Genomic DNA, 144,179 nt, shown 5'->3' with positions numbered 1-144,179 from the left:
TAGTTCTTTCTGCCCAGCCGCCCGGGTACTGTGCCGCCGTAATGTGTCTGAGGGCAGGCGGGCCGAAGAACGAGTAAGAGGCAGCACTACTGCGCATGAACAGGAGGCGTTGAGGCGATAGTAACGGCGTAATCCGCCAATGCAGCACGCAGGAATCGGTCTAGCTCTGTCCAGCAATCGTGCTCGGAAGTACTTAGGGTTACAGTGGACAACGACCAACAACGTCTGCCACTACAATGGTAATACTCTCTCACGTCCGAATGTTAAGATTTATTCGAAATCGACGAAATAACGTGAGATACGGAAATAACATAAGCGCTGAAAGGTGTACTGGCAACACGGACATGAGACGCAGTGAGATATAAATAACGCGGAAAAATGGCCGTGAACAGCGGGTAGCACTTAGTATGGGAGGTACGTCTACGCCAATGGTAAGCAGAACGTCAACATGGGATGTGATGTTTTCGCATGGCAGTAGAGGTAGAGGCACCTAAGATACGTCATCCAAAATACAGGCTGTTTCAAAATGAGTATACGGGTTTTAAGGCTTTGTAGCATTTACTGCATTCAACTTACAATTATAAATAATACACTAAATGAAACAGTATCTCAAACAGTTTTATTTGTATACCTGTGCGCCAAACCTTAGCTTCCTCCAACTGAGGAAAGAGCCATAGTCCTAGCGCATTAAGATGAACACCAGTTACAGTTGCTTCAGCGAAAAAGAAAGGCCCACAAACTTCCCACCAGGATATGTCTCGGGAAAAAATCCATTTAAGGGAGTCTCGTTGCAGCTGTACCATCTCGTGAGGATTTGCTGATCCGCCAAATGATCACATTATGTGTATTCACATTTGTACTTAGGTAAAGAAAATGTAAATGCCGTCTGGCTAGGGCCTCCCGTAGGGTAGACCGGTCGCCTGGTGCAAGTCTCGAAGTTGACGCCGCTTTGACGACTTGCTTGTCGATGGGGATGAAATGATGATTATAAGGACAACACAACACCCAGTCCCTGAGCGGAGAAAATCTCGGTCCCAGCCGGGAATTAAACCCGGGTCGTTAAGTACGGCATTCCATCGCACTGACCACTCAGCTACCAGGGGCGGACTTCACTTAGGTGAAAAGTGGACTCGTCATTGATGACGATACAATCCAGAAAATTTTCATCGCTATGCAGCAACATTTCGCTTGCAACTATGGCCCGTAAACCGTAGTCTGCAGGCTTGTAACAACTGCAAACGATAAGCACCTAGCTGTAAGCGTCTCCTTAAAAGTATGCACCCAGAGGTCACTGGTACTTCTAATTCACCACTAAACTTCGGAGCTGATCTCTTGAGTGCTACGCATAAAAGACTGTCCCTCGTGTAATACGTCCTTCAGTCATTTTTTGTGGTTACATGCTCTTCCCTTGAAGCACAGTTATACAAACAAATCTGTTTGAGGTGCTCTGTCATTTGTTGTATTGTTTATAACTGTAAGTTCTATGTAATAAATGCTAAAACGCTTTAACACCGATATATTCATTTTGAAACACTCTGTATTTCAATTTGTAGATGCTGAACTATGACACCGATTTTTTAATGGACCTATATAATTTTTCCTGTGGCTGTGGAAAGGGATTTCAAAGAGTGTTCAGCAACATAAAATGCTTAGAACTCGAATACAAAGAATTGCGCTGCTAATAACTGTCCTGCTATCAAGAGAAGAGTTCCAGAAAATGTTCACCCTTCCTACTGTACCAAATGTAAACAAATATGTAGTTTCATCTGGACTTACTGGAGCACAATCCCGTCTTTCAGGGTAATTCACGTCTTCGGGAGGCAACCCTGTTTCCTTGTAAACCGCTTGTGTAAAATTTTCGCGCAGTTAGAAGTTCAGATGTGATATTTGGGATGGAAAAAATATGGAAACACCACGAGTAATGCACGCATGGACATAAATGGATGTGCTAGCCAACCCTGCAACTTGCACTGTTTTATTTGACCACGAACGACCACTGTGCAAATTTCTCAATATGTTGCACGTGTTACTCTTGATCAGAGCAGAGTTCTGTGTACTTGCCAGTAATCTGTGTCGGAGCTAAATGAACTGGAACTTGGGCAAATTGTTGATGCTCATATGGTGGTTGCCATCGCAGCCGATGTGTTTGGTTTTTCAAGAGGCATCGTATCGAAGATGTATACCACATACAGGGACAGCGGAGAAACATCATCCGCTAAGATACAACGCGGACGTGACGGACGGTAATTGAAGAGAACTGTGACAAAAAGTAAGAGGACGGCAGCTGCAAATATCACTACAGAACTGAATGTTGCAGTCGCGAACATTGTCAGGACCAAAATAACACGAAGGGAGCTCGATGAGCAAGAAACTACTGCTCGAGCTGGAACTCTGAAACCACTCATCGGTACTGTAATTGTCCGCAACACCAGAACGTGGTGCCGTGGTCTCTGCAGAAGAATGTAATGTGATCGGACGTCTCTTATTACACACTGTTTCTAACTTCTGGCCGGGTTTACTTCCCAAAAGCGAAACATGGCGGATGTCCGGTGATGGTTTGGGCAGCTATATCATGCCATTCCCAGGTCCAATGACTACTCTGCAAGGTCACGTTACTATCAAAGATCATGTGACCATTTTGACTGATCAGGTTCGTTCCCCATTGGCGACGCTTTGTACCACGACGACAGAGCCCCTGTTTACCCAGGTTGCGTCGGCCAGGATTGGATTGTGAGCACAAGATAGTATTGTCGCATCTCTGACTACTACAGTCTCCAGATCTCAATATTACTGAGCTATTGTGGTGTACTCTGAAGTGAAGGGTAAGTGATGGTTATCCACCTCTATCACAGTTACCGGAACTTGCCACTGTTTTGTAGGAAGAATGGTTCAGTATAAGACGCCCTTGAATACCATACAGAATCTCTATCTATCCATTTAGAGGCGACTGGAGGCTGTATAGAATGCCGACGTGTATCCTACACCATATTAGACATGTTAGTGTGTTGTGTTTGTCGTGTTTCCATATTTTTGTTCATCCCCTGTACGTTTGTCGAGCGTGCTGGCCGCTCTGTTTTCCTGACTGGTCGGTCGGTCGATCTCCAAATATTCTGTAAGAAGGTCTGTAGGTATCTGTACGGAGTGGGCGGAACATTCGCCGTTTTGGTACCACGTGGATTTCCTTACGCGCAGTGAGGTCTCTTGCAATAAATACGGCAGCACATCCATTAGGAACTGTACATACATGTGGCCATTTTGAGTCACGTCAATGAAATAGGGAGCAAAGACACGATACCTGTAAAACCCGCATCATGCTTTGAGTGACTAAGATCGTTGTTGCTGCACTTTTCTAAGCCAGCAATGACTTTCAACTGACCAGTAGTCCATATTACCAAGATCTATGGCTTGTGAATGATACTTCATACGTAAACAGAACATCTCATGGAATCGTCTCTGTGGTTGATGTTGTTGCAGACACACTTGGAGAACTGTACCTGACTTTTAAAATCATTTCCACGAAATTTTCGATGCAGCGAAATGTGTATTGGGTGAAATGAGTTGTAGCGCAGAAGACTGCGTGATCCACTCAGCGTTAGACTGCGTCGTAGCGACGTGTCGGTTGTTTGTTATCGCTGCTGAAATGTTAGCTGTATTTTTCTCATCAGCTCCTATTCGCTTTTGTTAGGGTATTTAATAGATCGAAATTTAAGTTTCTTGACTTTTTTTATAATGTTTGCAGACACAAATTGTGGTTGCGTGGCAAGGTCCAAATACGTTTAAACATACGTCCTAACAACTTTGCGACATCCGTCATAAACGAAAACCATATCCACGCGTTCGACTGTTGCATATACTGTGAAAGGCGAGCCGATTGTCTGATCTCAACAACAGCAGACCACAAACTGGTCAACTTCAAGTGCATAAGTAAATTCACGTATCGAATCTGAGTTATGTATTTCCTTACACTTGATATGTTAGGCAGACGTTTGTAGGACCCATTCTGCTGAGGGTGGAACAGTGGTTTGCGTCTCTGTTACCTTGTTACTATTTGAATACATTCCACACATTGAAAGTTGTCTATGTAAAGTTTATAGTTTATTTTTGGTGCTCAAGGAATGTGATGTTGAGCTCCTTACTTCCATTCCAGGCGTCGTACTTCACATTTATACTCTGGACATTTTTCAGACAGTCGTTTTCAAAAGTCGATACGTTACGGCACAGAACTTCTGAGTGCAAGCGATGTGATCTTTGGCTACCAGTAGCATTGTCGTTGCAGTGGAATTCTATGAGACGTAGGCGAGCGAGTCGGGTGTTGGTCACAGTACCGAGTGATCCGGAAATAGTTTGCAGAGCACAAAGCTCGAGATACAGAGGAAGCTGAATTTTGGAAATAAGATCTGGTAAAGATTAACGTTAGAAGCGTGATGATTTACAGGCAACACTGTTGCTGTATTGCTTGCCTGTGCATAATATGTGTTTGTAAAACGGAAAGTTGTAGTGGGATTTAGCTTCATTAATTCGAGTTAGTTTGTTCTATTCCTCAGACTTGATAAGTAAAGTTACCTATTGAGAAGTTATAGATTTATCATTCCTTTACCACTCCAATAATTAATTTCAGGGTAGAGTGATATTTTCAGTCAGAAGTTCTTTTTGTAAAGATGATTGTAATAGTCGGAGAATGATTTTCAGTATACATTTTCAATATTAGTCTCTTTTACATCATTCAGTAAACGCAGGCTCGTCCACTGCTTCTTCACGAAAATCTGAGTTTTTATTGTCTGTCGCCACATTGCAATGAGTGGAACACAGTTGCACAAAAGTAAAGATGCAGCTTAATGCGCTTAGCTAGGTTGCATTGCGCAAGGAATTTCTTTTATTTAGCTGTTATTCTACTGCGCTGTATTTTTTATGTTAATCACTATCGAGCAGTACCAAGTTCCCATTGCTAAAGAAAGACACAAATTTGTTAGGGGCAGTTTAAAATTACTGACAGGACACAGTTATATCATTCACAATAAAGCGTAGCATTTCAGAATTGTCGGATTCAATTTACGTAAAGATCAGTTTAGATTCCATTTCTTATGCAGACAAACTTATTCTTGGAGTGCACTGTTACATTTGCGTGTGTGTTATCTAGCGTTTGGCATTTTATTTAGTCAGTTCCTTACGTAAATGACAGGGCAGATTTTGGGAAACATTTTTGATTATTTATTCTTTCAAAATTCGTTTTTAATTTCATGAAGCATTTTTATGCTGTTAGTTTTGTGGTTTGGAACTTAAAGCCATGTGATGTGTCCACACCACTGCACAATACAGACTTTCACCGGGCAGCTTATTTATTATACAGTTTTACGTTTTCTAATTAATTTTGTAAATGTTAATTCAAATACAATTGTACAGTTTGAGATAATTTTGGCGACTTAGTCTTATTAGCTAGTGTTTCCGCAATTACACCACTTGTGTTGTGCAGGATTACAATACAGACACACAAACTAATTCAAAGATAGGAAACCAGATCAGTCTAGTTCGGTTTTTTAATCAGTTCACAACATTCACTATATTCAAAGTTAAATATGTTGTATTTGGATACGTGCTAATAGATTCAGTTTGTTTAATGTTGACCATATAAGACTGACCTTTGCTCTTTTCTTGAACTCACTGATCGACTGTCGTTACGGCGTCTTCAGGTTCTTTGGCACGTGAGCAGTTGGCCAATGAGGCCCTTAGCTCACCATCCCTTGGCCATGCTTTTGAAAATTTCGAAGGATAATAAAGGTGGCTTTTTCCTATTCGGGTTCGTGACTGTGCTAGAGACAACACGTTCTTTCTCACGGTGCAAAATAGCCTGACTTGTGGCGACTCTGGACAAAATGTAACAGTTCAGTATTACTAAATGCGGGCGAACCGTATTGGCGCATCGAAATCTACACGGTCCAAATACTGAATGTTGTGGCAGAGTGGCTCTTGCGAATACGATTCAGGGGAGTAGTTTCCGTTCGGTTTATTAATTTAATTTATCTCATCATCGGGTTTAGCAAGTTGGCATTTCATTTATGAAATAGGCTGTCTTTCACACGACTTTCCAAATTACATTGAAGGACTGATCTTTGTGTGGGTGTGCTAAGGACAGGACATGTTTCATGTCAATTTAATCGATGTGGGCTACGCAGATTTTCAATCCATGAGGCTTGGACTATAAGGGGGCTTAGATTATCATCCAAGTTAACATAAATCTTATGCCTGTTATTTTGAATCCATGGCATTCGTAAATTCAGTTAAATGGAGTACTATTCTTGTGAGATGATATATTGGAGAAACTATAAGGCTTTGGACGGAATCTTTGTGTGAGAGTAACGAACTACATATTTCCATGGCCAATTCAATTTATACTTCATTCAGCACCACTTTTCCTCTTAACGAATATCCAGAAATAAGCCACTCTTTGCAGTATTCACCTACTTCCAGATCACCCAAGGTAACTCACATCACGAACTTCGAGAGGGCAGCTGCACCACATTCTGATTACATGCTTCGTGGTTCGATGATATTACAGTATCGCCAACGCGCTACATATGAATGTACAAACTTAGACCAATGTCTCATAAATTAGAAGAAAGCTAAATGTTACGAAGATTCAATCTGGTTTCAGTAGCAGGAAAGTTAACTAGTGGCCAATATTATATAACTTCTGGTATCAAATATAGCTTCCGTTGCGCTCTTTAAGTATCGGTGTCTGAGGGCCATGACTGAGAGTAGCCATATTACACTATATTAATTGTGGCTTCTTCATTTTTGCAGGATTGGCAGCTATTATGTGGCACTTAATCAGCCGCAAGTGTTGCACCTTAAAATACATGCAAAACTTGTCACTATACAAACACCATACTTGTTATGTAGTTGTTATATTTCGGCAATTATAGAAGTTAAAAATATATATTTGATGATGAATTACAGTTTCAGTTTAGTGAAATTAGCTTTAGTATAATGCGTGTGTATGTATTGCCTGAAGCGACATATGAAAATTTGTGCCGAACCAGAAATCAAACCCGTATTTCGCGCTTATCGCGGGCGGCCGCCTTTCCACGTAGGATATCTGACCACGCTCACCGTACCGACCCAAACTTCCATACGTCACACACCTATCTATTTCTCCTCATAGATTATTGATTCATTTACCTACATTCGTGATTTTAGAACCACGACAACGACAGGTGATAGACTTTCGTTATCATTTTCGTCACTGGCCCATCTTCGCCTTATGTATATTTTTACTTGATGATGAACCACTGTTCCAAATGCTGAAATTTATTCCTGAAGCTATACTTAACTGTAATAGGTATAGAAGGTCTACCAAAAGGAATAAATAGGCCAAGACGGGCCTATGACAAAACTGACGAGGACAGTGTATGACTTTTCGTTGTCTTGATTCTAAAACCTGCACAGGAATCACGAGATGTACGAGTATGGGTAAATGAATTAATAATCTACGAGAAGAAATAGCTGGTGCGGTGCATATGGAAGTTTAGACCGTACACTGATAGCCTGAGAGGTAAGGAGACCGCTCATGATAATCGGGAAAGCCGGGTTCGAGTACTGGTCCGGCATAAATTTTCGTATGTCGCTTTAGGTAGTAAATCTCAAGCTATTAAAAATTACTTTCGTGCTGTAGCGAAAAGCGAACCGCGAATTACTTACTCGTCCTTAATATGTTCTAGATGGCCAGTCTTAACTGCCTCACCCTACAGACCGTACACAACGGTTCCCCATTAGAATATCAAACTGTTCAGCTTTGGAAATCAGCAGGCAACCGTGGTGGCATTGTTAGTGCTGCAGTTATTCTGCCTGCGGCGGCAAAAGTGATCAATCAATTTTTGCCCAGTTACTGGACTGGCTACTGGCTATTATAGACGCGTGATGTCCTCATGCAGCAGATACTTGTCTACCAGACCATGCCATTATTGTGGGGTACTATCATCCATTAGACGATACCCTGATCAATATAGACTGCAGGAAAAAAATCGCAACACCGAAATATAGTGTTTATGGAGACACTAAATTCTTAGAGTCACACTGCAAGAGAAATGTAACTCTGTGCAGCCGAGAGTACAAAGCAGTCTTTAGAAGGTGACGAGACAGTGCCTGAGCAGTGACGTGTGACCCAGAGAATGCCGCGGTGTCTCCGACTAGAGCAAGTGTCTTCCGGTAAAATTACGAACTTGTCGTGCCTACCACCGAATTTGCTCACTTCTGCAGTCTATTCCACAGCAGTGAGATGACGCTGTAGATGCCACTTTTCCCGGCCTACCTTACTCTGACTGTTGGCTTCTAATTTATCGATACCAAGTGCATTTCTTATGTTATTCAAATGCGTCTGAAGCACCATCCTTCTTCTCCGCTATTTGAATAATATGTACCAAATGCACGCAACGTGCAGCCAGAACCGAATCACATAGACTACACCCACGCTATTTGTTATAGGCGCATGAAGCAGCCTCGTACTGCCGTGGCATGTTTGTCACGTTTTCGCATTATCTTGTCACAATTTAGTCCACGCAGTGGCATGGATCTCGAAGACCATTTTAACTTATGGACATTATTTTTCAAATGCGTCTTTGAATAATTGTGTCTCCACAATATCGCATGCAGCACACACCTTCCCGACCAGGTAAACATACCAGAATAACAAACATTTGGTAAACCACGTTTTTCCGGCGTTGTACTAGTTTTTTTCGCAGGTGGATGATGTTACTGCAATGAATAATATTTCTCCAGATAAACGTTGCTAGTTCTTTCAGAAGCTGCGGGAAGATGTCGAAGTCCAACTGGTTTGGGACGAGCCTGGAGTGCTTCCACTGAAATATAGTACCCGGCGGGTTGCCTACAAAACAGGCACTGCAGCCTGCTGCGGCACTCCGCGCAGCTTTGGAGCCGTTGAAATTAGCAAATTCCACGCATTGCTTAGTTCGAGAAACGGTGTCAGGATTGAGCATGGTTTATGCCAACCGGGCTTAAATCATTTCTTTTCTAATCGTGTTCCATAACCTTCACGTCAGGAATATTGCTTGGTGTAAGTAATGCATGAGCACTTTATATCTCCGTTAACTGCTCGGCAACTGTAAGCTCGCATAGCTGCCAATGGCTTATTTCCACAGCGCCAAACGATGCTGTAACGATCGTCTAGCTAAACGTGATATAATTTTGCAACATTATTCAACTGCATATGAGAAAATAGTATAACAAATTCAATTCGAAGGAAGACGACTTTTCTGCTGAGGTGGCATTTGTGAAATCTTTATTTACGATGATCGGTTTCGGTAAACAGAGTTACCACCACCTGCTCTGTGAATAGTATACGTAAAGTGTAAAGCGTATTAGATAGTGAAAAATAGCGTAAATGTCATGAATAAAATACATATTCAGTTATTATTACACGTATCTCGATAAGGGTTATTGCAAGTGCCCAATTAGAGCTATAAATGTACTCCGTGTCTTAATTAGCTGGATAGTTGACATAAGAGACACTGGCATGCCAAAATAAAGACTAGTAATTACAATATCTTTCTTCAAGTTCATCCGTACCACATTACAGGGTGACAATTATTGAACTATATGAAAAAAACGTAAATTAGTTACAAACTACGGCGTACACACACTTTATTAAACGTGTAAATGTCACTACAGATATTCGGATTAGATTATGATATGTTCGATATGCCTGCCATCATTGGTGATGATGTGGCGCAGACGAATAGTGAAATTCTGCATAACCCGCTGAAGTGTCAGAAAATCGGTGCAGTTGATCATCTTCTGAATGGCTGTTTTCAGCTCAGCTATGGTTTTGAGGTTATTTCTGTACATCTTACCTTAAATATAGCCCCACAAAAAGGAGTCGTATGTCTTCAGATCCGGAGAATATTGCGGCCAATCGAGGCCTATGCCAGTGGCCGCTGGGTACCCCAGAGCTAGAATGCGGTCTCCAAAGCGCTCTCCTGCTTCAATGGGGTCGAGCTCCGTCTTGCATGAACCACATCTTGTCGAAATCAGGGTCACTTTGGATAATGGGGATGAAATCATCTTCCAAAATCTTCACGTACCATTCGGTAGTCACCGTGCCATCAAGGAATATCGCACCGATTATACTGTGACTGGACATTGCACACCACGCAGTCATCCGTTGAGAGTGAAGAGACTTGCCGATCGAGAACTGCGGATTCTCAGTTCCCCAAATGCGCCAATTTTGCTTATTGACGAACCCATCCAAATTAATGTGGACTTCGTGGCTAAACCAAACCATGCATGCTCATGCTAATTTCCATTATGCCCCGCGGCCAACCGTTCAGTTTGAACGCCCTAACGCAAACCGTTCGGAAGTTATGACCATTTTATCTCATATAGGTCAGTAATAGTCACCCTGTACAAGTCACAGAGTAGACACTCATACAAGATCGTCAGTGAACTGACGCGCGGTGACAGTTACCAGAGAAAATGATAACATTTAGTGCCACTAGAGGTTGCTTGTATAATCATGTCGTGGTCAACCGCAAATATACATACATAATTTTGATAAAAATGTGGTATTTGGTATACAACTAACAATTTTTTAGTAGGTAGAAACTAAAATATTTTCTAAAATATTTAAGCATACGGTAGCAAAACAATAACCCGAAAAAGGCAGCATGTCTTTAATGCTGCAATCCAAGTCAGTTGCAAATATAAATACGTAATTTCACTAAAATTGTGGTAACTTGGACATAATTGCAATTTTTTGTTGTAGGTAAAAATGTTCTAGAAAATATTTTAGCTTCTACCTGCTATAGTATTAATGTGTTAGGAAGTTTCATATGAGCTCACACTCTGCTGCAGAGTGAAAATGTCATTATAAAAACTTCTCCCTTAATACTTTAAAACATTCCGTTGGCGATTTTTTAAATTTCACATGCAGTTTGAGGATAATGTTCTGCTTTACTTTTATACAACAATGTCCTCTGCGACCAATGCCCAAAAGCAAACGACGTAAGGGGAGTTGATAGTTCCGAAAGTATCAGGGCCATCTACACTATCCTCGTCCGTTGTGGCTGTGATGTAGGATACGCGAAGTCTCGTTGTTTATTTGCCGCTCCTGTTACTTTGTTGGACACTGATTGAGACTATGTTTTACAAGTATCAAAAATTGCGCAGATATCATTCAAAATTAATGTTTGATCGTCAGAGGCAGTGCTTACTGGATTTTGCGATAATATAGGATGTAACAACGTAATGCACGTTCTTTAGAAAAGCATAACAGTGCAAACTGATTCCAAAAACACGGACTTTCTCGGTATGATGGGCCTTATCAGATTAATACATTCCCTGAATCATGAAACCACTTTCCATTGCGAGAGCAACCTTGATTATCGTCTGCAATTGAAACCGAGAGGCGAACAATTATGTTCCATAGACTAAAACATCCCAAAAACACCGACAACAGCGCCTGCCAATAATTGGCCCGTCTTCAGAAGGATAAAGAAGCTAAAGTGGTAAAGCAGCTTTACACCTACATTGGTGTACACTCACTCTGGTTTATGCTGAATGTCTTGTGATTAAACTTCACGTTGTTCTATGACCTTTCCTAGTATTATCAGCTATATAAGTGCAACGTTCAAACAATGTACTCATATTAGAGAAAGCCTGTCTGGCAATCCAAATTTGTTTCCCTAAATCGCTTAACGTAAATGTCGAGAAGGTGGCCTTGGAAAATAATACGTCCGATTTCCTTCCTCATTCTCTCCCAATCCAATCTTGTGGTCGACCTCTGACGACCTCAACATCGTTCTATCACTTGTGGTGTAGAGATGTATGGCTGATCATAACAAAATAAGCACAATTCTTGGCTACTCGACCTCTCTGACGTAGCAGTAGAATCTGAAATAGAACATTTACTACTGAACGTGTTAGTGGTTAGTTGGGTAGTGTTAGCTCAACTCTGGAATCTCCTTTTCCACTACAACATTTGACAACAATAAACAGAAAGGAAAACACTCTCCTATAAAGTGGACGAAACATTTTCATATAGGTTTGGTCAAAAGGACATACGCAACTGAGCTTCATGGGAGAATCGGATAATTAACAGCTTCAGCTGTAAATAGTTTTTTTTATTGGTTCAACCATGATCGGGTTCGGGCGATTATAAGTCCATCTTCAGGAATAAGAGGAATCGTTAGGCGCGTGGTCGCCCGCACTGACCACGTGTCTCACAGATCGCAGTGCACGTGCATGGTTCGAAGAGCATCAGGACGGGTTTATTGTTCTCCTCTGGCCGCAAAACTTCCCGGATGTAAACCCAAGTGAGGATCTGTGGGGCAGCCACCAGCCTGCAGTCCCGTGTCCAGTGTGCGGGCCGCGCGATGTGGCCGCGCGGTTTGGGGCGCCTTGTCACGGCCCACGCGGCTCCCCCCGTCGGAGGTTCGAGGTCTCCCTCGGGCATCGATGTGTGTGTTGTCCTTAGTGTAATTTAGCTTAAGTTAGATTAAGTAGTATGTAAGCCTAGGGACCGATGACCTCAGCAGTTTGGTCCCATAGTCCTTACCACAAATTTCCAAATTTTTCCAATGTGCGGGGACTACATGCCTCACGGTTCCTGCACATCTGAGTATGGGCTTATAATCGCCCGAAAACGGTCGTGATTGAGCGAATAAAACTATTAAGCTATCTCTAACTCAAGCGGCTATTGATATGGTTTTATAAAGAGTTACAAATTGCGTCTTCACAAAATTGCACCACTTATAATACGGATAAAGAGGGAAATTATTTTGTCGTAAATATCAGGTCTGGTCCCCCTCCGACATAAAGTTTTATTCTGCCAGAAAATTTCAAATCAGAACTCTGATAGATAGAATACTGATCGAACATGTGCGAGAGAAAACTGCCAACCATTTATACAGCAAAGAAAGGTCTATTCGGTGGCATCTGAACCCCTGTATAACAATTCAAGTGAAATTACTGAATTAATATTTAAGAGCCTGCTGCATTTTAAACCGGGCTAGGAGCACTTATGTTTTATAGTAACATAAAAATGAGATGATGACCCAATCGTCTCAGAAGTGCCGCAATTAGCTGAGCATAAATACTGAAGCTGTCCGCACTCGAGACGTAATAGTTGATGTGGATGTGGAGCTGTACGAGTTTTGTGACTTCAGTTCCCGTTATTTCGTGATGAGAAAGCATTGCGGGGACATGAAACACGAAATAAGTTCTCTGACATTTCGGCAGCGTCCAACGAAACTTTTAACTAATAGGACGGAAGGACGCTCTCTACGTCACGAGCAGAACTTGGGAGACGCCACTTCAAGCCCATTTTATTTCACAAATTACGTCCTATAAATTTATGTGCAGTTTCAAAGCATTCGTACACTTAGGGTCTCTCTAAAAACCGTCGTTATTAATGTGATTTGTAATAAAATGCTGGGTAACTTCATTTAGTAGATTAAAGAATTTTCGTAGATGGTTGTTTTCGTATTATAACTGGCGTGTTGTGAAAGTATGCAGTTTCAAGGGAATGACATACTAAATATCCGCCACAAACGCTTTGTCGTTGGTTTGTTGTTGTGATCTTCAGTCCTGAGACTGGTTTGATGCAGCTCTCCATGCTATCCTACCCTGTGCAAGTTTCTTCATCTCCCAGTACCTACTGCAACCTACATCCTTCTGAATCTGCATAGTGTATTCATCTCTTGGTCTCCCTCTACGATTTTACCCTCCACGCTGCCCTCCAATGCTAAATTTGTGATCCCTTGATGCCTCAGAACATGTCCTACCAACCGGTCCCTTCTTCTCGTCAAGTTGTGCCACAAACTCCTCTTCTCTCCAATTCTATTCAATACCTCCTCATTAGTTATGTGATCTGCCCATCTAATCTTCAGCATTCTTCTGAAGCTTCTATTCTCTTCCTGTCCAAACTATTGATCGTCCATGTTACAGTTTGTTATAACTACACTTCCAGCCACATTAATGCGACCATCTCTCAGAAGCCTCAGAAACCACATTTTGCAGCGCGTACAGCTGCGAGTCGTGCAGAAAGAGAGTCAGTGAGGATCTGGAAGGTACCGACAGGTTCTGCAGAGCCACGCCGACTCCAGTGTCGTGTCAGCTGCGCTTGGTTTCTCGGTAGAGGCCGCATGTCGCGAACTGCCTGATCGAGGTGGTCCTACAGATTTTCTATCGGGTTTACATCCGGTGAGTTTGGTGACCATGGGAGTACATAAAACTCATCCTGGTGGTCTTCGAAACCACGCATATACACTGTGAGTTGTGTGACACGTTTCTTTGTCCTGCTGGTAGATGTCATTGTGCCGAGGAGAAAGAAACTGCATGTAGGAGTGTACATGGCCCCCAAGAATAGAGGGTACTTGTTTGCTTTAATTTTCGTCTATGGTCACAATCTTTTTTGTTTAACAGATTACCGGTTTCCGTCTTTAATGACGATTATCAGATCTGCAGCAAAAATGGGAAAAACATAAATACAGTCGCAAACTGTATACAGCTTAAGAACAATACATAGAGCATATTCGAAAGTAGTACTGACAAAATTTAAATTTGTGCGCTTTAAATATGAAGAGGCATACCTGTTTCATAAAAACAAAGTCCTAATGTACTGCAGCCATAGTGGCATCGTCAAATGTTAAATGCGGAATCAGCACCAGCATCGTCAAATACATATAAATAACATCACATGCACGAGTCATATTGTCAGTAAAACTACTGTTTAAAACAAGCTGCCGTACAGCAGCCACAAGATGTTTGTGTTGACCAGATGTCGCTAATGTCGGCATACACTAGTTTTTAAGAATTAACTGAAACGGTGAAAATAAAAGGGGGATACAATAGTTAAAGTCTGTAATAAGCTTATAAAGTATAAAAGGTGTTACAGTAACAAAAAGCAATAAAAAGAAGAACACGACAAAAGTAATATTGTTAAAAAGATGAAGAGTTAGAAAACAGTGGTTGACATATGCTCTACTGCCAATATTCTAGGCAATGATATAAATATTAAACACCGTTGATATTGCACCGGGTAATATTAAACAACATAAAATAAATCGCTAAAGGAGCCACAAATGGAAGAAAATATAGTTCTGCACACAATCAGCGCCCTCTGTTAGCGCTAACGTGAGAATTCCGCACAGGCGGGAAGTGGGTGGAGGAACGTGACCGGCAGAGGGCCCCTCGCACCCTGCGGCACTCCGTTGCAAGATAAGAATGATAAAATTCCGTAACAGTGGATGATCTACATTATCTGATTAATGCAGTCTATGAGACTTGTGTTGATCCATTTGTCTCCCAGAATGACGAGATCATCCAGAGAATGCCAGGAGAACATTTCCCAGACCATAACGCTCCCTGCTTCGTCGTGGTTGTTTTAGGGTGTCTACTTTCAGAGGTTTCACACCGTAGACGACAACGGCTATCTGCCCGATGGAGCGCGAAACGTTATTCATCTGGAAAGGCCATCTGTCCAGTTGCGGTATTGGAGTACAAATTCCAGTCTTTGTTGTTGATGAACAGCAGTGAGCGTGGGTGCATGAACAAGACGTCTGCTGTGGAGGCCCATACGTAGCAACATTCGCCGAACAGTCGTGGGAGACGCGGTTGGTAGGCCCTTGATTCATTCGGGTGGAGAGTTTCCCAACGGCTACACGTCTGTTTCGCCGTACACACCTCTGCAGCCGTCATGGTTATTAGTGCACCAAAGTGCAACCGGTTTTCGATAGCGGCGTTTTGCCATGACCAGTATACTTTAATAACTGAGGCAAATAACTTAGCTCTTCCGGAAACGTTTGCACCCTTGGCCCGAAAGCACATAATCATACCGTTTGTTACCTCGGTGAATCGCTCCATTTCCGCATTACAACAACGACTGCACTGTTCTCAACTATCCTCTCCCTCCCCCCCCCCCCCCCCGCAACACACACATCTGCCAAGCTTTACGTAGCCTCCACTGTTAGTGCTGTCACAAGGAAGCATGATTGGGTTTAGCGTGCCGTCGACATCGGGGTCATTAGAGATGGTGGTGCTGTCGCCTCCGTCTACGAGTTTTATTCATCACTGACGTCGAACATAGGCGGTGTGACTGGACCGTTTAGATTCAGTTTACAATATATCGAGGATTAAAGCCTTCAGGAGACCGCAACATAAAAGTACATCACAGACGTTCTACGTAGTGCACTGGACAAAGTACTGTGCAAGTCTCTTGTTATAACAGAAAAATTGAAAAAATTCACTTCCGCGTTTCCTAAAAGATTCTGGGACTTCATTATTTATTTGGTATAAGTATGTTCTGTAGTATTCGATGCTAAGTAAATATGAGTGAACTCTTTTTCAGGAGTGAGTTAGTTTGATTCTGTGAACATGTCAAGAAACATGGACCTTCGAATTGCAAGACTGCTATCTACATTACCGCCTGATTCGCAACAATTCGGTTTTTATTTATTTGTTCATAAAAAAAATTCAAGAATTTGGAATACATGATTCCTTGATGAATATTGTTTATAATTGTGCACACACACACACACGTAAATAGTAACAGTAATACTGAAGTAAATAAATGACTTTCTGGAATTTTTATCTTTCTTTACAAAAGAGCTTGCACTAATCAAATTGCAGTAGGATGTTTGGCTCTTTCTTATTTCGTGTCTTATATTTCAAATGTTCCAAATATACTGCTACTGAACAGAAACAGTGATTATCAATGACCTTACGGTTTTGCTGAATAGTGAGATTGACGAAGTACACTGACGGAAAATAAATCACAGCACTCTCGTGGTTATCGCACACACCCTGCCCGAATATTTGTACGTCAGTCTGGTGATTACACCTACTGTGGTGCCATTCATGAACACCATTACCGGGGCTGTTTTCCAACAGGATAACCATCGCCCACATACTGCTGTTGTAATACAAATGCTCTACAGAGTGTCGACATGTTGCCTTAGCCTACTCAATCACCATATCTGTCTCCAATCGAAAACATGTGGGGCATGATTGGGCGACATCTCTAGTGTCATCCACAAACAGCATTAGCCGACGCTGTATTGAGAGACCAGATGAAACAATCTGGAACGCCATCCCACAAAGTGACATCCCGCACCTCTACAACACAAATCATGCACTTTGCATGATTGCATTCAACATTCTGGCAGTTACACCGGTTATAAATCTACCAGCATTTCACATTTCCAATGGTCTATCTCGCTCTTACATTAACATGTGATCTTAATTACGAGTATGTTACGTAGACAAATGTGTTCTCGAAACTTCAGTACTCTAAATTAATTATTTTTTGATGTTGCGGTGTTTTCCGTCAGTGTAGTTTTTACCTTATGTGGACGATTACTGTAAATTTGTGCCGCATTACTGGCAACTTTTCTTTTATAAGCTGATGTCCTTAATGCCTGGAAGCGGAACTTCCCATTGTTGCCTTATCACATGTTTATGGTACTGAAACAATATTACTACAAGGGTCACTCCAAAAGGGATGCACACTATTTTTTTAAATCCATCTTTTATTCTACAATGTTTGAAAGTTTTACAATGTCTAGATACATCCTTTAGGAACAATATTTTAATTTCTCCACATAATTTCCATCCTTCTCAACTGCCTTACGCCATCTTGGAACCAGAGCCTGTATACCCGCACAATAAAATTCTGGACCAACCTGTTGGAGCCACTGTTTGGCAGCGTGCACAAAGAAGTCATCATCTTCAAACCTTGTTCCACGAGAGAGTCTTTCAGTTTCCCAAAGAGATGATAATCACATGGAGCCATATCAGGACTGTAAGGCGGGTGTTTCAGTGTTGTCCATCCGAGTTTTTTTAATCGCTTTCAAAGTTTTTCGACTGACATATTGCCGTGCATTGTCGTGCAACAGCAAAACATCCTGCTTTTGAGGATGTGGTCGAACACGACTCAGTCGAGCTTGAAGTTTCTTCAATGTCATCACATATGCATCAGAATTTATGGTGGTTCCACCTGGCTTGATGTCCACAAGCAAGAGCCCTTCGGAATCGAAAAACACCGTTGCCATAACTTTTCCATCAGGAGGTGTGGTTTTGAATTTTTTTCTCGGGTGAATTTGCATGATGCCACTCCACTGATTGCCTCTTCGTCTGTGGTAAAAAATGGAGCCATGTTTCATCACCTGTCACAATTCTTCCAAGAAATTCTTCTCCACCATTCTGGTACTGTTCCAAAAGTTCGCTGCATACCGTATTTATTGTTTCTTTGTGAGCCACTGTCAACATCCTGGGAACCCACCTGGAGCAAACCTTTTTTAACACCAACACTTTCAGTATACTGCAAACACTTCCTTCACCTATCCCAGCGTAGCGTGACAATTCGTTCACTGTGATGCGTCTGTCAGCAGTCACCAATTCGTCAACTCTCTGCACACTGTCTGGAGTGTGTGCAGTACGAGGCCTGCCGCTGCGAGGACAATCCTCAATACTGCCGTGCCCGCTTTCATCACGTAACTTGCTTGCCCACCGATTAACTGTACTGCGATCGACAGCAGCATCTCCATACACCTTCTCAACCTCTTGTGGATGTTTCCCACTGTCTCGTTTTCACAGCACAGGAATTCTATGACAGCATGTTGCTTCTGACGAACGTCAAGTGAAGCAGCCATATTGAAGACATGCTGTGACGGCGCCACTCACGGGAACAGGTTGAACTAAGTTTGAAAACAAGCGGGAAGGATGTATCTACACACTAAGACTTTCACACATGCAGAATGAAAACTATTTTTACAAAAATAGTGTGCATTTCTTTTGGAGTGACCCTCGTAGCATGCAGGCAAGAGAGGAAATGTGCGTTTTAATAGATCTAAGGTAAAAATTTTACGTTTGTCAAATTTTGTAAAGAAGACACAGCCGAGAACTGAGGCTGGAGAGCGCTGTTGATGCAGATCATGATAAGCAGCACGTTCCGTGTGATGCACCAGATCGTTTCTAAGGGTGCACCAAACACAACGGCTAGCGCGCTCAACGGTGAGAAACAAGTCCCGTGTGAGTACGGCTTAAGCGAACTCTGGTTGCGAAGACAGTTTTCAGCCGCTGGGGTCTGAACCAGCTACCTCGGCGTCCCAGGGCCAAGACATCAGAGTGATTTAACGGGGCCGTCCACACAGGCGTGTCGCGATCGTATCTAATAACACAGGATGCACGGACAGGGTTTTCCAGGCCGCTACGGAGCGCCGGCTTGCGAGGTACAACTGGCGCCTTATCAGCGACCACTCTTTGCTCCGCTCGCGCTATCCGGGACGAGGTCGCCGCACGTCGCGGCGCTTGATTTAGGCGTTTTCACTCGGGCCGTTGTCCTCGCAGGCCCGCCGCCTCGGAGGAGTAATTAAGAACTCGCCGCTCCCCAGAAAGAACTGTTAATGGCGCCAATTAGCCGGCAGCGATCCGCGCTCCGTTTTATTTCGGGGACGTTCTGTTATTTTCTTAAGAGGAGGAAAATAAAGGAGCTGGGTAGGGGGGGGGGGGGGGGCGATGCGAGATGGCCGGCGCTCCCGGCGGCGACAAGTGTTTAGTGGTCTCCCGGGTAGCCCGGCCCGCGGGAAATATTACCCCCCTAATTGGCTTCGTTAAACAGAATCGCTTTTAGTGCCTCTTCACAGCCGCGGAAATGAAAACTTCGGTCCTTCTACATTATGCCGGGAAAATCTTTGTCCTGTAAGCATTTAAGGGGCGGGTCGTTCGTATCTTTATTGTTCCTTTCTTGTAATCCATTATTTAAAAAGATGGTTGTTGATCAACATCGAAAGTGGCAAGTTCCAATCTCGGAACATCTATCTTCCGATAGATCATACGACGACAGCCGATACTACACAAGGTATTTCAGCTGCCCCTACCTGTGGGATTTATGCAACGCACAACGCCTTCAAAAGCCTCATGAGAGATTTTCACATTCTCTCGCCCAGTACATGCTAATTATTAGTCCCACAAAAAATGAACAGGGTCATTTTGTAGGATATTTATTGTAGTTAAATTTTATACTGGGATACGTTTTCACTGGAGGTCATGGTTTTAGATTTATTAAAAAAAACAGCATTTGATGGTCATTTTTGCACATTTTTCTAGAATAGTTCGAAAACTATGGCCTCTAGCAAAAACATATTTCAGAACAAAATTTAACTACATTAAATTTCCTACGAAAAAGTCCTGTTCATTTTTTCTGTTGGAGTGATAGTTTACAAGTACCGAAGGAGAGAATTTAAAAATCTTGCACATGAAATTTGCAGGCGTTGCGGGTTGCGTAAAGCCAATCGGTAGGGGCAGCTGAATCACCCTCTATATTTATGCAGTACTTTATTTGCAATCGATTTCGGTGTTAAATTACATTATCTTCATGTCCCTCTAAGATACCACATGATCATGTAAAAGCAAAGGTCCCCAAAGTGACCCTGACTGACTATTCAGTACCCAATGGTCGCCGTGTTGTTCTTTGCCAATGCCGTAATTCAGATGTGTGTGGAGAAGTATGGGGCAAGCACACTGCTGTGTGACCATTACAAATTTCCCAAACCATCGAGCCGCTACTTCTTAATCAAGTAGCTCCTCAGTTGGTACTAGGTTCCAGTCCTCCCACCAAGGACAATCCCTGGCAGTATCGGATACCAAACCCAGTGGTTCAAACGTGCGTGCAGCTGTTCCGATTCAGGTTTTTCGTGATTTCGCTAAATTGCTTCAGGCAAATGCCGGGATGGTACCTTCGAAAGAGCACGGCCGATATCCTCTTTCATCTTTCCCTAATCCTAGCTAGTGCTGCGTCTCTAACGACCTCGCTGTCGACGGTTTGTTAGACACTATTATCCTCTTCCTCCCGACCCGTGTGCTCGACGTAGCAGTAGGCACGCTAGCGCTGACAGTTTTACGAAAGTCCTTCATCAAAGAAGACGAAGTAAATATTCCAGATTTAAAATCAAGAGCATTTTTGAATATGAGTAACTCAGAAGTAGATGTCCTCGTTGTAGCAAAGCATCTTAAATCATTTAACAGAGGTAAGTCTTTCAGTTCATAATATATACAAATACGTTTCCTTTCTTAGTATGCTTATATAATGTCTCCATACATAGTAATTATGTACAAGCACTCGCTCAATCATAGATGTGTACAGCCGGCCGCTGTGGCCGAGCTGTTCTAGGCGCTTCAGTCTGGAACCGCGCGAACGCTACGGTCGCAGGTTCGAGTCCTACCTCGGGCATGGATGTGTTTGATGTCCTTACGTTAGTTAGGCTTAAATAGTTCTAAGTTCTAGGGGACTGATGACCACAGCTGTTAAGTCCCATAGTGCTCGGACCCATTTTAATTATTTTTGAACAGATGTGTACATGAAGACTCGAAAGTTGTATAGGTCACATAAATACTCAAGAAGGAAATAGAAATAACCCGCAGAATTACAGATCCACAGCACTGGCGTCGATTTGCAGTAGGTTTCTGAAACATACACGGTGTTCTAACTTTATGAATTACCTCGAAGAAAACCATTTATTGCATTTATTGACACACAGGCAGCAGGGATTCAGGAAATATTATTTTTGTGAAACACAACTAGCTCTTTACCCACATGAAATAATGCTATCGACAGGGCTCTCAAGTTGATTCCATATTTCTACATTTTCAGAAGGCTTTTGACAGCGTTCCTCACAGGCACCTTCTAATCAAATTACGTGCCTATGGAATATTGTCTCATTATGTGACTGTTGTTGTTGTTGTTGTTGTGGTCTTCAGTCCTGAGACTGGTTTGATGCAGCTCTCCATGCTACTCTATCCTGTGCAAGCTTTTTCATCTCCCAGTACCTACTGCAACCTACATCCTTCTGAATCTGCTTAGTGTATTCATCTCTTGGTCTCCCTCTACGATTTTTACCCTCCACGCTGCCCTCCAATACTAAATTGGTGATCCCTTGATGCCTCAGAACATGTCCTACCAACCGATCCCTTCTTCTGGTCAAGTTGTGCCACAAACTTCTCTTCTCCCCAATCCTATTCAATACTTCCTCATTAGTTATGTGATCTACCCATCTAATCTTCAGCATTCTTCTGTAGCACCACATTTCGAAAGCTTCTATTCTCTTCTTGTCCAAACTATTTATCGTCCATGTTTCACTTCCATACATGGCTACACTCCATACGAATACTTTCAGAAATGGCTTCCTGACACTTAAATCTATACTCGATGTTAACAAATTTCTCTTCTTCAGAAACGCTTTCCTTGCCATTGCCAGCCTACATTTTATATCCTCTCTACTTCGACCATCATCAGTTATTTTGCTCCCCAAATAGCAAAACTCCTTTACTACTTTAAGTGCCTCATTTCCTAATCTAATTCCCTCAGCATCACCCGACTTAATTCGACTACATTCCATTATCCTTGTTTTGCTTTTGTTGATGTTCATCTTATATCCTCCTTTCAAGACACTGTCCATTCCATTCAACTGCTCTTCCAAGTCCTTTGCTGTCTCCGACAGAATTACAATGTCATCGGCGAACCTCAAAGTTTTTATTTCTTCTCCATGAATTTTAATACCTACTCCGAATTTTTCTTTTGTTTCCTTTATTGCTTGCTCAATATACAGATTGAACAACATCGGGGAGAGGCTACAACCCTGTCTTACTCCCTTCCCAACCACTGCTTCCCTTTCATGTCCCTCGACTCTTATAACTGCCATCTGGTTTCTGTACAAATTGTAAATAGCCTTTCGCTCCCTGTATTTTACCCCTGCCACCTTTAGAATTTGAAAGAGAGTATTCCAGTCAACATTGTCAAAAGCTTTCTCTAAGTCTACAAATGCTAGAAACGTAGGTTTGCCTTTCCTTAATCTTTCTTCTAAGATAAGTCGTAAGGTCAGTATTGCCTCACGTGTTCCAGTGTTTCTACGGAATCCAAACTGATCTTCCCCGAGGTTGGCTTCTACTAGTTTTTCCATTCGTCTGTAAAGAATTCGTGTTAGTATTTTGCAGCTGTGACTTATTAAGCTGATAGTTCGGTAATTTTCACATCTGTCAACACCTGCTTTCTTTGGGATTGGAATTATTATATTCTTCTTGAAATCTGAGGGTATTTCGCCTGTTTCATACATCTTGCTCACCAGATGATAGAGTTTTGTCAGGACTGGCTCTCCCACGGCCGTCAGTAGTTCCAATGGAATATTGTCTACTCCGGGGGCCTTGTTTCGACTCAGGTCTTTCAGTGCTCTGTCAAACTCTTCACGCAGTATCATATCTCCCATTTCATCTTCATCTACATCCTCTTCCATTTCCATAATATTGTCCTCAAGTACATCGCCCTTGTATAGACCCTCTAGATACTCCTTCCACCTTTCTGCTTTCCCTTCTTTGCTTACAACTGGGTTTCCATCTGAGCTCTTGATATTCATACAAGTCGTTCTCTTATCTCCAAAGGTCTCTTTAATTTTCCTGTAGGCGGTATCTATCTTACCCCTAGTGAGATAGGCCTCTACATCCTTACATTTGTCCTCTAGCCATCCCTGCTTAGCCATTTTGCACTTCCTGTCGATCTCATTTTTGAGACGTTTGTATTCCTTTTTGCCTGTTTCACTTACTGCATTTTTATATTTTCTCCTTTCATCAATTAAATTCAATATTTCTTCTGTTACCCAAGGATTTCTACTAGCCCTCGTCTTTTTACCTACTTGATCCTCTGCTGCCTTCACTACTTCATCCCTCAAAGCTACCCATTCTTCTTCTACTGTATTTATTTCCCCCATTCCTGTCAATTGCTCCCTTATGCTCTCCCTGAATCTCTGTACAACCTCTGGTTCTTTTAGTTTATCCAGGTCCCATCTCCTTAAATTCCCACCTTTTTGCAGTTTCTTCAGTTTTAATCTACAGGTCATAACCAATAGATTGTGGTCAGAGTCCACATCTGCCCCTGGAAATGTCTTACAATTTAAAACCTGGTTCCTAAATCTCTGTCTTACCATTATATAATCTATCTGATACCTTTTAGTATCTCCAGGGTTCTTCCATGTATACAACCTTCTTTCATGATTCTTAAACCAAGTGTTAGTTATGATTATGTTGTGCTCTGTGCAAAATTCGACCAGGCGGCTTCCTCTTTCATTTCTGTCCCCCAATCCATATTCACCTACTATGTTTCCTTCTCTCCCTTTTCCTACACTCGAATTCCAGTCACCCATGACTATTAAATTTTCGTCTCCCTTCACAATCTGAATAATTTCTTTTATTTCATCATACATTTCTTCAATTTCTTCGTCATCTGCAGAGCTAGTTGGCATATAAACTTGTACTACTGTAGTAGGCGTGGGCTTCGTATCTATCTTGGCCACAATAATGCGTTCACTATGCTGTTTGTAGTAGCTTACCCGCATTCCTATTTCCCTATTCATTATTAAACCTACTCCTGCATTACCCCTATTTGATTTTGTGTTTATAACCCTGTAGTTACCTGACCAGAAGTCTTGTTCCTCCTGCCACCGAACTTCACTAATTCCCACTATATCTAACTTCAACCTATCCATTTCCCTTTTTAAATTTTCTAACCTACCTGCCCGATTAAGGGATCTGACATTCCACGCTCCGATCCGTAGAACGCCAGTTTTCTTTCTCCTGATAACGACATCCTCTTGAGTAGTCCCCGCCCGGAGATCCGAATGGGGGACTATTTTACCTCCGGAATATTTTACCCAAGAGGACGCCATCATCATGTAATCATACAGTAAAGCTGCATGCCCTCGGGAAAAATTACGGCTGTAGTTTCCCCTTGCTTTCAGCCGTTCGCAGTACCAGCACAGCAAGGCCGTTTTGGTTATTGTTACAAGGCCAGATCAGTCAATCATCCAGACTGTTGCCCTTGCAACTACTGAAAAGGCTGCTGCCCCTCTTCAGGAACCACACGTTTGTCTGGCCTCTCAACAGATACCCCTCCGTTGTGGTTGCACCTACGGTACGGCTATCTGTATCGCTGAGGCACGCAAGCCTCCCCACCAACGGCAAGGTCCATGGTTCATGGGGGGGGATTATGTGACTAGATCCGTGATTTCCTGTCAGAAAGCTCACAGTTAGTAGTAAATGAGGGAAAGTCACGGAGCGAAACAGAAATGATATCTGGTGTTCCTCCAAGGAATTGTTATAGGTCCTCTGCTGTACCTAATTTGTATAAGTGATTTAGGACACAATCTTAGCAGCCCTCTTAAATTCTTTTCAGATGATCCTGTCATTTACGTCTTGAAAAATCAGCAGATGAAATCCAATCGTGAAATGATTTAGACAAGATTCATGCGTATCGTGAAAAGTCGCAGTTTCCTCTAAATAACGAAAAATGCGACGTCATCCACATATTAGAAGAAATCCGTTAAATTTCGATTACACACAAACTAAAGGCTTTCAGTTCAATTAAATAACTAGGAATTACAGTTACGAATAACTTAAACTGGAACGATCGTTTGGATAATGTTGTGAGGAAGACAAACCGAAGAGTCCTTGTTATTTGCGGAACACTTAGAATATGCAACAGATACACTAAAGAGATTGCCTGCACTACGCTTGTCCACCCTGTAACCTCCTCACGGTAAAATAATATAAATAATATTCTTATTTAGTGTAACCTCCCAAGAAAAAAAAAAAAAAAAATCCGAAAGCTCCCAACAGTAAAATTTCGTAACCTACCAATAATACAATGTAACTAACTTCTCAATAAAATTGTCGCTCACTTATAACCTTTCAATAATGACTGTGAATTTAAACTGGTGAATTTTGGACGTCAGCAGCGCTGCGTCATGGCCCTGAAAGATCATTCTGAATAAAAAATGAAAATTCTTACCTCAGTTAAGGTCGCCGGATAACGCGTATATATGTGCTCCTATATGAAATTTTTCTGGCACAGCCCTGTGCAATGCTGGCCGATAGATTTGTCATGTATAAAAAGAAACAACTGATTTTTGTTTACAATAATCGGGATGACCAAGGATTGGAGAAATTAGTAAATTCCTTAAATTGAAATGAATGATTGTCAACAGTTACTCTTTATGAGAAAGGTTATTATTAAGATATTTTTTAAAAACATTTACATGGGGCTTGATATAACAATACTACATATGCGCGAGGCTGCTTTTACCTTCGCTCAGGCTCCGCCATCGCTCCACCACGACCGGCCCAGCCAACACGATACACCAGACTGCTCGCTAGCAACAACTACTACAACTGCTACACAGTTTCTACTGCAGTCAACACTGCTCTTTGGTCTCAGATTATCTTATAGCTTACATATCGCAGGCAGCGCGTGAGCAATCCATCGAAATTACATCTGCTCGAGTGCGCTAGCAACAAATTCCTTAATCATGGACCTCTTACAACTCTCATCTGGAGTATTGCTGCTCAGTATAGAATTCGTACCAGAGAGGATTGACAGAGGACGCCGAAAAAGTGTAAAGGGCATGTCGCTTTGTATTATTGCGATATAGGGGGAGGATGTCACGGATATAATGCGTGAGTTGGAGTGAAAATCACAAAAAAAGAGAGATTTCTTGTTGCCTCGAGATGTTCTGATGATATTTTAATCTGCAAGCTTCTCCTTCGAATGCGAATCTATTTTGTAGGCGCCAACCTCCATACAGAAAAATGATCGTCGTAATAAAATAAGAGCTCGCACAGGAAGACTGAAGTGTTTGCTTTTCCGGAGGGGTGTGGTGGGTGGGGGGGAGGGGGGGGGGGAGTTATAGAAATAGTCTAAAAGTGGTTCGATAAACTCTCTGCCAGACACATAAGAGTTTTTAATAGCTGAGCAGTCTTGTGGATGCTGATTTAGAGGAACACTTAGCTAGGGAGAATGCCCAGGCGATAAAAAAATCGATTTCCGCCATCCAGGACTTTCTTCCATACTTCTGGTGTGAATGGCGGCAAGACATCAACTAGACTGAGGTTAGACATCAACCGAAGATGGTGTCATGTAAAACCAAAATCAATGTCAAATTAAATAAGGCCTGTAAATAAAGCTGCATGTGCCAACCCTACTACATAAGGGCAAGTTAAATTGCCTTCGTCATGCTACTAACACGACGTCTTGCAAACAATGGATGCAAGTAAACAGGTAGATTCCATCTCCCTAGATGGACACTGACTTACTTCGTCGAGTACTAACGAAGGTACGATCTTACGTAGTATCTTCGAAAAAATGTGATAGGTTCGATGGACATCTAACTAACGGTGTCCAACACGTTGTAGCGGGCGGCAAATATTTTACAGAAACCAAAGTACCAACGGGTGCGCCCCGAGCAGGAGTAACAGGACCTCCAATTTCCACAAAATACGTAAACCACTCATCAGATAGGATCACAAGCTCAGTAAAATAGTTCGCTGGCGATGTCGTCTACAGGAAAGCCTCGCCGTTAGATCATTTTAAGACAACGCAAAAAGACATGGGAAATTTTTCATTTGATGTAATGAAAAGCAGCTCTACTTAAATGTGACGAAGCCAACCCGAATGCGAACGTCTTAAACTGACTGTGGTAACGGACCGAGCTTAAGGTAGTCCGAGTGGTAGTTCAGGAAGGAATGTGATAAACTGTTGTGGGTTCAAAAATGGCTCTGAGCACTATTTGACTTAACATCTGTGGTCATCAGTCCCCTAGAACTTAGAACTACTTAAACCTAACTAACCTAAGGACATCACACACATCCATGCCCGAGGCAGGATTCGAACCTGCGACCGTAGCAGTCGCGCGGTTCCGGACTGAGCGCCTAGAACCGCTAGACCACCGTGGCCGGCACTGTTGTGGGGTGGCGAAGCAAACGAATGAGAACAACAAATAATTGTGGTAACGGAGTGACGTGTAGCGTATGCTGGAGTCTATGTTAGTCGCTATAATCACATCTTGTGCGCCTTAGTTCTGAATCTGCCGAGGACATGCACTAAATACGAGCTAACGTCAGTTATGAACCATGGGAAATTACGATTGGGTAATGTGATTGTCTACCTACAACCGACTCATGATTTCTAGGGCTTCACTTCTCGTCATTCATCACGCGAATCGTTACAAAATCCCATTTCACACGTAACAATAAGCTTAAGTTTTGCAAATGATCTGCAAGAAGTAACACAGTCAGACAAGCTATAGAGATAATACGGATTTTAAGCTACGAAACGTTTAATTATATTAACTGATATATAATATAAAATATTTTTGTGCCTAGCTATCCGTCTATCCAGCTGTGAATGGTAGTGTAGTAGGCCTATAATATTTTTCGTTCTGTTACACAGCTACGTTGAATAAAGACTTTACGTAAGAATTTGTAGCGATATTCGAGAGGCACAAACCATTCAGGTTAAGTGAACTCAAAACAGGAGTTATTGTCATTATAAGTACAAAAATACTCATGTCATCATATTTTGGTGATCAATATTCTGAAGCATGTTTCGTAGTAAAGTGTTTGATGTCATTCCATCAAGCACCAACGGAAAATTCAGTTCATTTTCTATGTTATACATAACTCCACTTTCAATTATTGCACTTGAACGGCCCTGTCCCATCAATTGTTTGGAAGATAGAACAGATCACGGTCCTTACAATAACGGGCAAAAACGCAACGTGGAATGAAGCAAATATTAATTCATTACCTTTCAGGCGAGGCTGCAAGCTGTCGATGTAAGGATGTCTGGTTCAACTCACTGTAAATTATTACCGTTGCTCTGCAAGACGACAATGCGTGAACTCTCTCAACAGCGTTGAAAGGTACACTCGACTGCGAAAGAGTTCACGTGGTCGCCAGCATTGCCACGCCACACAGACACACAACGCAAACTATGCTTAGCTGTTTGCAAGTGAGGCCAAGTAGAGAATCGCTGATACTGAAAGACACTGAATAAAATGTTGTCATGGACGCTTGGGTGATTTTAATCATATTCAGCGGGTTCCAAAGATAGGGATACATAGACATTTCCCAAGATTTTTTGAAGTCATCAGGGCATCAGTCTTTCACTTGGTTTGGTGCTATCCTCCAGCTTTTCTTGTTTTAATGTGAAAAATGTGCGTGGATATAGCATAAAGGAACTGAAACTGAGAGGCAGTAAAAGATGAAGCACTCGAGTTAGCTACGTAATCTGGGTCAATCTGTTATTGTTGGGTAGTAATTAGTGACCCGACATAGCTCTGTGTTCTTTTTAAATCAAAGGAACAAAGCAAATTTCCAGAATGAGATTTTCACTCTGCAGCGGAGTGTGCGCTGATATGAAACTTCCTGGCAGATTAAAACTGTGTGCCCGACCGAGACTCGAACTCGGGACCTTTGCCTTTCGCGGGCAGGTAGGAGACGAGGTACTGGCAGAAGTAAAGCTGTGAGTACCGGGCGTGAGTCGTGCTTCGGTAGCTCAGATGGTATAGCACTTGCCCGCGAAAGGCAAAGGTCCCGAGTTCGAGTCTCGGTCGGGCACACAGTTTGAATCTGCCAGGAAGTTTGAAAGCAAATTTGTTCTGGACAAATCCCGGTAACATAACAGCTAAGGTTTTGAAGTAAAAAATAAATTTTTATTTAAAATGTCTTAAGCCTTTCAGAGCTGACTGCACCTCAACGATTATGAACTGGTACGAATCAATTAATCTACTGTTTTAGTCTATATTAGGCTTCAGTTACGATCTATCTATCCTTACAAAATATTTGATTCTGAATGCAATTGAGTGCGAGAAACAGAGCTCGCATCCTGCGATAATACCTAACAAATTTTGACCTGTATCTAATACTCGCAAAAAAAATATTTCAGATACTGTAGCGATTAAAAAAAAGACATAGCACATCTATAATAAAATCAGCCAGTATTTTGTTGTAATTTAGGTACAGTGGAAACTCGATGAAAATGATATAAGCGGTGTGGCGAATAGAAGAGAGATAACAGGTTAAAGTATTTCTACATTAAAAAATAATGCTTTTTACTCTTCTGTCCCGCGCATGTACTCTTCAGTATACCAACTCAAATAGAATATGCTTCTTATTTCTCTTGTTCTGTTGGTACACGCCCAGTTAGAATTGAGTCAGAAGCTTTCTTCAGATCTACAAATACCAGACAAAGTCCACGTCCTGAAAATAGCCCGTTGCTGTGTCCCTACATCTACAGATAGATAGCTTTAATTATATTTAATGTTATGTACGTACATTAACAAAAGAGGAACCTTTTTTGTTTTGCGTCTCTGTTCTCTTGTGAAGTAAAATGTTGTGACAGGAAGCATTCTGTGAACACTCCCGCAAGTTGCTATTGTTCGAGGACCGAGATAATTCGACAGGAGCACACCATGCCATTTTGAAGGCAAAATTGCCATGAAAATGGTAGGGTGTGGGCCTGTCGAAATATGGACGACATCACCCGTCTGCATTCCCGTAAGTTATTTGAACATTGTGTACGCCGGGAGAAACTAAGCTCTCACATTTTCATCTTTGGTCGACCTTCCTTTCTACTTTCTCGCGAATGGCTTCTTACACGTCACATGGCATTAATTATGAAGTGTAGATGTACAAATATAATAGTCTAGTTGTAGAAAAGTACGTAGATTACATGTTTATCATCTTATGAAACGTGGCTATCCAGAAATATAATCTCCCTTTTATGCCGGTAAAGCATAGCGTTTCCACGGGACCTGATAGCAGTATGATGTACGAGACAGCTGTACTCTTCACAAATCTGGCTTAACGTGCGGCGCACGGTTACGTGGGTGTAGCACCCGACGTCTGTCGTGTTGTTGCAGATTTACGACTGCTCCGATATTTTCTTCATGCTAAGCAGTACAGTTGAAACACTGGGGATGCCAGAATTGTCAGTTTCGATGAGAAATGCAGTAATACTACTGTGCGAGGGACTATGACGGGCCGGCCGAAGTGGCCGTGCGGTTAAAGGCGCTGTAGTCTGGAACCGCAAGACCGCTACGGTCGCAGGTTCGAATCCTGCCTCGGGCATGGATGTTTGTGATGTCCTTAGGTTAGTTAGGTTTAACTAGTTCTAAGTTCTAGGGGACTAATGACCTCAGCAGTTGAGTCCCATAGTGCTCAGAGCCATTTGAACCATTTGAACTATGACGGGCAAATGGAGAAAACTGATTTCTCGACAGAACTATACAACCTTCGGATTCAAGGTACTTTCATCGCAACCAAACAATTATCTCCCCGTTGCGTGTAATTTCTGTCTCTCATGCTCTCGCAGCTAAACTTCCGTAAAATTTTTACAACTATTCATCGAAGAGACGGTATATGCTGAGTCAGTCCTAACAATAATTCCCTTTTCCATTTTTTTCGTATTTTTCCCGCGGTTGTTTTTCCTTGGCTATATTTCCAATTCGTTTCATTCATAAGTGACTTATATTGCTGTATTCCTGGTTTTTCCTGGACATTTTTGTACGTCCTTCCTTTGTCGATCAATTGAAGTATTTCTTGTGTCACCAAAGGTTTATTCGCAGTTACATTTATTGTACTTATACTTGTCTGTCCATCTACCGTTATTGCCCGTTTTAGATTTATCCATTTCTCTTCAATTTAACTGCCCATTTTGTTATTTAATATTGCAGTATCTATGGCCTAAGAGAACTTCAAACGCACCACATGGTTTGTCAGTAATTCAGTATACCACTTCATTCCACAGTTATTCTTCAGGACTATTCTCTTAAACTTCGATCTTCATCATTACTAAATAGTGATTTGAGTCTATATGTGCTCCTGGGTACGCTCTGCGATCGAATATCTGGTTTTGATATATCTGTGTAACCATGATGTAGTCCAAGTGTAAATGTGCCATTTTAATTCTCTATGAATATTTATGAGTTCCAAAAGTTAAATATTTTTTTCTCGTAATTGTTCTTTCCTCGATGAAATAAAACTGTTCAGTTTACTAAACTTCAATTCAAAGAATCGCACTGAGTTATAAATTATAGAGTGTAGCAATCAGTCATCCTTTGTTAGATTTTACTACGCAAATCCAGATTTCGGCTAATAGCTAGCCATTCTCAATGCTAAAAATATAAGAAGTACATAGTCAGATGATATAATAAAAAGTTACAACTAATGGCATAACTGGAGCTAAGTCATGTCTCCGCAATATCCTTTCTTTCAGGAGTGCTAGTTCTGCAAGGTTCGCAGGATAGCTTCTGTAAAGTTTGGAAGGTAGGAGGCGAGGTACTGGCAGAAGTAAAGCTGTGAGGACGGGGAGTGAGTCGTTCTTGGGTAGCTCAGTTGGTAGGCCACTTGCCCGCGAAAGGCAAAGGTCCCGAGGTCGAGTCTCGGTCCGGCACACAGTTTTAATCTGCCAGAAAGTTTCAACTCAACTAGTGTCTGAAGCAGTGCTGGAGGGAACTGACACCACGAGTCCTGCAGGGCTGTCCATAAATCCGTAAGAGTACGAGGGGGTAGCTATCTCTTCTGAACAGCACGTTGCAAGGCATCCCGTATATGCTCAATAATGTTCATGTCTGGGAAATTTGGTGGCCAGCGGAAGCGTTGAAGCTCAGAAGAGTGTTCGTGGAACCACTTTGTAGCAATTCTGAATGTGTGGGGTGTCGCATTGTCGTGATGGAATTGCCAAAATTTGTCGGAATGCACAATGGACATGAATGGAAGCAGGTAAACAGACAGGATGCTTACGTACGTGTATCTAGACGTATCAGAGCCCCATATCACACCAACTGCACACGCCCCACACCATTACAGAGCCTCCACCAGCTTGAACAGCCCCCTGCTGACATGCAGGGTACATGGATTCATGAGGTTGTCTCCATACCCGTGCTCGTCCATCCTCTCGATACAATTTGAACCGACCAGTCGACATGTTTCCAGTCATCAACAGTCCAATGTAGGTGTTAACGGGCACAGGCGAGGCGTAAAGCTTTGTGCCGTGCAGTCATTAAGGGTACGCGAACGGGCCTTCGGCTCCAAAAGCCCATATCGATGATGTTCCGTTGAATGGTTCGCACCCTGGCATTTGCTGATGGCCCAGCACTGAAATCTGCAGCAATTTGCAGAGGGGTTACACTCCTGTCACGATGAACGATTCTCTTCAGACGTCGTTGGTTCAGTTCTTGCAGGATCTTTTTTCTGCCGCAGAGGTGTGGTAGATTTGATGTTTTACCGGATTCCTGATATTCACGGTACTCTCGTGATGTGGTCGTAGGGGAAAATCACCACGTCATCAATACCTCGGAGATGCTGTGTACCATTGCTCGTGCAACGACTATAGCACCACTTTCACACTCACTCATATCTTGATAACCTGCCATTGTAGCAGCAGTAACTGATCTAACAACTGCGCCAGTCACTTGTCTTACATAGGCGTTGCCGACCGCAGCGCCGAATTCTGCCTGTTTACTTATCTCTGTATCTGAATACGCGTGCCTATACCAGTTTCTTTGGCGCTTCAGTGTATTACCGGTAGAGTTGATAGGAAAAGAAACAAAAATGAATGTGTGAGAGAGGAAATATTTTTTGTTTGTTTTGTACATAATTAGTACCGCATATTGTTCACTGTTAGTCTAATGTATATCTTATATCCTTACAAAATATACATTACATTTTACAAATAAATTAACTTCTCGCTTATATTCTAGGCTTTTGTGCAACCAGAACGGTTTCTTCTGATGCAAGAAGAGTTTACTTGCACAACAAAAAATCTATATAATTATTGCTGTCATTTTGTGTTAAGTACAACGTTATTCATCATGTTGAAAGGCAAGAGTTTCATGTTAGAACCGATCAATGTTCAAGTTGTTTAATAACAACACAAACGTGATTTTTATAAGCCGAAGAGAAGTTTGAATGTTTTTGTTTTGAATTTTTGAATGTTAACTCTTTTGTGGAATTTGCGTTTCCTAGCGCTGTAAGATAAATCTGTTCTGTTTTCAAGATTATTTTTACTACAACATCCGTCTGTTCCGAGTTACAAGTCAACAGTATTCGAATAAAACCTGAACTCAAAAACAACAATTTAAATTTTGCTATTAATGCTGTTTATTTTTAACTAACAGGCAGGAAGAGAACTATGATAACAAGAATGTGCTGTAGATTATTCAGCACTTTATATACTCATACTAAGTTTCCAGACAGTTCGCCGCTTCCGGTTTTTAGAGGAATCTAGCAAAACAATAATAGCATAGGCAAACAAAAAGATCGGAATGAGGCAACGCCCGATAAGTATGTCACACACCTAATATACAGGTTATTCGGCTACGACCTTAACCGACCAAAGCTACTAGGAAAACTACCGTAGCCTGCACTTATTTACGATAATCTACGGCAGTTTTACAGCTCTAGCGAGGTGTGAATTTACGTAATAATGGTCTTCATAGGCGAACCGTTATACATGTTCAATATCTTGTTTATCACTTCATCTTGTGCTTACGACATCGGCAGGTGCGCATGAACTATTGCTGATGGCGTTGGTTTGCTGTCGATTATGATGAGAATCATCCTATTAGTGAACTCTTAATTGCAGAAAAGATTAATTACTCAATTTTATTTTTTCAGAGTGATGATAATAACTGTCTGACCACCCGTCGCGAATACGTACCCAGAGCTACCTGCACATACAAGCAGAGAATATGCATCTTATTTGCGGAGTGCGGAGTCCTGCAATCCTACCGACCATACGTGTAAGCTAGGTCGGCACAATTTTAAACGACTTCGTGCGAACCAAGTTTTTGACTACGATGCCGATCCCGCACCGGAATAACGTATCGGTGCCCAGCGGCACTTACCGCCAGGAATATCAGATGGACATTCTGGCGGTCGCCAGCGCACGGCTGGACACACCACACACCCACACCGGGCCCTGCGCACTGCAGTTTTTATCCCAGCTAAAAACGCCGCACCGGACTCTCCGCGCAGTACGTCGCGTGGCGCAGTTTGTCATTATTAATGGTTCATTTTTTTCGCGTTTTAATTTGGTTAGTCTGCAATCAGAACGCGAGCGCACGCGGGCGTGGCACACCACTTCCCACTCCCCCCCCCCTCTAAAAACCAACGTTTACCCCTCTATCTCTCTCGTCCCCCTCGTTGTTCTATCTCGGCCTATCTCTCTCTCTCTCTCTCTCTCTCTCTCTCTCTCTCTCTCTCTCTCTCTCTTTATCTCCCTCCCTCTCTCACTGCCACCACGCGGGCTACAAGCTGAAGCCATAACTCGCAGCTTTTATTGGCCAGACGGCAGCAAAACTCCCTGGCCCCACCTGAATTTGATTATATCAAAATAAACTTTGCTGTCCGAAGCGGGCAATAATATAAACTTGCGTTACGGCCTTCATCGGGAGTTAAGATATAAGCAATTTACGATTTCATTACCTGCACTCGGATGTTCACCGCTTTTTTTTTTCTAACCCCTTTTTTCGCGCTTTTCGCCTCGCATTACCAGTCCTGGACTCTCTCTCCCTCTCTGTCTCTTTCTCTCCCCCGTGGGGCCTCGGCAGCCCACCGTTTCCTTAGCCCGGCTGGCCCGTCTGCCGTTAAATTAATTACCCGACTTAACATAATACTTGGGCCCGCGACCGCACGGCTGCCCCCGTAAAGACGCCGCCCTTATTACTTAGCCCGACTTGCCGCGGGCGCTTAATCCTGATTTACGTCCCTCCAAACTCGATTAGCGAAATAAATGATTACTAGACTTTAATTAACGTTGATTATGCAATAGTTAGCCTCGGGGAAACAAATGACCGGCCTGACCACCGTGGTTGGACCTGCGAGAGAACTGCTTGAGCCCGTGTCCGAAGTCACACGCGGCAACCAAACAGGCGAGTTAATGAAGCAAGGGGGGAGGGGAGACCAGGCTTAATTTAGCGACGATATGCAGACTACTAGAGCAGGGATCGTGAAAATGCGGCCTGCCGACCACATTCGTCCAGAATCAAGCATTCTCGCGGCCCGCAGGTCTCAGCCCTACTTTATACTAATACTAACTGCAGTTCCCGGCGTTGCCCTGTATGTACAATGTCTGTTATTCAAAGTGACTGACCCTGTGACTTCTTGATACACATAACGAATGCAAACTGCATTGGAAACTGCAATCGCTTTAAATCGAAGGCTACACTTGAAACACTGGGTGTCAACGGAATGCGACGAACGAATACGTCTTCACCAACGACATTCATACAAATCAAGTACCAGGCTTCCGACTCTAGCTTTTACGAATTATACACCAATTCGATAAACAGAACTTCAATATTTCTGTTAAACACCGATAGGAACTAAATGATTAACTGTTAGTATTTTTAATTGATTTCTTCAAATAAATTATCGCAAACTATATATTTTCCATGTACGAAAAGGCCATTATGTGCACCATCTGTTAGATTTTGAGATAAGTATCTTGTTGTGTTTTTAGAGAATTCGTCTTCTATTATTCCAGCTCAGTTCTCGCTGTTTAAAGTGGGGTTGTGCTTGAACTGGACTCGAAATGTGCCAACAGTTTGCGTTACAGTTCGGGAAATCTCGGTTTCTGATCGATCTTTTGATCGGCCAGTGATCTAGTGACTTTTGTTGCTACTATATCCACGACCTGCCTCAGTGTTTGTATGGCGTTGTTGATTTTAATAATAAAAATAACTGTGAAACACAGACTAAAATAACTTCAGGGTACATGTCGTTTGTAACAACGGTAACTAATCAATAAATAAGAGTTTGCAATCATATTCCTGTCAAATTCGTGAGCTTTCGCTCGTATCGCGATCTACTCACAAGCATCTTCTAACCAAACTGCGTGCCTACGGAGTATCGCCTCAGTTGTGCGACTGGATTGGCGATTTCCTTCAGAAAGGTCACAGTTCGTAGTAATAGACGGAAAGTCATCGAGTAAAACGGAAGTAATATCCGGAGATCCCCAAGAAAGTGTTATAGGGTCTCTATTGTTCCTGATCTATGTTAACGACATAGGAGACAATCTCAGTATCCGTCTTACATTGTTTGGAGATGATCCTGTCATTTACCGTCTTGTAAAGTCATCAGATTATCAAAACAATTTGCAAAATAATTTAGATAAGATATCTTTATGGTGCGAAAAGTGGCAATTGACCCTGAATAAGGAAAAGTGTGAAGTTATTCACATGAGTACTAAAAGAAATCAGGTAAATTTCGATTACGCGATAAGTCACACAAATCTGAGGGCTGTAAATTCAACTAAATACTTAGGGATTACAATTACAAATAACCTAAATTGGAACGATCACATAGATAATATTGTGGGTAGAGCAAACCAAAGACTGCAATTCATTGGCAGAACTCTTAGAAGGTGCAACAGGTCAACTAAAGAGACTGCTTACACCACGCTTGTCCGCCCTATTCTGGAGTATTGCTGTGCGGTGTGGGGTCCGCATCAGGTGGGACTGACGGATGACATCGAAAAAGTACAAAGAAGGGCAGCTCGTTTTGTATAGGGGAGATAGTGTGAGAGACATGATACGTGAATTGGAGTGGCAATCATTAAAACAAAGGCGTTTTTAGTTGCGACGGGATATTCTCAAGAAATTTCAATCGCCAGTTTTCTCCTCCGATTGCGAAAACATTCTGTTGGCACCCACCTACATAGGGAGAGATGATCATCACGATAAAATAAGAGAAATCAGGGCTCGCACAGAAAAATTTAAGTGCTCGTTTTTCCCGCGTGCCGTTCGCGAGTGGAACGGTAGAGAGACAGCTTGAAGGTGTAACTCTTTAGGCTTTCCCGGCGATCTAATGACATCTTGGGTTGTCGGGTGTTCTGCTGGATATCAGCGTCGTACTTGCACGATATTTCGGTCACGTAGCTCGTAACCTTCATCAGGTGCGACCTGAGACTGCTCCTCGAGTGGACCTGGTCCAGTATTTATGCCTATGGCCTTTCCCCTCCACCAACGGCTGCAGGCGCTTCCTCTGTGGTCCGCGCCCATTCCCTGCGACCTGCTGGAGCGTTGCTGCTCCGTTTTCCGTCCGCTGCGGTTCTAGGTGTCCCCTCTACGGTCCGCGCCTACCAAACCCGCTCCTGGGGGTTTCATCTACGGTCTGGGGTACCAAGCGTTCCCCCTGCGGTCCGCGCCCGCTCACCACAGCCTGTTGGAGCGTTGCCGCTCCGTTTTTCGTCTGCTGCGGCTCTGGATGTTCCCTCTGCGGTCCGCGCCCACCAGTCCGCTTCTGGGTGTTCCATCTTCGGTCTGGTGCGCCTGGCAGTCCATCAGGGGCTCGTTTTCCATCTCCATGTCTCTGGTTCTTCTGTTTGTGCAGTGTTGCAGCTGGCCCCGTTGCTCCTTTAACAATTCCAGAGCCGGATCCCAGGCTCTGCTTAGGAGCAACGGGGCCAGCTGCAACACTACACAAACAGAAGAACCAGAGACATGGAGATGGAAAACGAGCCCCTGACGGACTGCCAGGCGCACCAGACCGAAGATGGAACACCCAGAAGTGGGACTGGTAGGCGCGGACCGCAGAGGGAACACCTAGAACCGCAGCGGACGGAAAACGGAGCAGCAACGCTCCAGCAGGTCGCAGGGAATGGGCGCGGACCACAGAGGAAGCGCCTGCAGCCGTTGGTGGAGGGGAAAGGCCATAGGCATAAATACTGGACCAGGTCCACTCGAGGAGCAGTCTCAGGTCGCACCTGATGAAGGTTACGAGCTACGTGACCGAAATATCGTGCAAGTACGACGCTGATATCCGGCAGAACACCCGACAACCCAAGATGTCAGCTTGAAGGTGGTTCATTGAACCGTCTGCCAGGCACTTTATTGTGAATAGCAGAGTAATCACGTAGGTGTAGATGTACTGACGTCTGATGGTAGTACTTCGGAGACTGGTACTGCTGTTGCAATTTATCTTGCGATTGGAATTGCTGACAGTTTACCACGATATATTTACTTTGTATTAGGCACTTAATTTTTCATTAATTTTCTTCATCGTTTCATCTGAATGCAGTAACTTGAAATAAATCAGCCAAGAACTTTGAAGTAAAACGGTCAAGCACTTTTCGAGATGTTCGGTATCGTTTCTCCTTACGCCAAAATGTTGATTAGGAGATCGTATGGAAATCTGAAATAAATGGGCGCCAAGAGCTTTTAGAAATTTTTTGTAACAGCCTTTCCCTTTTATATATACGTATTACATGCAGATATGTTTAAATTCAGATTGCGAAATCTTCTCTAGACAGTGAAGATCCTTTTGTCTTGAAGGTAGAGTGTGCAAAATTTAATCAAAATCGGAATAAAACTAGATTTGCGTCAATTACAAGCAAATAAGCAAACAAACGGACACTCTTCTTTATATGGATAGATAGATGATTCTAGTAACGAACAGCCGAACGCAGAAAAGTCAGTTGACGTTAAGAGCTTCCTAACGGTTCAGTTTTCCTGCTCAGGAACAAATATGCTTGCAGAGACACTAATATTTTAAGACGTACTTAATTTTAATTGACGTTTATCAATTCAGCCGTGAACTAAGTAACGTAGGACGCCTACCACAGGTGCAGAGTTTTTAATACCACGGCTACCGCGGCGTTAGAGTATGTGCGAAGTGGAATGTTTTATTCTTTGTCTTCCAGTCCCTGCAACTCATGGGCGTGCACGATTCGTTACCTGTGATGGTATAAATTTCGAACGGAACTAACATGGATTCGTGAATGCGCATTATAGAGACGGTCATCTCCAAATGCGCTACTTACTTGTACCGAGGAACATTAAATTAGATAATGCTGTTGTAATACAATGCAGTGAGTAGAAGACAAATGAGCTTCACGACATTTACTAATCATTTCAGATAGTGTCTCATATTGTATAATACATTTAAACGTAAGTACAATTAGTGTTATTAATCAGTTAATCATCCGCTTCCAAAGACAGCATGACAATATTTCTCCAGACAGTTGCACTGCCACGACTTAGGTATCGCTGCAGGTGGCAGCAAGCTGTAGCAGACGACACTCGACACGGAGTGCTCCGAATGGTGCCGACTGTTAACGATCAGTAATTGCGGACCGGCGGCCAATTTATCACGCCCTTATTATAGCTAGTCTATTGAGGGTTCATAACACACTAATTTATGTAGGTTACCAATTAATAATAAGATCGGTACATATGCAACCACACAGTGACAGTATCGGCCCCGAGCAAAAACGTTTGACGGCCACTGCACTAGACACTGATTACAAACTGAAATGGACAAGGAAGAGTACCGAGTAACTAGAAAAAAAGAACAGTTCATTCTCATCTTAAGACGGGTACTCGGACAGAAGCACAAAATCATTGGTCTCTACGGTAAGAGGATAGAAACCACCTTCAGTCGCTCAGTGACCATATTGGTGCCTAAGCTGAACATGACAGACAGAAGGACGAAATACTGAATTTCGTCTCCTGAAAGTTTTTCAACATCCAAGATCATAAAACAGTTATTCCTCTCAATCATCGCACAAAGAGCTCAACAGTGGAAAGACATTTAGACAGGATAGGATACCTGTGAGATTCGACAGAGATTACAAGAAATCACTTGTTTCCCTTAATGCGTCAGCTTACCTCAGTAAGTACCACAAGGAAGCTTCATAGACAACTCTGTTTACAACATATATAAATAATCTAGCGAATAACATCGGAAGCTCCATGAGGATATTCGAAGACGATGCACTATGGGAAGATATCGACGCAAGAAGACTGTAGCGATTTCTACGAGGACTATTCCTTGAGGTACGATCGGTCGCGCAGTGGAAACAACAGCGTAAAGCAAAACCGATTTAGAGCAGTTGCTTTTCTACACAGTCGCCACTCTGCCTAAGGCATTTATCGTAGCGCTGGACCAACATTCTAATGCCTTCGTCATAGCTTTCTATCAATTCGCTATGCTGGACTGCAGCTTGTTGTCTGTACCAAAATGCTGTCTTCATAGCCAGCGTTTCATGTGAGCAGAGATGAAAACACAAGTCCGCTCTGTATGGTGGGTAATCAAACACTTCCTACCGAAAACGCTGCAGGAACGTCCTTAGTGGTTCTTCAGTGTGCGGCCAAGAATTGTCGCGAAGAAGGAAAGTCCTGACAGTTACGTTATGAGAGCTGCATTAAAATTTGGCGAAATATCTGTCATGCACTCGTAGTTGATGGTAGACAATATTTTCTAGGCATCTTTACGCGCTCACTGTGCGCTCACATCTATGAAAAGCTTACTACTTCGCGATCGATCGGACCTTACTTTCCCAATAGCCCTGGTACATCTACATCTGCATAGCAGGAGGAGACTGGTTTTTAACGTCCCGTCGACAACGACGTCATTAGAGAAGGAGCAGAAGCTCGGATTAGGGAAGGATGGGGATGGAAATCGACCATGCCCTTTCAAAGGAACCATCTCGGCATTCGCCTGAGGCGATTTAGGGAAATCACGGTACATCTGCCTACGAGCTCCGCAAGGAACCGTATAGTGTATGGTGAACATTGTGCCACTACTAGTCATTCCATTTCCTGTTCCTCTCTGAAATGTAGGGAGGAGAAAACGCCTTTCTATATGCCTCCGCACGAGATCTAATTACGATTATCTAGTCTTCGCGGTCCTTAAGCGAAATACACGTTGGCGGCAGAAGAACCGTTTTGCAATCAACCGCAATTGCCGATTTGCTATAGGCCTATTTTCTAAGTTGTGTTTCTCGAAAAGAACGTCGTCTTACGTCCAGAGATTTCTATTTGAGCTCTCGAAGTGTCTTCGTAATATTCGCATGCTAGTCGAACCTACGGCTCCGTATTGCTCCGATGTCTTCCTTCAATCTGACTTGGTTGCGATTCAAAACACTTACGCTGGAAAATGCACCGCACTAACTTTCTATACACCGTCTCCTTTGTGGGTGAGCTACACGTATCTTGTATTCTCCCAAGTCGACCATTCGCTGTTCCTGCTGTCGTTCTTACGTGATCGTTCTATCTCATATAGCTTTGCAGCGTTACGCCTAGGTATTTCAAATTTAGACGCAAAATCCCCAAGATTGGCGATCTTTTACAGAAGCTCGAAATTTAGTGCGGACTTCAATGCTAGATGCTTATAACAGTTTCCACAACGAGGCTTTGTCTCGAAACCTGGCAGAAAATCAAAAGAGATTTTGGTTGTATGTGAAGTATGTTAGCGGCAAGAAACAATCAGTGCCTTCTCTACGCGACAGCGATAGAGACACTATCGAAGACAGTGCTGCCAAAGCAGAGTTACTAAACGTAGCCTCCGAAATGCCTTCACAAAAGAAGACGAAGTAAATAATTCAGAATTAAAGTCAAGAACAACTGCCAACATGAGTAACGTAGAAGTAAATATCCTAGGAGTAGTGAAGCGACTTAAATCACTTAATAAAAGAAAGTCTTCTGGTCCAGAGTGTATACCAATTAGGTTCATTTCGAAGAATGCTGATGCATTAGCTCCATACTTAACAATCATATACAACCCTTCTCTCGACGAAAGATCCACACCCAAAGACTGGAAAGTTGCACAGGTCACACCAATATTCAAGAAAGGTAGCAGGAGTAATCCACTAAATTACAGGATCAAATCGTTAACGTCCATATGCAGCAGGATTTTGGAACATATATTGTGTTCAAACATTATGAATTACCTCGAAGAAAACTATCTATTGGCACACAGTCAACATGGGTTTAGAAAACATCGCTCCTGTGAAACACAACAAGCTCTTTATTCACATGAAGTGTCGAGTGTTATTGACAAGGGATTTCAGATCGATTCCGTATTTGTGGATTTCCGGAAGGCTTTTGACACCGTACCACACAAGTGGTGCTTATGGAATATCGTCCCAGTTATGTGACTGGATCTGTGATTTCCTGTCAGAGAGGTCACAGTTCGTAGTAATTGACGGAAAGTCATCGAGTAAAACAGAAGTGATTTTTGGCGTTCCCCAAGGTAGTTTTATAGACCCTTTGCTGTTCCTTCTCTATACAAACGATTTGGGAGACAGTCTGAGCAACCGTCTTAGGTTGTTTGCAGATGACGCTGTCGTTTATCGACTAATAAAGGCATCAGAAGATCAAAACAAATTACAAAACGATTTAGAAAAGATATATGAATGGTGCGAAAATTAGCAGTTGAACCTAAATAACGAGAAGTGTGAGGTCATCGACATGACTGCTAAAAGGAATTCGTTAAACTTCGGTTACACGATAAATCAGTCTAATCTAAGAGCCGTAAATTCAACTAAATACCTAGGTATCACAATTACGAACAACTTAAATTTGAAGGAACGTATAGAAAATGTTGTTGGGAAGGCTAACCAAAGACTGCATTTTATTGGGAGGACAGTTAGAAAACGTAACAGACCTACTAAGGAGACTTCCTACACTACGCTTGTCCGTCCTCTTTTAGAATACTGCTGCACGATGTGGGATCCGTACCATATAGGACTGACGGAGTACATCGAAATAGTTCAAAGATTGGCAGCACGTTTTGTATTATCGCGAAATATGGGAGAGAGTGTCACAGAAATGATACAGGATTTATGCTGGAAATCATTAAAAGAAAGGCGTTTTTCGTTGCGACGGTATCTTCTCACGAAATTCCAATCACCAACTTTCTCCTCCGACCTACATAGGGAGAAACGATCACCTCGACAAAATATGGGAAATCAGAGCTCGTACGGAAAGATATAGTGTTTGTTCTTTCCTTGCGCTACACGAGATCGGAATAATAGAGAAATATGAAGGTGGTTCGATGAACTCTCTGCCAGGCACTTGAATGTGATTTGCAGAGTATTCATGTAGATGTAGATGTATTTAATCAACGTGACCGTGTCACACAGCACACCACTAATACTATATCCTAACATTACAGGATGGTTTTTCCTATTCATCTGAATTAACCCACATTTCTACATTTAGAGCAAGTCGTCATACATCACACAAAATAGAAACTCTGTCTAAATCAACCTGTATACTCCTACAGTCGCTCAACGACATCCTTTTCCCGCAGACTGAATCGTCACCAGAGAATAGTAGCTGGTAGCTGCTCACACGCTAACGTTAAATGATTTACGTTTATAGAGAAGAAGAGTGGTCGTGTCACACTTCCTAGACATTCCTGACGATACCCTTGGCCTGTGGGGAATCGACGACTGGTACAAGGCCTGGGAGCTGACTCTGAACGTAAATAAATGTATCCTATTTCGCATAAACTGCAGAAGACGCTCATTACTGTTCGATTACGCTGTCGGCGATAAGCCATAGGAAACAGTAACAACCATGTAATGCCTACTAGGAATGATCTGGAACGACCTAAAGTGGAATTACCACGTAAAACTAATAGGAGGGAAGGCAGACGTCGGGCTTCGATTCATTGTGAGATACCTAAGGAAATATACACTCCTGGAAATTGAAATAAGAACACCGTGAATTCATTGTCCCAGGAAGGGGAAACTTTATTGACACATTCCTGGGGTCAGATACATCACATGATCACACTGACAGAACCACAGGCACATAGACACAGGCAACAGAGCATGCACAATGTCGGCACTAGTACAGTGTATATCCACCTTTCGCAGCAATGCAGGCTGCTATTCTCCCATGGAGACGATCGTAGAGATGCTGGATGTAGTCCTGTGGAACGGCTTGCCATGCCATTTCCACCTGGCGCCTCAGTTGGACCAGCGTTCGTGCTGGACGTGCAGACCGCGTGAGACGACGCTTCATCCAGTCCCAAACATGCTCAATGGGGGACAGATCCGGAGATCTTGCTGGCCAGGGTAGTTGACTTACACCTTCTAGAGTACGTTGGGTGGCACGGGATACATGCGGACGTGCATTGTCCTGTTGGAACAGCAAGTTCCCTTGCCGGTCTAGGAATGGTAGAACGATGGGTTCGATGACGGTTTGGATGTACCGTGCACTATTCAGTGTCCCCTCGACGATCACCAGTGGTGTATGTCCAGTGTAGGAGATCGCTCCCCACACCATGATGCCGGGTGTTGGTCCTGTGTGCCTCGGTCGTATGCAGTCCTGATTGTGGCGCTCACCTGCACGGCGCCAAACACGCATACGACCATCATTGGCACCAAGGCAGAAGCGACTCTCATCGCTGAAGACGACACGTCTCCATTCGTCCCTCCATTCACGCCTGTCGCGACACCACTGGAGGCGGGCTGAACGATGTTGGGGCGTGAGCGGAAGACGGCCTAACGGTGTGCGGGACCGTAGCCCAGCTTCATGGAGACGGTTGCGAATGGTCCTCGCCGATACCCCAGGAGCAACAGTGTCCCTAATTTGCTGGGAAGTGGCGGTGCGGTCCCCTACGGCACTGCGTAGGATCCTACGGTCTTGGCGTGCATCCGTGCGTCGCTGCGGTCCGGTCCCAGGTCGACGGGCACGTGCACCTTCCGCCGACCACTGGCGACAACATCGATGTACACGCCCCACGTGTTGAGCAATTCGGCGGTACGTCCACCCGGCCTCCCGCATGCCCACTATACGCCCTCGCTCAAAGTCCGTCAACTGCACATACGGTTCACGTCCACGCTGTCGCGGCATGCTACCAGTGTTAAAGACTGCGATGGAGCTCCGTATGCCACGGCAAACTGGCTGACACTGACGGCGGCGGTGCACAAATGCTGCGCAGCTAGCGCCATTCGACGGCCAACAACGCGGTTCCTGGTGTGTCCGCTGTGCCGTGCGTGTGATCATTGCTTGTACAGCCCTCTCGCAGTGTCCGGAGCAAGTATGGTGGGTCTGACACACCGGTGTCAATGTGTTCTTTTTTCCATTTCCAGGAGTGTAGTTGATCTATGAAGGAAGTGGCTTACAAAACATTAGTTGGATCAATTCTCGAGTATTGCTCTTAAGTCTGTGACCCATAACGGGCTGAACCAGTAGAATAGGAGAAATCTTTCGATGAGTGGCTGGTTTCGTTACGGGATCGTTTAGTAAGCACGAGAAGGTTATGGATATACTCGACAAACTCCAGTTACAGTGTGCAATGTATTTAAATCGAATTAAATTACTGATTATTAGCTTTCCCTTTCTGATCGCATATGGCACTAAATCTTGTTGTCAAGCAGTACGTCGTAATGAAATTATGTTTCATAAGTATCTCGAATTTGCAGGGACGGAATTTCACTAAAATAAAGTAAACGTTAAGCGTTTATTTCCTGAACACTATGATTTCTTCTCACGTCAGTTAATCATATTCTTCAGTAACGCTTATTAGGATCAATGATTCACGTATCGTTCTAAATTATAATCAAATGTTTGTGAATTTAAATTGTAACAATAATTTATTCATCTGAATATCATGTAAGTACCTCACATAATTGGTTATCCGGCGAACAACAACAAGAGATTGGAAATATTCAAACGGCCGTTCACGTTGCACGTACAATGTTATCCGTAGGGCAGCGAGCTAAATGGAATGGTGACAAAGATTTTGAATTTTGCGCTCACAGTGCCTTTGGATATTTACGCGAGCGCGGACAAAAATTACGAACATCGCAGATCTCGATGTCTACTCGCGATACACTACACCGTGGCAGATGCTACACGGGACAAGCTGCGGGTCATGAAGTTGTTTGTTGAAATTCGGAGAGCGTGCGTTACAAGACGAGTCGAGCAACGAATTGAAGCTACTCTCGCCTTTTCATCAGTTATGGGCGACGCAATTTAAACTGCCTTTATTATTTTCTTAGTAATAAACTGAAATATTTAAGTTCAGTAGTATTTAAATAGAAAGTACTCTCTAAAATTGCTAAGCAAAGGAATGAAAGAATGTTATGTCTAGATTGCTTCGTACACGACATTGCTAGCTCACTTCTTTTTCTCGCTTGCTGCAGTTATTGCTCGCTGTTGTTGCTAATATATGAATATTGATTTGATTTCTGGCGTTTTAACTGAGACTGCAGTAAAAGTTCTACTTATCTGTGATGTGTAAAGGAAGTATTGAAAATACGACAAAGCTTATTTTAAGCAGTGTACGTTCTTCAACCACAGATATCCTTGCGACAAGTGGGCGCTAATTTCATCCTACGAAATTATTACTTGTCAAAGTTGAAACTATGGAGAGAGAGTGAAATATTCGTTAACTGTTTATTGAAGGAGAATTCATTAGAAGTGACTTTCAACTATATGGGATGTGAGAGTTAAAAAAGTGATTTTAATCACAATTTTTTGGTGTGAACAGTTTGCCACGAACCCCAAACATATTGACAGTGACAGTCGTATGATAACTTTAAAGTTCAGTACGACGCAGATAACAAAATCTCTGGTCAAATTTTACGCGTGCTAACCGGAAATTTTTCTGATAATTAATTAAATCACATTTCCGGTCTTTGCATATCAGGAAAGATTAGAGAGTTTAGCATCATAAAATTATTTAACTGAATCTTAACGCTGGCCGTCTTAAATAATCGACGCAGTCCGTTATACAGCGTGTGAATAAAGAGTGCGTTAGGAACGCATCACACGCAGTACGTATTAAAAACTATTAAAACAATATGCCATAACTAACTGTGTTGCTTAAGTGACGCATCAAGATCGCTGTACCGGGCGACACTACTAGTAAGAAAAGAATCACGAAAATCCCAAGAAATAAATTAAAAGACTTACTGCTAAGTACGACAAGACAAGAAAAGAATCACGAAAATCCCAAGAAATAAATTAGAAGACTTACAGCTAAGTACAACAATGCGAAACGGAACCGGCTTCAGTATTGCTTCCACATACGTCTTGTGAAATGACCACGATAAGAAAATCGTACACATTGAAGAACATACGGAGTTTGCGGACGGTCGTTTTTCCTAGGTACCATTCACGAGTGGAACAGGAAAGGGGTGGTCCCTGCAGTACCATCCTTCGCACAGCATATGGTGACTTGCGGACTATAGACGTAGGTGGAGGGTAGGTTAAGAAACCTGGCATATTCTTTTCGGTGGAAGCATCTGCAGCATTCTTAGAAACCTAAATCTGAATCGCTAGACATGGGTTTCTAATCATCTCCTCAGAAACGAGATCAAGCAGCTTCTCTGTTCAACTAAGAATCAGAAGTTGATCTCTAGTGACCCCTTCAGGGAAATTAATGAGATTTTAACTACTCCAATACGAAACCCTCTGACAGATCAAAATTCTAGTTCGGACAGGGTTTCGAACCCAGACACTGGCTCTTAACTAGGCAGCCGTCAGATACCTGGAAGGCTCTAGACGACAAGTCTTGGTCTTATTCTTGTCCAAAATTTGGTTTTAATCCTAAATGAAGTTACGCAACATATAAATATTACAATGAATAATTGAATAACGCAAGTATCTTGCCTCCTCCCCTCCCCTTTCCCAGAAAACTGTGGTTGTTCACTTAAGACTAAACTTTCCACATGATTTACTGGTTTCTAATATTTCCAACAGTGTTCGTCATTCTGCCTTTTTAGCCGTGTGTAAAACACCAAATTTTGCACCATTAACAGGATTTTTCAAATTTGGAGCTGAAACTTAATCAAGGTTTGTATTGTGTCCAGCTTCTGCCATGTTCAAGTAATCTGACCACCATATCTTTTGTCTCACGAACCTTGTAAGATTCCTTTGTTCATGACAGCATTTACTTATTGAGCACTTTATTTATTTATTTAATTATTGTTGTAGACTATTAATGTTGCTCAGGAATAATCCAGAACAGCAGCGGGCGGGTGAAATCAGTATCCACTGTTAACAATACGGACTACTTTTATACAAAAGCGGCACCTAGACGGCCAATATTTCAGGATGCGCAATAGTATTAAATGTGCAGTGGAGAGACTGAAAGTTGCACATTAATACACTCCTGGAAATTGAAATAAGAACACCGTGAATTCATTGTCCCAGGAAGGGGAAACTTTATTGACACATTCCTGGGGTCAGATACATCGCATGATCACACTGACAGAACCACAGGCACATAGACACAGGCAACAGAGCATGCACAATTTCGGCACAAGTGCAGTGTATATCCACCTTTCGCAGCAATGCAGGCTGCTATTCTCCCATGGAGACGATCGTAGAGATGCTGGATGTAGTCCTGTGGAACGGCTTGCCATGCCATTTCCACCTGGCGTCTCAGTTGGACCAGCGTTCGTGCTGGACGTGCAGACCGCGTGAGACGACGCTTCATCCAGTCCCAAACATGCTCAATGGGGGACAGATCCGGAGATCTTGCTGGCCAGGGTAGTTGACTTACACCTTCTAGAGCACGTTGGGTGGCACGGGATACATGCGGACGTGCATTGTCCTGTTGGAACAGCAAGTTCCCTTGCCGGTCTAGGAATGGTAGAACGATGGATTCGATGACGGTTTGGATGTACCGTGCACTATTCAGTGTCCCCTCGACGATCACCAGTGGTGTACGGCCAGTGTAGGAGATCGCTCCCCACACTATGATGCCGGGTGTTGGCCCTGTGTGCCTCGGTCGTATGCAGTCCTGATTGTGGCGCTCACCTGCACGGCGCCAAACACGCATGCGACCATCATTGGCACCAAGGCAGAAGCGACTCTCATCGCTGAAGACGACACGTCTCCATTCGTCCCTCCATTCACGCCTGTCGCGACACCACTGGAGGCGGGCTGCACGATGTTGGGGCGTGAGCGGAAGACGGCCTAACGGTGTGCGGGACCGTAGCCCAGCTTCATGGAGACGGTTGCGAATGGTCCTCGCCGATACCCCAGGAGCAACAGTGTCCCTAATTTGCTGGGAAGTGGCGGTGCGGTCCCCTACGGCACTGCGTAGGATCCTACGGTCTTGGCGTGCATCCGTGCGTCGCTGCGGTCCGGTCCCAGGTCGACGGGCACGTGCACCTTCCGCCGACCACTGGCGACAACATCGATATACTGTGGAGACCTCACGCCCCACGTGTTGAGCAATTCGGCGGTACGTCCACCCGGCCTCCCGCATGCCCACTATACGCCCTCGCTCAAAGTCCGTGAACTGCACATACGGTTCACGTCCACGCTGTCGCGGCATGCTACCAGTGTTAAAGACTGCGATGGAGCTCCGTATGCTACGGCAAACTGGCTGACACTGACGGCGGCGGTGCACAAATGCTGCGCAGCTAGCGCCATTCGACGGCCAACACCGCGGTTCCTGGTGTGTCCGCTGTGCCGTGCTTGTGATCATTGCTTGTACAGCCCTCTCGCAGTGTCCGGAGCAAGTATGGTGGGTCTGACACACCGGTGTCAATGTGTTCTTTTTTCCATTTCCAGGAGTGTATTTAGCACATCAAAAACTTCTGAAATATGTTGCATTGTCTCAAAATGTTGTGCCGTTTCTTGCCAGTACTGACAATACTCTTGCCTATCTTTCCCTCGATATAGTCTCTGGATATCTTTGTGTTTGCTGATCGTTGTTGTTTTGTTGAAAATTGAGTGCGTTCTTATTAGAGAGCATCGAAATGTATAAATCATTGGCGGCATTGTGGGGTGTTAGGCATATGAGTACAAATACAGAAGTGTTAACAATGGATAGTATGATTTGTCGCTCAGAAAATGCAGGGAACGGCACCGTACAACTAAGAAGGATTATGCCTTAAAAATGTAATTAATGTAATGTTATGATCGAAAGTATAAGTAAATATTTATAGGTGTTTATACATTTATTACCCGAATATAGTCTTTTAACGCACGCATTACTGCATGACACGTTTCCGTGTCACAAATGCCTTGACGGAACCTGCCACTTACAAAAACCACAGAAAGCTAGAATCTGCTTCGCAGGACGAGGATTTGAACCCTGTTCCACCTGAATTGAGTCCTTTGTCTCACCACTCCTGTACCTTCTCTATGTGGGTTACAGGAGATATTTTATCCGCCCGACGAGCAACTTTAAAATGGTTCAAATGGGTCTAAGCATTATGGGGCGTAACGTCTGAGGTCATCAGTCTGCTAGAGTTAGGACTACTTAAACCTAACTAACCTAAGGACATCTCACACATCCATGTCCGGCGAGACTTTAAGGTGATAGGTGTTTGCGTTCCTCCTCTTTTCCACTGGGACGCTTCCTCTTAAATATTCCCTGAAAATAACCTGTTTCACGTGTGTTTGTGTATCTCGTCACGAGCATTTAACGTTTGTCACAAAGTGAAGGGAGCTGTATGGGACTATCTCCACTCAAACAACCACAGAGAATTAGCTATTCTTATGTATGTGCGAAAAGCAAACGTGAAGTATGCAATTGTTCCTTCACGGGTTGCGTAACACAATTTAAGTGAATAATGTCGCGACAGCAGACCTGGAAGAGGTCGACATTAAGCTCAACAGCTCGAGCACAAATCAATTCTGCTATAAACCATGTAACATCAGACGCTTACTATCATCTTTGCGTGTCTTATCTTATTTAGTGCTTTGGCAGTTAAAAACAATAGAAGCTGGTCACAATGAAGCAGCACCCTATAAATGCACCCGGTTATATTTATTTTTTAAGGCCTACCGAATTGTAGGGAAGTTGTGGGAATTTCGTGATCTCAAATGGCAAGTCAAAATTCAGATGTCTAGTTCCATTTTTTTCTATTCAAGTGAATAATTCACCATAATAATACAGAAAAAAGTTTTTAAAAAATGCAGTAAAATGAAATGATGCTAACCACTGTGGGATTTGCAACCAAATGGAAGAGTGCAAGAAGAAAAGTGAACACGACTTCCACATCTGACCACCTCACAATTCGAGATAAACAAGACACATATTAAATATGACAAATTGGGCATACAAGATGTGCTACAGCTTGAGCGAAACTTACATCTCCCAAGAACAGCAAGTGGGTACCAGTCCGGGCGAGATGAGTGCCGGGCAGCAACTGCCCAGACTTCACTTTCTCTCCAAGCCAACTGACCATTTTCCAAGCTTGACTTAGAGAGGGAAAAATGAATGCTGCTGCCAATGTGACGAATGAATGAATGAATGTCGTGTGACTAGGGCCTCCCGCCGGGTAGACCGTTCGCCTGGTTTAAGTCTTTCGATTTGACGCCACTGTGGCGACTTTCACGTCGATAGAGATGGTATGAGGATGATGATTAGGACAACACAACATCCAGCCCCTGAACGGAGAAAAATCTCCGACCCAGCCGGGAATCGAACCCGGGCCCTTAGGACTGACATTCTGTCGCGCTAACCACTTTTTTTTTTAATCTTTATTGAACAATCGGAGAGTATATATATATATATATATATATATATAACAGTTCTCCAAGGTACCAGTTAAACATATACAAATAAGTGTTAGGTAAACAAATTATTAGAATAACATTAAATACAACAAAATATAACATATCCTCTTTATTCACTATGCAAGAGTTCTTCAAGGTACCATTTAAACATATACAAATGACTGTTAGTTAAAAAAAATAAAAAGAAAAACATTAAATACAACAAAATATAACATATTCTGTCTTCTTCGTTTTTTTTTTTTTTGGTCGCTGCATGAGAACGTGGATAAGGGTGTTGCATCATGTGACAGGTAGGCATGGTACACCCCAACTTTGAGTGGGTCAAGGAAGACGCTGCGGAGATAACCGGCAAAAGTTTGTCGGTAAGATGGTTTTCGGGTGAGGGTGCTATGCGCGGTCACAACTTTGTACCAGAAGTCAAGTACTGTATGCGGACCACTCTGAAAGAGGTATTCTAAAGCCTGTCCTCGAAACCAGATTAGGGTATGGTGCTTAGCAAGAGGGTAGTGGAATGTCTGGGGAAACAACAGGAAATCCGGGGTTACCGTCGTTGGCGGGGCACGGAGGTAAAAGCCCACGATTCGTTGGATGAGGAGCCATACGTTTTGTTTCAGGGGGCACGTAAGACGGTGTTCGTCGGTGTCTTCGAGCTGACAGTCAGGGCAGAGTGGGGAGGTGGCCAGTCCTATGCGATAAAGTCGACTATTAGTCGGGAATTTTCCATAGACTAAAACATACCAGAGTGCAGACACAGACGACGGTAAAAAGGGTGCATGCACACAGCCCCAAACCGTGCGCCAGTTAATGTCAGGATGCTGTAGCACCATGGGGTCGCAAGGGTTGGACAGCATAAACAAACGATAATAATCTTTTGTACGGGGAGGACGGGTGACTGGAAGATCGGCCCGAACGTAGCTGAGTTCTATGAAACAATTGGCGACGTCGTACAATAATGGAGAAATAGGTGCCACATTGATCGGTGGATCGAGGCCACTCAGCTACCGGGGACAGACAATGTGACGAATGGCAACGTGCCTTAAGCCGTGTAAGAACAACGGATCATAAGCAAAACTTCCCACTGAAGCCGTACAGAAATCTGTATTACAATTCATTAGTTTGCTACTGGTTTAGAATAGTCTCTTCGCATTGGTTAGCAACGTGTGTACAAAGTCTGAAGTGGGGGCGAGTGACTGACAAAATGACAGAATATTACGCAGTATAGTTACACGAGATGAGAATATTCCTACGTATACAAATACACATTGTTCGCAGTTGCGTGACCGCGCCTAACGCTAGGACTGTTGATATATTTTAAAACATCTGGAATCCGATATATCGACGTTAAAGATATATCATTATCGGTCCTCGATTTACCGAAAAAGCATCTATGTATCGACGGAATAAATATCGACGTACCGGGCAATTAAAATATTGGCTGCACACTGCAAAAAAATCCAGGTTTTAGAGCTACATATTTAAGTACTGATTTATTGTTAGATATTCTGTACATCAACAAGGTAGCAGTCGGCATATACCCCACAGACCAAGAGCTGAAAGGAAAACGATGCACATTGACGATCGCCGATAGCCACTTTTCTAACAATAGTAACTGCATGTAAGTGACACGATAAAACGGTCCGTCATTCGGTTTCGTCATATATATCTAACTTGTCCGGATTACTTCATGTCGTCTTCCCCTTTTTTTTCATTTCTGCCAATGCCAACGACCGAGAGTCCTAGTGTGAAAACTGTATGGTGAAGTGAAACGTTGCAGTTTCTGTTGGCAGCGCCGAGCGCTGATTACATCAACGTTTCTCCTGACATGCCTCCAACACACCGATCTTGTCATTTAGATTTTTGTTCATCATTTACAGTAACTTTTTTGAAGAATTCTGATGTGAAGAAATAGCACACTAGTTGCGTTAAAAATTGTTTTAACGCAACTGGTGTGCCATTTCTACACATCGGCAACCCCCCCCCCCTCCCCCCCACTCCTCTCACCAGTGTAACTGAATTTTGTAGTGACTTGGCAAGACAGCCAAGCCACTCGGAGGTAGCCGAAAGGCACGCGTTTAGCTCACGCAGACTGGCGTGAGGTCTGGAACAGTTAAGGGAATTAATAGTAGCAAATAAAGTACGTAGTTGATGTAATACTTAACTTTAATCCATAATTGGTGTACATCGCTCTTGACGGTACATTAATAACAATCTCAATATAGGTCGTAGCAAATGACGTAGCTGAAGGCTATGCTAACTATCGTCTCGGCAAATGAGAGCGTATTTGTCAGTATATCATCGCTAGCAAGTCTGCTGTACAACTGGGGCGAGTGTTAGGAAGTCTCTTTAGACATGCCGTGTGGTGGCGCTCGGTCTGCAATCACTGACAGTGGCGACACGCGGGTCTGACGTATACTAACGGACCACGGCCGATTTAAAGGCTACCACCTAGCAAGTGTGGTGTCTGGCGGTGACACCACAAATTTCTTCTTTGTGCCACCTATACTTGCTTCACAAAGTCAAAGAGAAAGACTGGACGTAATGGAAGCTCAGAAAGTAGTAAAACTCCTTCACACAGTGAAAGTAAAATTATGTTGTACTACAATTCCAAAAGAACAATTTCAAATATTTACCGAAAATTGCGAAAAAAGCTATAAAGTAAAATAAAAATATCGGCCCTCGATATTCCTATTTCGATGTCGATATATCGTGTAGAAAAATAACACCGATATATATATATATATATATATATATATATATATATATATATATATATATATATATATATATATAAACAAAGATGATGTAACTTACCAAACGAAAGTGTTGGCATGGATAGTCACACAAACAAACACGAACACACACACACACACAAAATTCAAGCTTTCGCAACCAAGGGTTGCTTCATCAGGAAAGAGGGAAGGAGAGGGAAAGACGAAAGGATGTGGGTTTTTAGGGAGAGTCATTCCAATCCCAGGAGCGGAAAGACTTGCCTTAGGGGGAAAGAGGACAGGTATACACTCGCACACACACACATATCCATCCGCACATATACAGACACAAGCAGACATTTGTAAAGGCAAAGAGTTTGGGCAGAGATGTCAGTCGAGGCGGAAGTACAGAGGCAAAGATGTTGTTGAATGACAGGTGAGGTATGAGCGGCGGCAACTTCAAATTAGCGGAGATTGAGGCCTGGTGGGTAACGGGAAGAGAGGATATACGGAAGGGCAAGTTCCCATCTCCGGAGTCCTGACAGGTTGGTGTTAGTGGGAAGTATCCAGATAACCCGGACGGTGTAACACTGTGCCAAGATGTGCTGGCTGTGCACCAAAGCATGTTTAGCCACAGGGTGGTCTTCATTACCAACAAACACTGTCTGCCTGTGTCCATTCATGCGAATGGACAGTTTGTTGCTGGTCATTCCCACATGGAAAGCTTCACAGTGTAGGCAGGTCAGTTGGTAAATCACGTGGGTGCTTTCACACGTGGCTCTGCCTTTGATCACGTACACCTTCCGGGTTGCAGGACTGGAGTAGATGGTGGTGGGAGGGTGCATGGGACAGGTTTTACACCGGGGGCAGTTATAAGGGTAGGAGCCAGAGGGTAGGGAAGGTGGTTTGGGGATTTCATAGGGATGAACCAAGAGGTTACGAAGGTTAGGTCGACGGCGGAAAGACACTCTTGGTGGGGTGGGGAGGATTTCATGAAGGATGGATCTCATTTCATGGCAGGATTTGAGGAAGTCGTATCCCTGTTGGAGAGCCACATTCAGAGTCTGATCTAGTCCCGGAAAGTATCCTGTCACGTGGGGCACTTTTGGGGTTCTTCTGTGGGAGGTTCTGGGATTGAGGGGATGAGGATGTGGCTCTGGTAATTTGCTTCTGTACCAGGTCGGGAGGGTAGTTACGGGATGTGAAAGCTGTTTTCAGGTTGTTGGTGTAATGGTTCAGGGATTCCGGACTGGAGCAGATTCGTTTGCCACGAAGACCTAGGCTGTAGGGAAGGGACTGTTTGATGTAGAATGGGTGGCAGCTGTCATAATGGAGGTATTGTTGCTTGTTGGTGGGTTTGATGTGGACGGATGTGTGAAGCTGGCCATTGGACAGATGGAGGTCAACGTCAAGGAAAGTGGAATGGGATTTGGAGTAGGACCAGGTGAATCTGATGGAACCAAAGGATTTGAGGTTGGAGAGGAAACTCTGGAGTTCTTCTTCACTGTGAGTCCAGATCATGAAGATGTCATCAATAAATCTGTACCAAACTTTGGGTTGGCAGGCCTGGGTAACCAAGAAGGCTTCCTCTAAGCGACCCATAAATAGGTTGGCGTACGAGGGGGTCCCTTTAATTGTTGGTATGTCTGGCCTTCGAAAGTGAAGAAGTTGTGAGTCAGGATGAAGCTGGCTAAGGTAATGAGGAAAGAGGTTTTTGGTAGGGTGGCAGGTGATCGGCGTGAAAGGAAGTGCTCCATCGCAGCGAGGCCCTGGACGTGCAGAATATTTGTGTATAAGGAAGTGGCATCAATAGTTACAAGGATGGTTTCCGGGGTAACAGATTGGGTAAGGATTCCAGGCGTTCGAGAAAGTGGTTGGTGTCTTTGATCAAGGATGGGAGACTGCATGTTATGGGTTGGTGTTGATCTACAAAGGCAGAGATACGTTCTGTGGGGGCTTGGTAACCAGCTACAATGGGGTGGCCGGGATGATTAGGTTTGTGAATTTTAGGAAGTAGGTAGAAGGTAGGGGTTCGGGGAGTGGGTGGGGTCAGGAGGTTGATGGAGTCAGGTGAAAGGTTTTGTAAGGGGCTTAAGGTTCTGAGGATTCCTTGAAGCTCCGCCTGGACATCAGGAATCGTAGTCCCTCAGCCACATACTCCTGACAATCAAGTACCACGGTTGTGGAACCCTTGTCCGCCGGAAGAATGACGATGGATCGGTCAGCCTTCAGATCACGGATAGCCTGGGCTTCAGCAGTGGTGATGTTGGGAGTAACGTTAAGGTTTTTTTTAGAAGGATTGAGAGGCAAGGCTGGAAGTGAGAAATTCATGTGCAACGCATTTCATCAACTTATCAAGGGCCTCTGCTGTGTCTTACCAAGGCAACTGGAAGCCATGAAAAAAGCCACACTCCATTAGAAGGTAATGAGATATGTCTTTCTCTATGCCATCAAATCCGCCAATGGGGTGCAAGCAAACGTGTTGTTATTTTAATCTATACCACGTGTTTCACTAACGTGCAAGCGCGAATGCGAGTAGAAGTCCCAGTGCACAATTCCTACACCTTAAAGGCGGTAACACACAAACTCAAAGCTCGACTAGGATGCATGCGCAGACCTGAACAATTCGCCCTCGCCAAATCCAAATATATTTCTACAAGCGTCAGTTTCTGCTTCGAATACTTGTAGCTTGGGTTACTACGATTCATTCGTTGTGTTACGTAAGCATTAGTTAATGGAACGATAAACTTTTTCTCATTTTACGCCACTCTGTGAGTTGAGGAACTATCCACATAATTGGTTGAAATGTTTCAGCACCAACGGAAAAACATAGTTGATCGTCCTACCTTTATTAGAACCACTGATTAAAATGCAAGATCTAATCATGAAAGAAATTGTAATGTGTTAATTTTCTAGGCTTTAGGTCGATTATAAATTTAATTCTGAGCCCCCATTCACTGACGCCACGAATCCATCTTATGGATTTCATCAAAACTAACGATGAAGTAAACTGGTTGCAGTCTTTTGCAGAATTTTGGTCCAAGGGTCCATTTACTCTACGCGCTATGTTCCATGAATCGATCAGTAAATCAAAACATATCTGCATGTTACAACATTTGTTACATCCAAACTGTTCACGATGCAATTCACGGCAACAACAGCCCCTTTGGCCATGTTTCCTCACTGTTGCCAACCTACGTTTGGAAGATACTCATAGAAATAAAAGTACTGTAAGTGTACACGACCTATCCCAAGCTGCCTCACTCTGAACTGCCTTTTGGGGCCTCTCAGAAATCCGCTTACAGGCATGCTTCTCCCCAGCAGGTTAAGGATGTGAGGTCTCAAAATCTAACTATAAATATGTACTTCAAAGTAGACTTCAGCTGCCTGACGGCTAGCAATATTTTAATTTACATTAGTTTTAATTCAAATCGTTTTTCATTTGTATATTAACTTAGTGGGGACGTACATTAATGTGGTAGTGAACACATTTGTTTCCAATAATCTTCCCGCAAGTCGTACTGCCATCTTAGCAAATATTTACGAAATTTAAAACGACTCCAAAATGATGTGTAAAGTGCCTTTTCTTAAAGGTATTTTATAACGGAAACCAAAAGTAGTCTTAGATGTTGCTAGCCTACAATATTTCCGAGGTTATGGAAAATTTGATATAATGATTAATATTTTACTAATATCGCATTAATTCATCAGATGGCTTTGGGTTACAGTCGTGCGTGTAAAACATAACCTTTTGTCCTCTAGCATTAGCTGAATGCACGTTACTTTTGAAAACGATTGTTTAATTGAATTTTAATATTGCGCCACAAATTCATTCATTAATACATGGCACAGTTTTAAAATTAGCCAAATAAACATATCCTCAAATGAAACCTATTACCCTATCATTATCCTTAGTTGCTATAAACCTTCTTTACATAGTTACATAAAATGGAGTGATAAATGTAAGTGGTTACAACATTGGAAATATCGATTTCGTATAGAAATCCTAAAATACAATATCAGTATGATACAAGCAATAGCCAGTAAACAATCAGCCAAATTGTGCTGTAATTATGAATATGTCTTATAGATAAAAAACAGAATTTATGTGATATCAATTTAGATTAGAGTCAAATAGACTATTACTAAGTGTCGTTATCGAAATTGATTCAATAATCGATAATTGAACAGTAATCTGTATCTCAAACTCCACCTGAAAGACTGACGGCAAGTTGAAGAGACTAAGAAATTTGTGTATGAGTATATCTCTAATAAACATGCATAACTGAAAATCGATCACGCCTCAAATAGTGGAAGGGTCCTAATGGTTGAACAAAGTTCTGCAATAGACGGTGAAGCACGCTTGCACAAAGTGCTTGATCATACATGCTTGCCAAATTTGCAGCTACGTGCGTGGTCGCCTTAAAAGAGAAGCTTACCCGAGAAATAGTTCTAATTAAGAATTAACATACAGGGATAACTAGCTATAAACATTGCACTACCACTATGTAACTGACACGAACTGCAGGTTGTTTTCCGGTTGGCAGGCGTATGAATGATTTGTTCGCATGACATTTCCACTGAGAGCGTTTGACCTTCGGATCAGGAGCTAGCTGCTGACCTCAGCTGAGAAAAGGGGTGGGGTCTGCGCAATACTTGATTCACAGCCCAGAGACACAAGCGCACAATTACGACAGATGGTGGGGAATCACTGTACTGAAGAGCTCGGAGATTGCTGTTACTTCTTTCTGATAACGCTGAAGTCAACACGTTGTACCCGCAGCAATTACATCTTTTTATTTTAGCGTTGCCAAGCGTTAAAAGGCTTCTTGTAATGAAACTATGCGTTCAGCTCTCAACTAATTGTGGGCTTGCGATAATGGATGCGAACAGCCGTGCAATTTAGAGCCACAGAAAGAATTGTGGAAGGGAAAACAAGCGACGCTAAGAACCACAATAGAGGTAGTATAAAAAAAAAACGTGACCATAACTAAGAGGAGGATAATTTACTCATTGAGTATAACGTTGCTATAAACTGAGTTTCTTTAGAAGAACTCGGTGTAGATCAAACCTTCATAGAGTGGTAAATGGTTTATTTGGGAGTGGGAAGCAGAAAGAGAATATTTTTGAGATTACAAATAGATGTACTTTTATACAGGGTGGTCCATTGATCGTGACCGGGCAAAATATCTAACGAAATAAGCGACAAAAGAAAAACTACAAAGAACGAAACTTGTCTAGCTTGAAGGGGGAAACCAGACGGCGCTATGGTTGGCCCGCTAGATGGCGCTGCCATAGGTGAAACGGATATCAACTGCGTTTTTATTAAATAGGAACCCCCATTTTTTATTACATATTCGTGTAGTACGTAAACAACTACGAATGTTTTAGTTGGACCACTTTTTTCGCTTTGTGATAGATGACGCTGTAACAGTCACAAACATATGGCTTAAAATTTTAGACGAACGGTTGATAACAGATAGGTTTTTTAAATTAAAATACAGAACGTAGGTACGTTTGAACATTTTATTTCGGTTGTTCCAATGTGATACATGTACCTTTGTGAACTTATCATTTCTGAGAACGCATGCTTTTACAACGTGATTACCTGTAAATACCACATTAATGCAATAAATGCTCAAAATGATGTCCGTCAACCTCAATGCATTTGGCAATACGTGTAACGACATTCCTCTCAACAGCGAGTAGTTCGCCTTCCGAAATGTTCGCACATGCATTGACAATGCGCTGCGCATGTTGTCTGGCGTTGTCGGTGAATCACGATAGCAAATATCCTTCAACTTTCCCCACAGAAAGAAATCCGGGGACGTCAGATCCGGTGAACGTGCGGCCATGGTATGGTGCCTCGACGACCAATCCACCTGTCATGAAATATGCTATTCAATACCGCTTCAACCGCACGCGAGCTATGTGCCGAACATCCATCATGTTGGAAGTACATCGCCATTCTGTCATGCAGTGAAACTTCTGGTAGTAACATCGTTAGAACATTACGTAGGAAATCAGCATACATTGCACCATTTAGATTGCCATCGATAAAATGAGGGCCAATTATCTTTCCTCTCATAATGCCGCACCATACATTAACCCACCAAGTTCACTGATGTTCCACTTGTCGGAGCCATCGTGGATTTTCCGTTGCCCAATAGTGCATATTATGCCGGTTTACTATACCGCTGTTGGTGAATGACACTTCGTCGCTAAATGGAATGCGTGCAAAAAATCTGTCATCCTCCCGTAATTTCTCTTGTGCCCAGTGGCAGAACTGTACACGATGTTCAAAGTCGTCGCCATGCAATTCCTGGTGCATAGAAATATGGTACCGGTGCAATCGATGTTGATGTAGCATTCTCAACACGGACGTTTTTGAGATTCCCGATTCTCGCGCAGTTTGTCTGGCACTGATGTGCGGATTAGCCACGACAGCAGCTAAAACACGTACTTCGGTATCATCATTTGTTGCGGGTAGTGGATGACGTTTCACATATGGCTGAACAATTCCTGTTTCCTTAAATAACGTAACTATCCGGCGAACGGTCAGGACACTTGGATGATGTCGTCCAGGATACCGAGCAGCACACATAGCACACACCCGTTGGGCATTTTGATCACAGTAGCCATACATCAACACGATATCGACCTTTTTCGCATTTGGTAAACGGTCTGTTTTAACACGGGTTATGTATCACGAGGCAAATACCTTCCGGACTGGCAGAATGTTACGAGATACCACGTACTTATACGTTTGTGACTATTACAGCGGCATTTATCACAAAGCGAAAAAAGTGGTCCAACTAAAACATTCATAGTTGTTTACGTACTACACGAATACGTAATAAAAAATGGGGGTTCCTATTTAAAAAAAAAAAAAAACGCTGTTGATATCCGTTTGACCTATGGTAGCGCCATCTAGCGGCTCAACCTCAGCGCCATCTGGTTTCACCCTTCAAGCTAGACGAGTTTCCGTCTTTGTAGTTTTTTCGTTTGATGCTTATTTCGTGAGATATTTGGCCCGGTCACCATCACCACCTGTATAGGTGGCGTAACCACTAACGTCGTTGGTTTCCTCAAATACGCACAATGCAGTGGCTTGCGAATTGTGTACGCGGTATGCACAATTGCTGTTGCAGACTTACGGAAGTTCTTACTAGTGCTTTTTATTGCATCGGAGCATGTTATTAGAAATGGCCTGTCCCCATCTTGCAAGGAAAACAAAATCAAAACTCGTTTTTATCTCTCGCGCTGTAATTGTATTTCTTACGTTTGACAAGCGAACTTTACTTTTAAGATTAGCAGAGTAAAACCCAGGCTGATCTGAGGACCAACTGTGTGAAAACACGTGTTACCTAAGGCGCACAAAAGAACATGTGGGTTCAAACTTACTTCACAAACGATAAAATCGAAAATTTAATAACCGAAGGAGACGGTAAAATAGATACATTACGTACAATTGAGGGGGTGACATTGTTCACAGGACAAACCAAAGAACGATGAAGAGCATCGCAATGAAGCCATCATACCCCATTTGACACGCTGCGCTCCTCCAGGACGTCTGGTTGGATCGGTAAACAGTGGCAGAGCGCCTAGGCAGCCACTCTGGAGTCGAGATTCATTTGCTCGTACCACTAAACTGCAGTTTCGCTGCTTCTTGGCGAAAATACAGGGAATGGACGAAAATATGGATGCTAGCCAAGTCTGTAAGTTACGCTGTTGTTACAGTCCACGAAAGACATTTTTGCAGTGATGTCAATACGTTGCAAGTATCAAATCGGATCAGAACAGTATTGGAAGTAATGCTGAGTGCATTGTGTTGGAGCTAAGTGAGTTCGAACGGGGGAAAACTGTTGGTTCTCGTATGTTGGGTACTTCCGTAGCCAAGGGTTCCGAAGTGTTTGGTGGTTCAAGAGCCATCATATCGAAGATTTATACCGCATACAGGGAAAGCAGACGTGCTGCCGAAACTATAGTACGCGGACTACGGAGCAACAGAAAAAAGTCATTTCGTCGGACGAGCGTTGCTACACGAGTTCATGTCCCAAGAGTGAAACAGGGCCGGCGTTAATGGAGATGTGACGATATGGATAGCCATATCGTGGTATTCCATTGGACCAAGGTTAGTCGGCCATTTCACATTACAGCCAAGGGTTATTTGTCCATTTTGGCTGATCAGGTCCATTCTATGACGCAACTAACTTCGATTTGCAGTTGGGTTTTAGAACATATACTGTATTCGAACATTATGAAGTACTTCGAAGAAAACGATTTATGACATATAGTCAGCACGGATTCAGAAAATAACATACTTGTGAAACACAACTAGCTCTTTATCCTCATGAAGTAATAAGAGCTATCCACAGGGGATGTCAAATTGATTCCATATTTCTAGATTTCCAGAAGGCTTTCGACACAGTTCCTCACAAGCGTCTTCTAACCAAACTGCTTGCCTACGGATTATCGCTTCAGTTGTACGACTAGAATCGTGATTTCCTGTCAGAAGGGTCACAGTTCGTAGTAATAGACGGAAAGTCATCGAGTAGAACAGAAGTAATATCCGGCGTTCCCGAAGGAAGTGTTATAGGCACTCTATTGTTTCTGATCTATATTAACGACATAGGAGACAATCTCAGTAGCCGTCTTAGATTGTTTGCAGATGATGCTGTCATTTACCGCGTTGTAAAGTCATCAGATGACCAAAACGACTTTCAAAATGATTTAGATAAGATATCTGTATGGTGTGAAAAGTGGCAGTTAATCCTGAATAAGGAAAAGTGTGAAGTTATTCACATGAGTACTAAAAGAAATCAGCTAAATTTTGAATACGCGATAAGTCACACAAATCTGAGGGCTGTAAATTCAACTAAATACTTAGGGATTACAATTACAAATAACCTAAATTGGAACGATCACATAGATAATATTGTGGGTAGAGCAAACCAAAGACTGCGATTCATTGGTAGAACACTTAGAAGGTGCAACAGGTCTACTAAAGTGACTGCTTACACCACGCTTGTCCGCCGTATTCTGGAGTATTGCTGTGCCTTGTGGAATCCGCATCAGGTGGGACTGACGGATGATATCGAAAAAGTGCAAAGAAGGGGAACTTGTTTTGTATTATCTCGAAATAGGGGAGATAGTGTCACAGACACGATACGTGAATTGGAGTGGCAATCATTAAAACAAAGGCGATTTTCGTTGCGACGGGGTCTTCTCATGAAATTTCAATCACCAGTTTCCTCCTCCGATTGCGAAAACATTGAGTTGGCAGCCACCGACATAGGTAGAAATGATCATCACTATAAAATAAGAGAAACTGGGGTCGCACAGAAAAATTTAAGTTCTCGTTTCCCCCGCGTACCGTTCGAGAGTGGAACGATAGAGAGACAGCATTGAACCCTATGCCAGGCACTTTATTGTAAATAGCAGAGTAATCACGTAGATGTAGATGTAGAAATGTTTCTTTGCCACTGGTAATGCTGTGTTCCAAAACGACACGGCCCGTGTTCACACACCTCGCATCGTTCAGAACTGGTTTTGTAAGCACCAGGATGAATTGTCGCATCCCCCAGGACCACCACGGTTCCAAGATCTCCATGTTATTGAATCTTTGTATTCAAGTCTGGAGAAATTGGTGCATAGTCGCTATCCACTTTCATCATCGTTACCTGAGTTTGCCACTAGTTTGTGGAAGGATTGTGTAAGATTCCCTTGAAAACCACACAGGACTTGTATTTGTCCATTCAGAGCAGACTGGAAGTTGTTTTGAATGCCGATGGGTTTGTTACACCCTATCGAGTATGATAATGTGTTGTGTTTTTGGTGTTTCCTTATTTTTGTCCAAACCCTGTATATCGCAGTCTGTGTCCAGCAAGTCGTGAAATAGTTTGGCTAGCATTTTGCGAGTCCGTCAAATTGCATGAAGTGTACGCTACTGGGGACCAAAATTAATTTGATTTAGTGGGTAATCCGTGCAACATTCCTAACTGGTATGTTTCACACAGAGAAGGCAATACTCTGACCTTCATGTTCTGTGATGTGTCGATGTTCGATGCATGAATTGCCAACACGTGAAAATCTGATCACCGAATACCGCCCATAGCACCTGAAAATAATTACTGTAGGCCGAAACCGTTATGAATGTGCAGTTGTGTTATGTATAAATAGAACTTCATAATAAGTCAGTCAGTGTCTCCTTAAGGAAAATATGTTGTTGTTTTTTAAAAAAAACATTTTCACCTACTTGTGGGTTCACCATCCTTCAAGCACCATCCACAGATGTTCACGACAGTAGCACGCGAGCAGACGTCCAGCTTCGGCTTCTTTGAGATGCTCGGTCGAAGGCACCGATCCATAACATATGCCCTCGGCCAGAGTCGGTAATGTAATGAATTTCGCCACATGCCGCTCGCATTGTCACTAGAACGATTCCCCATTCGTCTCTACTCGAGGGGCGTTCAATAAGTAATGCAACACTTTTTTCGGAAAATTGTGGAATTTGTTGTGGGACATCATGGAATATTCCTTCTTCAGCCGCTCGTCTGTAACGGCGGTGCGTTCCAAGCAGAGAGCTGTCATTGAGATTCGTTTGGCAGAAAACCAGAGCATCGCAGACGTTGTTAGGTGCTTGCAGAATATCTACGGAGACATGGCAGTGAAAAAATTCACTATGAGTCGTTGGGTGAGGCGTGAGTCATCATCAGAATAAGGTCGCCCAAAGCTGTCCTATCTCATGCGTGTGACCGGCCGCACACAGATGTGACTGGCAGTGTTGGAACGTGTGGACACTCTCATTCGACGTGATCGACGGATCACAATCAAACACCTCGCTGCACAACTTCACGTCTCTGTTGGTAGTGCTCACACACTCGTCCACCAGCTGCGTTCATCGTTGCCTAACGTAATACCGTAAAGAGCAACAGGTTTGAGCCAATGATGGATGCACTCTGCTGGAAGCAGTATGTGGACGATGATGAGGTTTTGATCCAACAAGACGTTGGCTGCGACGTAGACCAACAGAGTGGTGCCATGTGGCCATACAGCCCTTCCTAGTAAGACGACGTTAGGCAGTCACATTGAATGGAAATTATGTTGAAAAATACGATTTTGTAGCCAAAAGAGCGGAGAATAATACAGGGTGTTTATAAATGAATATCAGGGTTTTTACGCTTTATAATATTTATTATATTAAACTTACAGTTATAAATGATATGTCAAATGAAAGAGCAACTCAAACAGTTTTACCAAGAACCTTATAAATGTTGAATGTGAGCACCATTTGTCGCACGGCACATATCAAGCCTATAGCCGAGTTCTTCCCAAACGTTGATAAGTGTGTCTTAAGTGATTGTAGAAACAACTGCTTCAATCCAGTTTCTTAATTCAGGGAGGTCTGCTAGTAGCGGAGGCACGTACACACGATCCTTGATGAAACCCCAAAGGAAAAAATCGCATGGCGTTGGGTCAGGTGAACGTGGAGGCCAATGCAAAACAAGCCCTGTCATTAGGCCCCTTGCGGCCTATCCAGCACTTGGGTACAGTGAGGTTCAACCAATTGCGTACTTCGCTATGCCAATGAGGTGGCGCACCATCTTGCTGGAAAATGAAGTTCTCTGGCTCATCTCCTTCCAACTGACGGAAGAGCTATTGCTCTAGTGTATCAAGGTAAGAAGTGCCAGTTACAGTAGGTTCAGCAAAACAGAAAGACTCATTAACTTTTCTCTGGGATATGGCACAAAAACACTTTAGGGGGATCTCGTTGCATTTGTACCACTTAGTGAGTATTTTCGGAGCCCCAGATGCGCACATCGTGAGTGTTAACATGTCCACTAAGGTGAAAGGTCGATTCATCTCTGATGACAACATGATCCAGAAAATCTTCATCATCGTGAAACAACATTTCGTTTGTGAAGTTGGCACGTAATCCATGGTCTGCCGGCTGTAGAGCCTGTAATAACTGTAAATGGGAAGAACGTAGTTGTACGTGTTTTCTTCATACTTTCCAAACAGTCGACACGGGAACTTGTAATTCACGACTAGCCTTCTGGACTGATTTCTTTGGGCTATGAGTAAATGACTCTCTCACTCGCTCAACAGTCTCTTCACAAATTCTTGGTCGTCCTGTGCTCTTCTCTTTACAAAGGCAGCCAGTATCTTCAAATTGATGATACCATCTATGAATGTTATTATCACTTGGAGGATCACAACCGAATTTCAGCCGGAATGCACGTTGCACAGTAACTACGGATTTGGTCTCTGCAAACTGCAAAACACAAAACGTTTTCTGTTCATTAGTCGCCATCTTCGCCACTACCGCTGTCTAGCGGATTGCGGGAGAAACATTGCCTGCTGCGCATGCGCAATGGTGCCAAACAAAACTGTTTGAGTTGCTCCTTCATTTGACATATCATTTATAACTGTAAGTTTAATGTAATAAATATTATAAACCGTTAAAACCCCGATATTCATTTATGAACACCCTGTGTGTTATATTGGAATCCTGAATAAAACCAACCTGATTTCAAAAAACAAGCATTACTTATTGAACGCCCCTTCCCATGTTGCAAACCCAACAGGTTGGTTCAAATGGCTCTGAGCACTATGGGACTTAACAGCTATGGTTATCAGTCCCCTAGAACTTAGAACTACTTGAACCTAATTAACCTAAGTACATCACACAACACCCAGTCATCACGAGGCAGAGAAAATCCCTGACCCCGCCGGGAATCGAACCCGGGAACTCGGGCGTGGGAAGCGAGAACGCTACCCCACGACCACGAGCTGCGGACAAAAGCCAACAGGCAGCGTTCAATCTCGCCGTGGGCAATGGTAAATATGTTTCATGTCATCAATGCATTAGACAATTTATGGAAAATATGTTTAAGTGGAATGCTCAAAATACAGGGTGTCCGAAAAGACTTTCCCTGATTACATAAATTGATAACACAGGCTAGAAGTAAGATACAAATATGAAACTTGTGTCGAATTGTTCACAACTATCAAAGTTTTTTTTCTGTTTTAGTTTCGCAGTACATAAGTAGTGGATGAGGTGCAGTGCCCAAGAAGCCATGTTAACCAATCAGAAGAAGGCACAGTGTGTCCTGTGGTACCATGAGACACGATCACCAACCACAGCGCAGAGAAACTTCCAGACAACATTTGGAAGGAATCCACCTGATGTCAAGAGCATTAAAGCCTGGTATGAGAAGTTAAAGAACACAGGATCGGTTGCTGACCTTCCGAGGTCTGGTCGACCAAGAACCTCAACAGACAGGGTGGAAACTGTAAGGCAGTCTTTTCTGCGAAGTCCGAAGAAATCGGTGCGCAGGGCCTCGCGTGAATTACAGATGCCAAAAAGCTCTCTCAGGCCTTGTTGCCCAACGACAGTACACGTCGATATGCTATCACGTATTGAGGACGATGATTGTTATCTCAGACGAATTGTTTTTTCCGACGAAGCGACCTTTTTTGTCAGTGGGGTAGTGATTCGCCATAATGTGCGCATTTGGGGTTCACAACCCCCTGGCGAGGTCATGGAGTGCACCAGAGGCAGTCCAAAGGTGAATGTTTGGTGCGCGCTATTGCACTATCGAAGTATCGGGTCATTCTTCTTCGCTGAGGCTACCATCACATCTACAGTGTATCTGGACATGTTGGAACTGTATGTTGTTCCTCAGCTGCTTCAGTACCACCCCGATGTCTTGTTTAAGCAAGACGGTGCACCACCTCATTGGAGTTTGGACGTCCGTGCGTATCTCGATATGACCTTTCCTGGGCGATGGATTGGTCGTGATGGGCCGACGGTTTGGCCTCCACGCTCTCCTGATATAACCCCATTAGACTTCTTTTTATGGGGTTATGTCAAGGACGAGGTCTACCGAACACATGTACCAGATCTTGAAGCCCTGCGGCAACGGATAACCACAGTCGTTGAATCGACCCCTCCAGTGATGTCGGCTAATGTGTGTGTGGACGGAAATTGAATATCGCCTAGATGTGCTATGTGCTACCAAGGGTGCTCATGTGGAAGTTTACTGACGTGTGAAAAAAAACTTTGATAGTTTGTAAACAATTAGACACCAGTTTCATATTTCTTTTCTTACTTCCAGCCTGAGTTATCAATTTATGTAATCAGGGAAAGACATCCTGTAGAAGTAGCTGGACAGTGATTACGACATTGCCACCTTACAGTCCTGTTCCATTACGTTATGTCTGAGACTCGGGGAATGTGAGCACCGTGACGTATTTTTATTCGTCATTCTCAGTGTTACGTGAAATGGCGCCGGCAGCGTTGTGGGCTGTTCCGCCGCTCAGAGGGGCGTCTCCGTGTTGTCAGACGGGGAACAACAGCGGTGCTCCGTACTCCGGCTTCCAGGAGGAACAATATCTCCAGCGCCAGCTCGCGTTTCGTGGTGGCGCTCTGCTGGAAGAGGAGGCGGCAAGGAAGCGCGGGAGGCAGGGGAAAGAAAAGGCGGCCGCATGTATCTTACAAATGGTGATAGGCCGTAACTCGGTTAGAAAGGAGGCCGGGGGCGGCGCGGGCAGCAGCGCAGCCCCCCGGGGGCGCGGGGGTGCTAAGCCAATTACGGCGCAACTCGCTGCTCGCTGCCCCGATTTGTATTCCGCCATTGTCGGCCGCGTCCCAAGATTCCCCACTTCTCCTCCGCGGCATAAATTCTACAGCGCGCCGCCTCCGCCGCCCCCAGCTGCTCCGGCTGTTGCGGCTCGCCCTCTGCACGGGAAAAACACAGCAGCAACAGACTCGCCACATCGACCGCATGCTTCGGGACTGCTCAGCTGGTCATAACGTGTTTCAAGCTAACATCACTGTCTCCATGCGCACATTGTACTGAAATAATTACATTGTCTCAGGTATAGGAGGGTCGTACAATAAGTAATGCTCCAACAAATCTCTGCCAAAACTATCAGAGGTCTCAAGAAAAAATATGAGAAGGAACCTTTAAGTCAAATAAAAGAGGACTTCCGAAAGAACAATGCACGAAACTTTTATAGAGCTTCCTAGACGGACTTAAGTAGATGTGACCCTCAAACCTCAGCTTTATTAACGAAGAGGGAAAGGTAGTAAGCGGAGGCATGGAAAAGAGTGAGGTCTTAGTTAGCTCTTTGAAGAGCTCTTGAATTTGTAACACGCCCGGGAGTACAAAAGGGTGGGGTACCTTTAAACTGGTTGTCGTTTCGTGACCGTGCGCCCTATCCACACCGCGTACCTGATAATCCCGTGGCGGTCGGGTCGTACTGTTCTGCTCGACACTGCCGCTTGCTTGCCTGAAATTATCTATCGAAATATACAGGCGGGTTTAGGGGAGCCACTCACCGTCAGAATACAAAACTGTTCTACCTCTGGTATGAACAACAATATTCTGAGGCGATTAAAGAAAGTAGCAAGTTGCACTGTTTACATTCTAAGTAGTAAATGTTTATCCCAATTAACAAGCTTGATGATATCTGTCCACAATATCACTCAGACGAGCGTACGTGTAACGGACACGACGCGGGTGATTGTTGATGTTGTGGAAGCCGAATGATCGAACGAAGGTTCTTACGCTCGTCACACATACAGATATCTGGTAATAGTCCTCCTTGACGCTAGTAATGATATAACACAGTTCGTAAAGTTAATTTTTCAGTTCTCAGATCTCACTTCTACGAGCTTGAGCGTAACCGTCGCGGCGCGGCTGTTTGTTGATAATGCGGAGACGCGATGATCGAACAAGCGTTCTCACGCGCGCTACAAGGCACTGACACTTGACTGCACTCGTTTGTGGTAACAATTTTTTTTTATTATTACATTAGTTCATTCTGGGAGACCGAACACGGCGCGGATGATTGATACAGTACGGTACGACACGCGGCAAGACGATACACAAATACATTATCAGCAGCACTGCACATTTTTAAATTACTTCTTGACGCACTTTCCTCTGAATCATTTGCTTATTTTATCACTTTACTGTAACAGCACTTGTAGCAACACTTCAACTTCCGCACTAACAATGCCTCTCATACGCAGAGCTAAACACTACACAACACAACAGTTCCGTGTCCCGTGCTCGACTCGACAGACGCGGCTGCCCGCAAAGATACTCCACAACTAAGTCAGCGATATGACAATACGCTTACAAATTGTGAAGCGCCGCCTGAGACAGTCAGCTACAATGAGAAAGGACGAAATCCTGATTCAGAACCACCAGCTGTAGAAGAGGTGAAAAGCATCAGCAATATCTTGAAGAATAATAAAGCTCCTGGGGAAGATGAGATCACTGCAGATCTCTTTATTTTGAGTATGTGAACAAGAAAACGATCATATACAGAAATAAGGGGGCGATCAAAACTTTCCCATTTAAGGGCGTTGCTGCAGCGTATATGCAATACTGGTATATAAGCACCGACATGAAGGAAAGGAATTAGACATCCATCGGAGAAAGAAGAATCTGTATGGGGCAGCATGTCTGTCAGAACCACCGTTATGGAATAGTGCGCCAATTTCCGTGCTTGTCCCAAGACGCCGGTCGACCTGGTAGGGAACAAGCGGGCGGTTGACATTCGGATTAGGGCGGACTAGCGCATAACCATTCGTGCGCTAGTGAAGTATCTCGACATCAGATTCGGTAGCGTGCAACACAATATCCAGCACAAGTTAGGATACCGTAAGGTCTGCAGCCATTGGATACCGCGGGTGCCGAATGCCGAACAGAAAGTTTGGCTGAAGCACCTGGTGTTAAATTTTATAATTTCGGCTAAAAATAAGAGCAAATACCTTCTTATTTGCTGTTGTGCTTTGAGACATCCAGTTTTTAGGGAGACTGCCTTCTAGGTGCTTAATTTTTAACGTTTCTTCTGCACGTGTGCGAAATACCGAAGTATTCCTACAGATGGCGGAGCCGTAGTGAACTATCAAAATGGCGTCTACGCAACGTGCTTTTATTCAATTATTGGTTCCGGGAAAAGAAACTGTGATTAACATCCATAAATGTCCGTGTGCAGTGTATGATAATGATTCAGTTGCTAGGAGCACTGTTGGGTGATGGGTAAGAGAGTTAGAGCGTCAGGAGGTGCAGAAACTTATTTCCATAATCGACCATTTTCGGAGCGCACTGTCACACTGCTCCCGACATGGTGATTCGTGCCGATTCCATTATTCGTGCAGACTGGCGTGTTACAGCTCGATAATTTCCTCTACAGCTATCGGTAAGCACTGGATATTCAAAGGAGTGCTCAAGACGGGTTTCACGAGTGCTTGCAACAGATCACAAGATGCATAGACAAACCATGTCATCTGAACTGCTAGTGTAGTTTGAGGCTAATGGAGAGGGCTTCCTGTCAACTTTCTGAAACCTGGATGCTTCACTTTGAGCCAGAAACAAAAAGGCAATCACTAGTGTGGCACCACCCGTAGCCAGCAGAAAAGAAGGAATTCAGCGGAGCTCCCTGTGATAACAGAGACATGATGACAGTATTTTGGGATAGTGATGGCATCATTCTCGCATATGTGTTACCAAACTGGTGAACTATTAATTCAGAGGCATATGTGAAGACTCTTATGAAACTCAAGAACTGTTGCTGATGTGTTCGGTTTGACAAGAATCCAAGACAAATATTGCGTCACCACTACAGTACACGGCCACACACAACCCTCAGAAGGCGCAGGAGCACATCGCAAAATTGGGTTGGACATCATCGCCTCATCCACCCTATAATACAGATCCAGCGTCCACGGACTTCGACCTGTTTGCTCCACGCAAGTATTATCTGCGTGGGACACACTTTGAAGATGATGAGAGGGCAGGTAAAGTAACATGGCTATGAGCAACGTACAAGACATTTTACCAACAAAGAAATACATGTTCTTACACGTCGCTGCCCTAAGGCAATAGACTGTTATAGAGACTATGTAGAAGAATTGTACATGTGAAAGAAATAGTGACTGACAATGTCACGAAATTCGAACACTCACAAAAAAAAAAAAAAAAAAAAAAAAAAAAAAAAAAAAAATCTAAGGCCTTGTTTATTGATCGTCCCTCGTAATCATTATATGTATTATTTCTCAAGCCAACATTCCTTTTTCCCAACACATATTAATCGAACAAGAACGAATGAAACATCGTTATAAATTTCTGACATTGCGTGCTGATTTCAAGTTATAACTTTTCTTTGTGGGAAATTTTTATATGAAAGATACTTTTAACTATCATAGGCGAAAGGGAATCATGGATGCCCACCTTCATAACTATATTTTACGAAGTTAACTTATGTTCGCAAATAAGAGATTCCCTTTTCACATTATCTTATTATAAATACCGTTTCATATATTTTAAAGTTCTTATTAAGTGGATAATTTGTATACGGCGTTGTCATTGATAATAACCGTGACTACTGGGGTAGTCCATAATCTCTGCCTGTCGTACAAGCTAACTTTTCTGAAAGAATATATTTTCCGAAACGACTAACATATTTTTCATTGTCACCTTGAGTTTTGCTTTACCTATTGCTACTATGACCGAACGTGCTTACATAAAATACGATGTACAATTAAAATTTCAAAATACTGTGAGAAGTTATTGTGGTCTTAGTGACGTACCAGGGAAGAAGCAAACACTACATTCTCACCTAAACATTTCACATTTATTTACTTCTTTGTATTTTATACTCGTATTTCCCATTAAGTTTCTCTTCAACCGGTAAATGTAATAATTACGATCAAAAGCTATAAATTACAAGCGTACAACAATCACCACTATGGTCGGCAGCTGAAAAACGAGAACTTACTGGAAATATGCGCACAGATGATCGAGAACACAGTGCTTGGCTTCTATAACTAGATAACAGACAGCTTGCAATACAACAAAAAGTTCACCGAACAATGTCAAGATTCCAAAGAACTTCTATTGCGAAGAAGAGAAAATAGTACAGAAAGTATTTCCACCCAACGGGATTAATGCCGAAAATGTGAAGGAATTTATCAACACATCAATATCATGGCCAAAAAATTAAGACTGCATTAAAATAAATGAAGAAACTGTGAAGAACACTCTGGAGGGAAATGGAAAGATTTATTACAGTTGTGACTCCGCACAATCCGACGAGAGGACTGACAACCACTTGTATCCTGTAGAATTCCAACATTCATTCGATCCGTCAGGATTACAACTACATAAACTTATAGTAAAGAAAAAAGGCTGTTGAAAAGGAAGGTGAACACTAAACAGCGCTTAGACAATGAAACATTCCTGGCCTTAATAAACGAATTTACAGTCAAAGCTTAGCGGGAAAACTGTTGTAATAGCACGGATAAACCTAACACTATCTGATCCAAGCGTGCATTTTCGGTTGACAAGAAGACAGTTGTCAACTAAAATTGTATTTGCTGTCACTATTAACAAATCACAGGGACAAACGCTTCAAAACATAATGTATTTACCAAATCCCATCTTTCCTCACGAACAATTGTACGTAGCCTTTTCAAGGGTAACTAAATCAACTTTGTATCTATTAATGAAAATGAAAACAAAAAGTACATTAAGATTACATTTTCACGTCAAATACCGTTTACACTGAAGTATTGTAATACTCTGTAAAGGATTTTGTTCAATAGTATGCGCATGCAAATATATGGACAAGGATGTGTCATTAATTCATGATTATTATTTCACGTCGCTCGTTCATTTTTAAAGATGTTCTCTCTTCATTCGCACAAGTACCCTTATCCCAACGACTACACTTATTCCGAATACTGTCATTATTTAAAACTATAAAAGTGCGAAAGTTTCGCATGTGCCGCTTGGTTTTACATGAAACGGCTGTAAAAATTATATAAAAGTTTGTAGCCAACAATATAGTAAATCTCTAACTTTGTTATCTATTTTTTTGAGCAAATAAAATACTGTCAAAACGTGAAACTACGTTTAAAAAAGTATTCCATGCGTGCTTCGATATTTAGGTGAATAAAGAAACCCTGATTCCGACAGACAAAGTTTGTTGTTTATTTTTCTTTCAGCCGGACCAGTACGGCGATATATGCCCATCTTCAACGGTTCTACGGGAGACACACAATAACACAATATATAAGCTATGTACTATGGGAATTCGGATTTGTTCACAGTTTTGCATTAATTTTTCCAATACTTCCGTATAATTTGTTATTTTGCCTTCATGGAATTTCTGTAGATGGTCCTGAAAATTTTACTTCAACTATTTAGTTGATTTTCAGTACGTCCTCGTTGTATTATATGAGACAGCGTACATTACAGTACTAGCTATGTATCTAGTCTTCAAAAGAGAGTTGTTCAAGCGTATTTCTGTTGTGATTTAGGTGATGCGTATAATCGTTTTATTTAGTAACTTTCCTAGTTCCTTTTATCAATAACACATAATATAAAATTCAATTATACAGAATTGTATAAAATATAATTGGTGTACATTCTGTTGTGTTCAGTTTGGAAGGTTGTTTCATTCCTGGACGAGGATAGGCGTGAAAATCTTCAAAACGTCTACAGAATTTAAACGAAGCTAAAATAATAAATTACATCGAAGTACTGGGCAGATTAATACAAAACTGTGAGCACATATCTTAAGTCCCGTAGTATACAGTATTCTGTATCCTAATATTGCGTATCTTCTAAAGCAGGGCATAACAACTGGCCGGTTTTGAGCGCGAGTACTCGCGTCTGCTCAGGCTCGTGCTCGCGAGCAGGTGCAAGGTCGCGGAGTAGGGAGGGAGGGGAAATGCGCGCGCACGTATGAATAGGACCGCAGCGTGCCTATTGAATTCGCGCCGACTGTGTAACGTCTATAAAAAAATAAGTCACTTCGCTAGTTAAGAATCATGTCAAGTCGCCGTTGTGTAACCCCAACCATGCTTTCGCAGTTCAACCCCCATTGGGAGGAATTGTATCTATTTACGGAAAAAGATGGTGTTGCAAAATGTTTAGTATGTCACAAAACGCTGAATTCTTTTAGAAATTTAATTTGCAGCGACGTTATATGTCGTACCACGCGAAAGACTACGGAAGTGGAAAATGTGATGGACCAGATCGCGCACAGGAAGTTATTAAACTTAAAAGGAAGCTATCCGAAAAAGATCTGGATGACGAAGAAAAATCAACTGAGGCAGCTCTCAGAGTGAGCTACAAAATTACTTTGTTTTTAGCAAAATCCCTGCGCCCCTTCACTGATGGCGATTTAATAAAAGATGTTTGGTAGTTGCAGCGGAACATTTGTGTCCATCTCAAGTTGAACAGTTTCGGTTGGTTGGTTGTTTGGGGAAGGAGACCAGACAGCGTGGTCATCGGTCTCATCGATTTAGGGAAGGATGTGGAAGGAAGGCGGCCGTGCCCTTTCAGAGGAACCATCCCGGCATTTGCCTGGAGTGATTTAGGGAAATCACGGAAAACCTAAATCAGGATGGCCGGACGCGGGATTGAACCGTCGTCCTCCCGAATGCGAGTCCAGTGTCTAACCACTGCGCCACCTCGCTCGGTGAACAGTTTCGGATTGTGCCATTATCTGACATGACCATTATGCGTCGCATACAGGACATGGCAGACGACGTCTAGAGCCAGCTTGCAAATATCTATAAAGATTTTATGGCGTGTCCTCTAGCTCTGGACGAAAGTGTTGATATCACTGGAACAGCGCAGCTTTCCATATTTATTAGAGGCGTTAATAGAGATCTTCAGGTGAGGAAGGAGCTCCTCGATGTAGTAGCCATGAAGAACACTACAACCGGAGGTGATATTTTAAGTAGTGTTGAAGAAAGTGTTGAAAATATAGGATTGTCGTGGAATTCTTTAGTTTCAGTGTCTACAGACGGTGCACCAGCGATGACAGGGAAAAAATTAGGTTTCGTTGCGCTGCTCAAGGAGAAAATGCAAAAACTGACCGTGCCGAATGAAATCCACCAGGAAAACTTATGTGCAAAGAGTATCACTCTAAAAAATGTGATGAGTGTTGTTGTTCGTACAACCAATTATATAAGGAAGCATGGGCTACAACACAGACAATTTAAAAGCTTTCTTGAGGATGTAGAAAGCCAGTATGGTAGCCTGCCTTATTACAGCGAGGTCCGATGACTTAGTCGTGGCGAATTATTAAATCGAATTTTTGCCTATTAGATGAGATAAATATATTCATGGAAATAAATAACATGTGTGTTCCTGAATTGAAAGAGCCTTCATGGAAATGTGATCTCGCGTTCTTAGCAGATTTGACTAGCCATCTGAATGCTTTGAACATTTCACTACAAGGTAAAGATCTGCTAATTACTCATTTCATAGATCGAATACGAGCTTTTAATGAAATTGACACTTTGGGTGAGTCAACTGGAAACAGGAAATCTAGCTCATTTTCCTAAATTATCATCCATGCAAGATGTTCACAAAGACTGTGAACGTTATTCACATAGTTTAGTTGCCCTTAAGCAAGAATTTGATAAACGCTTTCAAGATCTGACAGCACTAGACAGTGATTCTGATCTGTTCTCCTCTCCATATTCAGCGAATATTGAAAAGAATCGTCCTGAGCTGCAACTAGAATTATTGACCTGCAGTGTGACAGAGAATACAGAGAGAAATTTCAGAACAAGAAAAACATTTTGGAATTTTACAGACACTTCCCTCGGGATAGATTTCCTCATTTGCACAAACTGGCGACTACAATAATATCAATGTTCGGTTCCATGTATGTTTGTGAACAACCGTTCTCTGCAATGAAATGGAACAAGACGCGCCTGAGAAACGCATTGTCTGATCGAAATTTAAACTGCACGCTGCGCCTACGATGCACAAGAACAATTACTCCGAACATAGACGCAATTGTAAAGGGCAAAAAGTACAAGATAACAGAAAATCCCACACTTCAGTGACACCTTTTATTGTGTAACAGTTCACAAATTAATACGAATGTAGAGGCATAAAATTATGTGGCACCTGTACATTCTCCTTTATTTGTTTCATTTGTCACAGCAATAATTCGTGAGTGATATCCCTGCAGGTGGCCGCGGATTTACATCGACTGGCGGCAGCTGTTGTGTGCCCCACGTGACTCTCCCCACTCTCTGCTCTGGTCCGGTAGTGAGGGTAGCGTGCTCGCGCTGCTCCGTGCTCGCGCCTTGCTGCTCACAGCTTGCTCCGCGAGCACGTATGTTGTAAAGCCCTGTTCTAAAGAACCGCTGAAGATGGGCATGTAGGCCGATATTTGTCCGCCTAAAACAAACAAACAAACAGAAAGCAACTTTGTCTATATATAAATATGTTATGTATCGTCCTTTTACCGTCTTATATTTACTAGGTTAGGATCTAAAGGTACAGCCATAAAAGGCTTCGAAATCGATTGCAATTAAAGTAAATTTCAAACACACCACAAATAAAGTTGTTATGAAAATGGACTGCGTGCTCCATAACTTACAGCTTAAGTCCCCATTATCCGGGGTCATGAAAGAACAAGATCGTTCATGTAATTTTGTCCACTCCAGGCGCGCTAAATGTGAATCAGAAAGACACAGCTGTGACTTACGATAAGCTCGAAAATTCTGTTTCAGAACTTCTTTGGCTATGATTATATTTCGGTTTGGATGAATTGGAAGAGCTACAATTAACGTAGGAGCCGTTACTTCCCTACCTAGTTCGTGTTATTGTTCCACCTTCCCGTATCACCTCCTCCTTCGCCTTAGCTTCCAGCCGGCAGCAACCACAGCTGGGCCTGTGCGCGCAGGAAAAGGAGGAGAGCAAGGGCCGGGAGATATATGGCATTGTTGCGGCCGTACGGTATTGTTGCCGCTGTCTATTTATCTGCCGTGCGGTTGGTTGCTCCGTCATTTCTTTTACTCCCCTCCCCACGCCGCCCGGCGCGGCCGCTGCGGGGTTTCTGAACGCATCAAAGTTTCAGCGCGCGGCGCCAGGGGCCGCGAAACAAATGAAAGGCAGTAAAAAGGAGACTGCGCGCCCGGTGATGTTCACTTGTCTTGCCGCTCCACGAATAATACAGCAGCATCAATGAGCAGTAAATAAAAGTCGGCTTTCGCACGGCGCCGAGGCTGGCGAAAACCCCTCTGGCAGCTTCTTAGAGATCAGTCCGTGTCAGCCGCACCGACGCCGTCAAGACCCTGCAGCGAAGCTGGATCGTGGTAGGCAATTTACGCTACAAATTCATTAAACTGGGTGGAAACGTTGCATAGAATTCTGAAACACAGCTTTCGCTTTTAGTTTGGGCTATAGAGTTCATCTGCAAAGAAATTTCTGTATTAATTTCGAATCTACCAAAATCCATGCACTGCGCCAAGCGGTTGTAAAGTAAGCGATTAAGAGGACGTTAAATTAATAACAGTGTGCAGAAGAGCAAGCAATGAATAATCAGTTAACTCCATTTTAAATTTTCACTGTTATAGTAAAATATATGGGTTACACGACAAAAAAATGCTAAGAAACGAAACTGCAGTTTCTTTGCGCTATTCTCATAGCATCGTTCATAAACCACGCATTCATAGGATGGATTGATGCATCAGAAATTGAATTTGGATGCCATCGACGCAGTCCCGTGTCCAAAGTCAGTTCCTTTCCTCAGTCTTTGCACAAGGTGTAGACTGCCATAGGAACAGCTATGCCTAGAATTCAGTGTGCCCGAATCCATAAATGTGATTGATGTGTATGATATTTTCAGAGAGTGCTCGAAGAGAACGAAAAGTCTTCATACAGTGTACGGAGTTGCATGTATCAGCCGACAGCGCCAGAACTAATAGAAAAATGACGTTACAAAGCTTAGCTAACAGAACTTGCTACCAGGTGTCGTGAATGCATGAGAACAGTGGCGTTATATTGTGTCCACAGAAATAATTGAACAATCTGACATTGAAACCAAGCGGAACAAAGACCTAAGTATGAACCTAAAAATATTTTAAAAACAAGAGTATATACAACAGTGCATGAAGCACACAAAATACAACTAGCGGCTTTACAAAATTCAGGTGATTGGAACGGCAGCCAGACGGCAAAACTGAACTGGTACACTGACGCTGTATACGACCACATAAGTGAACGGACAGGTGAATGAAAATAAATAATGTCGAAGTGACTTAACTCTGAATCTATGTATACGTAATGAGAACAAGAGTGTAACAACAGTACATAAAGCATGCAACATAGAGGGAGGAGAAAGAGGTGCAGGAACAAGAATGCTAAAATTACACATCACTCTTAACACAATAGCCACACAAAAAAACCAAAGGTCAGGTAGAATGATTAATCTGAGTGAGAATTGACAATCACAAGAAACAGTAGATAGGAAAAAATGGGATGACGACACGGTTCTTTACTAACGTGGTGGCGCAGCGACTGAATGTTGCTTTAGTTTATATATACATATTCTTGCATTAATATGAGGTTCTGTGCCCAGTGAGCACATGTATTTCTGGTTTGCTGTAAGATAGCTTAGTTTTATTTTATTTTTTTATATAATTTTTTTCCATTCGCACATTTTATTCACTTAAGGCTCTGTAATAAATACCGATCTTGCTTTTTTTTACATGTAAATCTAGTAACAGTGTTAGTAAATTGGTTACAGTGTATTTTAACGCTGTTTATACCACGTACTTTTTGTTGCCATGTGGCTGCCTCTGACGGGCATTTGCTTGCTAATGGTCCTCCTACTTTGCTCGTGACATTTTACAAAATTTATCAACTATGTATAATAAATAATTCGGTAGCTAATCATCTATTATTTTGTTAGTTTGTCATGTGCTTTGACTGGCTCAGTCAGGATTCTTTGGTTTAAGCAAGTTTTATTTCGTATATAAGGGTTTTTTGCTTGGCTACTGTTCATCAAAAGAAAGTTCATGTTTTGCCCTTTTTATTACAGTGTTATTCTTTTTAATCGAAGTGTATTTAGAGTTTTAAGAAGGTAGTAAATAAAAACTATTTTTGGTAAATTCTTAGCTGATTCTTCACTAGCTTGTACAACTTCGTTGGCCTCACTCATGTTATCATACAGGTCACCCGTTCCTCGCGAATCCTACGGTCTTTACGTGAGGGAAGATATTGCATGACAGTGCGCTCTTTTCTATTCTTGTAGATAACATTTATCCTGTGATTAACACTGACTAGGCTGTATTGTACAGTCCTTAGTACCTTTAATGATGTCCAGTGTAATATAATTCATTTATATATTTAATATTAGTCGATGTGGCGCCTCTTATTCAATAAAGAACCCTCTACTATCCTAGCTTTTTTTAATTGCCCTGTAACTCTTTTTTCTGTAATTTTACTATTTTGTTCCTGTGTCTATGTTCCTTCCCTGAATCCTTTCTTCTCATTTCTTACCAGGCCTTAACTGTACCTTGTACAGGTGAATATATTGTTGTTACACTCTTGTTTTTATTAAGCGCTATTTAGGTTCAGAGTTAGATCTTTTTATTATTTTCATTAAGTTGTTTATATCCTTGTCCAGTCATATACAGCGTCGCTGTACCACTCCATTCTCGTCGTCTGGCGGCCGGTCCTGTCAGCTAAGTTTTGTAAAGCAGCTTGTATGCTTCATGCAGTGTTGTACATCCACTTGTTTTTATAATGTTTTTAGGTTCATATTTCTTTGTTTCCATTATAAACGTTTTGGTTTCAGAATCAGATTGTTCCTGTGGGCACAATATAGCTCCACTGATCTTATACGAGGGTCGGTCAAAAAGTAATGCCTCCCATTTTTTTTCTACTTAAAGAAATTAAGTTAAGTGAAAAATTTGAATTTGGCGCCATTCCTCAAACCTTCTTCTGCAATCCACTGCAGTAGTAACTTTCTGTGTCAACAGGTGGCAGCACAGCAGAAGTTTGTAAGATGGCCGACATCGATGTTCGTTTGAGACAGCGTTGTGTGATTGAATTCTTGAATGCAGAAGGTGAAACGCCCATACGCATTCATGAAAGACTGAAGAAGGTGTATGGTGTTGTGACAGTGGATGTCAGCACTGTTAGACGATGGGTTCGTCGTTGTAAGGAAGCTGAAGGGCAAACACCGTTGACTGACGAAAAGCGGAGCGGCAGGCCGGTGAGTGCAGTGACTCCACACAACATTCAGCAAGTTGATGACATCATTCGTGGTGACCGTCGGGTGACTGCAGATGAAGTGTGTCGCATTATTTCTCTTAGTAAAGGCAGTGTGATCACGATTATTAAACAATTGGGGTACTCAAAAGTTTGTGCACGGTGGGTTCCAAGAATGTTAACCGATCAGAATAAAGAGGCAAGGAAAACAATAGCCTCCCAACACTTGCAGCGCTTCCGTTTGGAGGGAGATGAGTTTCTGAAAAAAATTGTGACCGGGGACGAAACATGGGTGCATTTTTTTGAACCCGAATCAAAGAGGCAGTCAATGGAGTGGCGTCACACAAGCTCGCCAAGGAAGAAAAAATTCAAAACTGTGCGATCGGCAGGGAAAGTTATGGCAACAGTTTTCTGGGATACAGAGGGTGTGATTCTGGTTGATTTTTTGGAGCAGGGATGCACAATAAATTCTGTTCAATACGTCACAACCCTCAACAAACTTAAAGCACGTCTTCAGCGAGTTCGCCCAACAAAATCAATGGCAGATGTTCTTCTTTTGCATGACAATGCAAGACCACACACCAGTCGTCACACCTCTGACGAGATTGTCGAAATTGGATGGGAAGTTTTGCCTCATCCCCCATACAGCCCTGACCTGGCACCATCAGACTTCCATCTGTTCGGGCCACTAAAAGAAGCTCATCGTGGGATTCATTTTGAAGATGAGGAGGCCGTCAAAACATCCGTGCGTCAATGGCTTAGGAAGCAGAGCTGTGATTTTTACCGTGCTGGGATACATGCCCTTGTTCAAAGATGGACCAAAACTGTAGAGATGGGCGGAGATTACATTGAAAAATGACAAAATGATCCTCAATGTTGTGGTTTTCAACCTATGTAATTGCATTTAAATTTCCTGACAATTAAACGTAGAAAAAAAAATAGGAGGCATTACTTTTTGACTGACCCTCGTACATTTACGCCATCTAGTGGAAAGTTTTGTTAGTTAAGTTTCGTAACGCCATATTTCTATCAGTTGACTTATGATGCTGACGGATAATACATGTGACCCCATGTTCTATATGAAAACTTTTTATTTTTTGTGTCTTCTCTTCGAGCATTCTTTGTACCATCTTTTGTAAAATTTACTGGAAGCGACTTTCTCATTAATGAGTGTAAGACATAAAGGAATTACAGACACCGGCAGCGAACGGGCATTGATTTAAATCAACGGGCGAAGTTGAAAATTTTGTGTCAGATCAGAGTTCGAACCCAGGTCTCCTGCTTACTAGGCAAATGCACTAACCACTTCTTTTACAAGTGAGAAACTAATTATAATTTTTCAATGCTCTGTAACAAGTACAAGATCTGTATTCAATTAATTTTTTCTTTATTTTTTATCCCATTTATTTATTTATTTACTTACTTATTTGATTGGAGAACACAAGGTGGCCAGGGTCGAATCTCGCGGCCTGGCCACAATGCCTCCCGCCTCCCACTGCTGTGTTGCAGCCTTACACTACTAATTTTTATTTTATTTATTTCGTTATTTATGTTGCACATATATACAGGAAAAACAAATTAAAACCAGTCCACCCATCCGGAATCCTGAAAAAACCGCAAGGCGGAAAAAGGTGGGAGGCGGGCCGAGTGCAAGGTGTAGGCGTGTCGTGTTTCTTTCCGAATCGGGCGGGCACTTGCCACACCGGGAACACGTCAGCTTTAAGGGGACGTGATAGAAAACGCTTTTAAGATAATTAGCAGAATACTTGGGATGAATGGAAAAGCGCGAAACCTCTGCATATGCAGTCTGTGAGTACTGCCAGAAATCAAGGTGCGAGAGATGAGCATCTCCATATAAATAATCGAAGGTCCAACCTTATCCAGAGAATCTATCGAGACTTTTTGACAGAAAAATATTGTGCTGATGGGTAAACAAAGGACTCCGGGTCAATAACACGCGGAAGTACTTGCAGAAAATGCGCGACCATTTGTCGCCCCATCAACCAACATCCCCAACGGCTACACTGTTGAACCGGTGATGATCAAAATTATTTGGAAATTTGTGGTAGGGTCTTATGGGACCAAACTGCTAAGCCTACACATTACTTAATCTAACTTAAACTAATTTACACTACGGACAACACGCACACACACACACACACACACACCCATGCCCGAGGGAGGACTCGAACCTCCGACGGGGGGAGCCGCCCGAACCGTGACAAGGCGTCTAAGACCGCGCGGGTACCCCGCACGGTGATGATCATTGTCGACACTAAGACAGACGGCGCAGAGGGGAGAGTCAGCCAGTCTTACGGCATGGACCCGCTGATTAGATGGATACTTCCCACAGGTCGCATAATATCAAGTCGATCTGATATGCGTCGGAAATAAACTGTGATGAATGTGCTGCGAAGTCACAGACCACAGCATCACTGAGAAATTCAATTCTACAACGTTACAGGCACCCTAAGCAGGGAAACAACATAGAAATCGTTTTCACGCTGCCGCGCGTTCGTGGGAGTTCGGTGCGAGCATAACCGAATTCCACAATGAAGACCGCGATGTGTCCAAACGTAGGCATGTTGCTACGGACCAGGACCAGCGGTATGAGGTACATTGGCAGAGGGACGGCAAGTAAACGGTGAGTAATGGAGGCCTCGATACTTCACCATTGCTTAGACAACGTGTCCATGTAAAGTGCTACCTCACGATGGCGTACTTTTCAAGCCGAACCCCTCCTGCGTGAGGAGGACGACTGAGTGCGACACAGAGTACTTTGAAGTGGGACCCAGCTGTCAGAAAATATTCGAATGCTGCTTGAAAACAACGTCCTATCGTAATCGGCATCGGTAGAACCTGAGCAATATGAACAATTGTGGATGCCACATAGGCATCCTGGTAGAAAACACGCTGCAAAGGATCGAGGCGCCGTATGGAGTTGTGACCGATCATCATACGGGTAATTCTCAAAACTTGACGAAAGTTGACTGCCAGTGTATGGTGCGTTGACGGGATAAAGGTGATCCCAAGATAGCAGGGACGCTGGACACAGGGCAATGTCATCAGATCTTCCGGAGGTAGCCTGCGATCAATAGACAGCGTCGTGGATTTGAGTACATTCATCACGCTCCCAGCCACCTTCCATGCGCCATAATGGTGTAAAGGATCTGAGCGGCTTCTTCCCAAAAGGTCATCTGCGTATGCGTGACATCGGAAGGTGTAACAGCGCAAGGAGAGTCCAGACGACTGGGTCGTCAGTAATATTATGACCGGCTAAAGCGCAACTGCGTTAAGGTAAATACACAGAGGGCAACCTTGGAGGTCCGATCGATGTATCATATCGGACCCATCACACGCCCACTGACCTGGACCAGCGAACGCGGGCTACTAACTACACTGATGAACCGGGCAGGGACGCCCATCTGTTCTAAGACAGAAAATAGAAATACAATGCGCACCCTTTCAAAGGGGCTGTCAAAGTCTACGGCTACGGTCGCCGTACGAAGTCTGCACCGCCAATAACCACGCAGAAATCTTGTAATCAGTATTTAATAAGGTGATACGGCGGTAACTGGCCGTCGTAATTCGAGGCGTCGGTTTATGAACGGGAACAATAATGCCCTCGACTAAAGCTTGCGGAATCGCAGCTGCAGACGTAATGAGTTCATTACACATCGTGTAGGCATGTGATCGCAAAACGTACGACAAAATTCAGTAGGGGGGCCTCCGATGCCTGGCGACTTGAATAACGCACACCTGTAGACCGCATTAGTAACTTCCTCGGAAATGAAACGGCCCATTAGCGTAATCCCCTCCTCATGCGTGAGGGCGTGTGGGACGTTCACGGCCATAGGACCGTAGTCCAGGACGGCCCCATCACCAGCACGGTAGGCCCGGCGATAACATTCCACAAAACTGTCGACTATGTCCGCTCGGCAGGTGACACGCTGCGCACGATTATCAACGAGTTCGGTGACTAAGTTTTGCTTCAGTGTCTACAAATGTGCACAGTATGATGCATGGAGAGACTCTTTCACCACACCATAGCTAGTTTGCAGGCACGGGCAGAGCCCCTTGTAGTTTCCGGAGAGGAATAGGCAGTAGTTTCGCCTTAATCATGCCGCGTTAGTTTGCCCCTCTTAAATTTATCTTAAGGAATATTCCACATTAGGCCTTTGCTCATACTTCACCAATATTTTACTTTCATTGAGTTATTCATTTCCTTATGCTGTCATCCATAGCGTCCCTGTACCAATCCATTCTTGCCGTCTGGTGGCCGTTCCTGTCTGGTAAGTTTTGTAAGGCCGCTCGTTGTATCTTAAATGCTTCATGCACTTTTGTATACACTCTCGTTTTTATAATATTCTTAGTTTCATATATACGTCTTTATCACTATTATGTATCACGTTGTTCAGTTATTTCTGTGGGCACAATATAGCACCACTGATCTTATACATTCACGCCATCTGATGACAAGTTCTGTTAGTTAAGCTTCGTAACGCCATCTGTATATTATCTGACTTATGGCAATGACGGGTGATACATATGACTCCATGCTCTATATGAAAACTTTTCTTTGTGGTATATGTACCCTTCGGGAAATCTTTGTATCATTTTTTGTAAAATTTACTCAAAGGGACTTTCGTCATTAATGGTTAAGAGTCACAAAGGAATTACAGACATTGGCTGCGAGTGGGCATCGGTTTAAATCAATGAGGAAGATTGAAAATTTGTGCCAGTGACGGATTAGAACCCATCTCTCCTGCTTACTAGGCAAATGCTCTGACCATATATTTTTTTTTTTTTTTTTGTCCAGTATTGTTCGTTTCGTTTGGTCTGGGCAGACGTCACATGAAATTCGTTCAAGCTGATCGTTGATTCCTTTACTCAGTTTTTTTTATTACGGAGGACAAGCGGCCCTCTAACCGAACACGCTGAGCTACCATTAAGCCAGATGGACACAGTGGTCAGCACAACTGCACGTACTACCGTAGCACGCACACAGTTAGACCCAAATTGTCAACTAACACACACACTACTTATGTAGTGCCCCCGCCCATTATCCTCATTACTTGCAGCATTTCACCGATTCCCGTAAGAGCTCGAACCTGGTGTGCATCAGAACTGACGAGATCATCTGCCGTCTTCATCGTGACTATATATTTCTGGCGTCTGTTCTTTCGGATACGTGATACGTTGAGAATTTGGGTCTGACTACGGGGGTGGGTTGGGGCGCGGAGGGGGGGGGGGTAGGGGGGAGGGGCGTGCTGGGACAGTCCGTGCAGTTGCAATCAAGACTGTGTCCGGATAGCTTAGTGTCAGAGCAATTGTCTAGTAAGCAGGTATCCCGGTATGGCACAAATTTTCAAACTTTCCCCATTGATTTAAATCAATGGCCACTCGCAGCTAATGTCACTAAGTCCTTTGTGTCTCAACTCACAGTGACTGCTGGATTACAATGGTGTCTTTTCTTTAGGACATGTCCGAAAGACCAAGCGTCACATATGCATTTACGGCTGTGTGTATGGCTTTGTATGGTTTCTTGGCAGATGTTCTGATGATAGGCTGTGCCTGAAACTGGTCAATAAATAAGAATTTTTTAAAACAGCAAGTGACGAGTTATTCTAAGCGTCCTCAAGTTTAAGTCATGGTAGACGGTCACCTGTGCCACTTAATGTCGCACCTCAAATTAACCGAATTTTATTCCTTATTTGTCTCTTTTTCTTATATGACCGTGAATGGAATAGATGTTGAAGATGAAAAAATACGACTGTGTAAACTGACATAAACTTCGGTGATAGAAAAAATGAATGGTACCTCTTTCCCTGTTGTAAGAGGGGCATTCAATAAACAATTCAACACTTTTTTTCAGTAAGCGCGTTGTCCGTCCCCCGTAGCCGAGTGGTCAGAGCGACAGAATGTCAATCCTAAGCGCCCAGGTCCGATTCCTGGCTGGATCACAGATTTTCTCCGCTCAGGGACTGGGTGTTGTGTCGTCGTAATCATCATCATTTCACCCCCATCGACACGCAAGTCACCGAAGTGGCGTCAAAAAAAGACTTGCACCCGGGCAAACGGTCTACCCGACGGGAGGCCCTAGTCACACGACATTTACATTTAGTAAGCACATTCTCTTTATTGAGAATTGCAATACACCACATTATTCCTCATTCTTTTGGCTACTAAACTCTATTTCACAACAAAATCTCCGTTCAATGCAACGGCCATACGCCACCTTACAGGGATGGCTTCTATGCTCGCATGGGACCACTCTACTGGTCGACGTCGAGCCGGTGACGTCTTGCTGCATCAATAACCTCACCATTACCCACTTACTGCTTCCCGCGGAGCGCGTCCTACATTGGGCCAAACAGATGGAAGTCAGAAGGCGCGAGATCCGGGCTGCAGGGTGGATGAGGAAGAGCAGTCCAACGAAGGTTTGTGAACTCCTCTCGACTGCGCGAACTTATGTGACGCCTCTCATTTTCAGGAAGTTCGTTTACACTTTGGGACGGCGAGCACGTTTCTTCACTTTCCTGAGGGTAGCACAGGACACTTATGAGTTGATCGTTGCACCATAAGGGAGAACATCAAACAGAATAACCTCCTAAGAGTCCCAGAAGACCGTCGTCATGTCTTAAGAGAGTGCGGTTGTGGACTTTTCCTTCGGAGGAGAGATGGCATGGCGCCACTCCATGGATTGCGCGACCTTGTCGCCATGGTGATGAACGCCTCACCCAACGTCTCATCGTACTTTTGTTCACTGCCAGGACTCCGTAGACATTCTGCAAGCGTTTGTGAATATTTGCGGTGCTCTGGTTTTCCGCCAAAAGAAACTCAGTCACAGCTCTGACTGGAACGCACTTCCATTACAGATGCCATTGTGATGGCTACTTAAGCGCCACCACTTATTTTAACTTCATGAAACTATATGGGCTGAAGCGAGAATGTTCAACGATGTCCCACAACAAATTCCACATTTTTTCAACCGAAATTGTTCAAGAAAGAAAACGTGCTGTATTTCTTATTGAACGCCAAACCATCGTCTAAAGAGCGCCACGAGTACAATATATTGATTAAATACAGGCGCAGTGATTTCGTTTGATGACATTATGTTATTTGAGCACTTTTTCAGTGACCGTCTAATTGCTTGGGAACTGTTCACATAATACGCGTGATGTAATCAGCGCGCTATAATATAGTTTGTGACATATTTTATCGTTAATTGGAAATACCTGAAATTAAGTATAATAATAATAAAGATGATAGTTTTATTTTGAGCTACTGGTGTTCTAATATCTACAAAGCAAAACGAAAAGACAAATATTGTTTCATTCTTTTTGTATGTGTGCTTACTCGTGGAAAAGTGTGTTCGCATTCTTTAGGTTTAAGCGATGTAAGCATATGGTACGTATTCAAACAAATACTTAGTAAGATAACATCTATACATTCATCCGTCATGTTCTGTGAACCCCCTCTTTTTCTTTTATTCATTAGCTTTCGGGACGTGCTCACGCAGAAAATCTCCGAAGCGGCCGATAATCGAACCCGGGCCTGTTCAATTAGTAGTCCGCCTTGCTGACAGCGTAACTATTGAGGCTGACAGTAACCCCTTGACGAAGAGAAGTTTCAAGTACGTTGGATCAGTCAAAATGAACAGGGATAGAGAGATGCAGCTGTTAGAAACATTATCAGTAGGCTGTATTAATAACTAATTGTGATTAAACTGCTCTACTCTATTTCAGGTTAAATAAGGTATTCATGATGAAAACAAAATTAGTTTTAAAGCGACTACTTTAGGAAGAATTTATTTGTCAAGCTACCAACAATAGTTATCAATACTTTAGTGTAGGGTAAACATACTTATATTTACTTCAACACATTATTTAAAACTGTTTATTCACGACGCTATTGAAAGTACTGGTGCTCTTGCCCAGGCGTCAAAAGTACTGAAACCTATAAAGTTACTATTTGATTGAATAAACAAATGGTTCAAATGGCTCTAACAAGGGAACCTCCCCATCGCACCCCCCTCAGATTTAGTTATAAGATGGCACAGTGGATAGGCCTTGAAAAACTGAACACAGATCAATCGAGAAAACAGGAAGAAGTTGTGTGGAACTATGAAAAAAGAAGCAAAATGTACAAACTGAGTAGTCCATGCCAAGGATAGGCAACATCAAGGATATTCTGAGCTGAGGAGCGCCGTGGTCCCGTGGTTAGCGTGAGCACCTGGGGGACGAGAGATACTACGTTCAAGACTTCTCACAAGTGAAAATTTTAATTTCTTTATTTTCGCAAAGTTATGATCTGTCCGTTCATTCATTGACGTCTCTGTTCACTGTAATAAGTTTAGTGTCTGTGTTTTGCGACCGCACCGCAAAACCGTGCGATTAGTAGACGAAAGGACGTGCCTCTCCAATGGGAACCGAAAACATTTGATCGCAAGGTCATAGGTCAACCGATTCCTCCACAGGAAAACACGTCTGATATATTCTATGCGACACTGGTGACGGCATGTGCGTCACATGACAGGAATATGATGTCGACCCACCAAACTTGTACACTTAGCGAATGGGTAAAAAGATTCTTCTACCTTGCCCGATTTAGGTTTTCTTGTGGATGTGATAATCACTCCCAAAAAAGTGATGAAAACATAAGTGTTTGTCACATAAACTGCAACAAATGAATGCAACAGTTCCACAGTCGCACAGTTTTCCCTGTGCTCTATCAAAACATATGTTTTTAACGTTTTCAAATTTTTCCGTGTGTAGACCGTCAAATCCTGCATATGTCCAAGCAAATCTGAACATGTCCTGGAATTTTGGAGAGCGAAGTTGATTATGTGTGAGTGCCTGAACTTTGATAATGGTCTGAAAATAAAAAATTAAACTTTTGTCTCTGGTAGCCTCGAACCAAGGACCTCTCGTTCCGGAAGTGCTCACGCTAACCACGGGACCACGGCGCTCTTGAACTCACATAGTACTTGATGTTGCCTATCCACCACATGGACTACTCAGTTTTTATATTTTTGCTTTTTTTTTTCATAGTTCCACACAACTTCTTCCTGTTTTCTCGATTTATCTGTGTTCAGTTTTTCAAGGCCTATCCACTGTGACAACTTATAACTAAATCTGAGGGGGGTGCGATGGGGAGGTTCCCTTGTAAGCACTAAGGGACATCTGAGGTCATCAGTCCCCTAGACTGACTACTTAGGACTACTTAAACCTAACTAATCTAAGGACATCACACACACCCATGCCCGAGGCAGTATTCGAACGTGCGACCGTAGCAGCAGCGCGGTTCCGTACTGAAGCGCCTAGAACCGCTCGGTCACAGCGGCCGGCAAGAATATACATTTTTGCTAGTATAACTAGTAATAGTTTTGTACAATGATCAGTCAGAACATCGCTTCACTGACCTACTATCGATATAAACCCGTCTAGGTGATAGCAGAGTTACCTGGTAAGTTATGACAGATAGTCAGAGACAGGCACGGTGCATATAATTTAAGTGAGCGTGCTGTGCCTGTGTAGAATGTGGAAGGCGCCCGATCTATGAGATTGTGATGGCTCCGACGCTCGGCACGAGAATTACGTAAACTGCACGACTTGTCGTGTGTTCGAAGAATGCTGTGGTGAGTGTCTTCAACACGTGGCGAAACCAATGTGAAACCACGTCCTGACGTCGTGGGTTTAGGGGGCCACCCCTCATAATAGATGTTAGACGTCCTACGCTGGGCAGACTGATAGAACAGGACAGGCGGCGAACTGTGGCGGAACTAACATCAGACTAATGTTGGGCAGGGTACAAGTGGGTCTGAACACAAAGTGCGCCAAACACTCCTAACGCTGGACCTCCGCAGACGGATACCCATCTGTGAGCCAATGTTAATGCCACAAAACGCGCAACTACTTCTGAAATGGGCACGTGACCGTCGGTAGTTAATTTGGCGCAGTGGCAGAGCGTCGCATGGTCTGATGAATCCCCATAACTTCTTCATAATGCCTATGAAAAGGCGCGAATCCGTCGTCTTCCAGGGTAACACATCCTTGACACCTGTATTGCGGGCTGGAGACAAGTTGATGGCATCTCCATTATGCTCCAGGGAACATTCACGTGGGCATACATGGGTGCAGTGGAACTCGTGCAAGGCTCCATGACGACCGAGGAGCATTGTACACTAGTTGAGGCCCACGTACGCCGCTTCATGACGATCATGGTTCCCGACCGCAGTGGCATTTTTCAACAAGATAATGCACTATGTCACAAGGTCAGGAGTGTGATGGAGTGGATCGAGGAACTCATTGGCGAGTTCCAGTTGATGTACTGGCCCTCAAGCTCATCGGATCTGAACCCGATCGAACGCATGTGGGATGTGACTGAAAGTGGCGTCAGAGATCATCGTTCCCCTCTCCGGAATTTACGGGAATTAGGTGATTTGTGTGTACAGATGTGGTGCCAACTCCTTCCAGCGACCTACAAAGGCCTAACTGCTTCCAAACCACTAATAGTCGCCTCTGTTATTAGTGCCAAAGTTGGACATATCGGCTATTAGATAGGTGGTCATAATGTTCTGGTTGATCTGCGTATACTTCAAACGCTTAATGATGCGAAACAGTGGTTCGAAAGACGCTGCGTAGAAACAACCACAAATAATGACTCATTAACTTTGTGAGATCCTGTGGGGAAAAAGATAAATAACTTTCTTTACAATACAGTCATGAAAAACCAACACTGCCAATATGATAAATGCTAACTACCAAGCGATAGCCACTATGTTACAGTTTTCATTTTTTCTTTAATTTTCTGGCAGTCTCGTTTAGAAAATAGAGTCTGAGCATAATACACGGGGAAATTATTCTCAACAGTTTTCAGTATTTACCTGTATGAATTCTTAGCAATGGGCACGTAAAATATTATAAGTATAAAATTGCTGAGACTTTCCCACCTATTTGGTGACAGTGAATCTTTGACAACGCTAGCCTCTCGTGCTGACGAAACTTTAGAAAAACCGCAAAGTGACCTTCGGCCTAAAATCCCTAGACGAGCTCCAACAGGCAACGGGTCAAGTTGATTAGGAAATAAACATAACGGAAAGTGGAAAGCTCTCGACGTTCGAAGTGATGGGTTTGACAAAATTAATTTTTATTTGTGTTGCGTTGGTAGATACTGCGTACTAAATTAATTGTCAACTTGATCAGTGAAGTTTTTCCTATTTATTTAACACAAGACCTTTTTTAAGTACTCATGGCGTATGTGTTTCAGTGAAAAGGTTCAAAATGGAATACCGTGTCGTCGTATGTTTCTGTGTCTCCTGCTGTTTATCCTCAACGAACATTCATCTAATGTTATTAAAATGTTGTAGGGAATTTCTTTCTTCGGGTTTAAGAGTTAAGACAAGAATGATTGAGATCAAACCTGGTCACACTTCCCTAAAGAAGATGCACGTGAAGGATATCCCAGAATGCAATCCCAGGTAAAAACGTAGGCAATGTGAACAACGTAGTACTGAGCGATCGGCGATTAAACGTGTTGTATTGACAGGCTAGGGTACTGACAAGCATATATTGGGATTCAGAGCTATTTGACATATCGTAAGCATACACAAAGACATCGATACACATCATAACAGCAGATATGGATGGAGGAGAAATTCAGAGATACAGAAGCATGGAAAAATTGACACTGCTAATAGTACAATTAAAGAGACCGATGGAGGAAAAAGAGGGAGCTACACAAACATCATGAAATCAGAAGGTAAGCGAGTAGTAAGCAACGAAGGGAAGACTGAAAGTTGTAAACAATATATAGACAGTTGATACAAAGAAAATTAACTCATTTATGAAGGAAGAGGACCTTGATAGAAGTGAGACAGGAGATACAATACTAGGTAGGAATCTGACAGACCATTGAAAGACCATTGTCAAAATAAGGCTCCTGGAGCAGATGACATTATCGCAGAATTGTTGAGGGCTTGAGAGAAAATACCATAATTAAATTATTTCACCTGATAGTCTCAGACTTCAAGGACAATTTGATAATTACAGTTCCAAAGCAAGCAGGTGAATATTATCAAAGCATCATTTTAATAAATGAGGTTGCAAAATAGTGGCACGAATTATTTACAGAGAAGTGGAAATACCAGTTCTGGCTCCGGTGAAATGTAGGAACACTAGACGGTATTGGACTTTACTCACCGAAGATGCTCTTACGGTGTAGTACAAAACTGTGTTCTTCGCTAAACACAATGCGACGCCATCCGTCAGCAGTCCATGGTTCCTGGTGACGCTACCACTCCAAAAGCAGCTGTTTGTGTTGTAGCGTTAACAGCAACCCATAAACTGGACCGTAACTCTCTGGTCTGGCTTTTGCTGGACTCCGACCAATGACGCGGGGTGACACAGAATGTTGTACGTAGTCCATTACTTGTTCTCGGGTGACAGACCCAGAGGTGAACCACTTACGAATTGTTTGGTGCACAATACAGCAATCCTCCATCGTGGTGGTCAAACGTGGTCGATCGGAATGTTGCTGACGAGTATATTCACTCCTGCGTTCTCATGAAGTCGAACTTTGAGCCACTTTTTTTTCCTTTATTGAGTTTCTTTTGCCCCCGAAGGGGACGGGCTTGTAGCAACTTAGTACGCCACTCTTCAGCCTACAGAATTTTTAAAACGCAAGAAGAAGATGATAAATAATAAAAGCGGGCGATAAAAACGGTGACTTAAATTGTAAAATGGCGGTAAATTGTGGAAGTTAAAACATAAAACAAAGGGTTGGCCATGTAAATAAAATATACAGGAAACAGACAGGTAAAATAGTAGACAGACAATTAAAAAAACACGGCGACAGTCTGGTTTCTGTTCGCAACAGATATAAAAAGCACACCCACCGACAGTATGATTTCCGTTTGCAACACTTAGGAAAAGACGCACAACACTTAACACTCACTTGAAACACTGCACTAAAAAGTTGGCAACGAAGATGACATACCACGGCCGAGGTCAGATGCGGGGGACCTGGACAGATGAGGGAAAAAAAGGGGGGAGGAGAGGAAAAACGAAGTGGGGGGGGCGACGGAGTGAGAGGACTCATAAGGGGGGCAGGGCAGACGCGAGAGGGAGCGAGGAAAGGCAGAGGAGGGGAATGCAAAAGGACTCAGGGGAGACAAGGGAGGCAGAGAGAGGGTAGACAGGGAAAAACAGAGGGGGGGAGGGAGCCTGGGAGAAGGACAGAGGAAGGGAAGGGAAGGTGAGGATCAGAGTTGATAGGGGGGATAAATGGAGGGAGAGAGGGAATCATCCAGGAGGGGCAGTCGACGGGTGCCACCCTGGGAAAGGAGATTAATGGTGTAGAGGTGGAGAGTAGGGGGGGGGGGACAATGGTGAAGGCAGGGCAGAGAGCAGGGGTTGGAGAGGAGAGGAGCAACCAGGGGATGAGGGGGATAAAGGCTGCGGGAGGTGTAGAGGACATGGAGATGTTCGAGGAATAGGAGCAGATGGCTGAAAGGAATCAGGTCATTGAGGATCCGAGTGGGGGATGGGAGGCGTATACAGAAGGTGAGGTGGAGTGCATGGTGCTCGAGGATCTGGAGGGACTTATAGAATTTGGGGTGGGTGGATATCCAGGTAGGATTGGCATAACAGAGGATGGGATGGATTAAGGATTTGTAGGTATGGAGGATGGTAGAGGGGTTCAACCCCCATGTCTGCCCAGAGAGGAGTTTGTGGAGTTGGAGGCGGTTGTGCACTTTGGATTGGGTAGAGCGGAGATGAGGGATTCAGGTGAGGTGACGGTCAATGGTGAGGCCAAGGTAGGTGAGGGTGGGGGAGAGGCAGACAGGATGGGCGCAGATGGTAAGGGAGAAATCAAGGAGCCGGAGGAGCGAGCAGTACGACCTACGATGATTGCCTGGGTCTTGGAACGATTGATTTTCAGGAGCCACTGGTTACATCAAGTAGCAAAACGGTCAAGGTGATTCTGCGGAAGTCGTTGGGACCGTTGAAGGGTAGGAGCGAGGGCAAGGAAGGCGGTGTCTGCGGAGGTGTGCTGGTGGGGGAGGGGGGGGCTGTGTACAGGAGATAGAGGAGTGGGGAGAGGACAGAGTCCTTTGAGCCACTGTCACATGCAAATGTCCCACAGCTGTTTATTTTGCATGTCCAGCCTGCTACATGGGCAGGCACAGTGAGACCCCTTTCAAACGCTTTCTGGCGCTGTTAATGCTGTCTCACGTGAGTACACGGCATCCCTATGTCGCTCAGAGCGATCACTCGACATCTGATGCTATTTAAGCCTCTTATATAGCCTACCAGACCTAAGAACAACACTAATGCACTCTGACGGCCGTTCCACCTGTCACACAGAGTTGCAACTCTTTATTATTTACATACCCGCCAATGGTGTTTAGGGGAGAGCCGGGCAAAAGCGCCATGGTGGGCAAAGTGGCCACTGGGGACCTGGGGGCTTTGAGGTGCTGGAATGGAGCGGGAAATGGTTTAACTTAATTCTCCCTGGAAGGACCCATGAAGTTTAACTCGTTTGCTGTGTCGCTTCTCAGAGTTATAATATTTTTTGTGGACCTTAGTTATCCTGCTGTTAGGTAAGTGCTCAGTTTGTACACTTGAGAGAATATGATTTGTGTATTTTAATGAAATTGTATTGAAAGTGTCGTATTTCGACACTATAATCCTACTTTAATTACTGAAATTTTTATTGATATTATTCGAAGGCATTAAGCATTTGTGCATAGGCATCAATGCGGGAAAAGTGTCCATCTCGGCGGTGGCTTCTGGCCACTTTGTGCAGGGGGTAAACGTAAAACCAGTTGCCGAAAGAAGGACTCCGCGGTTATACTTAAAGCAAATCCTTGTAACAGTGATCTAGAAGCGGCAAACAAAGAAAGAGGAGAAAAATAAAGTAAAAAGAAGGAAAAACGGAAATCAGCAGAAGAGAAGAAAGGCAGTAAAAAGAAAAATGTGTAGAGCGGGAAACCCAATTCTAGAAGAGATCTTTCTGACGACAGCGATGAAGGCATGGAGTGCATGTACAGCGAAGAAAAATTTTCAGATTCAAGGCGAGAAGAGCAGTGGATTAAGTATCAGTTGTGTTCCCTCTGGGATCAGAAAATTCTGTACAGGCGTTGAGGAACAAATTTTGACTTTCATTTATGAAAAGTGTAATTAGAATCGTGTATCACAATAAAATACATTTACTTCTTTCTTAAAACAGTTTTTATCCATTTTGTTGAGTTTAAAAACTAAGTGATCACTTTTCCCGCTCACGTGGTGAAAACTGAATTGTTTAAATTACTTAATTTGATCCTAAGGTAACATAACTATTCGATATTACACTTCGATAATCACAGATTGTAATGATTTATATGTGAATTCGTCTATTGATACTCAGTTTAAAAGGAAGAAATATCTTAGTGTGGCCACTTTGCCCGACTATCCCCTACATGTACGAAATTGCATTGACTTCCGACCATTTTCTCTGAGTGCTTCACATTTTTTGTCAGGCAGTCTATTCTATTTCTTTACACAAATCACTTTACAAAAATTTAACTTTTTTCAATTCATTTTGTCCGTATTTAATAAAACTGACTAATTTCACTGAAGTATTGTAATATACCAGACTGTACGAGGTGTAATTATGAAGTTACAGTTATCACGTTCAAAAAATGAAGTTACGTAATTAATTTTAAGTGTTTGTTTGTATGCAGATACTTGGCAGTTTTAGTATGTATTGAAATCCACGCGACACAGTGACGTAGGAGGTCCTTAGAACAGCCGAAATAAAATGATATTTACTGATAATATGGGAAATCGTGCGATAATTCGTTTTCAGTATTTGAGAAGCAACAACGCAGCCGAGTTGATGGAATGGTACAGCAACAACGTGCTGTCGTATAAAACAGCAGTTAGCTTGTTCAGACTTTTCCAGTGTGTTCGCCGGCCGTTGTGGGCGAGCGGTTCTAGGCGCTTCAGTCCGGAACCGCGCGACTGCTACGGTCGCAGGTTCGAATCCTGCCTCGGGCATGGATGTGTGTGAAGTCCTTAGGTTAATTATGTTTAAGTAGTTCTACGTTCTATGGGACTGATGACCTCAGATGTTAAGTCCCATAGTGCTCAGAGCCATTTGAACCATTTGAGCCAGTGTGTTCCGATAAGTCTCAGTGACGAAAAACGAGGTGGCTGTTCATCTCTCTGGATCAGTTTCAGTACCTTACACTCCATGTTGAACGTGACAATGGTCACCAGCCCTTGGGTTCCACGACTACTCACTCCCATTTAAAACGTCCGCCGAGCAGAGGTTCAAATGGCTCTGAGCACTATAGGACTTTACATCTGAGGTCATCAGTCCCGTAGAACTTAGAACTACTTAAACCTAATTAACCTAAGGACATCACACACATCCATGCCAGAGGCAGCATTCAAACCTGCGACCGTAAAGGTCGCGCGGTTCCAGACTGAAGCGCCTAGAACCGCTCGGCCACAACGGCCGGCCCTAGCAGAGGCAACAGCGGAAAAGTCATAGCTGTGTGAAGCCAATCCAGGTGACTTCTTTAGCCACGGACGAATGCTGAGTCTGCCACTGTAACGACGAGACGAAGGAGCAAAGCTAGTAACAGAAAAATGTGGATTTACCAGCTCCTAAATAGCCGAACACAGAACCAATGTGTGGCAAAGTGCGTTGAGCATTTTCTAGGACTTCCATGGTCTGGTATTAACAACTCATGTTCATAATAAGCTGGCTGTAACAGGAGTATACAACTGAAATGACCTGATGATGTTACAGGAAACTGGAAAGATGAAACAGGAAGCGTTCCAACGGGGTATTTTTGCTAATTCTGCGCAGGACACTATCACAAACGCTGCTTCTTTGCGCAATAAGATTTTGTCCTATCTTCATGTATTCTCCTGACAAGGCACCCTTCCTCTTTCGTCAGATGAAGAAACATGTGCATGGCAGGCATTTCCAAGATAGCGGCGAGATAATTTTCAGGGTGGAACGTTTCCCGAACGGCTGAAATGCAGACTTTTACAACAAAGGTCTCTGCCAAGTGATCCATCTTTGAGAAAAACGTGCTATTTAGAGGGTTGAGTATGTAGGAAAGACGAAATACCATCACCAAATTCCAGGTTGCGGCTTGATTTTTGTTTGTTTGTTTGAGGTGATAGTGAAATTTCTGAACTAGTGGGACATTATTTTAAACTTTACATCCTAAGACGGGTGCTCACCGCCTGCTCTCCAATATTTCTCAAACGATTTTAAAGGAGCTAGTCAGTAAAGACTTGATTCCCTCCCATCTCATCAAAGCCTCATCCGTCAGCTTCTTGACGAAATCCCAATCATTTCGTTAATGGTTTAGTTATTGCGATATTTCGCTATAAGTAAACGCTGTACAAGATTCACGAAGTCTGAAATGAAACACTAAGTCGACATGAGTTTGCATGTTAGATCATACACCGCTACGTACGAACTGTGATAGCATACTGAAATTTTCTGTAAATTTGACTCGAGAGCCACATCTATAGACACAACAGAGCAGTCTCTGTATTTTACAGTTCCTGTATAGTTCAATACATGCAGTCCTTCAGACATGCATGCAGGTTCGAAGGAACACTGCACCGAACTATATAGACTCTGTAAAATCCAGACACCGCCCTACTATATTTCATCCCAGAGCAAAGCAATAAGACGAGTAAAAGCAATGTCTCTCGCTTTGTGGGAATCATACGATTTGTATTCGAGCATTATTGGATAAAGATACTAGAACAGATGGTAGTTTGGATCAGGCCATTAATCTTTCACAGATACCCAAATCGGTTAAAGGGACCGCTCGCATAAAGCGGGAAATCCGTGTTCCACTTCTGGTCCGGCACAAATTTTCATGTTATTAGTAAACTGTATAGCCGGTGTACAATTGTATTTGCAATTTGCGAATACATTTCATAACCAGTGTAACCTCCCCACCGTAATTTTAAAAGAAATGAAGGACAATACTTAATACAAATGGGAGCCGAGTGTAACCTCCCCACAATAATTTTGAAAAAGTATGGACAATATTATTTAAGAATGCTAATGGACATTGCTCTATGCGTAACCTGCCCACAATGAAATGTACTGACAATGGCAACAAAAATGTGTAATTCGCAATCTGACTCAAATATAAATTCCTCACAAAAAATTAAAGTCCATTCAGTGACAAGAAAATTCAATTAAACCGAAATATCGGTCTTTGGCCCTGTGTAAAACAATCAGAGTTAAAGTCTTACCTCAGAATAAATGGATGTCACATTTCTGCTCTTATCTTTCTGCACGGCTTGGAGGAACTGCATTGCAAATGATAATATTCCTTTTTTTTTTGTGATTTTACTGAAAATTTTCTTTAAAAGAAGTGGAGTGAAATGGGAAGTGCAACGAAATCTTTAGTTCAATAAAAATTAAATTTTTGAAAAAATGCTTTTGAAATAAAAATTATTATTGGGGGACTTGTTGGACAATAATTACAATAAATAAAATTTTTCATTATCTAATGATTATATTAATTAACAGTATACCTTATTCACCATCTTGACCAGTGTTGCCGACCGCCTACATCATCCGCACTGGACTGCTACTACTGACCGACCGCTCTGCATGACGACTATTAGCGTACTGCACGCGACGACTACTGACAGAGTACTGCCCTCAACTAGCCCGAGCTACAGACTTGCAACGACTACTGACCGACTCGCAACGACAGACTACAGAGTACTCCTCTGCATAGCGACAACTAGCGAACTGCTCGCAACACTCGCGCGGTCAAGCGCAAACTCTCTGGTCACAGATGCTACAATGCCTCGCCATCGCTGCTATGTTACATACGTGTTTCATAACCCTCCACTGGGGGGGCAAAATTTTGGCAGCGATGGTGAGTCATTTGGACTTGCCAAGCGCGGCAAAATTTTTCTTTAATTAACAAAATCCTACAACTTACAGAATATTTAAATGTTGTGCACACGCACTAAGTACAAAATATATCAGACAAAGACAAAATGTGAGTACAAAACATAGTAGCAAATCAGAAAAATGTATATACAAAGTATTTGACAGATAACAAAGTGCACAGGCACTGAAAAAATTCTTTAGCATATTCAGAATAAATAAACAGACTGGCAAAAAATATTATGTTGACAAGTGACATGAGTGCACATGCACTGCAGTTGAGAACATATCCGTAATTGATGAAATGTATGTACAATTAGTAACAAATGGCATAAGTGCATTCGCATTAAAGTATTGAATATACAGAATAGTAGAAAACATATGAGATAAGTGTACAGGCACTGAAGTTCAGTAGAAAACATATTAACACCTAACAGAAGTGCACATGCACTGTAGTTCAGAAAATAAAATGTATATACAATATAAAAGACAAGAGTGTACATACGTATACTGTATACTGTACTTCAGAACAAATCGAAAAATGTCTTTAGCATTTTCGCAATAAATAAACATAATGGCAAAAAATCATGTCCAAAGTGCACACACACTGAAAAATGTCTTTATCATTTTCACAACAGATAAACATAATGGCAAAACATCATGTCGACCAGTGCCATAAGTGTACTCGCACTGGAGTTGAGCAAATCAAAAAAAAAATGTATAGCCATGAACATAAATAATGTTAGCCAAAAAAAATTTTTTCCTTATGTGACAAGAATCAGGATAGGAAAGGGAAGGATTGCATCATGGTTGTAGCACTTTAGATTGCACATAGCTGTTCTGAAAGTCCATATCTTTCCACAGTAGTACAACACCAAGTGACACAACTTGAAGTTCTTTTCCCATCAGAATTTATCAGTGTAGCCAAGACACTGAACTGTCGTAGTAATGTTCCATGTTTTCATTTTGGCAGTACATTACGTACACCAAACAGTGGGACCATAATAATGTCTTCATCGCTCATGGTGGTGGACAGCATGTCGTGTCAACACCACACTCTTACAAGGCACACCAACGTAGAATTAGTGCAAAACCAAATATAGTGCTCCATGATCACTGGGATAAACAGGACAAATGGACATTGCAGTAATTCAGGGTAGTCAGCTTATGAGGTGAAGGACATCAAGTCACATAATATTGACAATTACAGACTTAATTAGTAGTTTGTGGCATTCATAGCCCAGTTATTGAACATTTCTGTACCAAGTATGTAGTATTACAGAAAAATGTTCATTAATTGTTGTACATAGAATCAGTAGCCTTCTTTTCCTGGTTACAAAGCATTATGAAATAATCGCATTCTTTTCAGTTACAGAGTATAATTAAGAATCATTAACCTTCTCCTAATTACAGTTAATTAATCATTTGTCATTCCAATAATCATTAGCCTTTTCCTAATTACAGTTAATTAATCATTTGTCGTTAATTAATCATTTGTCTAATTACAGTTAATTAATCATTTGTCTAATTACAGTTAATTAATCATTTGTTGTTAATCAATCATTTGTCTAATTACAGTTAATTAATCATTTGTCGTTAATTAATCATTTGTCTAATTACAGTTAATTAATTAATCATTTGTCATTTCAATATAGTAAGAATTATTAGCCTTAATTAATTACAAAGCATTATTAAACAGTACCATAGTTAATTAATTATGTGTCATTACAATCTATTAAGAATCACTAGCTGGCATCATGGGTAATCGTATTACAATAAACAGTGGCGGTCCTTGGCCAGTTACAAAGTATATTTAGTATGACAGAATAATGTTCATCAGAAGTCTTAGTTAAAAAGGAGAGTCAATTATTGGCCTAGCATTAACATAATACATTGAGTGATACAAATTATTGGCACTCATTGGCCATTAACCAAAACATGAAAACTCAACATGGGAAAAAAAGGGCTAATTAATGGCATAATTAATAACAATTCTTCAAGTGACATTAATTATTGGCACTCAGTGGCCAGCAAGTATTGAATAGAATCATCATTCAGTATTATTCAGATTATTACGAAGTCATTATTAAAAATCAGTTAATTACAGTCAAATCATTAAAAATCACAGGCATTATAAGTAGTATCATTACAATAAACAGTGTTCCTCCTTCAGTAGTATTCAGATCATTACAAAGTCATTATTAAAATCAGTTAATTACAGTCAAATCATTAATAATCACAGGCATTATAAGTAGTATCATTACAATAGACAGTGTTCCTCCTTCAGTAGTATTCAGATCATTACAAAGTCATTATTAAAATCAGTTAATTACAGTCAAATCATTAGTAATCACAGGCATTATAAGTAGTATCATTACAATAAACAGTGGCAGTTATTAGCTAGTGACAAAGCATTATTTTGAATATAGTCTCATTAAGAGGTCATTACTCAAGTGACATGCTATTCAGAGTTGATCAGTATTATTCAGAATTATCATAAACTAGTGACATTATGTGGGACTGGTAATACATTTTTTTGGTAGCAATGCATTGCGTTGGGATCGATAATTAATTGCTGAAACATAACACTATTTGCTTTTGACCTATTGCAGCAAATGAGGATAGGTAACGTCATTCGTCATGAGTCAGCTGTAGCAAGATTATGTAACAAGGCAGTACATGTGATCACATTTATAAACGATAGACACAAATGGGTAAAAATATAAAAATGCAAGTACTAGAACAGGTATAATAAGTAACAGGTTTAGTAAGTATCATGAAAAACTTCTCCTGGAAAAATTACAAAATGTATTATCAACCTGAAAGAAGAAACGCACACTATGCTGAAAAGTAGTGAACTTCGAATTAACAGGCAGTGAAGTGTGTATAAAAATGTGTTCCATAGCTGTCCTTTCCAAAACTTTCAGTCATCCTACTATGCAATGTAACACCTGCTGTCAAAGCAAACTGCAACAAATACTTAAATAACTACGTAGCATAAATACATAACTTCAACATTATCCTCATCTGTAAAGAAAACTTCATTATCAATCACTTCATTATCCACATTATCATAACTTCATTATTATCATCACCTGTAAAGAAAAACTTCATTATTCATAACAGCATATCCTTCATCATTATTCATCAGTATTCATTATCATCTGCAAAAAATCACTTCATTACTCATTACACAACTATTCCTTATCTCTAGCATATTTCATCACTAAAACTAAGATGTGTAGTTCAGTCTGACAGCCTGCATCAATCACCTTGTATTCTGAAAGAAAAAATTAGTTAAGACTGCTATTCTGTGATGAGTATAGTATTTTCTTGTTAATGCTTGTTAATCCTGATCCATTTACTCTTCCTCATAAAGTTATTGCATCTCCTTTCGTTTATTCCGTAGGTGAAATTCCCATTTATGTTAAATTTATTTCTTAGAATCATCATTCCTTTCTGAAATTGATGAACAAAGATTAATGTCTTGCATTTAAATCCTATACCCACTAAATAATGACTGGTTTATGGTAACATACTTAAGCATACAGCATAACATGACAGAAAACGTAATATGTCAAAGACATTGACAGTGTTCAGATGCAAAAATGTACACAGAATAATACAATGCAGTAGCAAAAAAAAAAAAAATGTAAAACAGTCACGATCTTGAGGTGTCATAGGGCAACAAAAAATGTCAAAGTCAACTGGTGTGTGTTATATCTTAACTATTTCACAGTACATACAAACAAAACTTGAAAACAATCATACACACAAAAAAGTGGAAAATGTGCACGGTCTGATGTGTAACGACAAGAAAAGCGACCTGCTAACCTTACCTTGCCGGGCACTTGCCAAGAAAAAATACGATAATCATCAGTAATTAGTCAGGTGAATTAATTGCATTAGTAAATGACATCATAGTGTGTTGAATCATAAAGTGTCTTCATTCAATAAACGGTTTAATGTTTGAGATATGGTGATTGCCTTTCGATTTTCTGGTTCTCAAAGTTTCGACGTGTACAACATTGGGGTGAGGGATGCTGCGAATCCGATATGGACCTGCGTATAGAAGTTCAAATTTACTGCACTTACCTTTTAATTTACTGGATAAATAGTGTGTACGTACTAGTATCTTCTGTCCAACGTGAAAGTCACGGCGTGTACAAACCTGTTTTTGCTGTCTTCTCCGGCGCTCTGCGGCACGTTTGATGTTCTTCAGCGCAATGTCAATTATTTCGTGGTGTCGTAATCGACGAGATGTAGGAAATGTTATTAATTCTTTAATTTTGTTAGGTGGTTCAGCATTTTTCAGTATAACAGACGGAGATAGCATAGTGGATTCATTTGGAATGGAATTAATTACATCTTGGAATGAGAGTATGTGTGTATCCCAATCAATATGTCTTTTGTGGCAGTATATTCTACACAGTTTACCAATTTCCTTCATTAATCTTTCACAGGGGTTCGAAGAAGCGTGGTACTTGGATATATAGATCGGAGAAATGTTTCTAGCTCGTAGCATGCGTGTCCATACGCTACTACGAAATTGAGATCCATTGTCAGAAATTACTTTCATAACATGCCCTACATGAGATAGAAAATGTTTTACAAATGCTTTCGAAACAGTTTTAGCAGTAGCTTTGCGTAACGGAGTGAAAGTAACAAATTTTAAAGTGAGCTCAACAGCGACAAAAATGTAGCAAAAACCTCTGTTAGTTCTCGGAATCGGACCAAAAATATCTACTGCGGCCATATGTCTTAATTTAACAGGTATAATGGGATATAAAGGAGGAATATGTGAAGTGGTGTCTGATTTAGCTTTCTGGCAAATTTTACAAGACGCTAAAACTCGTCGTACACGTTTTTCCATGTTGGTAAAATAACAGTTCTGTCTCAGTATAAGAAAACATTTTCGTGCTCCGTAATGTGCGTAACTTAAATGAGTGTACCAAATTAATTTGTTAACCAGTTCGTCAGGAATGCATAATAACCAATTGTTGCTGTCAGGATGAGAGCGGCGAAACAGAACGTCATTGCGTACAGTGTAGTGGTTCCTAATCGTAACATTATTCTTATCTTGCCAAAGCTGTTTAATTTCTTTCCACACGTTGTCTTTGTTTTGTTCTTGTGCTATGTCCTGTAATGACGATGAAATAAAGTTTTCAAATGCAACTTGCTGAATGTACATGACACTGAAATTTGTTTTGCAGAAGTTGGTTGCTACGTCTTGCTGATTGTTGCCGAGAGAACGCGATAGTGCGTCTGCTATAACATTTTGTGTGCCAGGAATGTGAACTATTGTAAAATTAAATTCCTGTAAATAAAGTTTCCATCTACTTAACCTGTCGTGAGTAAATTTAGCCGAGAGTAAAAATTGTATCGCTCTGTGGTCTGTGTAAACAGTGGTATGTCTGCCATAAAGAAAATGCCGAAATCTCGTAAATGCCCAAACAACACATAATGTTTCCAATTCTGTAACGGAGTAATTTCGTTCTGCGGGTGACAAAATGCGACTTGCAAATGCGATGTTTCTAATTACTATTGAACCATCTTCTTCAATTTCCTGGAAAATGTGTACGCCCAAAGCGGTATTGGAACTGTCGGTAGCAATCGAAAAATTTCTAGTAAGATCTGGGTGCGATAATAGTGGTGCATTCAACAAAGCATGTTTCAGGTTCATGAATTCAGAGTGTGCTTGCTTATCCCAAGACCAAATAGTGTTTTTACCTGTTAATTGGCATAGTCTAGGCGTGTCTAAAGCGGAGTGATGAATAAATTTACGAAAAAAGTTAATTAAGCCCAAAAAACTGCGTAATTGTTTCTTCGTCGTAGGAACAGTAATGTCACGTAGAGCTTGAAGTTTCTCTGGATCAGGTGCAATGCCTTCTGCTGAAATTACGTGTCCAAGAAATTTTATAGAAGTTTTGCCAAAGTGCGATTTACTAAGATTAACTGTAAGTCCTTGTGCATGAAAAGTTTGTAACAGTTGTTCAAGAATCAGATTGTGTTCGGGCCAGTTAGCTTCTGCGATAAGAATGTCGTCTACGTACGTCGTAATTCTGTCTTTAAGTTCTGGCGGAAGTATTGTGTTCAAACCGCGAATAAAAGCTGCAGAAGAAATAGTTAAGCCGAACGGTAATTTGCAAAATTGATAACAGTCGCCGAAACAGAGAAAAGCTGTATATTTTCTGCAATTTGGATGAAGTTGAATTTGCCAAAATCCCGATTTCAAATCTAGTGTAGAATAAATAGCTGTACCATGAAATTTCTGTAAAAGTTCCTCTAGTGTCTGTGGTCGATCTGTTTCGTTAATAATAATGTCATTAATGTGACGTGAATCAAGTACAAGGCGAAGTGAGCCATCTTTTTTCTTAACAATATGCAGCGGGTTTATGTACGGACTAACTGCTGGTTCAATAATTCCTTGATCAAGCATATCCTGCAATTCTTTTTTAACTTGTTCTCTGTGAATATATGGAATGGGATAATGCTTTGCTTTAAATGTGTCGTGCGGTTTGACTTGAAATTCATACATAAATCCGGACATAGTACCAGGAATGTTGTCGAAAACTGGAGCTTGCTGTAAAAGAATTTTATGTAATTGCGTTCGTTCGTCGTCTGTAGTTGCACTGCTTTGTCTAACTTTATCGGAAATCATTTGTATTACGCCGTAGTCCACTTCGTCTGGAGTATTATAGTTGTGTACGTACGTATCCGTGAACAATGTACGATTACAGTCTATGTCACGTGTTGCGGAAATGACCTCTGTGCGGTTAATTGTTTGCTCTTCCGCAGATAGTGAGTGCTGAAATTCTAAAGCAAGTTGTACATTTTCATCCTTTAACATTAAATAAGAATTCTGAAAATCAATAACTGCGTCGTGTTGTACCAGAAAATTCGTACCTAAAATAATGTCTGTTGACAATAAAGGAACAATCCAAAAATTAGAGTGGAAAGTATGACCTCCAATACAAAATGATAAATGCGTCTGTAATTTAACGTCTACACCTTTACTCGATACTGCTCCTTTCACTTTTGGTTTGCCTAAAGGTAGTGTCGGATAGGTATTCTCTTTGTTGCACTCATTAAAAGTCTCTTCATTTATTACTGATATCGGTGATCCGGAATCAATTACTGCTAAAAATTTTGAAGAACCAATTTTAATTTCGATAACAGGATGTGAAATGGTTTTCTGAATAACTGGTCTTTCCTGTAAAAGAGTGTCTCTGATGTCGTCAAAAGTAATTACATTTTCGTGAACAACATTTTGCGTGTGTAAGGTAGTGCTTGTATTATTGCAAGATGCGTCCTGTACATTATCTAGTCAGATTTTATCTGACGTGTTATTATTATTAGGAGGATGTTGTGGCATTTCGACTATTTGAACTGTCCTATTACTTCTTCCAGACGTGTTACGCTCTGGATGGTACCTACTGTCGGGTTCATTCATAAGAATATGTTCTTGCGTATGATTTTGCTGTTGGTGAGACCGACTGTTATTATATGTACGCTGGTAATTGTGCTCATCGTTTTTACGTCTGTCGTAATAGTCATTCCTATACGGTGTATTGCGATGGGAATTGAAATACTGTCTTCTTTGTACATAGTTGTTTCTCTGCTCCCGTGCGTTACTATTTGTTGGACCAGGGGCTATACGTCCACGCGGCGAAACATTAAAGCCTGGTTGACCTTGTGTATTCCATTGTTGGTTAGGTATGCTAACCGGCTGGTTTTGATGTTGTTGTTGTGAAATACCTCTATTGTTACTAAAGTGTTGTTCCTGTTGCTGAAAATTTTGACGGTATTGATAATTAGAATTTTGCCTGTTATTAAAGTTTTGGTAGTTGTTGTTCCTAAAGCGTCTGTTATCTTTCCGATTGAAATTACGTCCCTGATCATAATTGCTGTACGTTTGTTGACCTTGGTTATTATACGAAAAGTTTTTGTTTACAAAAGAATAATCAGATTGTTGTACTTCCAAGAGCTGTAACAAATCTCTGAATGCTGAAATGTTTTCTTTTTGCTGGCCCGTTAGAAGTGACACTCGTAATGACCGTGGTAATTTAGAGATGCATAATTGTATAAGTGCGGATTCACTGTACGGTTCACTCAGGTATTGGTTTTGTTGTACCATGTGCTCAAAAAATTGCGTCACACTGGGAAAATTTGAGTTCTCGTAATTTGGCAAACTAATTAACTGATCTTTAATTCCGCGCTGTGTCGTCTTCGACCAGTACGCTGACAGAAAAGCATTCTGAAATTCCTCTACCGAGTAACACTGTCTCGCGATCGGTCTCATACGAGTTGCCGGTTCGCCTTCCAAAAAGCTGCAAATAAATTCAAGTTTGTGTGTTACAGGCCAAGTCGGTGGAAGAGCAAAGCTAAATTGTTGAATCCAATCCAATGGGTGAATCTGCGTTCTATCGTTTTTGAAAACCTTAAACTTTCTCACTGACAGTAAATGTTTGTAGTCGAAATTATCATCTCTGTGTGATGGAACAGGTTCAGGATCGTAAGAGAATCTATTGAACTGTGGTTGATCGGAATCTAAGTCCCGTACTCTCTGTAGATTACCCAAATTATACGCACTGCGTGAGTCTGACTCATGTTCAAAAAGTGGCGTCTGTTGTGGCATGTTATTAACTGAAATGTTTTTCATCTCTGTTACTTCTTGTTGTAAATTTGATAACTTCCTACGTAACGTGTTGTTAGATGAATCGATCTCATTAATTGTCTGCTGTAAATTTTGAAATTCAGGTGTTTGGATAAAAGAAACCGGTGCAGTATCGTCTGATTTATTGTCATTACTATTTCCGATAACATCAATACGACTGGCCAATTCATCACATTTTTCAGTCAGTATTTTAACCTGATCGTCGGTTTTAGAATCAGACGCATTAATCTGTTTTTGCAACTTGCGCGTAGTTTCGCTCAGTTTTTTAACATCAGCTTTGATAACATCACAATCCTGTGTTAGATCTAATTGTTCGAATCTATCTGTCACTGTTTGAATATTTACTGTGTGAGTATCTGTTTTTGATTTAAGGTCAGAAATTTCATCCCGTAATTCCGCGTTCAATTGTTCTATGGTATTAATTTTGTCGGACACTGTAGTAATATTATTGTCTACATACGTCTTCGCTTTCGCGAATATCTTACGTTTGTCCTCTTGTCTTTGTGCAGTGATTGTTTCCATGACTTGTCGTTTTACTTTGTTTTGATCCTGAATAAATCTGCGGAAACGCGTATCACTGTTCTGTATGTGCTGATTAAAGCGCTCGTTAATCTGAGTGTTCTGCTGTTCGAATTTCGCGTCTATCTTTGCGTCCATAGTGCGCGAAAGTTCTACCGTCATTGCTTTAAGCTCATCCCGTAATTGTATAGCTTTTTCAGAGCATTGTTTAGCGACTCCGCTAATTTCGTCTCTGAGTGTATCTGTTGCGGCTGTTTGCATTTCTCTTAATTCCTGCGCAACAGACTTAATTTCTTCGCTATTTTTTTGTGAACAAGCCTCAATTTCTACGCGCAACTGTTCCTTAGTGTCATGGCACTGCGCAGCAACGGCTCTAATTTGTTCACTAAGCTGTCTCGAATTGTCGTCTAATTTTTCATTTTGTTGTCTGAGCTGTTCACGAAGTTGTTTGAAATTCTCTTTAAATTGTTTGTTATCTACACTCTGTTGTTTGACTTCTTCATTAAGTTGTTTGAAATTGTTGTCCATTTTCTCACTTTGCTGTTGTATCAAACTTGTCATAATTCGTACCAAGTCAAAATTAGCGTTTATATTATCTGTACTGTTTAGTGGTGGATCTGGTATTGTCTCGTTTTCTGTAACCATTTGGTTATTCTGAGATTTACAAAAAGGTTTGTCAGTCGGATGTACACTGTCACACATTATTTCGGAATTTAATGGATCCGTCGTACTCTCACTACACTGACCATTTTCATTCGAAAAATTTGTTTGTATGTTACATGAATTTTCCAAATCGGGTGTGTTAAGCTCGGCAGCGCTCATTACAATAGAGCGTCCCGCGTCATCAATTGTCGTCAAATTAACAGACGAGACAATTGAGTTCGTTTGTTCATCATTAATATAAAAGTCATCACTAGCGGATGTAATGCACAGATTGTTAGTGAACACAGGATTGTCATCATTACACTGCGTGTCACATGTCCTATCGGTAGAGTCGTTTGACCCGGTAATTTCATTCATAATACCTCGCGATACACTATTCACAGTCTTTCGCGGCATTTTTACAATAGTCAAAATTTTTCACAAAATAAATAAGCACAATGCAAAAATAACACACAAATACAACAGAGCAAAGAATTGCCGTTGACCTGTAGAAAGAAAGTCACAAGTTAATAAAAGCGTTGCGCCAAATCCTAATTATATCTAAGCAAATAAGAGCAGATATCTGACTGTCGCTCAAAAGACTCTCAACGAAATACGATCCTGGACTGGGTGTCGCCAAGTGTAACCTCCCCACCGTAATTTTAAAAGAAATGAAGGACAATACTTAATACAAATGGGAGCCGAGTGTAACCTCCCCACAATAATTTTGAAAAAGTATGGACAATATTATTTAAGAATGCTAATGGACATTGCTCTATGCGTAACCTGCCCACAATGAAATGTACTGACAATGGCAACAAAAATGTGTAATTCGCAATCTGACTCAAATATAAATTCCTCACAAAAAATTAAAGTCCATTCAGTGACAATAAAATTCAATTAAACCGAAATATCGGTCTTTGGCCCTGTGTAAAACAATCAGAGTTAAAGTCTTACCTCAGAATAAATGGATGTCACATTTCTGCTCTTATCTTTCTGCACGGCTTGGAGGAACTGCATTGCAAATGATAATATTCCTTTTTTTTGTGATTTTACTGAAAATTTTCTTTAAAAGAAGTGGAGTGAAATGGGAAGTGCAACGAAATCTTTAGTTCAATAAAAATTAAATTTTTGAAAAAATGCTTTTGAAATAAAAATTATTATTGGGGGACTTGTTGGACAATAATTACAATAAATAAAATTTTTCATTATCTAATGATTATATTAATTAACAGTATACCTTATTCACCATCTTGACCAGTGTTGCCGACCGCCTACATCATCGGCACTGGACTGCTACTACTGACCGACCGCTCTGCATTAGCGTACTGCACGCGACGACTACTGACAGAGTACTGCCCTCAACTAGCCCGAGCTACAGACTTGCAACGACTACTGACCGACTCGCAACGACAGACTACAGAGTACTCCTCTGCATAGCGACAACTAGCGAACTGCTCGCAACACTCGCGCGGTCAAGCGCAAACTCTCTGGTCACAGATGCTACAATGCCTCGCCATCGCTGCTATGTTACATACGTGTTTCACCATGTATATCTCCAATCTCGAAAAAAATTGATTGTATGTAGTGGACTCATTTCCATTCACATGTACAAACCATAGAGTGAAAATGTATTATTCATAAAGTCCCTCAAATCTCACATATTGTCCGAAATATGGAAACAAGTTTTCGACAAATGATAGCACGTAAAGTAGAGAGTATTTTGCCATACAATTAACATGCGAAATTTTGTTATGTAGGTACTGCTATACAGGGTGTTACAAAAAGGTACTGCCAAACTTTCAGGAAACATTCCTCACACACAAATAAAGAAAAGATGTTATGTGGACATGTGTCCTGAACGCTTAATTTCCATGTTAGAGCTCATTTTAGCTTCGTCAGTATGTACTGTACTTCCTCGATTCACCGCCAGTTGGCCCAATTGAAGGAAGGTAATGTTGACTTCGGTGCTTGTGTTGACATGCGACTCATTGCTCTACGGTACTAGCATCAAGCACATCAGTACGTAGCATCAACAGGTTAGTGTTCATCACGAACGTGGTTTTGCAGTCAGTGCAATGTTTACAAATGCGGAGTTGGCAGATGCCCATTTGATGTATGGATTAGCACGGGGCAATAGCCGTGGCGCGGTACGTTTGTATCGAGACAGATTTCCAGAACGAAGGTGTCCCGACAGGAAGACGTTCGAAGCAATTGATCGGCGTCTTAGGGAGCACGGAACATTCCAGCCTATGACTCGCGACTGGCGAAGACCTAGAACGACGAGGACACCTGCAATGGACGAGGAAATTCTTCGTGCAGTTGACGATAACCCTAATCCCAGCGTCAGAGAAGTTGCTGCTGTACAAGGTAACGTTGACCACGTCACTGTATGGAGAGTGCTACGGGAGGACCAGTTGTTTCCATACTATGTACAGCGTGTGCGGGCACTATCAGCAGCTGATTGGCCTCCACGGGTACACTTCTGCGAATGGTTCATCCAACAATGTGTCAATCCTGATTTCAGTGCAAATGTTCTCGTTAGGGATGAGGCTTCATTCCAACGTGATCAAATTGTAAATTTTCACAGTCAACATGTGTGGTCTGACAAGAATCCACACGCAATTGTGCAATCACGTCATCAACACAGATTTTCTGTGAACGTTTGGGCAGGCATTGTTGGTGATGTCTTGATTGGGCCCCATGTTCTTCCACCTACGCTCAATGGAGCACGTTATCATCATTTCATACGGGATACTCTACCTGTGCTGCTAGGACATGTGCCTTTACAAGTACGACACAACATGTGGTTCATGCACGATGGAGCTCCTGCACATTTCAGTCGAAGTGTTCGTACACTTCTTAACAACAGATTCGGTGACCGATGGATTGGTAGAGGCGGACCAATTCCATGGCCTCCACGCTCTCCTGACCTCAACCCTCTTGACTTTCATTTATGGGGGCATTTGAAAGCTCTTGTCTACGCAACCCCGGTACCAAATGTAGAGACTCTTGTGGACGGCTGTGATACAATACGCCATTCTCCATGGCTGCATCAGCGCATCAGGAATTGCATGCGACGGAGGGTGGATGCATGTATCCTCGCTAACGGAGGACATGTTGAACATTTCCTGTAACAAAGTGTTTGAAGTCACGCTAGTACGTTCTGTTGCTGTGTGTTTCCATTCCATGATTAATGTGATTTGAAGAGAAGTAATAAAATGAGCTCTAACATGGAAAGTAAGCGTTTCCGGACACATGTCCACATAACATATTTTCTTTCTTTGTGTGTGAGGAATGTTTCCTGAAAGTTTGGCCGTACCTTTTTGTAACACCCTGTATATGAGGAACTGAAGATATTTGAACGAAATTATTTTAAGGGTCATCAGTAGTTGGTGAAATGAGTACTGTTACGGGTTTGGATCAACATAAATGAAAATCTCGTGCTTGCGAAGTCGTCATATATCCCTGAACTATTGTTATCGATGTAGGTTTGCTGTCGATTCTGATGCGAACAACACTATCATTGAACTGTTAACAGTAACTCACTCTCTGTCCTGCTTTCCCATTCGGAAAGAATTCTCTTCCGTTCTGCTGGTGTTGATATTATCCTATACACCTCTGAACAAAAATCCTAGTCTTCTTTCTGTTTCACTTCACTGACACCCACTGTATCTAGATTGAGTCTTAGCATTTCGCTTTTCAGATTTTCTACCTTCCCTATTACATTCAAACTTCTGACATCCATTTTCTAACTTGTAGAACGTTACATGCTCATTCTTATACTGAGTATGAGCTTTTCATAAGCTGCTGACCTGACTTGTCCTCAATTGTTTGTTTAATAATAGACTGTTTCAGGATTCTGTCACAAATGCAGCTGCATTATCATGTTAGTGAGGTGATACTGTGTAAGTGCAGCTGTGTTTTGCAAAAACAAGCTAATTTTAACTAGTCACGTAAAAATAAATCGCTTCTTCTGTTGCACTTTCAGTGTAATCCTGTAACCGACCGTGTCTTTAATATTAAATGGCTGACTTGTCGAATTATTGGTCGTTTGCAGTCCTGCTAATTGTAGTTTACAAGTTGTTTGCGATAAGCGTTTGTATGAAAGCTTCAACTGCAGAATTAAACCTCCCCTACTACGCTCCACCCGTCTGCAGATAAACCCGCACCACTACCGCAGCCCCTCCCCTTCCGCGCTATCTGTATAGCTAGGAGCCATGTATCTTTGCAGTAACCCTGCGGTACATAATACACCTAATAATTATAAACTGAAAGTTGCAAATATAATGGACAACTTTCAAAGTGTCAGTACTACCGTATACGAAGTGTGGCTATAAAATAGCGGAATTTGATGCTGCACAGAGTAAGTATGTATGCGCCGAAGTTGAACGACCTTTAGCTGTGAAGCGTCAAGCCTTCTCAGTCGATTGTTGCATCTCTGATGTCTGTAGACAAATCAGTGTGGTCTTCGAATGTGTAACAGCTGTTACTTTGTTTTGGCAGAAAAATTATAAGCGTAATACTAGAGCAACGAAACTGCTACTGAAACTTATATTTTGCTAAAAGGAGTGTATGGCGAAGACTGATTATCACGTATGCAAGTTTTTTGCTGGTTCAAGCGTTTCCAAGAAGGCCGAGAAGACGTTGAAGATGATTCGCACATGGGACGCCATTCAATATAAAAAACGGATGAAAATGTCGAAAACGTAGGCAATTTGATTCGATCTGACAATCGGTTGAATATTCGATCGATTGCTGGAACTATAGGACTTGACAAAGAATGCATAAGACAAATGTTACGTAGCCAATTTAATATGAGAAAATGTGTGCGAAACTGGCGCCGAAAATTCTCTCAGTCGAACAAAAAGAAGCTGGTTAAAATGTTTGCAGTGTCACTTTGAAGACCACTGAAAACACTTGAGATAAACTTGTTTGCCAAGATCGCCAAAAATATCCTCTATTCTCTGTAACTGGTTTCGGTAATCACAGTTACCATCTTCAGATCTCGACAGACAGATTATTGCATATCTGTTGAAATACCAATAAGGGTACTCATTCTCATGACTTGGCAGGTACGTAAATGACCAGAAGACTGATGCATTGGCATGTCAAAAGTAAAAAACTATATACACGGCTCCTCACTACACACATCTGTCTCATGCCACTCACAACAAAGCACATCATTGCAGTGGTGCCTCTGCTGCCCTGATGTGCTCTGTTGTGAATAGCTGTGTATCTGGTTTTGTTAATTTTGCCATGCCAATGCATCAGTTTTCTAGTCTGTTACGTACCTGTCAAGTCATGAGGAAGAGTAGTCTTACTGCTGACTGAAGAAATATGCAATAACCTGTCTGTCGAGATCTGAAGATGGTAAAATTGATTACCGAATCCAGTTGTCGAGAATAAAGGTTGTTATCGGCGATCTTGGCAAAGAAGTTTTCTTCTCTAATCTGTTATCAAAGATCGCACATTGCGGCTAAAAACGAATAAACTAAAACCATTGAAACTTATCTCAGTTTCTTGGAAAGGGTGGTAACATCTGTTGAAGCTACGTTTTTTACTTATGATCGAGAAACTAAGCGGCAATCCAAGGATTTGGAGGGGCCGAACTTCACCCAGACAGAAGAAAGCTCGAATGAGCAAATCAAGATTTCAAGTGACGATTAACTTTTTTCTATATTAGTGGAATTTTATGTCTTCACTGGGTTCCTGAAAGCAAACTACTAATCAGCATTACTATCTTGAGGTTACGGCTCAACACAGTGATAAAATCAGGAAAAAACCACCAGAATTGTGGGTTTTGGATCACTACAACGCAACATGTCGTATTGCATTGTCTGTTAAGAGGTTTCTAACGAAGGTCAGTGTCTCAGTGATAGATCACCCACCTTATTCGCCTGACCTAGCACCGCGTGACTCTTACCTACTCCCGGTCAAACTGCTTTAAAAGGAACAAGATTTTAGTCCGCTGAAGCAGTGAAAGAAGAAGCGACACGCGTCATCAAGACAGAAGGAGACTTCCAGCACTGTTTCCATCAATGATAAATTCGCGTGGAGCGTTTTATGGATAAAGGAGGGAGGGGTGTATATTGAGTGCGAGAATAACTAAATATGTTTATTTTTGAAATAAACAGTTTTGCAGCAGTAACCCGTTGTTTTATTGCCAAATCTCGTATAACGGGTAAAGCACCGCTGTCAGTAATAGCGCATCATTCGGAAAATTCGTATATGCCCAGTGTAATTCAGAGCTGATTGGAGTGACAGCTGACGTTGTAGCCAGCCGCAGCACAGGAATACAGGAGGAGCTGCTTAATTGCCCGGGCCGCGCGTGGCGAGCGCGATAATTATTGCCAGCCGCCACTGCCCCAGCTAACGACAACACCGGCAGCCGACTGTAGGACCAACCCCGCCGCCGCCGCCGCCACCACCGCCACCGCCACCCCCACCCGGAACGGACGCGTCCGGCGCTGCGACTGCATTATTCACGCGCCGCAAGTGGCATTCCTAATACCGGCGCGCCGTCAATGTTTCAGCGACAAGAAATCCCCGCGGCTCGGCCCCGTTTGGTGACGTTGCGCCCTCTCAACCCCTCTTAGCGGGGTCAAACGGCCAATCCGGCTGCAAATCGACTCTGCGGCCAGCGGCGACCCGCGGCAGCCACCCGCGCAGCCTGCGGTCTGCTAACACGGCGGCGCGGCCGGAGTCGATAGGCGGGCGCGGACGCTGCGACATCATAGCGGGGCCCACGCGTCTGGATAGCCGGATGTGGCTGGACACGGTTCTTCCATAATGGAGGACGTCAGAAGAGCCAAGTTGCCTCTCATCCGGATTCTGAGAGCTTCATTCACGTTTCACGTGTTAGTTACCACCAGTGTCCCTGCAGTCGTGACATTCAGGTAGCTAACTGCAATGCATAACATTCGTATGTTTAGAGGTAGGTTCGACAGTGTTGTCTCGAATACACTGTCTAAGATGCTGGAAGTAGCATGGATAAAATACAAAGAGCAAAAAACGAGGGTGTAAGACGTCGTGGTCTCTTGACCTTCATTGCTTACATATTCCCCCTCACAATCAAATTCCGCACATCAAGACGCTTCATTCGAACGCAAACTCAATATGATAAAGTCATGTAAACGATATGCAATTAACAAGTAAGCGCACCGTGGTTGAAATACTCGAGGCTGGCCTACACACATAGATTCCAGACACGACGGTCACAGGAGCTTTTAGTTCAGGAGAGAAACCGTACAACAGGACGCCAGTCCCTTCAGAGGACGACCCAGCCTGTGTCGGCCGGTAACCGCCCGTGGAGCAGACAGCGTGGGCCCAAGTGAAAACGGGGAATGACCCCGTGTTCAGCTTAAAAGCAAATTCCGCTACATTGTGTGGGAGTGGCCAGCCTACGCTTTCTTTACACACAGCACGCAGTTTCAGAGATATTCACAGAGAGACAGCAAACGGCAAACGCCGATGTTACAGGTTTCCGGATTGGTCACCTTAAACGAAACGTCATTCTCCCGTTTTAGAAGAGCAATGCTGATTGGCAGACAATATGTCTGACGCCTTGAGCTGAAGGAATAATGGAAGAGACCGAAATATATACCCCTTCACGTCTGGCGTGGAGAGGCGCCGTTCCGTTGTTGCTCTTGGAGCGAGGAACAAGTCTCTCCTGAGTACTTCACTGGGAGAGCACCTCTGTCGAGAGCGAATCGAAGTGCTACTCTGTATTGAGTCCTTGCGATTAAGCGTTGTTCACTGTGTTGGCTGACACACTTATTGTGCGTTGTGAACGGAAAGAGTTATAGTTAAACGCCTGCAAGCGAATTTTTGAGAGCCATCACGGTGGACTGGTTATCTGACCGGTGTACCGTGCCAATAGTTAGACTAGGGGCGAATAGGAATCTTTGACTTCATCAAGGCGTAGGGAGAGTTTGATTGGCGAAGGTCAATCCAGATAGAACGAGAGTTATCTTACTTGACAGCAGCGAGCGGCACAGACTGCAGTCATCGCAGCTTATGGTATTGTGCGCTACAGCTATTGTGAGCCCCATATTTCCTCCACAACAGTACACTTCACTGCATTTCACACGCGACAGCTTCGACTGTACCTAGCAGCATTCTAGAGGGAAATTATTCAAGTTGAGTAGGCGCACCTCTCAGCCATTCTGCCAAGTCAACAACAATCTTAAACTTTGTATAGAAATTTCATTAGCGAATCCTATCCTTGAGAGGTAACTTCACATTCCGAAAAGAACCAGGATATAACTTGTTCAATTCATAACTAAAAGTGCCATTGTGATTTCTCAGAATTTTTGCAAAAATAAATAATAACTTTCGTTAGTTTCATGTTTTTATTACACTAACTAGCACTACTCCAGTACCCAAGTATCCCTCTAGTTACGTAAGAATTTTTGTGAATTTTTGTGTCATTCTCTTACAGCGGGCGACTCCAGAAGATATTTATTGCTGAAAGTTTATCAAGCATTTCTCTTTAGAACGTTAGGAGCGTCTGTCTGACTTCTGTAGTAGTGTGGGGGTGGAAATTGCATCTTGCAGGAGCCACAGGGTAAAGGGTATATGTCAGATTAATCCGTTGTGCAGAATAACAGAGTAGCAACCCCACGCTCACAAGGGTCACTCCAAATGAAATGCACACTATTTTTGTAAGAATACAGTTTTCATTCTGCATGTGTGAAAGTTTTACAGTACGTAGATACATCCTTCCCGCTTGTTTTCAAACTTAGTTCAACCTGTTCCCGTGGGTGGCGCCGTCACAGCATGTCTTCAAGATGGCTGCTACACTTGACGTTCGTCAGAAGCAACGCGCTGTCATAGAATTCCTGTGCTGTGGAAACGAGACAGTGGGAAACATTCGCAAGAGGTTGAAAACGGTGTATGGAGATGCTGCTGTCGATCGCAGTACAGTTAGTCGGTGGGCAAGCAGGCTACGTGATCAAAGCGGGCACGGCAGTATTGAGGATTGTCCTCGCAGCGGCAGGCCTCGTACTGCACACACTCCAGACAGTGTGCAGAGAGTTAATGAATTGGTGACTGCTGATAGACGCATCACAGTGAACTAATTGTCACGCTACGCTGCGATAGGGGAAAGTGTGGCGTTAAAAAAGGTTTGTGCTAGGTGGGTTCCCATGGTGTTGGCAGTGGCTCACAAAGAAACAAGAAAAACGGTATGCAGCGAACTTTTGGAACGGTACGAGAATGGTGGAGATGAATTTCTAGGAAGAATTGTCACAGTGATGAAACATGGCTCCATCATTTTTCACCACAGAGGAAGAGGCAATCAATGGAGTGGCATCATGCAAGTTCACCGAAGAAAAAAAATTCAAAACCACATCTTCTGCTGGAAAAGTTATGGCTACGGTGTTTATCGATTCCGAAGGACTCTTGCTTGTGGACATCATGCCAAGTGGAACCACCATAAATTCTGATGCATATGTGAAACTTCAAGCTCGACTGAGTCGTGTTCGACCACATCGGCAAAAGCAGGATGTTTTGCTGTTGCACGACAATGCACGGCCACATGGCAGTCAAAAAACCATGGAAGCGATCACAAAACTGGGATGGATAACACTGAAACACCCGCCTTATAGTCCTGACCTGGTTCCATGTGACTATCTTCTCTCTCGGAAATTGAAAGACTCTCTTCGTGGAACAAGGTTTGAAGATGGTGACTCCCTTGTGCACGCTGCCAAACAGTGGCTCCAACAGGTTGGTCCAGAATTTTACCGTGCGGGTATACAGGCGCTGGTTCCAATATGGCGTAAGGCAGTTGAGAGGGATGAAAATTATGTGGAGAAATGAAACTATTGTTCCTAAAGGATGTATCTACACACTGTAAAACTTTCAAACATGTAGAATAAAACATGAATTTAAAAAAATATATATTGTGCGTTTCTTTTGGCGGACCCTCGTATTATCTGTAGCTGTTATAACCAGGAATAACACAATAAATACATCGCACTTCTACAGTTTATTAACACAACCCTGATACAAATAACTCTGTTGTCAGCACCAAGTGGTAGATTAACACTTTATGAAAATAATACAAATTGATCGGGTTTTAATAATGTCCAGTAAGTTCCAGTGGAATGTGGAACTCCGGCGGAGATCGTAAGTCCGTTGGCATGCGAAGCCTAGTGAACATTGAAGTCCAAGTTCCAGTATGGCAGCCAGATTAAGCCGAGGGAACGTTGAAGTCCAAGTTCTAGTAAGGCAGCTATATTCGAAGTCTACAGCGCTGCATAGTCAACATCGAGCAGCAGGTACACCAGTCGACGAGACAAAACAGTCCACAGCAGCCTAGCCCTTCCGGGTTGTGGAGTAGACGATAACACGACGAGAACTGGCTCTTAGACTTTGGTGGGCAGCGTTAAATAAGGCTCCATAATTAATGGAGCCGGCGGCTGGAGTCGCTCTGTATTCTGGGCGGTCAATCGTTGTGTGTTCTGGATGGCCAATCGCTGTTGTTTGAAGCGCGAGCGCGAAGGCGGTCTGCGATGTTAGAAGCGGGCCGAGCATGGAGAGAGGCCAACGATGAGTTTCTCTCGGTGCAGAGAGTTAATATTGCCGTGTACCACAGCAACTTCTACAGAGACCAGACTAAATTTATAAGAGTCGGAAGGCCTCAAGGGGATTATTATTCCATTTGTAAGTTGAGAAAGCACTAAGGGAAACAAAGGCGAAATCTGAGAAAGGAATTAAAGTTCAGGGAAAAGAAAGAAAATCTTTGAGGTTTTACTGATGACGTAATTCTGTCAGGAACAGCAAAGGGGCTGTAAGTGCAGCTGAACGGAATGGATAATGCCTTGAAGAGAGGCTACATAGTAAATATCGACAGTAAAACAAAGGTAATGGAATGCAGTCCAAACAAGTCAGTCGATAATGCTGAACGTGGTTCAGGAAATGATACACTGAAAGAAGTAGACAAATTTTATAATTTGAGCAGCTAAGTACATGGAGGCGGCTGCAGTAGAGAGGATATAAAATGCAGACTGGCAATGCCAATGAAAGTAATTACGAAAAGGAGGATCTTGTTAACATTAGATGTAAATTTAACTGTTAGAAATTCTTTCGTGGAGGTATTTATTTGGTGTATAGCCTTATATATAACTGAAATGTGGATGATAGCATTTCAGACAAGAGGAGAGCAGAAGTTTGTAAAATATGGTACTACAGAAGAACACTGAAGATCAGAGGTGTAGATCGAGTAACTAATGAGGAGGTGCTGAATCGAATTGAGAAACATGTAATTTTTTGTATCCCGCGTGGAAGGCGGCGAGTGGGTGTGCTCCTGTAAACTGAAGGGTAGGCCGAATGTAGGAAGTGAGTAGGAGCAGGAAAAGGTGAAATGCTTCGGTACTGCGTTTGAATTTAAGTCACCTTTACATTAGGAAGAATATGAATGCATAATAACGTGAATACCTAACTTTGCTCTGAGGAGTACATACGTGCGAAGCCGGATGTATCAAAGCACATAAAAGTTACACAGGCAAAATCTGTAGTGACTCGCCCAGTATGAAATAGAAAAAATGTTGCTTGGTCGTCTACTCGGAATCAACTGGCTGAATCCGGAGCGGCGCTCATAGAGCTGCACAGCGCCGGCTAGGGGGCGCTGTCGTCGGTATCGGTGTCTTAGTGCCGACCTAGCGGAGCGCACCTACGTTGTGGCATCGTAGCTATCGATTTCACGTAATTGATGGTAGCACATGACTAAAAAAAGGTATCGCTTGACAGAATAGATCCTTAGCCATCAAGGAATCGTTAGTTTGATAATGAAGGGAAGTATGGAAGCACGGTGGTGGTAAAAATTGTAGGAGTCCAGGTTCAAATGGATGTACATTGCAGCAGTTTCAAAGGGATGTAAAGTTTGCACAGGATTAACTTGTGTGAGAGCTGTATCAGACCAGTCTGTGGACTGAAGGTCCCGACAACAAATGTAATGCAATGCTACATATCCGATAATTCTCTTTAGTCCTGCTACTTCTGGAGGGGGAAGAAAACAGGAAAAAATTACTTTACAGATACTGAGCCATTGCAATTTACATAATACAGTAATCTAAGTAATAGATTTGCAGACTAGGTTCCTGCATATGTCATTTTCAATAAAAACTTCTTGGTCGTGTGACAACATCGTCAAGCTGATCGTCAAATAAGCTGTTACATATTTCCTGCATTCACTTGTGAGCTCGACCTATTGTTAGAGCTGCAGGTTACGAGCCAGTATTTCCCTAAACTTCCTAACTGGCTTGTGGAAGGAGCCTACTTGGGTGGCTGGATTAAGGGCTTGTGAATTTCCAAGCGACCTTAAGGTTCTGAACACCTGTCGTGAGGTGGCTAATCACTCTAGCAAATCACATCTCACCTATGTAAGTAGTATGTCAATGAGAATTAAATCTCCCAACTCCACTTAGCGTCTTAAGGTGTGATATGACAGAGATTGCAAGAGCAGTACTAACTCTCTGTGCTTTTCAAAGTGGTTCAAATGGCTCTGAGCACTATCGAACTTAACATCTGAGGTCATCAGTCCCCTAGAACTTAGAACTACTTAAACCTTACTAACCTAAGGACATGACACACATCCATGTCCTAGGGAGGATTCGAACTTGCGACCGTAACAGTCGCGCGGTTCCGGACTGAAGCGCCAAGAACCGCTCGGCCACAGCGGCTGGCTGTGCTTTTCTATTCTGATCGGTTTTTATGCATCGGGTACAGAATTACGTACGGAAGGACACTTGGACGTCACGGACGGGCGAGTGTAAGGAGAATAAAGAGCTGCCATGAGCATCATTCCACTTGTATATAGGAAGCGGTGTCCTTTACAAGCTCGACAGTGAACCCAAGACTGATGGAAAGCAGAAGAACGGGACTTTGTGCTGCCTTCTGGGCTGTCGTCAAGCCAGCTCCACGATGCAGACTGGCTGGCCAGAGGACAACACAGCGAGACGCAGTCGTGATGCTAACAACGCAACCTCTACTGTTCCCCCGGTACACCCTCTGGACGGTGCAGTTTTCCCTCAGGTTAACGACAAAAACACTTCCGGCAGTGTGAGGAATTTCTGTGAGACGCTAGTCTGAGTGTGCAAAGGCGTAGGCTCTGATCGCAAATAACATCTTTAGAAAGGATACCAGAAATAAAGCGTGGTGTAACGTCATTGCTTGGGTGCTGGTTTACCATACCGACGCCCAGGGAAAAGAATGTTTTCCCTTCTTCCTTTTTATTATCATTACGGTGAAATCGCGCTGGCGGGAAAAATCACGTTCTGTCATTGATAGATAGCCTTTGACGTAGCTTCTCAGTTAAACGTTTTAGACTGAGAAAGGCGGTAAAAGCGTAAACTGGTAGAGGAGAGCTTACGGCGCCGCTAGATGGAGGATGAAAGACATTACAAGATTATAACACTGGCCAATGTTGATGGCAAACTGGGTGAATGTCCAAAAATTTTAGACACACGAACAACTGTTGCCAGGCGTGGAGGAGTGCATTTTGTAGATTAGCAACGATTCGGGCGCAGGGTGCAGAATAGGACATTTTGTCTAGATTCCGTCTTGGAGTCTGGAACAAGATTTATTCTGAGTCAGACATTTGGATCCAGAGATGGGTGGATTCAGAGGATCGCACATCCGCCTGGCAGAGACGGAGACCCCCACGCCTACCAGCGCTGCATATGGTTGGAATACATTGCATCACCAGCACGACAGGGATGCATAGCGGCAATAACTATTTAATTTGTATGGGAATGGTGAACCGTCTAGCCGGCCGGAGTGGCCGAGCGGTTCTAGGCGCTACAGTCTGGAGCCACGCGACCGCTACGGTCGCAGGTTCGAATCCTGCCTCGGGCATGGATGTGTGTGATGTCCTTAGGTTAGTTAGGTTTAAGTAGTTCTAAGTTCTAGGGGACTGATGACCTCAGAAGTTAAATCCTATAGTCATCAGAACCATTTTTTTGAACCGTCTATCGGTCGCTCTGCGCCAGTAAGACGCTTGTCTTCATTTACTGTCATCTTCCCACCTTGCAATCACAACGTACCTTTCATGCAGCTCTGCCATTTAGTACCATGATAGTGAATGATCGTAACCAAACTGCCACCTCTGTCCATCTCAGAACCTTACTGCCATTGCTATGAGCATCTATGTACTACTGGAATTGAAACTATTTGCAATGAGTGTCTAATACCTTCGAGACTTAATGTGTCAATAGCGGAATAAATTATAACTATCATTTACCTTTCACAGTCCATGAATAATATCTGCTTCTGTAGCGGCAGCAGACAGTTCAGTAAGACGCTCTGAGGATACGGTGCTCAGAGCCTCAAAACAGATCACGTTGTATTAAATTCTGTTGAGTAACTTAGATAAACAGCACTGGCTCCCGTGGAGTGATCTGTCGAAGTGTATTGGTCAGTCCAGTCAGGTCTAAAATCAGATGACTTGTGGCATCTCGCATTTTTGGTGTACCCTGCTCAGGATTTGATGCAGTACCTTCTGGTCTCAGTCAGAAATTTAGAAAATAATATAGGGAGACAGGCAAGGGTTTGCTCCGCGAGAATTTTAGACAGTAAGAAATAAGAGCAAATTGTAATCTTTTCAGTTACAATATAAAACAGCAATTGCGAAATAAATAACAGATGCAGTCCTTCTTTTCGACTTGCATTTCATTGCGTGGATATGTTTGTGATTGACTCGGTTGGCACCACCACCTGTCGATTTTAGTACGGGGTTGACCACCATTGTCATATTTTGGAAGGGTATACTATTATATGTGTGCATTACGTAGAAAAAGAATCTGAGACGTATCTCTTAAGAATTATACTGCGGCAGTGAGAAAAAACTGGTATGATTTGGGTGGTGAGTTACACAACAAATACATACAAGAAGCTAGATACGTATTCTCAAAATCAGCAGAAAAGATAGATGGAGCGGGAAATACGAGAATAGATGCAAAGATGGACAACGTGATGTCTCAGATTGCAGGGAAAATAGAGAATATCGTAAACAGAGAGGATAATGAATCAAGGAGGGAAATAAAAGATAGGCATTTCCATCAACATGCTGAAAATGAAAGTAGTTTTGGCGAAACGGATATTTACTTTACAAATTCAGAACATGGCGAATGTGTGGAGCAGAGTCTTCATGAAAGAATGGAGACAATTGATTATACTAAGTAAGTCAACCAGAAAGACAGAAGAGGGAAACGAAATGACAATGCACGAATACATGGATTTTATTGCAAATATGGAAGCTATAAACAAAGGGACCCATCATAAAATGAGAAGGACCTAGTCAAGCAGGATAGAAAGAGAGGAAACGAAACAGCCGGGGAAACAAGTGTGAAGAAACTAGAGGAGTGGATGGGGCAACTATTGATGTAACGTTAATGTAGTAGAGAAAAGGCAGAAGGAACAGAAAAAGAAGACAGAAGAGGTGAAAAGATGTATAAATACAGAGCAAGATCGCGTAGGCAGAGGTGAAGAACGTACTAAACTGCAGCTGTGTAAGGCAAAGGATGATTTGCATATAGTGAATAGAAATATTGTTTGGAGAGAAGTGCCTAATGAGCTTACAGAAACAGAGAGCACAACCTCGGTTCGAACAGGCGAGACACGGGAAGTAAGTTTGGTGCAGGAATTCAAAGATAAGCAGGAAGGAATTAAAAAGAAACAACAGAGACAAGCAGAGCAGCTATCAAAACGCTACAACAGATTGAAAGCACTAGTATGAAGAGAGCTGAGATATAGGACAGGAAAGCGTGGAAAGAGTGATCATATCGGGGTTGCAAGGAACAGTGTAGAATACGAAGCAGGGTCATTCTGCCAGTTAGAGAGATACGGGCTTTGCTTACAAACACTACATGTCAGTACGTAAGTACCATGTGTTCAGGAATAAAAGGAGCATGCTCAATCCAAAGGCTTGGATTGAACAGTTCAACAATTTAAATCCATCTTCATGAACATTATTCCAGGCAGATCTTACCATGACGATGGAGCCAACAACACTAAAGTGCCCATCATATCGCGAGTTCAAGGAGGCGTTTTTAGCCAACAACAAAGCGAAGCACGCAAGAGTCAAAAATGAGATTGTTATGAGATGTGACAGTGAAGGATGAGGACTGTGGCGTTCAGTGAAATTTTTCGAAGAGATGCTGCTAAAGAATCAGTCCTTTGATATACCTTGTAGGGTAGAGGAGATGGTTAGGTTTTGTTCCCAAAGACTAAACTGATTTGATGCTGCAGTAATGACACAGACGAAAATGAGGAGCTTCTGCAGGGCATTGAATATATCGTGGCGATCGCAGTTTTAATCTGCCAGGAAGTTTCATGTCAACGCACGCTCCGCTGTAGAGTGAAAATTTCATTCTAGAAACATCCCCCAGACTGTGGCTAAGCCATGTCTCCGCAATATCCTTTCTTTCAGGAGTGCTAGTTCTGCTAGGTTCGCAGGAGAGCTTCTGTAAAGTTTGGAAGGTAGGAGACGAGGTACTGGCAGAAGTGAAGCTGTGAGGACGTGGCATGAGTCATGCTTGGGTAGCTCAGTTGGTAGAGCACTTGCCCGCGAAAGGCAAAGGTCCCGAGTTCGAGTCTCGGTCCGGCACACAGTTTTAATCTGCCAGGAAGTTCCGTTATGTTGCATTGTTTGCTTGGCGCTTCTTATTCTTGTAGTCAGATGGTTTGTTTTTTGTTCCTATGTTGCTTGAAAACGAGAGTTAAGGAAATGATTTGAAGTGATTATGCGAGATATAAGGTATGGTAGAAGAATATGGTTTTATATGAGGTGATGATCTGTAAAATGCACGGTTGAGGGAAAAAAAGGGTTTCGAGTTAATGGGTTTAATAATGTGGATATCCTGAAGTTTAGGTATGAAGTTTGAGCAATTTTGAAGTATAATTTGAGTAGTATAAAAGTTATATGATTGAAAAGTGAAATTTTAGGAACATGTAGGTGATGAATAAGAGATTTTGGAAGTAACGTCCGCGAGATTTAAGAAGCTGAAGGATGGAAATAACTTGAGGAATTTTTGAAGTATAGTTGATGAAGTACATATTTGATGTATGTGTGGAGATGTTTGACAATTTTGATTGAACATGACTTGCTGTCACATGACTCTATGAGAGCATCCATTCCCCTTTCCTAAACACATGATCATGAATCCAAGGGAGATATCTAAATTTTAAAGCAGTGGTAATTTTGGTATCAAATACTATATGTTTCTAGTGATAGGTTAGGTTTTCTTGGTTTTCATGGTTTCGGCATAAAAATACCAATTTCTAATACATTTTCGATTTCTTCTGAACATACATGAATTTTTTCTTATTACACTATTATGTTTCTTATTTTGTAGATATCATTTCTTTCTTGTGTGATTACTTTGCTTTTCCAGTATGTCACATTTTTTCTTTATTAAGAACAGTTTATTCCAAATGTTTCAACTTTCACGATTATCAAGTGTATATCTCATTCTTAATTTAGTGTCTTATACATACACCGAGCGAGGTGGCGCAGTGTTAGCATGCTGGATACGCATTTGGGAGGTCGATGGTTCAAACCCGCATCGAGCCATCTTGATTTAGGTTTCCCATGGTCTTCCTAAATCGCTTCAGAAAAATGCCGGGATTGTTCCTTTGAAAGGTCATGGCCGATTTCCTTCCCCATCCTTCCCTAATCCAAGCTTGGGCTCCGTCTCTAATGACATCATTGTCGATGGGACGTTAAACATTAATCTCATACTCAATCTGACACTCTTACACAGATTTATGTAGTTGTTTTTGTGGATAATTCCGTGTAATGTAAAAAGATTGTATATCAGTTTCATACTTTGTAACATTTTTGCAAGTGCCATGGATAAGGCAATTAGTACACACTTTTCTGAGATTAGGTGTAACTTTCTCTTTGGTTAGTGAGTGAAGGACTGTGTCGTTATCTGCACTGTGATTTTATGTTCATCACTTAGTTTTTTCTATAACACGTGACATTAGCAGGCAAGAGACAGTTTAAATGCCGGCCTAAAACCTCAGTCGTTAATGCAAGAGACAATGTTCAACGAGTATAGGATTTTATATTGGACAAGATGTTAATATCTTTGGCAAGATATTATGAAGGTCAGTGAAGGACTTCATGTAACATTCCTGACCTTGAAACTTTACTGCTAACAACACCGGTCACAGTTCACAGAAGACAATTTTATATGTTGATCGCTAGGGCAGACTTCAGCTGTCCCTCAATGTTCCACTGCAAGAGGACGTACTGCACAGTGAACGCCAGTTCAATGTAAATTTTTAAACATTTTCCTCTTAATTCAGATTTTTAACGCGCCATTGAACAGTGTGTGTTTTATAGTGTTACCACGTAATTTCAGTGTTTCAATTTTTGGGCAGTACATAGTTTGAACTTGGTAGTGGTTTCAGAAAACAGTTTTGCTTTGATTTGCTGCACAGTGAACGCCAGTTCAGTGTAAATGTGCCCTGAGACATGCTGTTCGTATTAGCTATTTCAGTTCAACCTTTTTATAACGGAAGACAGTATATTCAATTTTAATTAAAAAGTTGGCAAATATTTTAGTGCTCATGAACGAACGAACGAGTCAGAAATATTGTGCATGAACGACGCTGATATACTGCAGAACATCTGCCACCTCAAGAAGTCACTCGATAACTTCATGGGCCCAAGAAACATGAGATCATTTAACTCGGAACAGAAAGCATTATTTATATCGTACACAAAGTCTTTGGAAAGTATAATTAAAGGAGAAAGAGACTACATGGACGCAAAATATGCGTCTGACAGCAAATATGTTAGTAGGGGAAGTAGGATATCAAGCCTTTCTCGATAGTGTCAGCCAAATTTCGGCGATATAGGGGGACGATTTCAACAGTGTAAGCAAGAAAGCGAATGGCTAGTACCAAATTTACGCAATACGAAAATAAAAGAAGCATTAACAAGAAAGAGCACAGATGTGGGCACCTAGTGTGAGTGGAGTTTACGTGTCAAGGCAATGCCCCGTATCGAAGTTTTTGATCGTACTTAACCTCCGCAAATCGATGATTTTAGAAATGGAGTTTATACAAACGTATCACGTGCTGATGGACCTAGGTAGAGGTAAGATCATTTTACAGAAGGACCAAGAAATACACATATGTTTTGAAGAACATCCAGTATGGGAACAACAACCGCAGAACTGTTTAAAACTGTGTCGAGTTGGAGGATGAAATAATAGGATGCAGAAGAGGACATTGAGGGGAAGAAGATTTTCGACATGACCTCCACAAAAAGGAAGACGAATTTAAGGGACGAATTGTGGAAAAGCGCGAAGGGGATATTGGAGGTGGAATTGTGTACTGAAAACGAATTATAAAACATTATAAAACACACTGTGGAGGTATTTTTGCACGACTGAGATACCTTACACAGTTTCCAGTGTAAGTTTTTGGTGAAGTCTGACACCAAGATTTTGTAAGGGCCACTACCATTCTACTGTTGTACAAGAACCAGGTATCTAATGAATTACAGAGGACAACGGAACAAGAAATGATTGAACTGGCGGTATCCTCATATAACAAGCCCTTGGGAGTAGCAGATAAAAAGAATGGGACAATTCGTCCGGTACTGGATGCCAGGCAAATTAATACAGAAATTGAAATGGAGACAAAATGGCCAGTAATTGTAGATCGGTTGCTACAAAGTTTCATGTTGTGAGAGTGTTCTCTTCCATGAACTTTGTGCCAGTTATTGGCAAACTCAGTTGGAACAATCATGCTAACAATATAACACATTCTCAGTTTTGGTCACCGTTAACAGTTTAGGTGCCTCCCTTTCAGCCTTAATGCATCAGTAGTTGCATTTATTAGAGCTTTAGACAGCAGCTTGGTTGGCTTTCCACAGCACTTGCATCATGAGTTATGTAGGCGACATGTTAACACCAGAGTCCTCAGGGGCATAGCATATCCGTACACTGAACGTCCCGCTTACAACATTAAAATACTTTGGAATAACAGGCGATACTGAGAAATCACAATCTGGAGTTGCCGCAGTCAGTATCTTAGGACTAGTAACAGACAGCAGCAGTATTTCACCAGATCTGCAGGAGTTAAATATGGTGCAATGTTATGTAGTTTGCAAATTCAGTGACAACTACAGAGATACCATGCCTAGAAAATGTATGTGTTTTGTGCACGCTGAATACCTGGAAACACCAAAACTGTGTGAACTGACATGGTAGAAGACGAATTGGATATACGGTATGGATACTAAGGAAGAATTCCAGGCACTAAAGAAGGCAATGGTAGCGGCGCCGATATTACCCCCCGTCTCCCGCAGATTTATTCAAAGAGCTTTGCGTGACACCTGACCGTGCAAATACAGGTTTTAGTGGAGTTATCTTTCGAGATATCGAAAAGGTGAAAATATGATTTGCCAGTCGGACGCTTATGAATGAAAAAAAAGAATTATACAATGATGGAACTGTAGATTAAAACTGAAAGAACCAGAGGTTGTACAGAGTTTCAGGGAGAGCATAAGGGAACAATTGACAGGAATAGGGGAAATAAATACAGTAGAAGAAGAATGGGTAGCTTTGAGGAATGAAATAGTGAAGGCAGCAGAGGATCAAGTAGGTAAAAAGACGAGGGCTAGTAGAAATCTTTGGGTAACAGAAAAGATACTGAATTTAATTGATGAAAGGAGAAAATACAAAAATGCAGTAAATGAAGAGGGCAAAAAGAAATACAAAAGTCCAAAAAATGAGATCGACAGGAAGTGCAAAATGGCTAAGCAGGGATGGTTAGAGGAAAAATGTAAGGATGTAGAGGCTTATCTCTCTAGGGGTAAGGTAGATACTGCCTACAGGATAATTAAAGAGACCTTTGGAGAAAAGAGAACCACTTCCATTAATATCAAGAGCTCAGATGGAAACCCAGTTCTAAGCAAAGACGGGAAAGCAGAAAGGTGGAAGGAGTATATAGAGGGTCTATACAGGGGCGATGTTCTTGAGGACAATATTATGGAAATGGAAGACGATGTAGATGAAGATGAAATGGGAGATATGATACTGCGTGAAGAGTTTGACAGAGCACTGAAAGACCTAAGTCGAAACAAGGCCCCGGGCGTAGACAACATTCCATTAGAACAACTGAAACGTCCCCTTTGAACAATTATACACGACTGTCCTTGAACTGACACACAATATTTTGTTAGCGCAACGCAATCTGACTTTCAAAATTCCCTACAAAAGAATGGCCCTGACTAACATTAAACTATACCTTTCATAAATCACTTACCTCACAAAAATCTTCGCTGCTCAAGCTACTGCAATACAGCGAGTGCCACTACTGCCAGCTAAATAAAAGATTCAAACTACGGAAGGCACTAACTACTGATAGGGATAGTTAGCAAATGAAAGATATTAATAGAGAACAAACAATGTATTTACCTTGATATCATCATATATAAATATAGCATGACAAATTTCAAAACTCCGCCATCTCTCTCCTCACATCCACCACTGCTGGCGGCTCACCTCCAACTGCGCAACGCTACGCGCTGTTCACAGCCAGCTGCCTAACACTACAATTGCGAGTATTACAACAATGCAAAGCAGCCACAGACTGCACACAGCACAGCCAGTGATTTTCATATTGAGCGCTACGTAACGTTGCCAATAAGAAAACATAAACAGCCTACTTACATAGAGAAAACATAAACAGCCTACTTACATAGAGAAAACATAAACAGCCTACTTACATAGCCCCCATGCTCCCCACAAAAATTTTTACAAATTGGATGGGGCAGTGGCCAATACAGATTTGAAAAAATTTTTCATAATTACAATAACAAAGAAATCAAATGCACACACTTATTGATATTATGTTGGTCAAAAGCTAAAATTGTCTCATAGTCCATAAAGACAGTCCTAATCGTACATCATAACAGTAATTACAGGTTTTTTTTTCACAAAGTCTCATTAGTAAAAGAAATTGCACACAGAAGTAGTGGATTTCCACGCAGTCTTGAAGAAGTAGTGTTGTCCTTCCAACGGAAAGACAGTGCTGACTCTTGACATGCTGACAGATAACGGGCCACAACAGAGCAAACCCACAGCAGAGTCAGTCGTAGTTTGGAAGAATATTGGTAGGTAGGTCATCACAGAGCAGACCCACTGTAGTCCTGGTAGAGAGTATGGTATTGGTGGGCCACCAGAGGTGCAGACCCACTGTAGTCCTTGTAGAGATAATGGTATTGATGGATCATCAAAGATTTCAAAATTCCCTACAAAAGAATGGCCCTGACTAACATTAAACTATACCTTTCATAAATCACTTACCTCACAAAAATCTTCGCTGCTCAAGCTACTGCAATACAGCGAGTGCCACTACTGCCAGCTAAATAAAAGATTCAAACTACGGAAGGCACTAACTACTGATAGGGATAGTTAGCAAATGAAAGATATTAATAGAGAACAAACAATGTATTTACCTTGATATCATCATATATAAATATAGCATGACAAATTTCAAAACTCCGCCATCTCTCTCCTCACATCCACCACTGCTGGCGGCTCACCTCCAACTGCGCAACGCTACGCGCTGTTCACAGCCAGCTGCCTAACACTACAATTGCGAGTATTACAACAATGCAAAGCAGCCACAGACTGCACACAGCACAGCCAGTGATTTTCATATTGAGCGCTACGTAACGTTGCCAATAAGAAAACATAAACAGCCTACTTACATAGAGAAAACATAAACAGCCTACTTACATAGAGAAAACATAAACAGCCTACTTACACAACTTACAGCGTTTGGAGAACCAGTCCTGACAAAACCCTACCACTGGTGAGCAAGATGTATGAGACACGCGAAATTCCCTCAGACTTCAAGAAGAATATAATAATTCCAATCCCAAAGAAAGCAGATGTTGACAGATGTGAAAATTACCGAAGTATCAGTTTAATAAGTCACAGCTGCAAAATACTAACGCGTATTCTTTACAGACGAATGGAAAAACTGGTAGAAGCCGACCTCGGTGAAGATCAGTTTGGATTCCGTAGAAATGTTGGAACACGTGAGGCAATACTGACCCTACGACTTGTCTTAGAAGAAAGATTAAGGAAAGGCAAACCTACGTTTCTAGAATTTGTAGACTTAGAGAAAGCTTTTAACAATGTTGACTGGACTATTCTCTTTCAAATTCTGAAGGTGCCAGGGGTAAAATACAGTGAGCGAAAGGCTATTTACAATTTGTACAGGAAGCAGATGGCAGTTATAAGAGTCGAGTTGCATGAAAGGGAAGCAGTTTGTTGGGAAGGGAGTGAGACAAGGTTGTAGCCTCTCCCCAATGCTAATCAATCTGTATATTGAGCAAGCAGAAAAGTTCTGAGTAGGTATTAAAATCCATAGAGAAGAAATAAAAACTTAGAGGTTCGCCGATGACATTGTAATTCTGTCACAGACAGCAAAGGACTAGGAAGAGCAGTTGAACGGAATGGACAGTGTCTTAAAATAAGGATATAAGATGAACATCAACAAAAGCAAAACGAGGATAATGGAATGTAGTCGAATTAAGTCGGGTGATGCTGAGGGAATTAGATTAGGAAATGAGACACTTAAAGTAGTAAAGGAGTTTTGCTCTCTGGGGAGCAAAATAACTGATGATGGTCGAAGTAGAGAGGATATAATATGTAGACTGGCAATGGCAAGGAAAGCGTTTCTGAAGAAGAGAAATTTGTTAACATCGAGTATAGGTTTAAGTGTCAGGAAGTCGTTTCTGAAAGTATTTGTATGGAGTGTAGCCATGTATGGAAGTGAAACATTGACGATAATTAGTTTGGACAAGAAGAGAATAGAAGCTTTTTAAATGTGGTGCTACAGAAGAATGCTGAAGATTAGATGGGTAGATCACATAACAAATAAAGAGGTACAGAATTGAATTGGGGAGAAGAGGAGTTTGTGGCACAACTTGACTAGAAGAAGGGATCGGTTGATAGGACATGTTCTGAGGCATCAAGGGATCACCAATTTAGTACTGGAGGGCAGCGTGGAGGGTAAAAATCGTAGAGGGAGACCAAGAGATGAATACACTAAGCAGATTCAGAAGGATGCAGGCAGCAGTTGGTGCTGGGAGATGAAGAAGCTTGCACAGGATAGAGTAGCATGGAGAGCAGCATCAAACCAGTCTCAGGACTGAAGACCACAACAACAACAACAGATATTTTCTACGTGGAAGGAAGATGTGTGTGTTCTCAGACCACAAGGCATTACAGTTTTTAACTACAGTAAAGATAACGTATGGATTATTAGCACGATGGGTGCTATAATCTCAGGAATTCCAATCCAGCATTAGCACTGTCTTATGCTCTGGTAGGATTAACAGACACTAAATAGGAGGAATTAGAAGAAAAAATACCATTTTTGCTTTATGAATCAAGTAGCATTTGATAATTTTATTATGGCGTCTCTGAAGGCATTGTTTTGGAAAAGAACTATGACCAGACATTGAAAGACATAAAAGACGATGAAAGATAGGGAGCAGTCAGCGACATGACAGATTTACCCACCTACGAAAGGAGTACTATTTTGGTGACTGGATTGTTACTGTGCGTACTGGAATTGTAACTAATCTGATGTCACTAATATGGTACACTTGTGTCAGTCATACACATTACGACCTGATGAAATGTTGCTTGAAATTAGAGGTGACATATTACTTCAAGAATACAGAAAAAAGGGTCAGAAAGGTATTACCAATTTGTAAACCATGCCAAAAGTCAAAACGATTAACGATGTTGAACCAACTGCATGTCTTTCCATTGCACCAAACAAATTAAGGCAACTAGTGGTAACAGACTTAATTGTACCATTACCTCATACGAGAGGGGATTGTACTTACTTTTTCGAGGGATACAATTTTCCTCAACATACATGGCCTTGGTGCTATTGCGAAAAGCAACAGCCAGGACTAGTTTGGAAGCAGGTTGGGTGCGTGGAAAAGGCTGTCCCTGATAATGGCTCCAAATTCGCGCTGCATGTATGGAGAGGAGTATAGAAGAAGCACAGGCTCCGAACCATACTTATATCAACTTACCACACCTCCTCAAATCTGTCTGAAGGATTACGAGAGCATTGGGATCACTTTGCCACTTATATTGCAGTAAACACCCTGCATCATGAGATGTCTTCCACAACGACTTTCAGGAAGCGATGAGCAGTTTGCTAAATAGTGCAACTGGGTTCACTCTAATAATGGTACTAAGGAATAAGGTAGTAGCAGGTAAATATACAGAGATGGCGGGGGGGGTTCCTGGACAAACAACTCCAGCGGCACAGGGAAGTGACTGAGTCAGCCTTAAAGAATATAAGAACAATGACAACGAAGTAGAAGGAAAGAACTAGTAGAAACGCGAAGACAAGAAACAGTGAAATAGGGCAGAAGGTTTTGATATGGTCATATAAAGTGCACAGAAGAAAATTTCTCATAAATTCTATATTATGGAGCAGTGAAAATTCGACATATGATCCATGCAAATGCTGTGGTGGTGGAGACGCAAAAAACCGGCAGATATTAACACATTTTAGAGTATGACACAAGAATGGGAGCAAAGGCCTTGGGATGATTGGAACTGTATAGGTTGAAAGAAGAATAATTAATTTGTTAGACAAATTGGTGCCATTTATGTCCTATTACATCAGTGGAGGTAAAGCTGATCTTTGAAAAGATTAGATCAACTTGGGAATACAATGAATGGTTTCGGATATCCGATAAAAGTAGTAATAACAGATAATAAGGAGGAATATTAATTAAGTTGGTATACGTTGCAAAGAGGTTTATAAGATCTGATAGTAAGGTAGATGGTACAGCAAAACAGCAGATAAAAATCTCGGATGTGAAGGAAAGCACATGAGAGTAAACAGAATGGCCTACATTCAGAGTGCGTGTGGTAAATTGTTACTGTATGCTAGAAAGAAGGGGTGATGTTGTTTGTGATGCATATTTAGCACCAACGTAATTGTCGACGATAAGGAACAAGTTTTTTGCCTTAAAAGTAGTTAAAGGAAGTGGAGCTTAAATGATAAGTGGACTTATAAGTAATGTGAATGAATGGACATCCATCCAAAGGAGTAAGATCTGAATATGACGATACTTTCTTGCAATATAAATATTTTTCGTTACGTGTAAGTAGAAGTGGTAATGCCCACGATGGACAGAAGAAAGAGAACTTGTAGAGATGGGGGAAGTGTACACACTGTGCATGACTCCTCTTAAGGCTGCAGAAAAATGTAAGGAGGCCAGCAATAGTAGACCTGAGATGCCACATGGACCATTGGTTGCAGTAGTGAAAAGAAATACAAGAGGTTTATCCTACCAGTCCATGTAGCTAAAAGGTAATGCAGTAGCAAAAAATATTATAGTGCATTGATGTTTTGTTTCAAAGATATTCACAGAAATAAGGTAGTTGCACCAGAGTGACAATGCTGAGAAGGGGCAGCCCCACGTATGGTAGCGAGGATAATATGGAAATGGCAGGAGGCTTAATGGAATGCAAACAAACAAGGAGGAAGTATGGAGACCCATATGTGCGAGAGGAAGACCAATCTTAGCATCAAAGAGAAACTTGTGCACATTATGGTGACCTCTTCTCTTGTATGACGATAACTACACAGCCTTAGAGACATGCATGAGGACGAATTTGCATGTACGTAGAAGATGGGTTGTATAACTGTGTGGTTCATTAACCAGTAACAGACCCACTAAACACTAATTTACTAACATGCATAGGATATGCAGCAAAGCTGAAATAACATTAAGTTATAAAAATTGTATGTAAATGTCACTGGAAGATAATAAGTGTCAAAATCAAATACTGAAACTGAATAACGACGAGCTGTAGATTAATAAACATAACAAAATATATGTTTGTCATCAAGAAACTTGTCTAGCAATATGGAATTGTAGAACAGCCTTGTACAGATAAATAAGATAATATGAGACAGTGTAGATAAGAGCTGTTGACAACGACCAGTGGATGGTAAGGATGTCACTGCAGTGACAGGTATGCACGAGGGAGGCATGAGCAGAATGCGCTGAGGGTAACTTTGGGACAACTCATGGCCTAACATCCTGGCTCATATTTGCTGTATGCACCCAGCGAGCAGTGAAAAGGGGTCACTCCGCTACCCTATTGTTTGGCCCCCGCGTGGATGTTAGCTGCGGCCACACCACGACACAGAGATGGAGTTGCAGACTTGGGACCTGAGTGGTGCATGGCAGTGCCAGCAATTTGTGGCTGTATCCCCATCAATCAGGGGTGGTACGAGGCTATCGCTTTGTTGAGACACATCGAGAAACCCTGTAAGGAAATGACGGAGACCATTACTTTTCGGAGGAGATCAAGTCAGCCAGCAGCAATACAAGTAGCATTATGCCCACGGATATGCACCGATAAGTAGATGGATTGTACCCTTGGTCTAGGGGTAGCGTCTTCGATGCATACTCAAAACGTCTTCGGTCCCGGGTTCGATCCCCGCTACCGCCTAAATTTTGATAAATAATCAGCATTGGCGACCGAAGACTTCCGGCATAAGAAGTCAGCCTCATTCTGCCAACGGCCTTGTCAAAGTGAGCGGAGGAGCGGATAGAGGTTCAGGGCACTCTCTTGTCCTAGGGGTGGGAAATTGCCCCTAAAGGCGGCAGAATCAGCAATGATCAACGACATGAGGATGCAGAAGGCAATGGAAACCACTGCATTAAAGACACGGAACGTGTATCCACAGGACATGTGGCCTGTAATTGAAGAAGTGTCATGATGATCTCTGTTGTGACTTGCAAGACAGCCAAGCCACTAGGAGAGGAAGCCGAAAGGCACGCGTTTAAGCTCACGCAGGCTGGCGTGAGGTCTGGAACAGTTAAAGGAATAGAGACTAGCAAAAAAGGTACGTAGCTTCTGGAATACTTAACTTTAATCCATAATTAGTGAACATCGGTCTGTCGGTACATGCATCACAAGATAAATAGCAAATGATAATGGCGCCTTGCTAGGTCGTAGCAAATGACGGCTATGCTAACTATCGTCTCGGCAAATGAGAGCGTAATTTGTCAGTGAACCATCGCTAGCAAAGCCGGCTGTCCAACTGGGGCGAGTGCTAGGAAGTCTCTCTAGACCTGCCGTGTGGCAGCGCTCGGTCTGCAATCACTGACAGTGGCGACACGCGGGTCCGACGTATACTAACGGACCGCGGCCGATTTAAAGGCTACCACCTAGAAAGTGTGGCGTCTGGCGGTGACACCACAATCTCTCCATTGGCAAAAGATTCCGGAATAGTCCCCCATTCGGAACTCCGGGAGGGGATTGCCAAGGGGGAGGTTACCATGAGAAAAAGATTGAATAATCAACGAAAGGATAACGTTCTACGAGTGGGGGCGTGGAATGTCAGAAGCTTGAACGTGGTAGGGAAACTAGAAAATCTGAAAAGGGAAATGTAAAGGCTCAATCTAGATATAGTAGGGGTCAGTGAAGTGAAGTGGAAGGAAGACAAGGATCTCTGGTCAGATGAGTATCGGGTAATATCAACAGCAGCAGAAAATGGTATAACAGGTGTAGGATTCGTTATGAATAGGAAGGTAGGGCAGAGGGTGTGTTACTGTGAACAGTTCAGTGACCGGGTTTTCTAATCATAATCAACAGCAGACCAAAACCGACGACGATAGTTCAGGTATACATGCCGACGTCGCAAGCTGAAGATGAACAGATAGAGAAAGTGTATGAGGATATTGAAAGGGTAATGCAGTATGTAAAGGGGGACGAAAATCTAATAGTCATGGGCGACTGGAATGCAGTTGTAGGGGAAGGAGTAGAAGAAAAGGTTACAGGAGAATATGGGCTTGGGACAAGGAATGAAAGAGGAGAAAGACTAATTGAGTTCTGTAACAAGTTTCAGCTAGTAATAGCGAATACCCTATTCAAGAATCACAAGAGGAAGAGGTATACTTGGAAAAGGCCGGGAGATACGGGAAGATTTCAATTAGATTACATCAAGGTCAGACAGAGATTCCGAAATCAGATACTGGATTGTAAGGCGTACCCAGGAGCAGATAGAGACTCAGATCACAATATAGTAGTGATGAAGAGTAGGCTGAAGTTCAAGACATTAGTCAGGAAGAATCAATACGCAAAGAAGTGAGATACGGAAGTACTAAGGAATGACGAGATACGTTTGAAGTTCTCTAACGCTGGTGCAGTAGGCAGTACAGTTGAAGAGGAATGGACATCTCTAAAAAGGGCCATCACAGAAGTTGGGAAGGAAAACATAGGTACAAAGAAGGTAGCTGCGAAGAAACCATGGGTAACAGAAGAAATACTTCTGTTGATTGATGAAAGGAGGAAGTACAAACATGTTCCGGGAAAATCAGGAATACAGAAATACAAGTCGCTGAGGAATGAAATAAATAGGAAGTGCAGGGAAGCTAAGACGAAATGGCTGCAGGAAAAATGTGAAGACATCGAAAAAGATGTGATTGTCGGAAGACAGATTCAGCATACAGGAAAGTCAAAACAACCTTAGGTGACGTTAAAGGCAACGGTGGTAACATTAAGAGTGCAACGGGAATTCCACTGTTAAATGAAGAGGAGAGAGCAGATAGGAGGAAAGAATACATTGAAAGCCTCTATGAGGGTGAAGATTTGTCTGATGTGATAGAAGAAGAAACAGGAGTCGATTTAGAAGAGATAGGGGATCCAGTATTAGAATCGGAATTTAAAAGAGCTTTGGAGGACTTACGGTCAAATAAGGCAGAAGGGATAGATAACATTCCATCAGAATTTCTAAAATCATTGGGGGAAGTGACAACAAAACGACTATTCACGTTGGTGTGTAGAATATATGAGTCTGGCGATATACCATCTGACTTCTGGAAAAGCATCATCCACACAATTCCGAAGACGGCAGGAGCTGAAAAGTGCGAGAATTATCGCACAATCAGTTTAACAGCTAATGCATCGAAGCTGCTTACAAGAATAATATACAGAAGAATGGAAAAGAAAATTGAGAATGCGCTAGGTGAAGATCAGTTTGGCTTTAGGAAAAGCAAAGGGACGAGAGAGGCAAGTCTGGCGTTACGGCTAATAATGGAAGCAAGGCTAAAGGAAAATCAAGACACTTTCATAGGATTTGTCGACCTGGAAAAAGCGTTCGACAGTATAAAATGGTGCAAGCTGTTCGAGATTCTGAAAAAAGTAGGGGTAAGCTATAGGGAGAGACGGGTCATATACAATATGTACAACAACCAAGAGGGAATAATAAGAGTGGACGATCAAGAACGAAGTGCTCGTATTAAGAAGGGTGTAAGACAAGGCTGTAGCCTTTCGCCCCTACTCTTCAATCTGTACATCGAGGAAGCAATGATGGAAATAAAAGAAAGGCTCAGGAGTGGAATTAAAATACAAGGTGAAAGGATATCAATGATACGATTCGCTGATGGCATTGGCTATCCTGAGTGAAAGTGAAGAAGAATTAAATGATCTGCTGAACGGAATGAACAGTCTAATGAGTACACAGTATGGTTTGAGAGTAAATCGGAGAAAGACGAAGGTAATGAGAAGTAGTAGAAATGAGAACAGCGAGAAACTTAACATCAGGATTGATGGTCACGAAGTCAATGAAGTTAAGGAATTCTGCTACCTAGGCAGTAAAATAACCAATGACGTACGGAGCAAAGAGGACATCAAAAGCAGACTCGCTACGGCAAAAAAGGCATTTCTGGCCAAGAGCAGTCTACTAATATCAAATACCGGCCTTAATTTGAGGAAGAAATTTCTGAGGATGTACGTATGGAGTACAGCATTGTATGGTAGTGAAACATGGACTGTGGGAAAACCGGAGCAGAAGAGAATCGAAGCACTTGAGATGTAGTGCTATAGACGAATGTTGAAAATTAGATGGACTGATAAGGTAAGGAATGAGGAGGTTCTACGCAGAATCGGAGAGGAATGGAATATGCGGAAAACACTGATAAGGAGAAGGGACAGGATGATAGGACATCTGCTAAGACATGAGGGAATGACTTCCATGGTACTAGAGGGAGCTGTAGAGGGCAAAAACTGTAGAGAAAGACAGAGATTGGAATACTCAAGCAAATAATTGAGGACGTAGGTTGCAAGTGCTAATCTGAGATGAAGAGGTTAGCACAGGAAAGGAATTCGTGGCGGGCCGCATCAAACCAGTCAGTAGACTGATGACCAAAAAAAAAAAAAAAAAAATAGATTTTCTCCTGATGAGAACTATCCTCCTGGTTTATACTACACAAAGTTGCTTTAAACAGCAACATATTCTGTCCCAGGTAGCACATAACAATGGCACACCCAATAGCGCAGCTCGGACTTCAACTCAAAATACTTGCTCTCCTATGAACCATTAGACTTCTTCCTGCACTTACACAGCGAAAATGACAACCGTAATTGGTCCAAGAGGGTAGGTGGACCCAAATATAGTAGCTCTACACAGGTGACAATGCACTGACTGTAACACCCTCCTTGTGCCATTTATGACAGTCGCGGGATTGGACTAACTAAAAAGGTTGAGTATTTGTACAGGCGCTGATAACCGCGCAGTTGAGCGCCCCACTAACCAAACATCATCATCAGCATCCTTGTTGTGCCACTCCTGTGCAAACGAAATCTGTACTGGTGTTACCATCTACAGGACATTAGCTTCAACCCAGCTGTTGACATTTGAGATGAAGGAACCCTAACTTCTGCAAATATACGGGCCATTGGCAGTGAAGGAAAGATGACTCGTTCACATCCATTCTGCCAAGACAGCAAATTTCGACGAGCGCAGCTGCTGATGAAAGAAGAGAATCTGCCTCCCATCTCCCCCTGCTTCAGCTACTCATTTGACATATTTGTAAAGTTTGGTTGCATGAGAGACACTTACACAAATTACTGTACCAACATTGATTTTGTTGTATTTATAAATGTGACAAGTATTTTTGATGGAATGTTATTGTGGTGTTAATTCGCCACAATTTAAAGATATGCATTGCAGTACATTTGTGACCCACTTGACCTTAACTAGAATGAACTTATATCGCGTTAGGAAAAAAAAATACTAGCACACAGGATTAAGTATAAAATGGAGGTTATTATGATATCTAACATACAACGTCTTTAACGTACATTCAGCGCATTTCTTATCATAAAAATGATGTACTGCTGATACATTGTTCGTATTTATGAAATTTTCTCGTGTAGACAGATATACAAGTCACTAGATTAGTGCTGATCTTCAATACGAACATGGACACTTACACAGTGCTCATATAGAAACAGTTAAAATGTTAAACGGATTGTATTTCTTATCACATATAATTATTCATTGTGGGTATATTGTTGTGTTAATGTCTTGCTCTTGTGTAGATTGATACTTGTCCTTAGACTAGTGTTGACCGATAATAACACAGATACTTACACAGAGGTCAGACAATATACAGTTAATATTCTGCTATGAGTGCATATTGAGGATGCAGGTGTAACTGGTGTACATGTATCACCTTTACAAAAAAAGAAATTCCTTGTGTCACCAACCTGCGAGTCAGACATAAGGAATTGCAATTCTGGGGAGCAGCAAGAGTAGACATATTCCAATAGTATACTTTCCGTTCTGTTAGGGTGGGAAAGTGTTTAGGAAAAAGCTGGGTAAAGTTAAATTTTACTTTCATCTGTTATTTACATGTTTGTTGAGCAATGTTTCTGAGACTGAAGTGTCTTTCATAACATCAAGTAAACGGCCTTCAGTAACATGCCCAGTACTAAGCGTGCTTGGAAAGAGTGATTTCCCTGAATGAAAATGAGCTACATTCATTTATGTATTTGTGTTTTTGTTAGGATGGCAAGGATAAAATGTGTACCTCTTCCGTCGTCCTATCCTTCACCATTCCGATAAATGAAGATGATAACAAACATATTGTGAGGAGGTAAGAACTTTCAAAAATTTTGCTGCAGAGATGCTACTCTAGCTGTTTTTAATTTTTTTCGGTATGTCACTCCTGTGCAAAATTTGGGTTGCGAGAAGAGAGTCGTGAGTCTATTCACATCTCATACACGTAAACGGCGATGGAACGGATTAGGATATTAATGACAGTCAAATACGCCAATTACACTTAGAATCTTAGGGAGGCATATGACAGTGATCGCAGGGACGATAATCTGTGGTTTTCTGTTCTGATGGGATTATATTAATTAACTAATGTATGTATGTATTTTAATTAATGTATGTACAACGTATAGGCAGCTGTGGATGCGCACTAGGGGGAGTAAAGAGCCATCCTGGGGAGAGGGGGTCATTCCCTTGGGACATGAGAGGCAGTGTCCTTCAACAACCGCGACAGTGAACGCACGGCCGAGGGAAAGCAGAAGAATGGGGCTTTGTGCTGCTGGCTGGGCAGCTGTCAGGCCCGCGCCATGCTGCAGACTGCCTGGACTGAAGACAATATAGCAGGCCGCGGTCACACTGCAGAATATACAAG

This window comes from Schistocerca serialis, chromosome 4 (genome assembly GCF_023864345.2).
Source record: "Schistocerca serialis cubense isolate TAMUIC-IGC-003099 chromosome 4, iqSchSeri2.2, whole genome shotgun sequence".
In the NCBI taxonomy this organism is placed as follows: domain Eukaryota; kingdom Metazoa; phylum Arthropoda; class Insecta; order Orthoptera; family Acrididae; genus Schistocerca; species Schistocerca serialis.
The sequence above is the reverse complement of the archived record's forward strand: the minus strand, read 5'-3'. Positions refer to the sequence as shown.